A 123,083-nucleotide genomic window follows, 5' to 3' on the forward strand; every position below is an offset into this window, starting at 1 on the left:
ATTCCAGGCAGGGGAAATACCTGAGTAAAGGTAAAACGTGAAGGACTTTGTCCTCAGGAAATAATGAGTAGGTCTGTCCAGGGAAGGAAAAAGGTAATGGCTGGCATGCCTTGAGTAACAGACTAAGGAATTTAGACTGTAGTCTGTAGTTGTAGTGGGCGCGCCTCACAAATCTGATTTGTGCATTAGTCACTTGTATGCTAACTGTTTATTCAACTAATATTTATTGTCTACTGTGTTCACTTGTATTCTTTGAAATTCTAACAGCCTTGATCACTTGCAGATGTAAAATTGAGTTGTGATTCTGGTACATGGTTTGTACATAGATATAAAAACATGCAGAAAATGAATGAACCGGGAAAAAAAGATTCTTATAAGTGATTTATTTCCTTAGCAAGTTTGATGGGGTGGGATTTGTATCACTAGTAGGTGGTGAATATTTGGAGGATTTTGTTGAGAGGCGGGTTGGGGGAAATGTTGAAACTGTAGGAAGGCTATGCTGATGTTAAAATGTGTTGCAAGATTCCAAGTCTCATTGTCATCTTGATATTCTGGATCCTGATAGAGCAATGGTCATTTATGTCTGAGGGCTGCAAATAAGAGGATGGTGAGCCTAATGATGAGATTTTCCTATCTTGTTCATTATTTAAAATGCAACCACAGGGGACTTCCCTGGTGGTCCAGTGGTTAAGACTGCGCTCCCAGTGCAGGTGGCCCGGGTTGGATCCCTGGTCAGGGAAGTAGATCCTGCATGCCACAACTAAGAGCCCACATGCCACAACTAAAGATCCCACATGCCGCAACGAAGATCCCACATGCCACAACGAAGATCCTGCGTGCCACAACTAAGACCCAGGGCAACCAAATAAATAAATATTAAAAAAAAAGAAATGGATTGTTGGAAATAAAGATTGTTTTAAAAAAGATACAACCACATACACATACACACAATCCCAATAGCTCCTTAACTAATTCATTCCCTCTCTTTCTCCCTCCCTCCCTCTCCCTCTTTTTCTCCCTCTCCCCCTATCACCTACCCAAGCCCCACTGGCTTTAAAAAGATTTTTACCATTCCTGACCAATCTCAGCATACCAATCTCAGCAATGTCACAGATAAATGTACTTTATGGCATTAATTAGGACCACTGCTGTAGTCTTTTATTTAAGATTATTGAAAGTCTTTACTCGCTTATTTTCTCTTTAGCTTATGGAGGACTAAGCCAACATATAGGCTTACGCTGATAGTGTTTATCAGCTGTCCCTAAGAATTACAGCTTTTATAACTGGAAGAAATCATCTGGACTCTTTTTTTTCACCCCATTTTATAGATCTGACAACTGCTGTTTCTTAGCCTGAAGGAGGGAATTATTATTTGGATATAAAGGAACCTGTCTCTCCCCATATCCCAATGCATTGTGGTGAGGTCACTGTTGGTCCTCAAGCAAAGCAAGATATTGATGTTTATATCCTAGTTCTCTGTCATCAAGAGACTTAATATTGTAGTTGGAGAGATAAGACTTAGACATAAAAAGATTGATAATGGGTAAGCCACAACCTTTCTTTATTAAGGATAAATTAATTAGAGTTTAGGACATTTACCTCTTTCCAAGCTCGAGATATAGTGGGATTTTTAATAATGCTGGCCTTAGAGGTTAAGAGTCTTACTTATATCAGGTGTTTATTCTGTCATCAAGGTTCAAATTATACTAATAATTATCTTTGTATAGCACTTTACAGTTTTTGAAGTGTTTCTATAGGCATTAACACGTTTGAATTTTAGGGCACCATTGTTAGGTGCAGGGACGAGAGCATTTGTCACTACTTTGTCGTTGAAACTTGAACTCAGATTTTCCTTCATATCCACCTCTTAGCGTGCTAAACAACACTGCTTCTGTGATTTCACTTGCTTTATATTCAGGTCTCCATAGTAATGAATTATGTTTTGATAAGTTCCATTTTGGAATAAACCCAATATTTTTTAAACTGAAAAAGCTATATTTTCCATTACTTTTTATTATTCATAAGGGGTTGAATGAACTTGATTTTTTGTTTTTAAAAACTGAAGGACTGAAGAATTTGATCTGAGGTGGTTTCTTGAATTTGAATTAAAATATCCCATTTAATTCTCATGGATTCAGCAAACATTTATCAAATGTCTTTTATGTGCCAGGCTTAGTGCAGGGGGAGGGAGATGTTTGGGGTGAGGCGGGGCAGAGGGGGAAGACTTAAGAATGAAAGTGTTACCATGAAAAAAGCAAGAATTTAAAGTCAAGTAGACCTGCATTCAAATCCCAGCCTGCTACTTATTTATTAGTTGCAATTGCTTAACTTCTCAGAGTTTCAATTTCCTAATCTATAAAATGAGGATAATAATACCTATTTTGTAGGACTGTTTTGAGGATTACGGTGATGTTTATAAAGCATGTAAAGTACGTGCTTTATAGGATATTATTTCCCATAACGAATGAATAGACAAGTGTGTGTGGTGAGAGCTGAGTTTTTTTTTTTTTTCTTTTTTGTGGTACTTGGGCCTCTCACTGTTGTGGCCTCTCCCGTTGCAGAGCACAGGCTCCAGACGTGCAGGCTCAGCGGCCATGGCTCACGGGCCCAGCCGGTCCTCGGCATGTGGGATCTTCCCAGACCGGGGCACGAACCTGCGTCCCTTGCATCGGCAGGTGGACTCTCAACCACTGCGCCACCAGGGAAGCCCCGAGAGCAGAGTTTTGACAGAAAGTGTTTGGCTGACCTAATGTAGAATAGAGTGAGGTGATTTTGGCTGCCAACATACTATGTTCTGCTTTTGTTGAAACTTGCAGCTCTCACATTGGTGTTTGCCAACGTTGTATTTGACTTCTCATAGAAGCCAAGTCATTCCCAAGGAGTGTAAGTCATTTGGAAACATCTGTAGGCTAGACTTTTAAAATTCTGTTGTAGTTTAGTTGGAAAAACATCTCACATTACCATAGGGTAGTGAAAGTCATGTGGTGGGGAGCCTCCCTGGGCTGACGCCTAGATTTAATTTTCTGAATGATGTAACCATCAAAAGGAAGAAGAATTACCAACTAGGGTGTAAAGTTCTATGACAGTAAGTATAGCTGGTAAACTGAATAGGATGAAAGACCAAGAGCCTGCTTTGTTTTCTTTTTTTTTTCTTTTTTTTAATTTTATCTATTTATATTTTTTGCTACGTTGGGTCTTCGTTGCTGCGCGCGGGCTTTCCCTACTTGCAGAGAGCGGGGGCTACTCTTCGTTGCGGTGCGTGGGCTTCTCATTGCAGTGGCTTCTCTTGTTGTGGAGCACAGGCTTCAGTAGTTGTGGTTCGCGGGCTCTAGAGCGCAGTATCAGTAGTTGTGGCTCACGGGCTTAGTCACTCCGCGGCATGTGGGATCTTCCCGGACCAGGGTTCGAACCCATGTCCCTTGCATTGGCAGGCGGATCCTTAACCACTGTGCCACCAGGGAAGCCCCTGCGCCACCAGGGAAGCCCTTGCTTTGTTTTCTGAAATGGTGCTTTATTCATTTATAAACATTTATCGAGTACCTACTGTATGCTAGGCACTGTTACGGTGCTAGGAATACAATGGTAGCGGGGTTCAGGACCCCGTTTTCTTTAAAAAAAAGTTTTTTTTGATGTGGACCATTTTTTTTAAAGTCTTTATTGAATTTGTTACAATATTGCTTCTGTGTTACGTTTCGGTTTTTTGGACGCCAGGCATGTGGGATCTTAGCTCCCCAACCAGGGATTGAACCCACACCCCCTGCATTGGAAGGTGAACTCTTAACTACTGGATCACCAGGGAAGTCTTCCCCATGCATCCCCCACCCCCCCCCCCCCATTTTCTAATAGAACTTACATTCCAGTGAGGGAGAGGGTAAATAAATATTAAATATAAAATACAATGAATCTCAGGTAATGCTAAGTACCATGAAGAGAAATAAAGCAGGAGAAACAAGTAGCAAGTTAGAGAAGGGGTGCCTACTTTTAGATAGGCTCTCTCTTTAGGTAGGATGACACAGAAGACTTATCTGAGAGGTTTCAGAATGAAGCCAGCGAGTGACCCTCTAAGATAAGGAGCAAGCCTCTTTGGTATAAGGAGTGGAGATAGCTCTGACTTGAGAAGTTGCTGTAGAAGGTGAAAGGGAGGATTACCTTGTTAAGTGATTGAAATCAGCCCATATTAATTCTCAAGTGTCTGCTGAAGGGAAAGGAGTAGGTCTAGTTCTGTTGAAAATCAGTCTGCATGCCATCTTTGGAATACATACTGTAGATTACACCGCTCCAGAAAATGTACATTTAGGTGTCTAGGAGACCTAACAATTTTTTTCCCCTTATAGTATTTTTAAAAGTATAGTGTTTGGGCCATCTGTATCAGAATACAAATGCAAACTGATGTGCACAACAGGTCCAATTAACCAGAATAATTGTGGATGGTAACTGGGAATTTGTGATTTTAACAAGTAATTCCATATCCATACTGAGGTTTGAAAATTACTGTTTGTTATCTTGCTGATAGAAATCATCTTCATTTCAGGCTTATTGGGTGGGCATGCTAATTTCCTGCTTTTTTAAGATTCATTACTTTTCATCATCTATGCTGGAGCTTGCGTTTCCTTTTGCCTTGATTTAGTTCTTGGCTTTAATCTCTGATATACTACAGCTTCCTCATTAAGATGTGTTGATGTGACAGCAGAAAATGAAACTCTTATCCTCTTTGCTTACATTATTTTGCATTTTCACCATCAGCCACATCCCTGGGAGGGAGCAACCACTGAACAAGAACACTGCGCTGGCTATATAGACTGATATGATTTAGGACAAAGCTTGCTTACGCTCAGTAGTGTTTTCATTTTCTGTTAATTGAAAATTCTAGTTTTTTGTGATTAAAGTTTTTTATTTCTTTATAGCTCTTTAAATCTCTAACATGCAAGATGCTAAATGAAAGAAAAAACAAACAGAATGAGGATATTGAGAAAGTATTTAATATGTTTAATAGTAGACACTCAGTAAATATTCAGTTTGATTTCAAGGGAGGGGATGGAAACAATCAACAATGGCAAATTTAATCATCTGTAGATGGTCAAACCAGTTCCTAAAGAGGCATCACAGCCAACATTCTAGTGGGCACAGTGTGGAAGAAAGTGTGCATTGTTTCCCCCATGTTTAATTTTAGTGATACCACTGATGTTCACTGTCAGGTTGTGGGAAGACTGGTAGCTGGGAAGACTGGTAGCTTGGAAGCCCATCTGCCAGGACCCATCTCCAGGCCGGTGGTCAGGCTTAAGAATTTTGTACCTTGCCTTTTGGGTACTGTTATGGCTACTGTCTTCCTTTAGTAGGGGCCTCTTGGAAAGAGGTTGAGCCTTTTAGAACTTGAAAGGGTCTTTGAATGAATGAAAGTCTATACTTTTCATTTTACTGTTAAAGAAAAAGATTCAGAGAACTGAAATTTTCTCTAAGGCCTAGATACAGAATATGATCTGATAATGTGGCTTCTTTCAGTGGTGTCATACAATTGAGTCGTCTTTTAAAAATGTGCCTTCTTCCCCCAAAGGATGCCATCTTTCTATTTAAGGGTTCTTGTAGTCGTTCCATCCTAGTATTTGGTTGATTTTGATTTTGCCTGTCCAGTGATTGGGAGGCCCCATTAGGGTGTGAGTGGCAATTTGTATCTTGCTTTTAGTAAAAATTATGTAATGTTTAAGAGACAAGCTCTTTATTTTATTTAATTTGTTTATTTTTGGCTGCTTTGGGTCTTCGTTGCTGCGTGCAAGCTTTCTCTAGTTGCGGCGAGCAGGGGCTACTCTTTGTTGCGGTGTGCAAGCTTTTCATTGCAGTGGCTTCCCTTGTTGTGGAGCATGGGCTCTAGGCACGTGGGCTTCGGTAATTGTGGCTCGTGGGCTCAGTAGTTGTGGCTCACGGGCTCTAGAGCACAGGCTCGGTAGTTGTGGTGCACGGGCTCAGTTGCTCTGCAGCATGTGGGATCTTCCTGGACCAGGGCTTGAACCTGTGTCCCTGACATTAGCAGGCTGATTCCCAACCACTGCGCCACCAGGGAAGTCCCTAAGAGACAAACTCTCAAAGTTAAGGCATTTGGAGGAGCAATAACTGGTCCCCTGAATTCTCCTCCTCCAGTAACAGAGGAGGGGAATTCACAAAGAATTGGTCTCTTTGCTTGGTACCTTTTTTCCTTTCTTTTTCCTCCCTTTTCCTTAGCTACTTGACTCCCGTAAACTCAGTCTTCTGCAGAGGTATGGTGTGGCATAAGAGGCCTGAGTTGGGAGTCTGGATACCTAGGTCTTAGGTTCAGTTTTGCTCCAAGCTTCCATTTCCTCTCTTCTGGTCATATTTTCCCCATCATTAAAATGAAAATCGGGGAATTCCCTGGTGGTCCAGTGGTTAGGACTCCGCACTTCTACTGCAGGGGGCATGGGTTCAATTTCTGGTTGGGGAACTAAGATCCCATAAGCCGCGAGGTGCGGCCAAAAAAATAAAAAATAAAAAATAAAATGAAAATTAGGACTGGATAATTGACCCCCAAGGATTTTTCCAGCTCTGATATTCTTTGATTTCATGAATCCTGGAAGGACCACAACTTGCAGTTTGCTTTGATACACAGCATAGATTCTGCACTGGAACTTTACCACAGTGCACCTTGGGTGGTCGCAGGCTAAAGTTTTCTTTTTTCAGGAGGAATGTTTCTGAGAGTGTGGATTTTATAGATAAGCCAGTTTTTGTTTTGTTTTGTTTTAAAGAGATAAAAGGATAAAAATAGGAGTGAGAGAAGACTTGAAAGTTGGATCTGTGGGAAGTACATTATGTATATCCCAAGTAACTGTTTTACAATAGCAAATGCTTTGTTACATCTATATAGGGTGGCAGAGTATTGTGGCATTCTCCTGAGGCTATTGCAGGGAACAAGGGTACAAAAGGAAGTTCAAAGTCCATGTTAGTTTCCACCTTTGGAAAAGGACTGTTAGTTTACCCTAGGGCCTGAGAGGAGGAGAACTGCTGATGATTTGAGCACCTGTCTCAGCACTTTATGACTAGAAAATCTGCAGTTTATGCCTGACTTGTTTGGCTTAAATTATGGAAGCTTGTTTCCCCTGAACATGTCACTTCAACCCTAGGACAGACTAGTGATTCTTGTGGGATACTCAGAGCTCTTTGGGTATTTATCTGTCCCCAGAGCAGGCTTGATTGTTATGTTGTAAGGTGGTAAGATACAGTCTGCTCTGTATTGGAAACCATTCACCCTTATGCTTTATTCTTCTAAGTGGGTGGGGTTCCTTCTATTCCTACCTGAATGAAAAGCATTTAGCCAACTTCCTGATCATGCCCTGTCTTGTCCTTCATTTTTTCTTTGCTTTTCATTATTCTTTGCTGCAGCTCAGCCCATCATCCATTTGCGGCTCTACACAAGGCAGGAGCCACAAGCTTTGTACATGCTTATTATTAGAAAAGAAACTTAAAAAGCTTGAGTTAGGAAAGGGTTTTTGTCTCTTGCAGTAGTCACAGGATTAGGATGAAGGGGGAAGCTGAGGGACATGGGGAGACTTGGATCCAATAAAACACTGTAGATTAAATGAAGGATTTGAGGAAATGGAACTTTGGGTAGCTGACAGGGCAAAAATACTTGAGGAATGCTCCGGATTTGATAAATAGGTTATTTTTAGTTTGCAGAAAAAGAGTAGTTTCATCAGTGTAGTGGAATCTTGCAGTTGTGTTTGTAACCTAAACTAATCGGCTTAGGCTATGCCGGAAAAGTGTCAGGTGGCATGTTAATTTCCTCCTCACTTTTAGTATTGCCTGATTTAACTCCTGCAGTCCTGTGCCTGGACCTCAGGGCAGTGGTAGTGGGGAGTAATTACCCGAATGCTTGCACTTGGGCTATAGATCTCTGCTGTGGGTGTAATGCAGTGCTTAGATCCAGTGTTCCCTTGTGGGACCCCAAGCATGACTTTGGGTGGTACTGCCTTAAAGTCTGACTTGCTGTTTTTCCAATTAATTTGGCATTCTCTATCCATTTCTCTTGGTTCCTGGTTATTTCATTCTGCTTTAAGTGATTTTTAATGGATTTTGAGCTCTCAGTTATCATTCACACAGTTCACCTTTATTGAGTTCCCACTCAAATGCGTGCCTGCCATTATTGTAGATGCTGTGTTCTTTGGTATTTGTTTCTTAGAGACTCTAGATTTTATATATGTTATTCTTTTGAAGAATGTCAGCTTGTTAATTACTTAAAGTATTTAATAACTTAAGTACTTAAATTAAAAAAGTATTTAAATTTTTAATTTTGGGAAAGACAGTTTATATAAATTACAGGGTCAGAAAAACATGGTCCAGTTTTAGTTTGGGTACAGTATGCTCGTTTATATAGGAGATGGACCGTCTTAACTGGAAGATGTGACCTTTGCCCTTGAAGAATTTGCAATGGTGAGGAGAAAACAATAGACAGTACAAATTATTGAAGAAAATATAAAAGCAAGTACAAACTAAATCAGTTGTGCATAACTGCCTGAGTATTGTAGGGCCGTTTGGTTAGTAGGGTTTATACCTCCCTGCTGGAGCAAGCTTTTCTCTTATTTCTTTAGCTTTATACACAAGGATGTCAGCTAGAAGCTTTTGAGTGTGGCTGTTTGTAGACTTGGGATTTTTCTACTTGGGCTGGACTTATTTTTTGCTTAACATAAAAATCATATAACTGATTCTCATAGAGACAAGGAAAATTTAAGAGGTAGTCAGCTCAATAAAGCAAAAGCAGCTAGTGGACTGATCCGTCTCACTTGGGGAGGCCAGGGGAGCAGAGGTAGTGATGTTCCTGTTTCTCTTCCCTCTGGGCTCCGAAGAAAGAGGGTACATATTGAAAGCCCTCCTTTAGTTAATTTCAGTTTACCTTAGGTCAGCAAATTATTTAAAATATGAGCCTCAGTTTGCTCATTATATAAAATGGATTTGATAATACCTCCTTATAGACTTGTTATGAGGATTAATTGAGATTATGGGACTGCAAGTACTTTGAAGTATGAAATAATGTATAAGCATTAGATATTATTAGGAGGTATGTTATTTGGGGAGGAGGAGGCATAGACTTTTGAGGCCTTCTGGTAGGACAACACTAGGGAGCCTTTCTGAGGATTCTGGGTATTTTAGAATCTGGACTCCCTTTAGTTGGTATCAATAAGGAAAATAATATTATTCAGTGTTATTTGAAAGGGGTGTATATGTGGGAAATGAATCATTCTTTCTTATAAGTCTATATAAGTGTATCTGTACTTATAAGAACATAAGTATAGGCACTCATAGTTTTCAGCTATTTAGCTATTGAACATTTACTGAGTTATTATTATGTGCCAAGTTCTATGCATGTGCTTGGATTCAGAGATGATATACATAATCCTGGCCTTTTAAGAGCTCTAGGTTTGGTGGGAAGAGATAAACCAGTAGATAATTATAGTACAGAATGGTAAGTGCTATGCTAGAGATAAACCTAGGGTCCTTCAAAGGGCTTGTTTTTACTTGATTCCTCTCACCTCTCCAGACTGTTTAAAAACTGTAATAGATCTTAGTGGGGTCTGGAGAAAAGAAGCAGTTTGCCTGAGGCCAAGCCCATAGCTAGCCAGTAATAAGCTAGAACTAGAATCTGAGTTGTCATACTCACTGTCTCTTTCAGCTATGTTCTTAGCTCCATCAGCACTGACCTCAGTTTTCCTCCCTTGTCCTGAATTCTTACCCTTCTAAGAGGTGCCTCTCGCCTTACTCCCCGCACCACCATCTTTCCAAGCTTCTGTTTTTATTACCTTGTTTCACAGTTACTATTGCAGTGGAAGTAGGAAGACCTGCGAGTCTTTTTTTTTTTTTTTTTAATATTTATTTATTTATTTGGCTGTACTGGGTCTTAGTTGTCCCACGCGGGATCTTCGTTGCCCCGTGTGGGATCTTCGTTGCCATGTGCAGGGTCTTTAGTTGTGGCATGCGGGATCATTAGTTGCGACATGAGGTATCTTTTGGTTGCGGCAGGCAGGGTCTTTAGTTGCGGCATGTGGGGTCTTTAGTTGCGGCATGCGAACCCTTAGTTGCGGCATGTGGGATCTAGTTTCCTGACCAGGGATGGAACGTGGGCCCCCTGCATTGGGAATGTGGGCCCCCTGCATTGGGAGTGTGGAGTCTTAGCCACTAGACCACCAGGGAAGTCCAAGACCTGGGAGTCTTGGTAGGTAGAAGTTTGTTGAGGTAGAAGAACAGTTCTTAGCGTTGGCTGCACGTTAGGATTGCTTACAGAGCTTTTGTAAAACACTGGTACGTAAAATTCTGATTTTTACTCTAATGTTTGTTTGTTATTGAATATATCTAAAGTACACAAAATTTTCAGTAAAATACTCAGTGAATTTTTATATGTGTAAATAGTCATGTGAAGACTACTCACAGGGATTTACCTGGTGGTGCAGTGGTTAAGAATACACCTGCCAATGCAGGGGACACGGGTTCAATCCTTGGCCTGGGAAGATCCCACATGCGGTGGAGCAACTAAGCCTGTGTGCTGCAACTACTGAGCCTGCATTTTAGAGCCTGCGAGCCACAACTGCTGAGCCTGCATGCCACAACTGCTGAAGCCCGCATGCCCTAGAGCCCACGTGCCTCATCTACTGAGCCCACGTCCCCCAACTACTGAAGCCCGCGTGCTCTAGGGCCTGTGTGCCGCAACTACTGAGCTCATGTGCCGCAGCTACTGAAGCCCTTGCACCTAGAGCCCGTGTTCTGCAACAAGAGAAGCCGCTGCAATGAGAAGCCTGTGCACCACAACAAAGAGTAGCCCCGCTCACCGCAACTAGAGGAAGCCTGTGCGCAGCAATGAAGACCCAACGCAGCCAAAAAAAAATAACAAAAAACAAAAGACTACTCACATCAAGATATGCTCTGGATCAAAATATAGAAGATTTCCAGAACTCCAGAAGGCTGCCTGATGCCTCTTCCTCATCAGTTACTGGCTGCCCAAGTAGTCACTTATGCTGACTCCTATTTCCATTGATTAGCTTTGTCTATTCTTGAGTTTCATATAAGTAGAATCAGATAGCATGCACTCTTTTTGGGTCTGGATTTTTTTGCTCAGTATCATATCTGGTATTCATCCATGTTGCATTCATTCATCTAGTATGTAATAGCTCATTGTTTGGATGTACCACAATTATTTATTTATTCTACTGTTACGGGACTTTTGGGACAGTTTTGGCTATATGACAAAGCTGCCATGAACATTCTTAGTCTTGTACATGTCTTTTTGGTAGACAGGCACTCATTTCTGTTGGATATATACCTAGGAATAGGATTGCTGGATCATATGCTCAGCTTTGGTAGAAGCTGATAAAGAGTTTTATAGTTGTACCTAGGTGTCAGCATTAAAAAAAGTATTTTTTTATTATGAAAATTTCAAACATTCGCAAAGCTGGAGAGGCTAATACAGTGAACCTGTATGTATCTGTCTAGATTCAATAATTTTCAAGATTTTGCTACATTTGCTTCATTTGTTGAAGAACTTTAAAGCAAATCCCAGATATCATGTAATTTTACCCCACATACTTTAATACGCATCTTTAAATATGGACATTTTCTCACATAACCGTGCCATTATGAAATTTAATGATGTTAACAAATCCTTAATATCTAAGTCCTAGGTCATAATCAAATTCCCTTGATTGTCTCAAAAATGTCTTTGAAGTTAGTTTGTTAGAATAAGGATCCACCCAGAGTCCACACATTAAGTTATGTTTCTTAAGTTTCTTTACATCTAGAGTGGTCCCTCTTCCCGTGCTCCCCCATCCCTTGCCTTTTTCGAATCATTGACCTCTTACAGAAATTGAGTCAGTTATCAGACAGTAGTGATAGTTTTGCAAGGTCCCCAGGTTTTTCTAATATTTAGCCAGAGTTGAAAACCCCTCAGATAGCGTATTATCTCAGGACTATTCATAAAGAGAGGGTGAAGGGTAGGGGGTAGAATATAAATATTGTGTGGGTGATTGAAGTTATCATGACAGATTAGAGCATGGACATCTTATACAATAGAAGTGGGATGTGGCAGTAGCAATGGTGATGTACCTCAAGGAAGAGTGTGGGAACTAGTTACTGAGTTTGCATTTGTCTATCCTCATTTCACTTTATTGTGTGAATCTTCTTGTTTAGTAGGAACTTCAAAGATTGATTCTCTAACCGAAGAATCAGAGACTCTGACAAGAAAAAGCAGATATGATTTCTTCCCTGTTGAAGTTCTTTTCTTGTGGAACTGTAGACCATGAGATTTTCTTTTTTAATTAGCTGAACAAAACTGGAAATTAGAAAATAGGTCATTCATACCAATTGAGATACTTGAGGCATAATGAAAGAAAACTGTAAGTGATTAAAAAATTAAGTTTGTACACAGCATAGGGAGGAAATGTTAAAATACCTATACTGGCCAAAGGCTGGTGTGTCCTAAGGGTGGCCACAATAAAGTACAACAGGTGATAGTTTCCTACACGAGGAAGCCCTAGGGCGGTTCCTCCTACTTGGTGCCAAGTACCTTCTAGCAATTAGCCATCGTATCACTCGATTCTCTTCACCTACTAGGGCCAAATTGTCCAAGTAATCTTATTTTAACTAACTTATCAGATGTGGGTGCTCAACAGAGTTTTTGTGGGAAAGTGATAATGTAGGTCACTGGCATGGATTGAAATGGTATATTCGGTTCAGGAAACCTAGGGAAGGTCAGAGCATAGGATTTGAAGTGTTGTGGGATCGTAGATCGTCGGATCTTAGAAGGGCCCTTGGGTTCTTGGATTTTGCCCATCCCTCCCTGCAAGAAGGCTTTTTGTTATAGAGAATTTCAAATTTAAACGAAAGGAAACTTCATAACGAACTCCCACGTACCCATACACAATTGCAGCAGTTATAAACTATGGCTGATGTTGTTTCATCTATACCCTCATTCACTTAACCCCATCTGTATTATTATTATTAATTAATTAATTAATTTATTTATTTTTGGCTGTGTTGGGTCTTCGTTTCTGTGCGAGGGCTTTCTCCAGTTGCGGCGAGCGGCGGGCACTCTTCATCGCGATGCACGGACCTCTCACTATCGCGGCCTCTCTTGTTGCGGAGCACAGGCTCCAGACGCGCAGGCTCAGCAGTTGTGGCTCACGGGCCCAGTTGCTCCACGGCATGTGAGATCTTCCCAGACCAGGGCTCGAACCCGTGTCCCCTGCATTGGCAGGCAGATTCTCAACCACTGTGCCACCAGGGAAGCCCTCCTGTATTATTTTGAAGCAAATTCCAGACGTATCATCTGTAAGCATTTTGGTATGTATCTTTAAGAGTTAACAGCTTTTTAAATTTAAAAAAACCCACAACATCACATCAAAAATTTCACAGGAGGGACTTGCTCACCTCCAGTGTGCCTGGGGAAGGACCAGCTTCAGAGTTCTCTCAGTGGTCATTGGTAAGATTCAGTTCCTCCAGGACATGGGAGTGAGGCCCTCAGTTCCTTGCCGGTTGGTGGGTGGAGGCCACCTTCAGTTCCTTGCCACATGGACCTCTCCAGCATAGCAGCTAGCTTCATCAAAGCAAGCAAGAGGTGGCGAGAGCAAGAGAGAGGCAACAAGAAAAAACTCAGTCTTTTCTACCTAATCTCAGAAGTGACATCTCATAACTCTTGCCATATATTCTCTTCATTAGAAGTAAGTCATTAGGTCCAGCCCACACTCAAGGGAGGAGCCCCCATAGAACGTGGATACTAGGAGGTGGACATCCCTGGGAGCCGTTTTAGAAGATCCCCCCTGCCACACTCCCTGAGATGAGCTTAGAGTCCAGGTCTGGCTAGCTGTCAACATATTTGCCTTTTTACCACATTATTGATGTCACTGGGGAGAAAAGGGCCTTTAACGCCTGCATTCCATTTGCCTCTATCCGTGTAATAACTGTTATACAGTTTCCTGTGACAGTCTGATAAATGTCATGTTTATATATGTCAGTAACCAGAGGCAGTTGTTAAAAATCGTAGGTAGGATAGGTTGATTGGCTCTGAGCTTTTTTTACCTTGATCAAGAAATGAACCAGTCACCAGTCCTTAAAAAAATATAGACTATGTGTTTCACATTTTGCCAGGCCTATGGAGCTACAAAAGGAATATAAAAGGATAAGAAGATAGTCTATAATTATTGTGTGGTATGGACAATAAGTGCAAAAAATGAGAAATCAGCAATAAATCAATTCAGCCAGTACTTTTTGAGGACTTTCTGTGTACAAAGCTCCGTGTTAAGTGCTGTGGGAAATATAAAACTCATTTAAGACAACCTTCTGCTCTCTCCTTAGGAGATAATATAAGATAAAGCTATGATGCAAAGTAGAGTGGAAATTGCTCAAGTAGGGAGACAAAGTGCTTTGAGAGTATAGGATAGAGAGGCTTAGAATGTCCAAGCCAAAAGGGCCCTTAGAGATCATCAGGTGTCATGGTCTTTACCGTTTTGGGGACATGGAGCCACTTAGCCAGAGAAGTTCAAGAAACCTTGCTAAGATAAGGGAATCAAGTGGAATTAGAATATAAATTTTTCAGCTGCCAGGGACAGAGGGACTTGGGTTGGAAATAGGTAGCCTTGGGTCATAGTATAGAGTACTCCAGAGCTGGGGACTTTTTCAGTCAAACTTACACCTAAACTGGCCAAACGTAGACTGTGTAACTGCTTTGTATACCTATAATATAACAATAACCATGTTTTATAGTGTGCAGAGTACTTTCACGTACATTATTTCATTTGATCCTTTCAGTCTTGTAGTGAAGACAGATTGTTATTTTTGTCTTACAAATGAAGAAACTTTGAGTAAGAGTTTCTCTGAGTAAGAGAATTAGAATAATCCTACAAGGGTCCAGAACTAATAAATTGGAGAGTCAAGACTAGAACTCAGGACTCCATTGCCCTTTGTACAGCCCAGTATGTGTGTGAGTATAAGTGCTGTTTTGCTTTTTTTAATACTGAAGACATTGACTTGAGACTTGTTGGCAAGCATGACTTACTAAAAGAGCATGATACAGAGACACAGCCTTAGCTGCAAAGAAGGAACTTGGAGGGGGACCCAGGAGAACCTGGCAGGGAGCCTGACTGTTTGTGGACTCCTCCCTGCCCTTTCAGATGCTGCTTGGTTACACCTCTGGCCCCACCCATCCACCTCTCTTAGTACTTCTTTAAAACTCTTTCGGTTGGAACTGGGCAAGTTAATTTCTCAAGGTTCCTCTCCTTTTCCTGGTACAACATAGACAGAGGGAAAAAAGACACTAAATAAACTTGTGCAGAGGATGTAAGGCTTAATCAGAATGGTAATGAGAAGAGAATTGAATTAACATTTATAGGATGTGTTTTATGCTAGGCCTTATGTGCTTAGGCACGTAATGTATATTTTCATATAGCCCTTGCAACACCCCCATGAAGTTTAGATACTATAATCTCTATATCCACTTGAAAACACTGAGATTGTGAAGTTTAGTCACCTAACCTGATTATGTGACTGAATTATAGTGGGAACCCAGCTTCTCTCACTCCCAAGACCGTTGCCATTATAGTGTGTTGCCTGGGAAGCAGGCAGGGTGGACAGGGAGTGTGGAATGGAGACAAAGGGAAGTGCTCTAGGGGCTATAAAATGGAAAAAAAGCTTCTTGTTGGGGTAGAAATAACAGTGATCCCCATATATGCCTTGAAGTTAAAATGGCAGCAGAAAACCTTTTAAACTCAGGCCCTTTAGTAAGAAAGCCCAGTGTTCTGTCTTGACAGCACCAAGTGAAAGAATATAGAAGGGTGTTTTTATCTTCCATTGTATGTAGTAAGGGAGGTGAGATGTACATGTAAACAAAAACTTCTAGATACTCTGGGCATTTAGGAATCAGTCCAAGGGAAATGGCATCCTAAGTTGGGTGTGAGGGTGTGAGACCTTTGGGTGACTTGCAGCTTGTGAGTGCAGCAGTACTCTGATAAGTGCACCCATTAAACAGAAACAGAACAACTCTGCTTCCTCAGCCCTGCATTCTCTTTAATCCATTACCTTCACTTTCAAATAGCCAAACTTTTCTAAAAAGCTGTTTATACTCACTGCCTCACTCTGCTCACTCAGCCTGCTCTAGTCTGGCTTCTGCCCTTATCATTTCACTGCAACACCTCTTGCTAAGGTGACTAATGTCCTCCATGAAGCTGAATTCAACAGATATTTTTCGTCTTTAATTTTCTCAGTGAAGTTAACACTGTTGGCCGCCCTTTTTTTCTGGAAACACTCTCTTCTCTTGGCTCCAGTGACATAACACTCTCTTGTCCTTCCTCATAGTTCTCTGTTGTTTGTGCAGGCTCATCCTCTATTCTTCAGCTATTAAATGTTCTTCTCTCCCTGGCTGTCCCCTCTCCTCATAGTGGACACTCTGCCTGGGTGATCTCATCCATCCCATTGGCTTTAGTAACCACACCTCTGTGCACATGACTCATAAATGCATGTCTCCAGCCTAAATCACTCCCCTGTGCTGTAGACTCATCTATTTATTGTCAGTCAGGCACTGTTCTAGGCCCTGGGGATATAGTGATGAGCTAGACAGGGAGTGGGGAGGAAGAGACAAGCAATAAACAAATAGACAAACTGTCAGATAAGGTTGAGTGCTAAGGTGAGCATAAGCCAGGGTGATATGTTAGCGGGTGAGAGCTACTTTATATCGGCTGATCAAGTCTTTATAGAGGTGGTAAAATTTAAGCTGACTCTTCAATGAACGAAAGGAGCCAGCTGTACAAAGGGAACAGTGCAAAGGCCGTAAGGCAAGAATGAACAGTGTGTATGCAAGGAACAGGAAGTGAGGAGGGGACCTGGTAGGAAATGAGGCCAGAGAAGTAGATAGGGGCCAGATCATGTAGGGCCTTGTCGGCTACGGTGAGGACTTTGGATTATTCTAAGTGAATGGGAAAGCCATTAGAGATTTTGTTGTTTTTAAGCAGGATAGAGTCTTGTTCTGATTAAATTTTTAGAAATTAATTCACCATTATTTGGAGAATGGGGACAGTTGGTAGTAGGGAGGCTTAAGGAGAGGCTATTGTAATTGGTAGGGTGAGAGTCCAGGAGCTTGGACTAGGGTGCTTAATAGCAGTGTAGAGGGCAGAGGGACAGATTCAAGAAAATTTGGAAGTAGCGTTGATAGGACTTGCTGATGGATTTGCATGTGGGATGTGAGGGAAAGAAGAATCCAGGATGATTCCAGGTGTTTGGCCTGGAAAGTTGGCTGTGGACTGAGATGGGGGAAGATCTGAAGAGGAATGGGTTTGGGGAGAGAAGAGTAAAAGGTGAAGGCCATCAAGCATATGAAAATATATGGATTTGTGATGTCGATTAGACGTCTAAGTAGAGATGTTAGGTAGCTTGTTGGATATCCTTTTGGAGTTCAGGGGGGTCAGTCCTGGGGGTAAAAGCTTTGGAAGTCATTGATATTAAGTCATGGTACTGGATGAGATTACCCAAAGAAAGGAAGGGTACAGATAAAGAAAAGAGGTCCAGGACTGTCCCTTGTCAAGCAGAGGAGAAGGAGCCGGCAAAAATGAATAAGGGAGAGCCAGGGGAGGAGTAGGAAGAAGATCAGGAAAGCGTGTTATCCTGCATCCAAGGAAGAAAGTGTTTTGACGGAGAAAGAGTGTTTATTTGTGTTAATGCTATTTAGAGGTCAAAGAGGTGACCTTAGAATTTGGCGATATTGAGGCCTTTGACCCTGACGAACAGTTCTAGTGGAATGTTGAGGATAGAAGCCTGGTTGGAGGGAACTGAGAGAATGAGAGGGGAGGAAATGAAGAGTGTAGACAACTCTTCCAGAGGTATTGCTTTGAAGAGAAGCAGAGACGTTGGGGCTGGAGCAGCTGGAGGAAGTGAGCTCAAAAGAGAGTTTATTTCAGTTTTTTTTTTTTTTTTTTTGCGGTATGCGGGCCTCTCACTGCTGTGGCCTCTCCCACTGCGGAGCACAGGCTCCGGACGCACAGGCCCAGCGGCCATGGCTCACGGGCCCAACTGCTCCGTGGCATGTGGGATCCTCCCGGACTGGGGCACGAACCTGCGTCCCCTGCATCGGCAGGCGGACTCTCAACCACTGTGCCACCAGGAAAGCCCTGTCTTGTTTTTTAAGATGGGAAATTCTAGAATCTTGCTTCTCAAATGTGGCCTCTGGATCTAATCTGTCGGGATCAACATGTGGTAGTACTGTGTACGATTTGTACAAAGCTTACTTCATACATGACTCACTATTTGGGTTCACCAACTAACTGGTCTACCATTTGAGAAGTCCACTGATCATATGCTTGGATGTTGCAGCAATGTCACCTTGCTACACAAATGTCTGTATGCTTACTCTCAATTTCTGTACCTATAACGGTAACAGTTTGTGAGCCAGTGCTGGTTTGTGGACCACACTTAAGAGTAGTGCCATTCTCAAGCATATTTGTATGCTGATGGGTATGAGTCTGTAAAGAGAAAAATGATGATGTAAGAGAGAGTGGGGATAACTGCATATGAAGATAAGAGGGGAGGGCTTCCCTGGCGGCGCAGTGGTTGAGAGTCCGCCTGCCGATGCAGGGGACACGGGTATGTGCCCCGGTCCGGGAAGATCCCACATGCCGCGGAGCGGCTGGGCCCGCGAGCCATGGCCGCTGAGCCTGCGCATCCGGAGCCTGTGCTCCGCAACCGGAGAGGCCACAACAGTGAGAGGCCCGAGTACCGCCAAAAAAAAAAAAAAAAAAAAAAAAGATAAGAGGGAATTGGATCCATAGTAGATATGAAAGTTTGTACTTTATATACTAACAAAGAGTCTTCATTGTAGCAGTAGGGAAAGCAGAGTGCTCGTGTGTTGTTAGATTTGGAGTGGAAGATGACAGTTTCATGTTGCTTCTTGGTGGCAAAGTCATTAGCTGATGGGAGCTGGAGGCTTACTGAAAGGGAAAAAGATGTGAAAGAGTCATTTTGGGGGAATAGAAAAGTGAACCTACTAAGGGAAATGCAGCGGGATTGCTGGCAGCATTGAGGGGGCCCGTTTGAAATTTGTGGTGGTAAATTTAAAATGATACCAGTCAATGTAGTTATATTTTCTCTAGAGATAAAACTTTATTTCAACTTTATAACTTTGCTGCTTTGGTGTAGGCCTGGAGAGGTTGTTAGTTTGGTTTAACAAGGATTGAAGTTTTACTAGTTGAATATGAAGAAATGAATTAAAGTTGTTTGCAAGGGACTGATTATGAGGGAAGTGAGGACACCAAGCGGGGGCATGGAATTCGTTAAATTACTTAACTTTATAGTAGTATCTGTTCAGTACTGATAATAGTATCTGTTTCACAGAGTTGTTACAAGGATTAAATTCATTCATATAAATTACCTAGAACAGTGTCTGGCACATAGGAAGTGCCCTGTATGCACCCAGTATTGTTAGCTATTATCTCTCCTGGACCACAGAACTAGCCTCCTTACTGATCTCTTGGCATCATCCTTACCTCCTTCCATCTGTTGTCCATACTAAAGCCAAAGTGATCTTTTTGAAATGTACACACGCTACATCTTTTTAACACTTAAATGACTTAAATTATTTGGGTAGTTTAATAATAATTTGGGCTCCAAAGGCCTGCATGGTATGGCCCTCTCCAGTCTCATCTCTTGTGTCTATTGGTTCTCCCTTCTTTGGTTATACAGATTTACTTTAGTTCTTCAAGCTCACTGTACTCCCTCTTCTACTTGGAACGTTCTTACTGCGAATTGGAGCCTTCCTAGACCTCCCCCAGTGGGTCACTTTCTATTAATTGTACTTCATAGATTTTATATTTAATATGATTCTTCAGTCAGTGCTCTTCTGTTGTACTGTACAAAATGCCTCGAAGACAGTCTGTTTCTATTCACTGTTTTATCCCCAGTGCTTGTCCCAGTGCTTGATGCACGGTCAGTCAATATTAGAATGAATGAATGAATGAATGAATGAAAAAACGAACAAACTACCCATCGACCTCATGTACGTTTGTGATGTTTGGACTGTGGATCAGGACTGACTTTTTTGAGGGTGAGATCTGAGAGATGATTCCTTAGAGAGGAGGTATAATGGAGAGGAGAAAGCAAAATTTGGGGCAGAAATATGTAGGTGAGAATCCACTTATCAGTTACCACTTATCAGCTATGTGACTTCGAACCTTTAGTGTTTCCTCATTTATAAACTAAACATGATGGTATTTTCCTGATAGGTTACCATGAAGATTAAATTAGGTAATAAAAGCCCTTTGGTTCCCTTCTCCTTAGGGTGATTTCTGTGACTTGCTGTTTAACTACATTTGCCATTACTTGCTGTAATCCTTGTGGCCCCTTGATACCCTAATTATAGACTTCTAGAGGTTAAAGGCAGCCAGCATGTTCTTCTGATTCAGCCCACTTTGTTAAAGCAGGTGAATAACCAACAATCTCAGGCATGTGGTTCTGTTGCTAAACCCCACAAACATGGGCTAATTGCAAGGATGCCTGGTCTCAATTACAACCTACTGGTTAGGGAAGGAGACAGCAGAGCCAGGTGGCCTCCTTGAGGGCCTGCATTTACACAGATATGCTGATCACAAATGAGTCTTATCAATTGTTTATTAATACTAAGTTCTTAAGTCCTTTCTTTCCAATTGCAATCTTATTTATGTTTTTGGGTCTATGTTGGGTAAGGCTTCTTTAGTGAGGTGAAGAAACCCTGAAGCTCAGAGATGGGATTATTGGGTGCCAGTCCTGCCTCTGTTTCTAGCTTTCCTAAAAGGGTCACAAGTCTCTCAGTCTGTTTGCTCATCTGTCATATGGGGGATAAGAGTATCTTCTTCTCATCTTAAGAGGTACATGGGTAAAAAGTTATCCTGGGAGAATTAGAAAAAGAAAGACATTATTTTGGTAGCCCTCCATCATAGATAAGTGTTGAAACCTCTGTTATTAACACAATTTAAGAATTAATGACAGGACTTGAGAAAAGAGCACTTGCACTGGATTCTCTTCCCTGTGGGCAGGTGTGTGGGTGGGGAGGAAGGGCATGAGAAAAAGGCAGGGTTTACAGAAATGCACGTGTCTTTTGCAGCTGAACTCCAACATGGTAACCTGAGTGTGGGACGCTGGTCAGTGGTGGTGCCAGGTTAGCTTCTTTTGCCAATCCAGGTGGCACTAGGTTGACTCTCACCAAGCTGCTGGTACTCTTCAGCTCCAGACCACCGACTGGTCCCACCCCATCCTGCTAGAAGCCTGTTTACCAGGTTGGATTTTTGTTGAAGAGACCACATAGGGCAGAAAAAAATGTTAAAAATCCCTCCTGGCTTTTTTCGCCAACAATCCTGAGAATGCTACCTCAGCAATTATAGGGGAAAACTTGACGATCTCCTTGCTTCTCAGTACACACAGTGGGGCACTAGATTTGACTCTTAGGACTTTGGATATTATGGTTATCTCAGGTGTACATTTTTATCCTGCCCTCTCATTTTCTACCTTTATACTTTCTTCTTTGCTTACATTTGAAAGAGTTAATTAGTAGATGAGGGGTGGCCTGGTCCAAAAGAATTGCAGGTAATGGTTTCTCTGTGATTCCTAGTCATTCTGGTTCTCTCTGATACCTATTTTTCTGATAACAGAAAGTAATCTTTGCATACACTTAGGTGAAAGGCCTGAGGGTGGTTTTTCTAGAGACTGCGGATGACCCAGTTATTTCAGTTTGATCTACAAGTTTCATTGACTCTTTTCTCTGTCATCTCCATTCTATTCTTAAGCTTGCCCATTCAGAGAATTTTCAGATCCTGCATTTCTGTTCTAAAATTTCCACTTAAATTTTTTTCAATTTCTCTGCTTTTAATAGATGTTATAATAGCTGCTTTAATATCCTTGTCTGATAATTCCAACATCTGGGTCATCTTAGAGTTGCCGTCTCCTGATTGTCTTTTCTCTTGCAAATGGGTTTAGTTCTTTTAGTTCTTTATGTAATTTGGGATTGTGCCCTGGACATGGGTGCATGTGAATGTTATGTTGTGGAGACTCTGGCTTCTGTTGATGTTTTTGTTTTAGCAGATAGTTAAGTTGGTTAGACTCAAAATTGCATGTTCTGTCTCACCTGTGGTGGGTGGCAGTTCAAATCTCAGTCCAGTTCTTTTGTCCTTAGCTGAGGTCCTTGGACTCTGCCCCATGTGGACATGGTCATTCAGGGGTCAGCTGGAGATTGGGCAGAGTGTCGCACAGAACCTAGGCTCTCCATCTCAGGCTCTCTTCTTTCTTCTTATTGTCTGTGGCTTCTCTGGTCTCTCTGCCTTCTGGACAGAAAGTCTAGGGTTTAATTTTTAATTGGATCTTCAGCTGGACAACCCTCAGGTCAAAGCTCCAAAAATGGGGAATTCTTCCCCTGCCAGTCCCTTCTTCCAGTTTTTAACTTTTCTAAAATCTGCCAGCCATTGTTCACTTCAGATAGTTGTTTTTTATATTTTATTCAGAGTGTTTAGTTGTTTATCTGTGGGATGAGTGTACTGGAAGCAGAACTACCCACTAGCATTTTTATCTATTATCAAAGTGTTTTGGGAACAAAAGTGATATACATTTAAGAGAGTTTTTTTTTTTTTTTGGTTACATAAATTAACTCATTTAGGCTGCAGTGTTTCAAATGGTGGTGCTTCTGCTGGTCCTTCAATTCCTTCACTCTTCTGATGGCAGACTTTACTGTGGCGGCAGAAATGGTGTTGTAGGTCCAGGCACTACCAGCTACTGTTTTCATGCAGGAGCCACAGTGCCAAATGCCCACAGCTCGTCTCTTCATCTTGGCTTTGCCACAGAAGGAGCAAGTGTGCTTGGCGTGCTGGCTGATTTCAATTTTCTTCACCCTTTTCCTGAGGGAGGCACCATAATGGGTCCCATATTTACCCACCATTCTGACCTTCTTGGTGCGTTTAGCCATGTCGCCGCAACCTAGGTCCGAGCCCAGAGAGTAAGAGAGCTTTAATCTTCAATCAAATGAGGATGGACTGATGCATTTCCTTAATGTGGCTTGTGAACTATCTCAGGTGGACTCAACCGGGTTCACTTCAACCAGCTTTGCAGCCTTGGGCCAGTCTCTTCTCCTTGCTGGGACTCATTTTCTCCTCTGGAAGATGAGGCAGTTGGGCTCTTCCGTGATCTGTAAGGGTCCTGTTATCTCTTCTTCTAGACAGAGAGCACATGCACACAGAACCCTCACTATCATCGCCAGCAGTAATAGCCAGGAGCACCAGAGGAGATGCCTGGGGCAGTGATGTGGCTGGATCCGCTGGGGTGAGAGGCTTTGAAGGGGCAGCACTACAGAGTTTGAGGAGTTTACAGTCATCCTTTGTCTCTGGGGACAGAGGACCAGGACACTGAGGATGCAAGAAGTAAATGACATTCAGAAGCAAAGGAAAGAAATCATTTGCCCTTAGAAATAAGGAAAGGCTGTGTGATAGTTGAAAACAAATCAGGATCATCTGGAGTTCCTGTTTGTTTGATTTTTGGCAATGTATTCTATCCTGTTTTGAAGAGAATAGGCTCCTGGGCTTTATTACTATGCCAGCAAATTTGGCAGTAGGTGGAGGGGGCAGCAGCTTTCAGTAGAGGTGCTGCTGTCACTGTTAGGAGTTTAGAATTTTTATGTAGGAAAGGTTCTAGGCTATGCAAAGGAAGGTGTGTGTGTGTGTGTGTGTGTGTGTGTGTGTGTGTGTGTGTGTGTAAGGTGGGTGGAGGGGCAGGGCAGAAGGTCTGTGGGCCAGTCCTGATGCTGTTTGAATAGCAACCACACTTAATGTTCGTAGACTGATTGTCTTTCTGAAGTGTGTGGTGCGGGGAGAGAGAGCTAAAGCTTCTGCCATGCCCACCCAAGCCATCCCTTGGGTACTGCCCCTGGTACAGATCCTTTTTTCTACTTCTTTTCTAGCTGTTTTCATTGCTTATCAATAATTCTTCTCTCTTAGGTCTTAACTGGCTTGAGACTTCAAGCCCTCGTCTTCTTTAAAGCCAGTTTAAAAAGCTATCATTTTATTACTTCTTCATCTTAATTCTAGCCTTTTCTAGCTCCCTAGGAGGATGGAGGTAGGGGTAGATTCTGTATCTGTATGTATGTTACGTGGTTGGTGGTGGAGGTGTGGAAATTGGATTAAAGGGACCAACAGGGCTTCCCTGGTGGCGCAGTGGTTGAGAGTCCGCCTGCCGATGCAGGGGACACGGGTTCGTGCCCCGGTCCGGGAAGATCCCACATGCTGCGGAGCGGCTGGGCCCGTGAGCCATGGCCGCTGAGCCTCCGCGTCCGGAGCCTGTGCTTCGCAACGGGAGAGGCCACAACAGTGAGAGGCCTGCATACCGCAAAAAAAAGGGACCAACAGCCTGGGAAGGAGGTCACAGGGTGGTCTGTGGGATATGTAAGAGAGGGATGGGCAGTTGTCATGAAAGGAAGGGGATAGTGTGAGTGTAAGACGATGTACAAAAGCTTTAGTTTTGCCACTAGCTTAGAAGCCATTTTTCTGTTCTTCCTCAGGACTGGGATGGACAGAAGTTTGACCCAGATCTTCCACCTTCATTTACTCTTCTCCAATGTTAGGGGTAAGATTCAATGGGTTAGGAGGCTTTTCAGCCCCCCTGGAGAAAGTTTATTACAAAACCAGGGGTAAAGTTTGCAGACAGGCTCTGTTTTTGTTCTAATTGATATTGAGTAGTTCAGGGCTGTTTTGAGGACCAAGTCTAGAAGGCACCCCAGTGAGAGTCAGCATGATGACTTGGCTTTTTGTAGTTGGACAGACTTGGGTTTAAACCCTGCCTGTCACTTACTCACAAGCTGTGAGACCTTGGACAAGTCACTTGACTTGTTGAAATTTAGATTCTTCATCTATAAGGGGGTAACATTATTGTGTTATTGTCTGGTGTAAAACATAAAACATATTGCCCAGGGTGTGGTGGATACTTCACAGATGTTTGGTTTTATTATTTTTTTCCTTACGCATATTCCAGAACATCTTATTTTTAGTAGAATCCCAGCTTTAGCCCTAAGCAATTGTGTGACTCAGTCTTTCCAAGCTTTAGTTTCCTTCCTTAAAATGTGGGCATTTAACTAGTTGATTTCTGAGATCCTTCCTGAATGTAAGCTGTCATACGAATTTTTAGACTATTGGGGAATGTATAGGTCTGTTAATTTTAGGAACAACAATGTAGTCTATCCTGGGACCATATCATCCAGTAGGAAAGGGGAAGTCTCCTAGAGCCAAACTCCCTCTCTCCCCTGAGGAGAGAGATAGCCAGCTTCCTTCAGAGTCAGGATCTGCACGCAGATTCTCCCTTATCTCTTTCTGACACTGCAGTGTATGTGAAGGTCTTTGGGAGAGGCCTTTGGGTCAGCCCAGTCTTGGTGCAATTCATGTTTTACCTATCTTTTCCCTTCTGTTTATATTCTCTCCAGGTCAAGAGGCAACTGCCATTAAAAGATAGTGAGTGACTGTTGCCAAGACAACAAGCATCAGGGGAGCAGCCAGAAGCATTGACAGAAAGCCTAAATTACCTAAATGGTAAGTATGTTGTACAATGTTGTAGAGCCACACTGATAGGATTGGGTGGTTTCTGAAGTCTCTACAATTTTACCACCATTACAAGAGAGGGAGGAAAGTCAGTATTTGTTGATGACCTATTCTGAACCAAGTACTGTGTTAAGTACCTCACATGTTTTCTCATTCAGTCCACCCAGCCAACCTTCAGAAATAGGCCTAGCTACCATTTACTGAACACTTACTATATGCTAGGCATAGTCCTGTTCGACAGACATTATCTCCCTTAATATTTACACCAGCACTATGAGGTCAGTGCTGTTATTTTCACCACAAGGAAGTGAGCTTAGAGAGGTCAAATGACTTCTCCAAGTTCATACAAGTAGTAGATGGTAGGACTAGATTTTAAACCTGGGTTATTTTCATTGCACTATAATGCTTCTCTTTTGTGAAAGTTACTTTTTGGTTGAGGCAGTGACTGACAGCTAGTTCCTTTTCCTAGCCCTTTCCGGATTGTGTATGCCAGTATCTTATTGGTGTTGTTGACTGAGGCAGTGGAGAGTACTAATGAAATAGAAGAAACTAGAGCAGTGAGTGGCCAGAGGACCTAGTGGTCTTGGTCACCAGCAGTAGCTGTTTAATAGTTAGAACAAGGTTCTCTGGGAAGGAAGAGCAATGGGGCAACCAGAGAATGAGTCTGGGAAATGGGTTCTAGGCGTAGGAGTGATTGGACATAGGAAAGGAATCTTAGCAAGACCTCTCACTCTCATGGGAACCCCTCCTGGAAACAGGCATAGTTTGGGACAGGCTCTTCTTGAGGGAGTGGGAAACTTTGAGGCAAATTCTTGCCCTGTTCGTTGGTTCAGGTTTCTTGTTCTGTTCCTTTCCCTGGAGGATTTTTCCTACCCCAGGGAACTGGGGAGATAATGAAATGCATTTTTGGTTGGGTGGGGTGGCAGCCAGTATTCATTTGTTCATTGATCTTTCTGAGGGTACTTTAGTCTCTCTTTATTGGAGCACCAATGTTTTTTCAATATACTTGGTGAATTTGGGAGGGGGCAGTAATCATTTTCATCAACAAAATTTATTACACATACCTCTTATACATAGAGTGTTTTGCTATATACTGGGACTTATGTTCTGATGGTACCACTTACCACGTGGCTAGCACAGTTCTTGGAGCTAAGTGTCCAGCCTTAAACAAAACAGGAAAAAAATCCTTGTTCTCAAGGATTGTATTCTAATGGGTAGAAATATTTTAAAAAATGAATAGCTAGATGTAAATAAATAAGTAGATAAATAAACAACACCCGTAGGTGATAGTTGCTCAGAAGAACCAACAGCAGGGTAAGGTGGTAATAGGGAGTGATGGGGAGCTGAGAGATTGTTACTTTATGTAAAGTCATCAGGGAAGGCCTCTGATGAGGTGATATTTTAAGCCAAGATCTGAAAGAAGTGAGGAACACACCCAGGGAAATACCTGGGAGAAAAGCATCCCAGGCAGAGGGAACAGCAAATGTAAAAGCCCTGAGGTATCAGTGTGACTTGTTCTGTCCAAGTCCCGACAGGGCCGCCAGTGTGCTGGAGTGGAGTTAGTCGGGAAAGAGCAGTAGGGGATGAAAGCAGAGAAGTAATGGGACTCAGATCACCTAGGGCCTGAGAGCGGGGTTAAGACCTTTGGAGTGGATTTTATTTATTTAAAAAATATTTATTTGTTTGTTTGTTTGTTTGTTTGTTTGCTGCATTGGGTCTCAGTTCCAGCACACAGGATCTTTTGTTGCGGTGCGCAGGCTCTTCGTCGCAGTGCGTGGGCTTCTCTCCAGTTGTGGCGCATGGGCTTCTCTCTAGTTGTGGCACGCTGGCTCCAGAGCTCATGGGCTCTGTAGTTGTGGTGTGTGGGCTTAGTTGCCCCGCGACATGTGGGATCTTAATTCCCTGGCCAGGGATCGAACCAGCATCCCCTGCATTGCAAGACGGATTCTTAACCACTGGACCACCAGGGAAGTCCCTGGAGTGCATTTTATTCTGAGTGAGATGGGAGCCACTGGGGAGGGGACAGTGGAGGAGAGACATGATTTGACTTACGTTTTAAAAGGCTTATACTCTGTTTGCTCTTGGGGAACAAGACTGTGGAAGGTGGGGTAAAGTGGGCATCAGCGGAAGCAGGGAGACCAGGTAGGAAGCTTTCGCCTTTGTTAGGGCAGGGATGGTGGTGGCTCAGACTAGGGTGGCAGTGCTGTGTAGCCAGAAAGGAATGGTTTCTGGACATATTTTTTTTGAAGGCAGAGTCAAATTCTAATTCTCTCTGTAGAGATGTTTGATTTATCTGGAGTTAACCTCTAGGTCACATGGGCTTGAGGGTATCATTGGAAACTTGACAGTGATCTCTGGTAAAATTCTAAACCTGATTGAGCGAAGGATAAGAACACAGGGATGACCATAGAAATCACTAAGAGTAACTCAAGCTAACTGATAATTTTTTTTTCTTTAAGTTTTGCTGTGATTTTACTTAAATTGTAAAACCAGTACAAGTTTGTTATTGAAATATTAGAAAACAAAGGAAAAAAATCATACCATCCAGGGGTAATTACTATATATATAGCACTTTGATGTATATTAGGGCAATTTGTTTTTGAAAAGGTTCCTAGGCTGGGGGGTCAGGAATATGCTACAAAGGTAATATCTTAAGTGCTAAAATTAGGTATTTAGGTAATATCTTAGGTAATATCTTAAGTGCTAAAATTAGGTATTTAACATTTTCTCATGTGATCCTAAGACAAAGAAAATTTGGGGCTGGCTTGCATGCAAAGGATATACAAGTACTGATTAATGGATTGATGTTTATCTAGAGGGGTTGTTTTTAGTGGCATTCTGGAGGGCTGTTCTTGGTTATATTTTGTTTAACAATTTGAAAATCAATTTGGATGAAGATACAGAAGAGACATGCCTGTTAGATTAATAAATAGTGAGTGAATGCTTATAAACTGGAAGGTGTAGAAAATACTTAGACAATTGAAACTATTGATTGAAACCAACTTTCAAGTTGAAATAAAAAAAAAAGGTAAATAATGTAAGCTTAAGATGGACCAATCAACCAAAAATAGTAAACGAAAAATTTCAGATATAAACAATTTATAAGTTTTGAATTGCATGCTCTTCTGAGTAGCGTGATGAAATCTTGCTCCGTCCTCTTGTCCAGTTGACCCTTGAACAACGCGGGTTTGAACTGTGCGGGTCCATTTATATGCGGATTTTTTCTATAGTAAGTACTACAGTACCGCACGATCTGCAGTTGGTTGAATCTACGGATGCAGAACTCAGGATACAGAGGAACTGCATGTATGGAGGAACTGCCTCTATGAAGGGCCAAGTGTAAGTTATACATGGATTTTGAGTGCTCGGAAGGTCGTTGCCCCTAACCCTCACATTGTTCAAGGGTTAACTGTATAGGAAAAAACATAATACATAGAGGGTTCTGTACTGTGTGTGGTTTCAGGCATCCACCAGGGGTCTTGAAACATATCCCCCGTGGGTAAGGGGGGATACTCTATCTAGAGGTTTTAGGGCTGTGCACTTTTTGTTGGGGGAGGGCCTGTTTGAAAAGGCTTCAGAAAACTGCAGTGACAGATGATCACCGTCAGAATGGTGCAGGGGAGGCTTGGAAGGAAGAGGAAAAGGGAGAAAGGGGGAATTCTAAACTTGGTCCTCAAATATTACCGCCTCAGCCTCTGCACTTGCTGTGAGATTTCAAGGGCTTCTCTGTTGCACTCAACCATATCAGTTACCTGCTCTGCTCCTCCCCTTGTGCCTGTCGTGTCAGTACTGCTGAGTTACTTAAAGTTCCCCAAATGCAGCATTGTTTTGTTTGCCTGCCCTCCCTTCCTTCCTCCCTGTAAACAATTACTTTATACCCTTTATGTACCACTGTTCAAAGTGCTGGAGAGACAGCAATAAAAAATAGCTGCAAATACAAAAAAACATGTCTGATCTCATAGATCTTACAGTCTAGTAAAAAGAGTCACACGGTAAATAAATTCTCAAGCAATTAAGTGGTAAAATGTGCTAGGAAGGAACAAGTAGAATATCTTACCTTAGAGCTGTCTGAAGATGAAATGAGCTGCCTTGGGAGGAAATGAGTACCCTTCCTGTCATTGAATAGGAGCTGAATGACTACTTGCTAGATAATTTCTTCATTGAGTGGGAAGTTGGATCAGATGATCTCTAAATCCTTTCCAACCTGGAGAATCTCTACATACTAGTTGGGCTCCCAGCCCTGAGGTTTGCATATCTAAAATACATGAATTTGTGATTCTGGGAAAAATCTTTTTAAGTCCAGAAATTAAATAGAAACACTCAAGAAGTGCTGGTGAGATGTGGACAGCTGAAGGTTTTAAGACAGGTAACTAGAAATTGTCAGGAGGAAGCTGCTTTAAAATAGTTTTCCCATTTTCCTTTAGATCAGGGACTGGCAAACTGTGGTCCAGAGGCCCACTGCCTTTTTTTTTTTTTTTTTGCGGTACGCGGGCCTCTCACTGTTGTGGCCTCTCCCGTTGCGGAGCAGAGGCTCCGGACGCGCAGGCTCAGCGGCCATGGGTCATGGACGCAGCCGCTCCGCGGCATGTGGGATCTTCCTGGACCGGGGCACGAACCGGTATCCCCTGCATCGGCAGGCGGACTCTCAACCACTGCGCCACCAGGGAAGCCCTCCACTGCCTATTTTTGTAAATAAAGTTTAGTTGAAACACAGCCATGTCATTTGCTTATGTATTGTGTGTGGCTGCTTCACACTACAATGGCAGAGTTGAGTAGTTGGGACAGAGACCTTAGGCCTTACAAAGCCTAAAATATTTGCTATCAAACTAAGTTGTATACTTATATGGATACTATCAAATTTTACAGAAAAAGTTTGCTGATCCCCTACTTTAAATGACTGTTGGGAACAGGAAGTGAATCATGGCAGCTGTGTTGGGGGAAAGGGCAGGGCAAGTTTGATTCTGTACTATTTCAGACCTTCCTGGCCCACTAGGACAGGAAAAAGAACCAGCCTCCAAAATGCTGGATAGGGCCACTTGGAACTGGGTTCAAGACCTTTGGCAGAAAGGAGGTCTGAATGAGAGACAGTGATATATCTTTCTAGTATGAGTTGGAACTGAGTTAGACACTGGTATGTGTGTTGGGCGGGGGGAGGAAGTTGGCATTAAAGAATGGACTACTCGTCCCTTTCTTCACTCTCCCATGATTTCTGAGGCTTAATATAAACAATTTCCTTCCCACACCCCACTCTTGGGTGCAATTAATCACTTCTTCTGAGCTTCTAGTGCACATATGTCAGGTGGTGAAATGTACTAAGTGAAAAGAAGCAGAGTGGGTGCTATGTTTTGTGAGATGGTCAGGGAGGCCTCTTTTTTTAATATATATATATTATTTTTATTTCTCACTTATACCTCAATAAAGCTGTTATAAAACATATATAATAAAAATATTAGGAAATAAATCCAGCAACATATAAAAACATAATAACACATAATCAAGTTTGGTTTATCCTGTGAATGCAAGGTTGGTTTAACATTTCAAAAAATCACTTTAATTCACAATATTAATTGAATAAAGGAGAAAATCAACATGATCATTTAAGTTGATGCAAAAGAAAACCATTGGATAAAATTCCACACCCTACATGATTAAAAAGAAAAAAAAAATCAGCTAATTAGGAATGAAGAGGTACGTCCTCAATCTGATGAATGACATTTACCGGAAAACCTCTAGTAAACATTATAAGTAACATTGAAATACTGAATCCTTCCCCCACCCAAGGTCAGTAGCAAAGCAGTATGTCTACTCTCATCATTTTACTTCAACATTGTATTTGGGGAAAATAAATGTCTCACAATTTGGAAAGGAAAAGGCTAAATAGTCATTATTTGCAGAAGACATACCATATGTGTAGAAAATCTAAAGGAATCTGCAACAGTTACTAGAAATGATAAGTGATTTTAGCAATATCACCTAATATAGTTAGTTAATGTGTTTTTTTTCAGGTGCACATACTTATTTTTAAAATAAATGTATTTATTTTTATTTATTTATTTTTGGCTGCATTGGGTCTTCGTTGCTGCGCGTGGGCTTTCTCTAGTTGCAGTGAGCGGGGGCTACTCTTCGTTGCGGTGCATGGGCTTCTCATTGTGGGGGCTTCTCGTTGTGGAGCATGGGCTCTAGGAGCACGGGCTTCAGTAGTTGTGGCATGTGGGCTCAGTAGTTGTGGCTTGTGGGCCCTAGAGCGCAGGCTCAGTAGTCGCGGCGCATGGGCCTATTTCCTCCGCGGCATGTGGGATCCTCCCGGACCAGGGCTCGAACTCATGTCCCCTGCATTGGCAGGCAGATTCTTAACCACTGCGCCACCAGGGAAGCTAGGGAGGCCTCTTTATTTATTTATTTATTTTTTGCGGTACGCGGGCCTCTCACTGTTGTGGCCCCTCCTGTTGCGGAGCACAGGCTCCGGACGCATAGGCTCAGCGGCCGTGGCTCACGGGCCCAGCCGCTCTGCGGCATGTGGGATCTTCCCGGACCAGGACACGAACCCATGTCCCCCTGCATCGGCAGGCGGACTCTCAACCACTGCGCCACCAGGGAAGCCCCTCTTTATTCTTATTTTATAATTGGTTCTAGCTTTCTGATTCTTGAAGTCAAGGGTTGGGTCTTAATGATCTCTCTCTAGCACTTGGCAAAATGCTGGGTGCATTACAGATGTTCCATAGATGTCTACTAAATAAATGCATTTTACCTGGATAAACATACTTGATGGGGAGTGCAGGAAGACTGGAAAGAGAGGCATCTGTCTCTTCCCTTTGTGGATGGTCCTGGAGGCAGCAAACATTTCTTTCTCTGGCTGTGCTTAGGGCCAAAAGGTCAGAGATAAGTGAAACTCTCACCTCATTTTTGATCCATTTCCTTATTTATTACCCTGGGTAGAAGGGCTGATTTTAGTGAGTCTCTCTTTTGAGGAGGATTCTGCCTAGTGAAACTTACCTTAGGTATGCACAGGACTTTTCAAAGAGATTTTGCTGACTTTAACTTTTGCTGTGAGGTAGGTGGGGTTGATATTCTTTTATTTTTTCAGAGGAAGGGTCTGAGACATGAAGAAGATAAATGACTTGGCCAAACACGGTAGCATTCTTAAAGGAATATGGTCTTTGGAACTAGACTTGGGTTCACCATCTGGCTGTCGTTACTAGCTGTGTGACCTTGGGCAAGTTTGAGGGTACCAATCCCATAAGGTTATTGTGAAGGCTGAGTAGAATAATAGTAATAGCTACTGTTTGTTGTGACTTATGTGCAAGGCATTCTGCTAAGTGCTTTACATGCCGGGGGATTACATATTGTCTTTGGATGAGAAAACCTCAGAGAAGTAATTTGTTCAAGTAGATAGATCTGGGATTCCTAGAGAAAGCATGTATAGTAAGTCCTTACTATATTGTCTGTAGTATAGTCATGCTCAATTTGGGGTTGTCCTTTATTTGTTCCCTTTATACCTTTCTGTTTTTATTGGTCTATGTATAATCAGAATGCCTCACTTTGTAAAAATGCTCAAGAATTTGTAGGGAAGTGCTTTTACACAATGGGAAGAGTCCTGGGTAGAGTCAGGAGACTAAAGTCCTTGCTAAAGTCCTTGGCTAAGTTGTTGGAGAAATATTGAGTCTCAGTTCCTTCATTTTTAAAATAAAGGGATTGGGCCAAACAGGTAGTTTTATTTTAAATAAAAGCGGTAGAACTCTTTCGTGAGTCATTGGGGGAAGACCAATATGTTAAGAAGCTGAAATCGGTTGCTTTGGTTGACTGAGTGAGAGAGGGAGCCTGACTCAGCCTGCTCAGACCTTCGCCCCTGCTCTCTTTTCCCAGGTGACTCTGGAAGGGGTTTGCTCAGTCTGGTTTGAAAGTCAGTGGACTAAATGATCTTTTAGCTGTGTTTTGGCTATGAAATCCCATTCTAAGGAGTGGAAGAAGATCCAGAAATATTTTCTGCTTCAACACTTCCTCCAATAATTAGAACCTCTATGAGTGGTGTGGTTTTCTGGTATTTATGTCATATTTCCATGGCATAGACCTGAAAGCCAGATGGGTCATTGTCCAACGGGAGAAGCACTGTGCAAGTGGCTTGGGGCTTGGGACGAGACCTTTCAGAGCATTACCACGGGACTTGATATCTGTGCTGCCTGTATCTGTTATTGTTAGTTGTTTTCTCCATTTGTAATCCATGAGTAAGTAGCTCCTCGACATCATTTTTATTATTTTCTGTTAATGGTTAGTGCCAAAGGGCTGACCAGCCATTTAATAATTAGGGGGCTCATTCAGCCCTATTCATTCATTGAATTTTAAGCATTAACTTATGTGCTAGGCTTCCTGCTGGGTGCTGAGAATACAGTGGTGAAAAAGAAACAAGTTGGAGAGATAAAATGAATAAATAAAACTTGAATACATTGTGATAAGTGCTGTGATGGGACCAATACAGCAGACTAAAGCGCAAGAAAGAGGCGCCCTGATCTAGCCTAGGGTTTCAGGAAGGAGGTGCTCCAGGAGCTTCCAGGAGGAGGTACTGCCTAAGGTGGGATTTGAAAAACTGAAAAGGAAGTATCAAGCTAGTGAAGGCCTGAAGGTGAGAGAGAGTGCAAGGTTTGTGGAATGTCGAGAGTGAAGAGCTACGCGGAGTTTGAAGACGAGGCTGAAGGGGTAGGCAGGGCGGGTCGTTAGGACTTCACATGCCGTGTGGGGAGTGTAGGCTTTGTCCTGAACAATAAGGCCCTTTAAAGGATTTTGAGCAGTGGCGTGTGATAACTCTTTTCTCTATATATTTCAGTAAGTATTTGCTGTATATTCAGTGAGTTTCGCTTTTTCATTCCTTGTGCTACCCTGGTTGATTCACATCAGAGTCTTGAACAGAACATATAAAATTGGCACTAAAAGCCAAATGAATAAAAAAGCAGTGTAATTCCTGGACTCTGCTAATTCAGAAATATCATTTATAGATGGGGCTGTACTTAAGTTTAACATTTTCCTCTCTAAGAAAGAGATTTGTTTATGTAGTATAAATAAGACTTGTTGAGGAGAATGTCTGTTTGGGGTAAGCTGTTTTTTTTTTTTAAACAACTTAAGATATAATTTATGTATCATAAAGTTCCTCTCTTTAAAGTATACAATTTAATGACTGTCTAGCATACTTATGAGGATAAGCTGTTTTAAAGCTCTTTGTATTATAGAAGCATCATTTGTCCTCCAATAACTGCTATGCCACTACAGATCTTTTGTATCTACTCATTTAAAAGTGGTTTATGGCTCCTACTTTTAGTTCAGTCCCCCATCCCCTCCACCCTGTGTATAAAATTGGTAGTTAAGGGGCTTCCCTGGTGGCGCAGTGGTTGAGAGTCTGCCTGCCGATGCAGGGGACACGGGTTCGTGCCCCGGTCCGGGAAGATCCCACATGCCGCGGAGCGGCTGGGCCCGTGAGCCATGGCCGCTGAGCCTGCGCGTCCGGAGAGGCCACAACAGTGAGAGGCCCGCGTACTGCAAGAAAAAAAAAATTGGTAGTTAAGAATTTTTTTTTTTTACTGTACCACTAGGCAAAAGGCCAAAAACAAGGTTTTTTTTGTATGTAGGAAAAGTAGATGGGAATAAGGGAAATGGTTTCTTTCTTATAAAAAATATATAGATGTAGGGTTTTTTTTTCCTCTCCATTTTTGGGAATGAGGAAGCTTGTAAGCTGGAAAAAGGAGGAGAAGGGGAGACCAAAGGAGGCACAGGTGAGAAGAGACAGAGAAAGACAATACCCAGGGAAGCCAAGTGGTGGAGAGGGAAGAATAGTCAGGGAGCTGGGCGATGGAGAGGCTGGGAGGGAGGCAGGCCCTGTAATTTCCAACGCCCCGGAGGCCTTGGTGTTTTTTGAAAGCTGAGCATGGACTCCACCTGGTGGCTCTAGGCTTTAAGTGCAGTTGATGGAGGAGATCTTGGGGTTTGAGAGAAGTGGCATTTAGCATCTCCTCAAATCCTGCTTAAGGTCGTTTCTCTTTTGCCCTGAGCTTTCTCATGGGGTCATTGTTGAGTCCATTTTTCTCTCAAATGGAGGCTGTTTTTCTCTTATGGCTCAGACCTTGTTCCCTCCATCCTTTCTCCTAGGTTTAAATCTAATATCAGACTGCATCACCCAGTGCCCTTATTGTTGCTGTCATATTGAACCCCAGGGTCACTGCCTCTCATTTCTCGATGACTATAGTTTCTTGTTTAATGTCACAATTTGCAGCACTAGTCCTGTTAATTTGTGGGCTTTCAATGTACAATTCAGGAATCCTTGCAACATCTTTGCCTCTCAGTATTTCTCTCTTCCAGTGATCTCACCCCTCTCTGTAGCTGGCATTCCCAGAATCATACTTTAGTTTTTTAACTTACAAAAAGTTAAGACTACTTTTTTGGAGCAGTTTTCGATTCACAGCAGAATTGAGGGGAAGGTACAGCAATATCCCATATACCCCCTGTCCGCTTCCCTCCTCAGGTTCCCCCCCATTATCAACATCTCCCATGTACATTTGTTACAGTTGATGAACCTCCACACACATCATGTTCACCCAAAGTCCATAGTTTGCATTCGGGTTCACTCTTGGTGTTGTACATCCTGTGAGTTTGGACAAATGTATAATGACATGTATCCACAATTATAGTATCATACAGAGTAGTTTTACTGCCCTGAAAATCCTCTGTGCTCTGCCTATTCATACCTTAGTTCTTGACATTATCAATTACTGCAACTCCTTGATAATTTCAATTCCCTGATATCCCTCTCTGATTACCGTCTCCTATCTTTCAAGCTCATTCCTCCTAGTACCCTGACTCCAACAATCCTTCAATCCTCATTGGTACCTTCAATTCATTGGTCCTATTACATTTTCACTGTTCTTCACATGTTCTTGATGTTCGTGTTTCTCTTTACTGAAGCTCCCTTGTGCACACCTATAATTTCCTCACTCTTTTCTTGCTTTGTTACATTTGCAAACTTCCAACCCTGTTTTCAGTCCAATTCTCTCTCTCTGTGCCTTCACCTGGTCAGCAGAACAAGACTGAATATAAAAATACAACCTTGCTGATTGGTTTCACTTTAAATCATAACCATGAATTTCAAGTGGTCCCTTAATGTTGCCTGGCAATCATTCTATTTTCCATTCACCTAGATGACCATTTCTGAAACCTGTACTACTCTACCCCCTGCCCTTGTCATCATTTTAAGATGATGATCTTGCTTTCTACTTCAGTGAAAAAGCAAAAACAGTCAGAAGAGAACTTTATTAGACTACTACCACCACACCTTCCTTCCTACCTACCCACTAACACTTGTACCCATATACTCTGCCTTCCTGCCTCCTATAGATGAACTGTCTGTGCTTTTTTGGTTGTTTTTGTAATAATTATTTTTAAAAATTTGTCTTATTGAAGTATAGCTGATTTACAATGTTGTGTTAGTTTCTGATGTACAGCAAAGTGATTCAGTTACGTATATATATGGTTTATTACAGGATATTGAATATAGTTCCCTGTGCTATACAGTCGGACCTTGTTGTTTATCCATTCTGTATATAATATTTTGCATCTTACCTGTGCTGCTATTGCTACATCATATGCCTGAGTATGTTTAGTTTTTTAAGAAACCACCAAACTGTCTTCTAAAAGTGGCTGTACCATTTTGCATCTTCACTAGCAAGGAGAGTTCCTGTGGTTCACATCCTTACTAGCATTTGGTGTAGTGGTAACTTTAAATTTGCATTTCCCTGATGACAGGTGATGTTGGAGCATCTTTTCATAAGCTTATTTGCCACCTGTAGGTCTTCTTTAGTGAAGTGTCTGTTAAGGTATTTGGCCCATTTTAAAATCAGATTTTCTTATTGTTATCAGATGTGTCCTTTGCAAGTTTTTTTTCCTTCAGTCTGTGGCTTGTCTTCTCATTCTCTTGACATTGTCTTTTGCAGAGCAGTTTTTAATTTTAATGAAATTCATTTTATCGATTACTCCTTTCATGAATTGTACCTTTGGTGTTGTATCTAAGAAGTCACAGCCAAACCCAGGGTCACTAGGTATTCTCCTTATGATATCTTCTAGGTGTTTTATAGTTTTATCTATGACATTTAGGGCTGTGACCCATTTCAAGTTAGTGTTTGTGAAGGATGTAAGGTCTGTGTCGATATTGATAGTTTTGCACGTGAATGTCCAATTTGTTCTAGCACCATTTGTTGAAAAGACTGTCTTTCTGTTGTATTGCCCTTGCTTCTTTGTCAAAGATCAGGTGACCATATTTCTGTGGGTCTATTTCTGGGCTCTCTGTTCTGTTCCATTAATCTATTTGTCTTTTCTCTCACCAGTATCACACAGTCTTGAATATTGCAGCTTTTATAGTGAGTCTTGAAGTTGGGTAGCATCAGTTCTCCAACTCTGTTGTTCTCCTTCAATATGGCATTGGCTGTACTGGGTCTTTTGCCTCTCCATGCAAATTTTAGAATCCATTTGGCTATATCCACAAAATAACTTGCTGGGATTTTGATTGAGATTGCATTGAATCTAGAGGTCAAATTGGGAAGAACTGAGTTTGGATAATATTGAGTGTTAGAATCCACGAACATGGAATATCTTTTTATTTATTTAGTTCTTCATCAGAGTTTTGTGGTTTTCTTCATATAGATCTTGTACATATTGTGCGATTTATACCTGTGTATTTCATTTTAGGAGGTGCTAATACAAGGGGTATTGTGTTTTCAATTTTGAATTCCACGTGTTCATTGCTGGTATATACAGGAAATTGATTGACTTTTGTATGTTAACCTTATATCCTGCAACCTTGCTATAGTTATAATTGCTTATTAGTTCCAGTTTTTTTGTTGATTCATTTAGATTTTCTACATAAGACAGTCATATCATCTGTGAACAAAGACAGTTTTATTTCTTCTTTCCCAATCAGTATACCTTTTCTTCTCTTTTCCTGTCTTACTGTGTTAGCTAGGACTTCAGTAAATTTTGAGAAGCTGTGATAGGAGGGGACATCCTTGCCTCGTTCTTGATCTTAGCGAGAAAGCTTTGGACTTCCCACAATTAGGTATGATGTTATCTGTAGGGTTTTTTGTAGATGTGAGGAAGTTCCCCTCTGTTCCTACTTGGCTGAGAGTTTTTATTATGAATGGGTATTGAATTTTGTCAAGTGCTTTTTTGCATCTATTAATATGATCATGATCATGTGATTTTTCTTCTTTAACCTGTCAGTGTGGTGGATTTCATTTATTGATTTTTGAATACTGAACCAGCCCTGCATACCTGGGACAAATCACGCTTAGTTGCGGTGTATAATTATTTTTATACAGTGTTGGATTTCATTTACTAATATTTCATTAAGGATTTTTATATCTGTGTTCATGAGAGATATTGGGCTGTAGTTTTCTTGTAATGTCTTTGCTTTTGTTGTTAATGTAATGCTGGCATCAAAGGACAAGTTAGGAAGTATTCCCTTTGCTTCTCTTTTTGGAAGAGGTTGTAGATACTTGGTATAATTTCTTGGTATAATTTCATCAGTGAAATGATGGGCCTGGTGCTTTCTGTTTTGCAAGGTTATTAAATATTGATTCAATTTATTTAATAGATACAGGTCTATTGTGTTTTTCTTCTTGTGTGAGTTTTGGTAGATTGTGTCTTTCAAGAAATTGATTTCATCTAAGCTATCAAGTTTGTGTGCATAGAGTTATGCATAATATTCCTTTATTATCCTTTTAGGGTCCATGGGATCTGTAGTGATGTCCCTCTTTCATTTCTTTTTTTAAAAAAATATTTATTTATTTGGTTGTGCCAGGTCTTAGCTGTGGCAGGTGGGCTCCTTAGTTGCGGCAGGTGGGCTCCTTAGTTGTGGCATGCGAACTCTTAGTTGCGGCATGCATGTGGGATCTAGTTCCCTGACCAGGGATCAAACCTGGGCCCCCTGCATTGGGTTATTAGTAATTTGTGTTTTCTCTTTTTTTTTCTTAGCCTGGCAAGAGGCTGATTGATTTTATTGTTATTTTCAAAGAACCAGCTTTTGGTTTCATTGATTTTTTTTCTCTATTGATTTTCTGTTTTCAGTTTTATTGATTTCTACTCTAATTTTTATTATTTCTTTTCTTCAGCTTACTCTGGTTTTAATTTGCTCTTCTTTTTTCTAGTTCCCTAAGATAGGAGTTTATTGATTGTAGATCTTCATTCTTTACTAATATATTCATTCAGTGCTATAAATTTGCCTCTAAGCATTGCGTTTGCTACACCCCACGACTTTCGATAAAGTTGTATTTCGTTTTCATTTGGTTCAAAATACTTAAAACATTTCTCTTGAGATTTCTTCTTTGACCCATGTCAAAGAAGTGTGTTGTTTAATCTCCACATATTTTGGAATTCCAGCTATCTTTCTGGTACTGATTTCTAGTTCCATTCCATTGTGGTCTGGGAGTAGACATTGTATAGTTTCTTTGAAACTTGTTTGGGTGTGTTTTATGACCCAGAATGTAGTCTGTCTTGGTGAATGTTCCATGTGAACTTGAGAAGAATGTTTATTTTGTTGTTGGATGAAATAGTCTATAGATGTCCATTATATCCAGTTGATTGATGGTGTTGCTGAGTTCAGCTATGTCCTTACTGATTTTCTGCCTGCTGGATCTGTCCATTTATCATAGAGAGGTGTTGAACTCTCCAACCATAGTAATTGATTTATCTGTTTCTCCTTGCAGTTCAATCAGTTTTTGCCTCACATATTTTGATGCACATACACATTAAGGACTATTGTCTTCTTGGAGAACTGACCCCTTTATCATTATGTTATATCCCCCTTTCCCCTTGATAACATTCCTTGTTCTAAAATCTGCTATCTGAAATTAATGTAGCTACTCCAGCTTTCTTTTGATTAGTGTTAGATGGTATATCTTTCTTGATCCTTTTACTTTTAATCTATATATGTCTTTATTAAAATTTAAAGTGGGTTTTTTAAAAAAATAATTTATTTATTTTTGGCTGCATTGGGTCTTCATTGCTGCACCTGGGCTTTCTCTAGTCGTGTGAGTGGGGGCTACTCTTCACCGTGGTGCGCAGGCTTCTCACTGTGATGGCTTCTCTTATTGCGGAGCATGGGCTGTAGGCATGTGGGCTTCAGTAGTTGTGGCATTATTGCTATTATTATTTTGAAAAATTATCTGTTAGATAAATTAAGAATAGGAACAATTAAAAATTTTATTTTACTTGGACTTATTCCTTCTCTAATGCTCGTCCATTTTTTTTTAATGTGTTCTGAGTTTTTGACCTATATCATTTTCCTTCTTACTGAAGAACTTCTTTTAACATTTTTTGTAAGGTGGGTCAACTGGCAACAGGTCCCCTCAAATTTTATTTGTACTAGAAAGTCTTTACTTCTTCACTTTAGGAATTGACTTTTTTTTTAATTTATTTTTTATTTTTGGCTGTGTTGGGTCTTAGTTGCGGCATCTTTTGTTGTGGTGCATGGGTTCTCTCTAGTTGTGCTGCATGGGTTTTCTCTTTCTAGTTGTGGTACACAGGCTCCAGAGCGCATGGGCTCTGCAGTTGTGGCATGTGAGCTCCAGAGTGCATGGGCTCTGTAGTTTGCAGCACGTAGGCCCTCTAGTTGAGGCACACGGGCTCAGTAGTTGTGGCGCGTGGGCTTAGTTGCCCTGTGGCATGTGGGATCTTAGTTCCCAACCAGGGATCAAACCCGCATCTCCTGCATTGGAAGGTGGATTCTTTACCACTGGACCACCAGGGAAGTCCCTCTCCTTCACTTTTGAAGGATAATTTTGTAGGGTACAGCAGTCTACATTGGTGGTGTTTTTCTCTCAATATTTAAAATATTTCACTCTACTGTCTTGTCACTTGCATGATTTCTGAGAAGTCAGATGTTAATTCTTATCTTTGTTCCTCTGTAGGTAAGGTGTTTATTCCTCTGGGTTCTTTCAGGATTTTTCCTTTATCTTTGATTTTCTGTAGTGTGAATATGATATGCCTTGGTGTTTTTGTTTTTAGCATTTATCCTGCTTGGTGTTCTGAGCTTCCTGAATCTGTGGTTTGGTGCTGACATTAATTTGGGGAAATTCTGTCATTATTGCTTCAAATTTTTCTTCTCTTCCTTTCTTCTTCTGGTATTCCCGTTACATATGTGTTACACTTCTGGTAGTTATCCCACACTTCTTGTAGTTATCCCACACTTCTTGGATATTCTGTTCCATGTTTTTGCAGTCATTCTTTCTCTTGGCTTTTCAGGTTTAGAAGTTTCTACTGACATATCCTCAAGCGCTGAGATTCTTTACCAGCTGTGTCTAGTTTACTAATGAGACAAAGGCATTTTTCATTTCTGTTGGTGTTTTTGATCTCTAACGTTTCTTTTTGATTCTTTTCTGTAATTTCTATTTCTTTTCTTACATTACCCATATGACCTTGCATGTTGTCTAATTTTTCCATTAGAGTCTTTAGCATATTAATCATAGTCGTTTTGAATTTCTGTCTGAATTCTAACAGCTCTTCCATATCTGAGTCTGGTTCTGATGCTTGCTCTGTTTCTTTAAACTGTGTTTTTGTCTTTTAGTATGCCTTGTAATTTTTTGTTGAAAGCTGGACATGATGTCCTGGGTAAAAATAACTTAGGCAAGTAGGCCTTTAGTGATGTTGTGGTATAGTGTTGGGGAAGGGGAAGTATCCTGTTGTCCCATGATCAGGTCTTAGTTTTTTAGTAAGCCTGGGCCCCTGGGCTATGAATTTCACAAGTGCTTCTCAATGTCAGGTCCTACGTGCCACCCCTCTCCCTACCCCATCCCCTAGGTGGTACAGGATGGCTGGAGTTGGGCATATTCCTTCCACCATGTAGAAAGTTAGAGGTAGCTAGAGTTGGGTATTTTCCTTCCCCCAGGTTAGTTAGGCTCGGATAAGACTCTAATAGGTTAGACCCTGGTTTCAAAATGGTTAATTTACCCTCCTCCAGCTGGAAGCATGAGGGGATTTTTTCCCATCTTCACTGTGGGAACCTGGTACAGCTCCTGGAGGTAAAGCTCACAAAATGTGGTGCATCCCCCACCTAAGACTGAGACACCCTCTGTTGTTTTTGACTCCCAAAGTTGTCCACCCTGAGCCTCGAGAAGTTTGTCAGTTGCAGTTTAGGTTTTCCTACCCTGGTATTAGTTCCTGTGGAGGTTTCTACTCCTGCATTTCTGCTCTGGTAAATTGTGTTCTCTGTATCCACTCGTCTGTTTAACTTTGGGGGAAGCAGTTTTCTCTGTAACCTCAGTTCTCTGATGGATCTAAGAAGAGTTGTTGATTTTGTTTGTTCAGCTTTTTACTTGTTAAGAAGAAGTGATGACTTTAGAAGCTCCTTACATGCTGGACCAGAAACTGAAAGTATACCCTACCATCTCTATGTATTTTACTTCTTTTGTGCCTTAACGTTTTTAAAAATTATTTTTTATTTTGGCAAAAAATGCATAACATAAAATGTATCATCTTAACCATTTTTAAATGTACACTTTTTTAGTAGTGTTAAGTATATATACACACTGTTGTCCCACCAATCTCTGGAACATTTTTTATCTTGCAGAACTGAAAGATAAAAATGGTTCTATACCCATTGAACAACAAGTCCCTATTTCCTCTTTCCCTCAGCCTCTGGCCATCACCATTTTACTTTGTTTCTATGAATTTGACTATTCCAGGTACCTCATATAAGTGAAATCAAATAGTATTTGTCTTTTGTGACTGGATTATTTCACTTAGTATAACGTCCTCAAGGTGCATCCATGTTGAAGCGTCAGAATTTCCTTCCTTTTTAAGATTGAATAACATTTCATTGTATGTGTAAACCACATTTTGTGTATCCATTCATCCACTGATGGACATTTAGGTTGCTTCCACCTTCTGGCTCTTGTGAAAATGCTGCTATGAACATAGGTATGGGGACTTCCCTGGCAGTCCAGTGGTTAGGACTCTGCGCTTCCACTGCAAGGGGCCTGGGTTTGATCCCTGGTTGGGGAAGTAAGATCCCGCAAGCTGCACGGTGTGGCCAAAAGAAAAATTTAAAAAAACAGGTGTGCAAACATCCCTCTGAGATCATTCTTTCATTTTTTGGATATATATCCAGAAGTGGAATTGCTGGATCATATGATAATTAGTTTTTAATTTTTTGAGGAACCACCATCATGTTTTTCCATAGTAGCTATAGCATTTTCCCACCAACAGTGTACAAAGGTTCCAGTTCTCCACATCTGTACACTTTTTGTTTTTTGATAGTAGTTGTCCTTGGATATCATCTTTGGAGAAATGTCTATTCAAGTCCTTTTCCCATTTTTAAATCAGGTTCTTTTTCGCTGTTAAGTTGTAGAAGTTCTTTATATATTCTGCTTATTAATGCCTTATCAGATATATGATTAATATCTATTCTTAACAAGGTCTAAAGTTAGTTATAATAACACTGTCCTCTTCGCAAAGAATATAACATTCTAAGAACACTTGAATTCTGATTTCTCTCTTTATGATTTACATGTTATTATTGTTTAGTGTTTCAGTTCCACTTTGGGGAGAAGGAGCAGGATAAAACCAATCCCTAATTGATTTTTATTGTTTAACTGAATCAATCAGTGCTTGTGTGGGTTAATTTCTTTTCCTTCTTGCATCTAATACCTTCTTTAAATGATCAGTTTCTGTATTCTGAAGTACATCTATCAATAGTTTTTTCAGTGATAAACACTTAAATTTTTATTTTCCTTTTATTTGTTCTTAAAGTGTTTCTGACTAATTATATCTCTCTTTCATAGTTTCTCTTGGTATTTACTTCTAGGAGATTTACTTCTAGGTTAGTTATTTTCTCTTAGAACTTTTAAAGATGTTATCATGTCTTTTTTTTTGTTGTTATCATGTCTTTTATCTTCTTGATGTCCACTTAAAAGTTTCTGCTGAGAATCCAGTTCAGTTGTTATTTCTTCATAGACTATTTGCTCCCCCCACCCCTTACTGCTTTTAAAATATCTTGTGGTATTCTGCTGTATCCTTATGATGCTTCTAGGTGCAGATTTTATTTTTATCCTTCTTGGGTTGGACTTTGCTTCCTGAATATCGAACAGTTGGTCGTGTAAATGAGGCATTTTTCTGTGTCTTTTTGCCATGCTGCCATTGGTGGCATTCTTCATTAGGGCGAAACTAGGCATCAGCCATAAAGAACCAGTGTTTTCTTGCAGGTTTAGTCAAATTCAGTCAAACAAATTTCAACACCTGCCATGTTCTAGGCACAAGAATTACATATGGGAACTCTTTACAACTGGGAGTTGAAGTAGAGCTTTTAGATTTGCTGCCTGACATGCTTTCTGCTTTTCTTCTGTAGACTGATAATGGTCTCGAGCTGCCAAAGAAGGTTGTGGATGCCAAGAGAAAGGTAACCGTTTCTCATCCCCTCGAGTGGAATTGGGTGCCTCTAGGAGCCCACATTGGCTGGCAGTAGACATGGCTGAATTTACAAGCTACAAGGATACTGCTTCCAGCCGCCACCTGCGGTTTAAGTTACAGAGTCTAAGCCGCCGTCTTGATGAGTTGGAGGAAGCCACAAAAAACCTCCAGAAAGCAGAGGATGAGCTCCTGGATCTCCAGGACAAGGTGATTCAGGCGGAAGGCAGCAACTCCAGCATGTTGGCTGAGATTGAAGTGCTGCGTCAGCGAGTGCTGAGAATCGAAGGCAAAGATGAGGAAATTAAGAGAGCAGAGGATCTCTGTCAGCAGATGAAGGAGAAACTTGAGGAGGAGGAAAACCTCACCCGGGAGCTAAAATCTGAGATTGAGCGGCTTCAGAAACGAATGGCTGAACTGGAGAAGCTAGAGGAGGCCTTTAGCAGGAGTAAGAATGACTGTACCCAACTGTGTCTGAGCCTGAATGAGGAGAGAAACCTGACAAAGAAAATCTCCTCTGAGCTGGAAATGCTCAGGGTCAAAGTGAAAGAACTAGAATCTTCTGAGGACCGGCTGGATAAAACTGAGCAGAGTTTAGTGTCAGAGCTAGAAAAGCTGAAATCATTAACTCTGACCTTTGTAAGTGAGAGAAAATACTTGAATGAAAAGGAGAAAGAAAACGAGAAACTGATAAAAGAGCTCACTCAAAAATTGGAGCAGAACAAAAAAATGAACCGAGATTATACAAGGAATGCTTCTAACCTTCTGGAAAGGAATGACCTACGAATTGAGGATGGTATCTCTTCCACACTGCCGTCCAAAGAATCAAGAAGGAAGGGAACTCTGGACTATCTAAAGCAGGTAGAGAATGAAACAAGAAACAAATCAGAAAATGAAAAGAACCGAAATCAGGAAGACAACAAAGTAAAAGACCTTAACCAAGAGATTGAGAAACTTAAGACACAAATCAAACATTTTGAATCTCTGGAGGAAGAGCTTAAGAAAATGAGGGCCAAAAATAATGACCTTCAGGATAACTACTTAAGTGAACAAAATAAAAACAAACTCCTAGCCAGCCAGCTGGAGGAGATAAAGCTACAAGTCAAGAAACAGAAAGAATTAGAGAACGGGGAGGTAGAAGGGGAAGATGCTTTCCTGTCCAGCAAAGGCAGGCACGAGAGGACTAAGTTTAGAGGGCATGGGAATGAGGCACCTGTGTCCAAGCAGACACCCCGGGAACTGTCCCCTCAGCATAAGCGGGAAAGGCACCGAAACAGGGAATTTGTTCTCAACAATGAAAACTATCCTCTGAGCAACAGGCAGGTTTCCTCTCCCAGCTTTACCAACAGGAGGGCAGCCAAAGCTTCCAACACAGGGGCAGGTGCAGACAGTGGGACTCAGGAGACAAAGAGAACTGAAGATCGATTCGCATCTGGCTCCTCTCAGAGTGAAGGGAAGAAGTCCAGGGAACAGCCGTCAGTGCTTAGCCGCTACCCGCCAGCTGCCCAGGAGCACAATAAAGTTTGGAAGGGCACTCCCAAGCCAGGTACTGAGAGTGGGCTGAAGGGGAAAGTAGAGAAGACGACCCGAACGTTTAGTGATACCACCCATGGATCTGTTCCCAATGACATATCAGGGAGAGGTGACAAGGCTTCTGACACCTCCACCGAGGCCCTCTTTGGCAAGAGGGGGCAGGTGCCTGGCAATGGAAGTCAAATAACTCAGGCTGCAGACTCTGGCAGTTCTAAGGCCGTGGGCGCTCTGGCAACATCTAGAAGATCTTCCTCAGAAGGGCTTTCTAAGGGGAAAAAGGCTGCCAACGGCCCAGAGGCTGATACCAGTTTCCCAAATTCCAAGGCTCCACCTTTATCAAAGTATCCTTATAGCTCCAGAAGCCAAGAGAACATCCTTCAGGGCTTTTCAACCCCCAATAAAGAAGGAGTTGATCAACCCATAGCAGTTGTGATGGAAGACAGTAGTCAGCATGAGGCCCTGAGATGTCGAGTCATCAAATCCAGTGGCAGAGAGAAGCCAGACTCAGATGATGATATGGACATGGTGTCTCTTGTTACTGCCAAATTGGTAAACACAACCATTACTCCAGAGCCCAAGCAACAGCCCAACTCTAGAGAAAAGGCCAAATCCCGAGGGGGACTTAGAACCTCCCTCTTTGAGAATGATAAAGATGTGGGAACAGAAAATGAATCTGGGAAACCTGTCAGAGCCTCCACCAATGCCGTGGAGCTCCCAGAGGCCAATGGTGCCGGGGTAAAAAGCCAGCGGCCCTTTAGCCCCAGAGAGGCCTTGCGATCTAGAGCCATCATCAAACCTGTCATCATTGATAAGGATGTGAAAAAAGTCATGGGAGGATCTGGAACCGAGGCCACACTGGAAAAACAGAAGTCTACTTCCAAACCAGGGCCAAACAAAGTGACAAGCAGTATAACTATCTACCCCTCTGACAGCAGCAGCCCGAGAGCTGCTCTAGGCGAGGCCCTGCGGGAGAGGCACACATCCACCAGCAACATCCAGGTTGGGCCACCAGAGCTCACGTCGGTTAGTAACCATGTCAGCTCCCCCTTTGAGCTCTCCATTCACAAACATGACATCACCCTGCAGTTCACAGAAGCTGAAAGAATGGGAGATGGGGCCCCGAAGAACAGGCCAGAAACGGTGGTCTCTCGGAGCAGCATTATAATCAAGCCATCAGATCCTGTGGAGAGGAATAGCCATGCACCCACAGCGGAGACAATCAGGTGGAAAAGCCATAGTGGCCCCTTAGAAGTGGGCTCGTCAGATGCCAGACACGTTACTGTGAGAAATACCTGGAAGAGTAGGCGAGACTTGAACTCTTTAGAAGACCCCCCGACTCGAATAGGTAAAAATGTGGAATCTACCAACACCTACATCCAGAGATCTTCCACAGACTATTCAGACCTTGAACAGCCCAGCTCATACCTTTTTGAGCAGGGCACTCGAAGGGTAGGCAACTCAGGGGATGCCCCCGAGCTCTCCTCCAGAAGGACCCAAAGCAGCCTCACCGTGTCAGAGGTGCTCACTCGTCGGAATCGGGTAGGAGATACTGTCACGGCTGAAGCCTGGAACCACTTGGCAGGCATGGTAAGTCCCACTTCTTTCCCTCTCTCCTGTTCTCCTTCCACTTTCCCCTTTTCTCCTTTACTTTCTTTTTTGTTCCCCTCTGCCCTGGCCTGTGTGACTCAGGATTATGGAGACTGGGGCTGAGAAACACTGAATAGAACTGGGTAGTTCAGAGAACTGTTGAAAATAATGTGGATTTGGCCTTAAAGAAGAATGAAGTACCTTGAAGAAGGTATTTGGCAGAGAGCAGCATGCATTTCCAAAATCTTTTCCCCAATTTGTCTCCTTCATTTTGCCTTCACATATGAAGGCTACAAAAAAGGAGAGAGATGTGGCCTCTGTTCTCTTGGTTTGCCAGGGTCGCCAGAGGAGCTCCCCTTATAGCCCCACAGAGCAGTACCTAGAAGCACAAGAATCAGCTGCAGCTGTTGGGAGGTTCCGGGTTAAAGGAGGAAGCACAGTGGCTTTCTGTAGAGCAGAGATGGAGCCAAGGAAATGAGTTCTTTGGCTGCCTCAGTTTAGGCAGGTCTTTGCCAGCTGCTGGCATGTAGGGGCTGAGGAGAGCTGGGGCTTACACTGGGCCTACTTGGATAAGCTTTATGCCCGAGCATCACTTTTTGTCCCAGACACCTATGTAGCCCATTATGTCATCAGTCTGAGGGCAGGGCTGGTTCAGTGTGGCTTGTTACTGGATAGACAGATCTAGAATCTCTCCTTATATGAGGGTCAGAGTGCCAGAACAACATATGAAGGGGAAGCCCCCAGGAGTGTCTTTTAGATGTGAGTCCTGTGATGAAGAAAGATGTTTTTGACCTAGAGATTGTTCCCTTCTTTTATTATTTGTTTAAATATTTATTTTTGGCTGCGCCGGGTCTTAGTTGCGGCACGCGGGATCTTTCGTTGCGGTGTGTGGGCTTCTCTCTAGTTGAGGCGCGGGCTCTAGAGCATGCAGGCTTAGTTGCCCCATGGCATGTGGGATCTTAGTTCCCCAACCAGGGATCGAACCTGTGCCTCCTGCATTGGAAGGCGGATTCTTAACCTCTGGACTACCAGGGAAGTCCCTGTTCCTTTCTTTTAAAAGGCAGGTGGTGACTGTGTGTTAAGTTGAAAAGCCCTGAGTCTTTACAGGGTACTTTAAAGCACTTCCCCACCCGCTGTCTTATTCAGTCTCTCCAACAGCCCTGGTGTGTGTGGGGGGATATTATCCCTATTTTTTAGATGTAGAAATGGAGGGTCAGCGACACAAAGGGTCTCTTCACCAAGGCCGCCCAGGTGAATTACTGGAAGAGCTAAGATTTGAATCCAAGATTCTTGTCTCTAAATCCAATGCTCTTTTTTACCTTGCCAACCAGACTTTCTCACTCATTCTTTGATCTGCATTAGCTGGGGAGGAGCAACAAGAACATTAAAAAGGCAGAATTCTGGTAGAAGAGGAGCGCAGAGAAAGTTGGATGAAGCTAAAACTGTGTATGTCTGAGAAATATAGGGTGAGGGGCACATATGAGATGAGATATGGTAGGAAAGGTATATGTGAGCTTTTTGGTAGTCTGTAGGTGGGAAGTAGGATAAGAGCTGTCCAGCTTCCTTTTCATACTTCCCTGCCTCTCCAGCGAGCAAATGGCTCTGACCCTGAGAGGCCTGCAGCCTGCACGTGCAACACTCCAGTAATGCTGGCCCCTACTTGGAGGTCCCACTCCAGTGGCCCTGTTCCTGGTCCTGTCCCTTTTTAGGGCTCCTGTTCAGCTGTGAGCCTCCCAGTCTACCCTAGGAGCTCTCAGCAGCTTGGAGTTCGTAGGTGGAACTTTGATACTGGCCAGTCCTTTGCAGTTCTGCTGTGGTCGGTCTGCACCACATCTCCCTGTTAGAGAGGGCCATTGGGGTGGGGAGTGACGGTGTCTTATTATTCACTGTATTGTTCTCTGCAGCTGACTTTTGTCATCTGTTGGCACAGGAGGAAGGTGACGACTGCACACTCAGTGTCTACAGGCGACTGCACAACTCCCTCGAAAGGTCTGAACTGTCTGCAAAGCCGGGGCTGCCCGAGCCTGGGCGACCCCGGGCTGAGGAACGGTTACGGCCAAACAGGCCCTGTGCTGAGGAAAACTGAGCCAGCTGGTGAGGTCCGCTGTCTCCTCTGCTCCTGCTTCTCAGCTCTTGCGCCTTCCTGCCCTGTGAAGGAGCCAGGCTAGAAACTAGGCCTTGGCTGGGAGACTGGCAGAGAGCCAGGCTGTGGCTTCTTTTTTGCCAGTTGGCCAGAGGGAATCAGAAACTACAAGCTGGACATGGTCACCCAGGGCCAGCCTTCCCTGATGCATGAGCCTTCTCTCCTTGTCCCCGTCCCCCAGGTAGGATGGGCCACTCTGGCCCCCACATGAGGAAAGACATAGAAACCCCTTGTATCCCCGCCACACAACAGCAGCCAAATCTCTTCTCTGCTCCTTGGTGGGTTCTGTGTCATAGGGCAACCCCTTCTGTGGTTAACGTTCTGATTTCTTAGTCTCTTCACCGCATCCAGTTCACTCCTCATTTGCCCCAGGGGCCTGTGCACCCACCAGCCATCAGCTCCATCTAGGGGGTTCCATTTCTTCCCCTGTGGAGTTCCTCAGACTTTTACAGGGGTTTATGGAACTACCCTTTAGGTTGAAGTTTCTCTGACTGGGCCCCCGGGCTGACCATTGATTGCTGGGGGCAGAGCACACGGGTACCCACCTACTGGAATGACATCACACCCCCCCCCCCACCAACCCCGGCTCTCTGTTCACCTTCCAAAGGCACCTGGAAGTGCACGAGCCTCATGCATCTCCTTCCCTGGGCACCAACATGCTGCTGGCCTTGCCTGCTCCTCTCCTGTGGCTGGAGACTTCAGGCTGACTTCGTTGTTTTCTCCTTTGGAATACTCCCAGACTAACCTGGGCCTGACCCAGCATACTCTGCCTTCTAGGAAGCGCCAGCACGGGGGAAAGTAGACAGGAAGAAGCAATTTCCCCTTAGTCAATCCACAAAGCAATGGCTCCATGAAAGGCATGGACTTTGTTCCTCCTCCTTATCCCCCGTGGAGGAGGTATCGCACTTTACCAAGCTGATGCATTCCTACAGAAGTGGGCCCATGATTTCTGCAAACCAGCTATCATTATGATGACTTCATTGGAGGAAAGGTAATACGTGCCCATCAAGGGCCCTAGATTCATACAATTCAAAATATAGCAAACCTTTCAGGAAGCCACATAAAGAAAAATTGATTAGATTCCTTATACCAATCACGTGGGGAAAGAACCGTACATTCTTGGCACTGCTTTTTCTAAGCATTCTCTCAGTTCAAAGAAGGGATCCCCTTCAAAGGCTACCTTTATGAAGCAGACACTGTTCCTTCATAGTGAAAGAGCATTAGAGTGGAAGTCAGGAAAGCTGAATTTTCTTCATGGCTTTGTACTTCCTTGCTATGTGACCTTGGGCAAGTCATTGTCCTCTTGGGGCCTCAGTTTCCCTATCTGTAAAATGAGTTCTTTGAAATGGATGGTCTCTAAGGATCCTAAATCTGGCATTCTAAGATTTTTGTTTCCTCCCTGTGGGGGGTGATTCTTAATCGTGGAAGGTATTGTCCAAATGGGTTTACATGTGTCCTTCCCATCGCCTTTGTTTTCCTGGGCCTTATTCTTTCCAGTTCCCCATGTTTTAATGTCATGAGGATGAACTCAGAGAAGTTCCCTTGGCCTCACTTTTCCAGTTTATACAGTGAAAGGGTGAGGTTAGATGGTCTCTGCGGCCCTTTTCAACACCAACCTTGCCCAGTGCCACACAGCAGGCCACGTGCTTTCCACAGCACAAGGTGTGTATCTCCTGTTCCAGTGCTTCTTGAATCTTCTCTGCCTCCGCTCAGGGTGGGAACCAGCGTTTGCCCCTCCCTTGTCTGCATCAGATTTGGTGATCCTGGAGGAGGCTTGGGGAGCACCTACTTGACTTTCACGGACAGGAGTGTTTTGCTTATACTTCCATTTTCTGGAGTTTTGCCAATCTAAGGGTATTTGTCATGTGGCTTGCCTTTTCTTTACATTGCTGCCTCAGATACTCAAGATGCTGTTTTCAAAATCTCTTCCTGCTGCTTTTCCTGGGTCATTGGCTCAAGGCTGCAACCTCTCACTTGTAGCCTTCCTGCCATTCTTCTTAACTAGTTGTCAACCCTGAGAGTCCAAAGGAAACAGACCCCTGTGGCGGTCAACTGAGGCTATAGGAAATTAGGTCTGTGGTTCGTTGCTGGTGGAAACAGAAGGGCGCCAAACGTTGCCTACAAAGATCTCGCCAGTAATTCTTGTCTTTTTGGGCGTTGGGAGCCCTGGATTCTGGTGCTGTAGCTCCTGGTGCCAAAGTCTGGATCTTTCCACATTTTAGCAGCACCAACATCTGCCACCACCCAGAATGCTCTGTGGAAGAGGGGCAGCTATGGTGCCCTTTTGCTGGGGCTGCTATCTTAAAATCTGAGTGCAATAGGGTTTGATTGTAACAGTTATTTCAGGATAAATATTTTGTTTCCTTAATCTGCACACTTTCTAGAGCCGCTGTAAAATAGATTTTATTTTTAAATGTCCTCAGCATTGCAGAAAATATATTTGTAATAGCAGGTGAACGCTAGAGGCTCAGTTCCTCTGGGCTTCAAATGGCTGGCAAGGCTGGCTGTCAAATTCCAAAGTTGGAAGGCCTGTTTCTGAAAAGCAACCTAGGTGTGACCGTCTGGACCCAGGCCTCACCATCAGGGGTCCTGGAGGAAACTTCCAAATGGGAGACCTGATAGTTGAATAGTTGTCTAATCAAGCCAAATATTCCCTCTGTCCCAGCCAACAAACCCACTTTTATGACCAGCCTCTTCTGCAGCTTGGCTCTAACTCGGAATTTTACTGGCAGGTGTATGGGGTGTGGGAGGGTTCCTAGTAAGGTCTGGGAAGCTGGCACTCCAGAGCTGCTTGCTTGGAGAAAGTAGAGCTGGCTCAGTGCTAGGAGCTGGTCTCCTCCACCTGCCCCCGCCTGTCTGTCACCACTCTGGTACTAGAAACAACCAGAGAAAGCTGCAGGGACGGTGGGCAGAGAAGTTGCGGCTGTTTCTGCTTTTGCATAGCAAGGAAACAGTTCCTGGGTGGGCCACAGGGATTTGAAGTGGGGCCAAGAATTCCAGCCTCGGCCACAGGCAGGCCTGCACGTGACGTTATCACCCTCGTGGGGTGTGGGAGCGTCTGTGTTGCTCTTGGACTTGCCATCCTGGGGCAGTTTTAGTTCTTTATATTTAGTGAGTTAGTGCCATGTGCTATCGTTTCCCAGTAAAGGAATAGGGACCCTGCCCCTGGGTCCCCAGCTGCCTTTGTTGGTGTGGGTTTATCATTACTCTGACAAGACTGCTTTGGAAGAGCTGCTTTTAGGGATTACCTTTTAAATACCCCAGGGTGGGGAACAACAGGGTTCTCCTCAAAGCCTCACAACCAAGATCATAGGGAAAGGGGCCCTACTTTCCTGCTGCTTCACAGCTCAGAACATGTACTGAATGGAATGTATTTTTAAGAGAATAAAGTCTATTTTTTTTTTTTTTTTGTATTTTAAAGATCGGGAGGGCTAGGGAAGTAGCCCTCAAATAAACTGTTATTACATTATAGGCCCCCTTGCTAGGGGACACATCAGTATCTGTCGGTCCACACCTACTTGCTCAGGCAGGTGCTCTGGTCTCTCCCCTGCCCCTTGGAGTCTAGGTGCAGCAGCTTCTCCTACATTCCAGCTCCAAGCATGGGACCAAGGAGGCCAGACCCTGTCGCTGGAAACCAGGGCGAAGCCATGAGCAGTGACTCAGGGCTCCTTGGGTGCATGTGTATAGTTGAAGCTGCCTGTCTGCATGTATCCTCTGGCTCTAATGCTGTCTCTGTTGGCTCTGCAGCACAATATGTAACCAATAAAGCTCCCTAGTTTCCATGTGCTTTGTGTGAGTGTGAGTCAGTGATGCCATTTTTCTTGATGTCATCTCTGTGTACAGCTGTTGCTGTGCACTGGTGCAGCTAGTATATTTCATTAACATTTACTGAAAATACTTAGCCAATTACTGATGCCGTAAGGACTGGAAACATAGCTGAGGCTTGGGAAAGGACATTTCCTCGGACTCATGTAACTGGACTTGGAATCATATAGCGCGCACGCGCACACACACACACACACACACACACACACACACACACACACACACACACACACACACACACACACACACACACACACACACACACACACACACACACACACACACACACACACACACACACACACACCTACCTGTGTCGTCTCCCAAGCTGCCTATGTCGTTTATTTAAAAAACAAAAACTCTTCAAAGACCACATACCACTGGATCAGACACCCTAACCTCCTGAGGTAACAATATTCATGGGAAAGCTAGGATTCAAATATAGGTTGTGGTCCAAAGTCAATATACTTTCTACTACACGCTCTTCTCACCTTTACATCATAGTTGCACCACTTGCCCTGATCCTGGTGTGCAAATTTTTCCCATGGTTGTCACTCATTCCAGGATGAGGAAAAAGCCCTCTCCATCTTCATCTTCCAGTCAGACCACCAATGTAATGTCCCTTAAATCTTACTAAGAATAAAACCTCATTTAAACTAATTATAGGGAAGAATTGACTAACGGGAGTAAAATCCAACTTCCAGAAGCAGATTATGTACATAACTTACAGTAACATAGTCTGTTAGGAACCCTTTGGAAGAAAAAGGCACTGTTCCCTTTTTGTAAAAATGTTTTAGTCTTACGTGGCAGAAACGAGTTTGCAAATGTGATTAAGGATTTTGAGGTGGGAGAGAGATCTGGGTCGGCCTTAAATGAAATCACTATAAGAGGTGAAAATAAATGAAATCCTTATAAGAGGGAGATAAGATCTGAACTACAGAACAAGAGAAGGTGATGATGGAAGCAGGGATTGGAGTAATGTGCTTTTAAGATGGAGGAAGGGGCCACAAGCCAAGGAATACAGTCACTAGAATCTGAAAGAGGCAAGGAAATGGAATCTTCCTTCAGAGTCCTTCAGAGTCTGCTATGATAATTTGTTACAGCAGCAATAGAAAATTTCCACTATGTTACCTAAACCCTTGATCTCCTTAAACTTTTATATCAATACCTTGGACAGAAGTGGAAAGTTAGCATATACCCATGGAGGGAATCTAGGGGAATAAAGCCAGGATGGTCTGCCAGAGGCCCACCCAAACTTTGTGTCAAGGCTTGTGTCTTATCTTGAAAATTCATTCAGTTTCCTAATATCCATATGCTTGACCTGCAGCTTCCTACCCCTGGCACACGGTCACCCCACAGTCCCAATGGGGAAGTCTAGCCCCACAGACCAGGAAACCCTTTGCTTTTATGGGAACCCCCCTCAATCCTGTCTTCTGACCAGACCAAACCATTTTCTCCTTTATATAAACATCCTCTTTATTTAAACATGGATAAAAACTGGCATTTTCAAAGGAGTAACACCCCTGCCTTATATATAACTCGAAACCTAAGGGGAAACAAAAAGATAAGACTAATTTTCTATGAAGTTTTATTCTCAAAATATAAAAAACCACCACACACAAAGAGACTAACTAAGATGTTCTCTCGCAGCACTTGCTTGCCTCAGTCCTAACGAAGAACACAGACTCCCACACTAATGGACAAGTGCCTCCCTAGCTCTAAGTCACTTAAAGGCGGCAACCTCCTTGGCCACCTGACCACCAGGAGCTCTAGCAGTTGCTCTGGAGCCCAGATGCCAGGGTGAGTTTCTCAGTAGAATCTAATATTGCTAGAAGAGCTTTGCTTATGCAGCAAAAGACACAAACACATCGGCCTCTTCCCTTAGAACACATCCATCTCACATGCTCGGGGACTGCTGGGCAGGGACGCCTGGTGTGGCCTGGCGAGGCAGGGTATACATGGCCCCCAAGAACTGGTCTGCAATCCTTCCTGCTTCTCTCAGCCCACTCAGCAGAGCACCATGGACCGTGGCTGGGTAGTTACGGATTGTATGTTCTCCAGCAAAGAAGAGTCGTGGAATAGGCTATTGCAGGAAAAAAAATTAGAGAAAATCAGCAGGCTGCAAACATGCCTTACTGTTGTGTTTGAACTGCCAAATTCCTGCTGGATTTTGAGGGCTCACTACCTGCCCTCCCCACCCCATTACTGGCCCATCATTCTCCCAAAAAGGGTCTACCTTTATCAGCAGGCATTTTCCTAGAACAAACAGAAGTAGAAATGGGGCAATAAAACTCAGCCCAGGGCTTCCCTGGTGGCGCAGTGGTTGAGAGTCCGCCTGCCGATGCAGGGGACACAGGTTCGTGCCCCTGGTCCGGGAAGATCCCACATGCTGCGGAGCGGCTGGGCCTGTGAGCCATGGCCGCTGAGCCTGCGTATCCGGAGCCTGTGCTCCGCAACGGGAGAGGCCACAACAGTGAGAGGCCTGCGTACCGCAAAAAAACAAAACAAAACAAAAAACTCAGCCCAGCCTTAGTTCTAGGGTGATGCTTAACTGCATCTGTGTTTATTTATCGGTTTAATTCTGGGGGATACCCAGTTGTAGAGCTTCCTTTGCCTAATGTATCCCCTACTAGAGGTGTGGTGTTCCCAACTACTCTGAACCAGAGAGAACACAGCACTTGTCCTCATTCTGGAACACTTCGGCCTCTCAGCTTAGAGCAGGCCTTACTTACCACAGGGTCCTGAGAAACCCTGACTACTCATAAAGACTTCAGGTTATTTCTCAGGGGCATTCCTGGAGGCCCCTAAGTAATTGGGATCCTGCAACAATCCTACGAGCCAGTACAAAATGGGGCACAATTAAAGATGGTTTTGTTTTTGTTTTTTAGGAACAAAAGTCTGAATAAGGAAAAAGTAATTGGTTTTTACTCTGGACTCTTGCATTCTGAACACAGACTGTCTAGACTGACAAGGACAACATGTAACGAATTAGACACAAACATTGCTCCTCCCTTTCCCTCTGCTTTTGGTTATCTGAAAGGGTCCAAGGGTCTAAGACTGACTAAAATCTAAAAAGAAAACCAGTGGCACTATTTTTACCCTGAAATCCTGGGATACTGGCCTGTTTCCAAATAAGCCCAGGTATAGTTTGCCAGTTTCTCACCTGTGGGGCACCTGGAATTGAGGGGCCAGGAGTGATTGGCTGAGCCATTAAGTCATAGTCATTTCCAGATGATCCTGCGGCTACATAGGAGTAGGAGCCCCGGGCCCAGGGATCAGCACGCCAGCGAGACACCACTGTTTCCTTGGGCTAAAGGAGAAACCATGAGTGGAAGTTATTACTGGACCCCAAGGACAAATCGGTCATTTCTGAAAGGTGGAAAAGCTGTGATGGGTGGGGGCTACAAGTGAGAGAAAGGCAAGAGACACGAGAGTTAGCCAAGTGATGAATGCTGCTGCTATAAAATAAAAAAAATGCCTTCAGGCTGCAAGGAAGCCTCCAGATTGCCTTCTCGCTATGAATCCAGAGATCTACCCAGGGATTGATCTCTATTCCCTTTTAAAATTCACATGAAGCATTAATATGCCTTCTCTCAAAGGAATCATCAGGGACTTAAAAGTGTTCAATGGACCTAAAGAAAGAATAACAGAAAAAAGTACCCAGAGATTCTCTTGAGACTTCCCTTGGGGAGTTGGCCACTTCATCTGAAAGGTGGCTGGGGAATTGGGGGTGGGGATGATTCCACAAGCAGAGACAACAGACAACACAAGCAAAGAAATGCGGCAAATAGCCTTCTCAATCCCCTGGCCCATGTACTGGGGGCTTTTCTCAATCCCATACTTAGGGCATGAACTCTAAACATTAGCATTCATGTAAACCCAGCACACAATTCTGGCTGAAACTGTCCTGACCAAGAATCTGTGCTGCAACTCGAGATACATCAAACCCTGCTTTAGTCTAAACCCCAGATCCTCACCTGCCCCTGCCCCTTACTTACTTACCTGGGGCACTGCACTGCTACCAAAAATCCCTTTGAGAATGGCCAGGCATCGGCCAACAATCACATCATCACTTATGTTTTCCATGATGCCAGCAGCTTCTCCTGCCACTAGTGCCAATAGTATTGGAGCTAGAGAAACAGAAAGGACAATTCCAGGGTTTTCCGACAGACTTTTCTCAAGTACCTCCTTATCAGGTCTCACATTATTCTTGGCTGTTTGAAATCTGATGACAGACATGCACCACTCACGCTAGACACACGTTTCTGAGCCAGCAACTTGAATCCTATCCCCAGAAGGGTGCTGGCAAACCACAGTGAAGTGTGACTCATGTACTTCATTGCTTATAACCTGGCAGAATACAGAAGTCCTGAAGATATAACTTCAGATCTTGCTATCAAGTGTCCCTATATTTAGGCACAGAGTTCTTAGACATCTCCATGACCAGGGCTGCATCCTCTTAGCTGTCATCCCAGGCCCTTCCATACTCATCATCACCCTTACTCACCCATTTCGTGACTCTGTGTGCAACAGGCTTATGCGATAGCCACAGTACTAGATGCTAGGGATATAAAAACTATAAACTAGACTATATACTCCAAAAATCAACAACAACAAAAATAATCATAGAGACAATTACGAACTGTGATAAAAGCTATGAAAACACAGACTACAGAGAAAAGAATACAAGGACATAATTTCATTTGAGGCAGTGGGAATACATGTGTCCTGGAAAGTCTCTTTGAAATAGTAACATTTGGGCCAAGCCCTGAAGCTGCATAGAGTATGCCACATTGGGAAGGAAGAGAAGGAGAAAAATAAAAGCACCCCAGGCCCAGGGCACAGTACAATGCAGAGGCCCCAGAGCAGAAAACAGCATGGTACATTTTAGGATTCCAGGAGAGCAGACAAGTGTGCCTGGAGGCTGGGGAGGGCCTGGACAATGAAGAAGCTGAGTAGAAAAGAAGGGTCAGATTATTCAGCCTTCATGATGGCCACGATAATGAAAGCCATCAAAAGAAAGAAGTGGTGATAGCAGTCAGTGGCTATTGGCAATTGAACAGGTATGAGGTAAGAGTGGCCTGGACTGGGAGGTAGGCTGTGGGAAAGAAGTAAACAGGTCTGAGAGAGAGAGTGAGGCCCTGACAGGACTTGATGGCCTAGATCAGGGAAGAGAAAGAGCACTCAGCTGTTGCTGGAAACAATGTGCTCAGGGAGCAAATGGCTCCTCTGCGGAGTTAGTGGCCCTGGCCGTGCGAAGGATGTTCAGTACCAGGCAGTGAGGAGTGATGGAAAGAACCACGTGTCAGTCAAACTGGTTAACTGATGTGTCTGCACTGTCAAGGCCAGGCCTCCTGATACTGCTGCAAAGGAGAATGTCTTACATCCTTTTCTTGGAATGAGGTAAGATCTAAATATACTTCTTTTAAAAAAAAAAGCTCTATATAGAACTAAGAGCAACCCAATTACAGAAGAATGTAAAACAGGAGGTAGGAGTTTGATAAATACATTCTAGGGAAAGTGATCAAAGATTCAGGGGCAAGTCAGATACAAAAGTCTGAGAATGAGGAATACAAGTTTCCCTTTCCAGGAAGCTTCCCTGGGCCTGAGCCCGAGCCCCTGGCTGAGTTGATTTCTTCTTCTATGTTTTCTCTTGCAGTGCCTTGGCTTTCACTCTCACTCCTCTACTTCCTGCCCTGTTCTGAGGCTGCCAGCCTCCTTAATGTATCCCCCACTAGGTTGTGAACTCCTTGAAGGCAGGTATAATATTCCTAATTCTCTATTCCTATAAGGATGTATAAAGGTTAAAACTAGAAAGCCATTACCTTTATAGAGGTTCCAGAAGAGGAAGAGCTCACCCCTGCTGGCAGTCGTACTGCCAACATGTCCGAACAAATTGACACTTGGATCCCAGAATACCCGGTCAAAACACAACACGACCTATTGTAAAAAAGAAGCGTATAAGCTGGTGACAGCACTCAGAGAACATGGCTTTAAGCTAAGCACAGCTGTGCCTCAACAGGAAGTACTTCTTCCTCAGACCTTACTAAAATAAGTTCCTTCTAATCTACTCTCAGTATAAGCCTAGAAATCCCTATTATACATGTACTACTTAGGAAGACATTTAGCACTCTCTTTTTATAGGCTTGGGTTTGAGAAGTGACCCCAGAAGACAGTCCTCATGGATACTTTACATATAATTAGGTACTAAAGTTAATGAACTGACAGGCCTCACCCTGATATCACAGAGTTGATAGCACAGCAAAATGTTCAAAAACGCAAACCTCTCTCCTCTCTAAGTGGAGGGCAATCAGACTGATATTTGTACACTGGGTATGTAGAGAGGTACCTAGGGCAAGTTACCTTGTTAAGGTTGCCAAATCCCATCCTTTGGACTGCAGATGTTTTCCATTCAGGAAGAGGCGGCACAAACTGAACAGCTGGTGGCTGCTGCTTCAACACACCCAAGGGAAGGGTACAGAGAACTGCATCACACTTATAAATAAACGTCTGGCTCGTGGAGCGGGTATTCACAGCTATCACTTCACATCCTAGACAGGTTAGAGGAAAAAGGCTTTATTGGTGATAAGGATGATAATGACAAGGGTATTGAACATTTAGTGCACAGTAGAATCTACATGCTATCTCAGTTAATTCTTACTACAAGTTTGTGAAGTCAGTTCTGCTCATTTTCTACAGAAGAAAACTGAGGCAGAGGTGAAGTAACTTGTCTAAGGCCATACATGTAACAAGTGCCAGGATTTAAACCCAACAGTCACTTCAGAGTCCTCGATCTCTACCACCATACTACCCCACCTTCCCGACTGATACACTGGGGATCTTTTGGACTAATAATAGGACCTTATCATTTACCAAAGTTAAGTAAATTTAGACCAAAATTAAGAGTAAAATGCCTATCCCGATAGAACCAATATCTCTCCACTGTGGTTAGGCGCTCACTAAGGACCAAAAGAAGAATGATATCAGAAGCTTGTGGTGCCGATCTAAGGGATGCAGCCTAAAACCACAGAGCATGCTATCCTTGAGAATATACAGTGATGCTTAGCTTGCCAGGATATGAATGAGCTCAAAGCTGACCACAGAAAAGGTACTGAAAGTAAGTTAATGTAATTCTCCCTCATTTGTGTTCAATTTTTTCTTCAGTAAATGCCTCTTTACATAATTTCTGAAAAATACATAGATAGCTCAAAGAAAGTATGACAGCTCCACACATGCCCATTTTCTGTGGCCAAAGAATTAGGGAAAATGACACAAAAGCTAGTCTCACTGTTCTCCACCTGCCTGCAAATGGCTATTTAAGGCTGTAGATCTTCTCAACACCAGCAGCCAGAAGCTGCCTCTGAAGGGAAAACTAAAATCAAAAACTGTTACACTAGGGGCTTCCCTGGTGGCGCAGTGGTTGAGAGTCCGCCTGCCGATGCAGGGAACACGGGTTCGTGCCCCGGTCCGGGAAGATCCCACATGCCGCGGAGGGGCTGGGCCGGTGAGCCGTGGCCACTGAGCCTGCGCGTCCGGAGCCTGTGCTCCGCAACGGGAGAGGCTACAACAGTGAGAGGCCCGCGTACCGCAAAAAAACCCCCAAAACCCAAAAACCCCCCAAAAACCCAAACTGTTTCACTGGTTGTTAAAAAAATTATCTGTGGTGATCTCAGCAACTCTAGAAAAGGGGCCATGGAAGGCAAGACTGGTGGCCACATCTCCACTAGTCATGAGAGCCCTTAGAGAGCAGGGGTGACTAGCTTTCTTAAGGAGTTCAAGACTATTAATTCCAAAGGTGGGTGGATGATGGGCTCTCTGCACTCCACATGAAATGCACCCTGAAAGCAGCAGTAATGAGCACAGAGCCTACTGCCAAAGGAATCACAGGGCAATTTCATCTCTGAAGTCAACCTATCAGCAAAACTGCTCCCAGAATGAGAAACCAGCCTAAGCAGTTAGCCCACCTGAATAGGAAAAGCCAAAAACCAAGATGCAGATGGTGAAATACAAGGGGTGGGTCCCACTGGAGCCCTAGGGGCCCAAATCCTGGTATTTAAGAGCATACTTAGCAAAATTAGATCCAAACTCCCTGGCTGTTTACTATAATATCAAACTAATATGCACAAACTGGAGACTCTAAAAATTGCCCCAATTTTCTGGTTTATACTATGATGGGGTCAGAGCCTCTAAAGGCTCTACAGCCTCAGTACTTTTGTAAATGCAAAATTTTAAATTCAGGAATCATAGTTTATGAGACATTCTATCAGGAGATGTACCTAAAATTTTTTCTGTAGGTCAAACTCAACAAAAGATCAGTACCATGTTTCAAAGTAAGAGATTTATCTTACCAGTAAAGACGTACCTGAAGCTGTGTAGCGAACCTGCCGAACTGCTGTATTCAGTTTAATGTCCAGGCCTTCTGCTAAAGCCACAGGCACACATGAGTAGCCATTCCTCACTGTCAGGTGGCTGCCAGTAAACTCAAAGTCATCATCCTAAAGAAGACAGAAAAGAACATATTTTCACACTTTCTTAATCTAACTTATGCCATTTATATTGAGTCCTACAAAATAACACTGAAAAAACACCAGCTTGTGGAAAGCCAATATTCTAAGACAGAAATTAAATAATAATTACTCAGTCTTCCACTACAGCTGCCCCAGGAAACTAAAGGGAAAACGGAAAGAACGCCAGAATGTCACTAATAGCTACCTCTGGGCAGTGAGATTGGGGCAGTTTCTTTTCTTCTGTGATAGACTTTTTATCATCCCAGTCCTACACCACCAAGTCCAGACTACCCACGGTGGGCAGGAGAGGGAAGGAAGCTTATTCAGTAAATTCAGATGATACCATAAAAGTTTGTTTGGCTTTTGTATGCACTATAGATGTGGTAGGATATCAGATTCACCATCCTAATTACATTTTCTTCTACATAACAGCAAAATCAGTTTTTATGGCTTAAACTTACAGGTTTTTAAGTTGAGGAAGACTTCCAAAACTAAAGTTGGTCAAACCAGATGTAATCTAGGATTATAAAGATTCGCCCAAGATAATCCATGAAGAAGTCAAGATTTGGCCTGGAAGAATTCCCAAAATGATTTCATGTCTTTGAATTTACTGAAAAATTTTCCAAATAGAGAAACTTTTGAAGGCTAGTTGATATTTCTAATTTCATGAAACTCCTGGGGAAAACATACCACGATTCTTAGGAATTAGATAAAAATATACTGGGCTGGCAGCACAACTCTCACTACTTAGTGACTGACTCATTTGTTCCCCATATGGATCAGTTCACATCACCTACATTCAAAATTTAAAACGATTACAAATGAATACATATTGCAACATCAAATGATAGATCAGTGACTAGAGGTAATTTAGTATTTACATGAAAAACCATAAAGAAACTGGAAATTCTACAAGATTTATACCACTAGCAAGTGCAATCCTTGCCAAATTCAAATTCTAAAGAATACCAGGACATAATCTGAAGATGAAGAAGTAAAAATAATTTTACTAGGAAAATGTATAATGAAAATGAAAATATGTAAGCAAAATATAATATTTACTTCTATACAATCTTAAGTCTGGCCAAAGTCTCAGATTTACAGGTCCATTCAGCATCTAAGAAACCTGGTGATTTCTCACCAGTTCAAGAGTAAATCACACTGAAAACACTTAAAAATAATTTAACAAAAGATGTGTAAGACTGTTACACTGAGAACTATAAAGTACTGCTGAGATAAGTTAAAGGAAACCTAAATAAATGGAGAGATATACCATGTTCAAGGATTAGAAGACTCACTATTGTTAAGATGACAATCCCAGAAGGTATTTTTTTTGTAGAGACTGATAAGCTGATTCTAAAACTTTATAGAAGATCTAAAATAGTCAAAACACTTTCAAAAAAGAACAAAGATGAAGAACCTATACTACCTGATTTCAAGATGTACTATAAAGCAAAAGTAATCAAGACAGTGTGACAGTGGCATATAGAAGAACTGATTTTCAACAAAGGCTCCAAAACAAATAAGGAAAAAAGATGGTGCTAGAATAGTTAATTAGATAACCATATGGAAAAATATGAACCCTACCTCACCTCTCACTATACACAAATTTTTTTTTTTTTTTGCGGTACGCGGGCCTCTCACTGTTGTGGCCTCTCCCGTTGCAGAGCACAGGCTCCGGACGCGCAGGCCCAGCGGCCATGGCTCACCGGCCCAGCCGCTCCGCGGCACATGGGATCTTCCCGGACCGGGACACGAACCCGTGTCCCCTGCATCGGCAGGCGGACTCTCAACCACCGCGCCACCAGGGAAGCCCTATACACAAAAATTTAACTCAAAATGGGTCATAGACCTAACATAAGAGCTAAGCTCATAAAACTTCAGGAAGAAAACAGGAGAAAATTTTTGCAATCCCAGTTTAGACAAAGATTTTTCAGGACACAAAAAGCACAAAGCCTAAAGAAAGAGTTGATAAACAGGACTTCATAAAATTAAAAACTTTTGCTCTTTGAAAGATACCATTTAGAAAATGAAAACGCCAGTTGTAGACTGGAAGAAAGTATTTTCAAAACATAAATCTGACAAAGGAACTGTATCCAGAATTTACAGACCATAATGAACTCTTACAAGAGGACAAACAACTGTTTTATAAATTTAATTTTTTTAACTTTTTATTTTATATTGGAGTATAGTTGATTAACAATGTTGTGACAGATTTTTTTAAATAGGCAAAAGTTCTGAACAGACTTTTCACCAAATAATTGACATATGAATGGCCAATCAGCACATGAAAAGATGCTTCACCGTTACTAGTCATCACAGGAATGCAAATTAAAACCACAATGAAAAACTACTATACAACCATTAAAATGGTTAAAATTTTAAAAACTGGCGATACCAGGTGTTGGTGAGGTTATGGAGCAACTGGGGCGGGCATATACTACTGCTGCTGAGAATGAGATGTGGAAAACCGTTTGGAAGTTTCTTATAAAGTTAAAAATCTACTTCCCGCAGACCCAAATATTTTACTTCTAGATATTTACCCAAGAGAAAGACATGAATGTTCACAGTAGCTTCAATCATTTATAGCCAAAAACGAAACAACCTAAATGTCTGTCCATGTATCAGTGAATGGGTACATTCTGTGGCCGTATCCATACAATGGATATGAATATTACTAAACAACAAAAAGAAACAAACTATTGATATACACAACAACAATGAATCTCAAAATCAAAAAAAGGCACAGACAAAGGCTACATACTGTACAATTATATACTGTATGGTCCAATTTACATGCAATTCTAGAAAAAGCAAAACTATAGTGACAGAAAGCAAATCAGTGGTTGCGTAGGGCCAGGAGCAGGAGGGCTGGGGACTGACTGCAAAGGGACAAGAGGACTTTTCAGGGTGACAGAAATGTTCTGTATCTTAATTGTGGGTGTGGTGGTTCATGACTATGTAAGTCTGGCAAAACATCAAATTGCTCACTTAAAATAGGTGAGTGTTATTGAATATAAATTATATCTTAATAAAGCTGTTTAAAAACACACATACAAACAAATTAACAGTTTATCTTAGGAGGCTTCTCAAAGACATGTGCAACAAAATACATGGTAAGGGAATTTTACCTGATCCCAATGTTTAAGGGAAAGTGTAGAGAGAGGTGTGGCATTAGCAAATTCAAGATTTGCAAAATGCCAGTCAAGTATTTGTCTGTCTCTTGACGAGAGATACACATCACTGCAAAATGAGAACAAAGGAGCACAAGGTTATTAAAGGACATTACTATGATTCTCAATGGGCTGATGTGGATGATCTCAGTGGGACTATGCCTTATGTGAAGAAATTCTAAGTCAAAAAGCAGGACCGTATCTGTTTTATTAAGCCCTTTATTCCTGCTGCCTAGAGCAGGCCAAGCCATAAAGCAAGGCCTGACTGTAATTCCGGGAAAAAAAAAGTCTTCTTTATACTGTTACCTTGCATTATAAAAGCTTACTTTAAAACATTTTTTTTGTTTTATATTTTGAATAAAGCATGGACTTTTTTTTTTTTAAGCAAGAATGGGTAGCATCCCTGACTACAGAAAAGAGTAGATGTATGTGGAGGCTGGATGCAACATGCAGCACACTGTCACCATGTAAGAGTTCACTATCAAAAACCCAATGGAAATAAAGCGTAATACTTTCCTAGTCCCCAGAATTATGAGTTTAAAGCAATACCACCTTCTACGCCACTCAAAGACAATTTTCATTCATGTATCAAATCTTATGGGAAAAGGCTATCTTTTAAAAAAAAGATACCTAGCAAGTATCTAGGACACCGTTACACATTAAAATATAACAGCAGAGGATTAAGGAGCCTGACAAATAGTCCTATGTGCACAGATACCTTCCATTCATTAAACAATTTACAATACATTCACTGAACATAAATAAAAGCCCAGGGTGCTTTGTAATTTTTCTTTTAAATCTAACAGAAGGAACAGTAAAAGCTATCTTTCTGAGCGTTCGTGTTTTCCTTACCTTGGGGGATTGGCTTCCAATTCTTGAAGTTTTTCTTCTAGCTTTCCTTGTGTTTCAGCTAATTCATCATATTCCTGATAAAATTAAGAGAACTGGGTTGATCTTGATGGGTCAGAGACCCACCTAGTTATTTATACCACAAGGTGTAAGGCCTGGACCATATCCCTGTTCAGGTTAATCTACAAGTGTGCCTTAGCTGAAGGCTGGAGGTTGGGTCAGGGCTCAGGGATGGTTGTTCTCGGAGACAAGTTACAATGTTAGCCTAGAATTAAGACTGAGGGGGGTGGGGGCGGGGAGGTGGGGGAGGATGCAGAAGGAGGAAATAAAGAAACATACTAGTATGCTACACAGTAAGGATGAAAAAGAATAGTGACTACCACTTCCAGTGCGTTTACTGTGTCCCGAGCATGGAATAACCACTTCAGACCCCCTACAAGTGAGGTAGTACTAACACCATGTCACAGATGAGGTGACTAAGGAGTCTAAGGTCACAGGGCTAGGAGATACTAAGTTAGGGATTTCAACCAGACAGTTTGACTCCATTCAATAACTCTGAAGTCCATGTTCATTATCATTATTTTAAATTGTCAGAGATAAACTATGACAGAGGGCTAAACTGAGATGTGGGTAAGCTAAAGGATGACACTGTGAAAACAAGGCAGGAATTCTGCAGAAAAAGCAGACAAAATTAACCCATTAAGTTCCCACAGCTCCTGTGTACCAAACCCTCTTCTTCCTACTACAGGCACCTGTGATTGGCTAGTGGCTCTCTCTTTTCCAAAGTTTCCCGGATCTATACTATTTCTTAGGATTCCAAGTAAAAATCAATGAGGCATGTATGTATACCATACCTTGCATAAGGCAGTTAGATCCCTGTGTTTGCTTTTCACTAAGAACTCAGCAGTGATATCTCTGGGTGGCTTGACTTCAGATGCTTCTTTGTATTGCTGATGGAGTTCTTTAATTTTCTCTTTTAAATTTACCATCTAAGAGGGAAAAATACAAATTTACCATTCCAGACAGTAATTCATCACCAAAGCATGTACTTTGGTTCCTCCCCTAAACTGCTATTATACCAAAACAGGGTTATACTGCAAGGTCTATGGAATTCTTAAATACCTCTTCCAAATCATGATATTAAAAAAAATTTTTTTAATGACATTTTAAAACAGGAAAAAATCCTATATGGCTCAACATAGAGGTATCACATCACTATCAGATAAGGAGGATTGGCTCTGTCTTCCAAAACAAATGGGAGAACTAGGAATGTCCCATTAATAAAAATATATAATTAATTAAAAATTAACTACCAGGAAAAACAAACTGTCTCCAATTAAACTTATTGCTTTGGGAAACAAATTGTCATGATTTGCTTTTTAAATATGTAAAAGGTCAAATCATCACACAAAGAACCATTCCCAATGTTAGTTTTTTCGGATTTCTGGTGGTGCTACACAAGACTAGGGTGAAGGTTAAAGCTTGAGACTAGGAGCTTCACACCAGCTGGCCATGTTCTAGCCACTCTTCTCACTTCATCCATACCACAATCCATGAAGAAGATGTGCCAGAGACCTCTTCATTTGACAAGATGACGAAATGAGGTACAGTGAGAGAATGAGGCAAGAGTCCAGTCACAAGATGCACCAGATTTTGCATCATAAAGCCCCCAAGTTTGCAGCTGGCAGGATGAGGAGAAACAAATGGTTTCCCAGTCTGGAGCTGGGGCTCTGGAAGATGGCATAAACAAAGGCCCCCTTACAGGTACCACTGGGGAATATCCCCATATTGGCACCTCAAGTGAAATAATTATGCCAATGAATTATGGTACTGGCTGCTGACATGTTGTCTTCATCAGTGGGAACTTAACCCCAGCACAGCTGATCTCCTTCTCATCCTAGACTTCAGCAGAGGGCACTAGGCCAGCTTTGCAACAGGCAACAGCAACCTGACACAGGAAAGATCTATTTCCCCCAGCATCAATTTACCAATAATGCCATACAGAAAGACTGACAGATAATACAGTGCCTTTTGCTAGTCATTATTTTCTTAACAATAATGAGCTGTGCAGACTTTCTCTCCCATGGAGAAAAAAAACCAGAAATGCTTTTAAATTTCTAAATTAAAGGCCTTTCTCCCCTACTGATGCATCTTCAGCTATGAAAAAAATATAAAATTTCACCTTATTAAGAAGTTCTTTCAGTTCCTCCTGAGTTTTCACTATCTTCTTCCAATGTTCAATCTGCTCATCTTTGACATGCTTTTCTTGTAACCTGAAGAGACAATATATATGCTCCGGCCACACAGCCAGCCTTGCTGAGTAAGACAGGTGCCCATCAGAAACATTTGATGGCATCAAGGCCCTCTAAAATTTCTAATACTTTGGAATAAGAAAGTTGGCTGGTGGCAAATTATTTTCTAGGCTATGTTAAATACAGTTAATTCAATACCATAGAAGACATGAATTTTACAATCGAGAGAGCCTTAAGGATCATGTAATTATTTTAAATAGCTTTACTTTTGGATTTAACTATTTCACAAGAAAATAAGTGAAAACTAGCTCAAATAAGATTTGATGAAAACTTTAAACATTAAATAGCAAATCTATAAACGGAATCTATAATACAACAAGCGGTATCAAAGTACTTACTGAATGACAACTTCCAATGCCTGGCCAAGGGACACAGGCTTATTATTGAGGACATTGAAGTCTAGTTGATGACTAAGGTAAGATGTAGCTTCTAGCAACCGGTTAAACTCTTGCTCTACCATTTCATCTTTCTCTTTAGGAACCTGAAAATTTGAAGTATGGCAGAGTTGGTCCTTACACGACTAAACATAACCATCCATGAAAACACAAATGCTCTACAGTTTAAAAGGTCAAAATATGTATCTCAAAGGGGAAACCTTTGAGGACAATGATTCAAACTGTCTTTTCTATGAAGTGGTCAATTCCATTAAATGAGATATGAAATGTTTCAGCCCAGATATTTTCCTATTCTCACGATTTTGCCCTCAGAGCTGGGACTCTACCTTTATTAACAGCCACAGGATTCACATTGGTGTTGAGTGAAGTCATGTGGAGCCCAAGATGCCCTGGAGTTGACATGCACTGAGATAAGCTGGGCTGACATGCAGACAACACACTGGAGAAGTCCCAGAGAACAAAGACTATGTTAACACACCTGAGCACCTTCCAGAATAAGGACAGGATGAAAAAATAAGAAGCCCAAGGTATCTGCTTCCCCTCAAAGACGACAATTTCAGGTAGGAGTAGGGAAGAGAGAAGTGAAATTCATGGCTATTAATAAGAACACAACAGCATCTTAATTCTTTCTCAGAGTAATAGTGTTTTATGGCACCAATTAAGTTCAGAGTTGAATATCCAATGCTCTTAGACTATGAGTGACTGAGGTACCAGGTCTGGCTCACTACTGTGGAGTAAGAGAACAGATTGCAAAGCAGATCATCAAGCTGCAAGACCATGCTCCTAATCCCTGCTGTGCCCCTACCTAGTGATACCATCAGTTAGCTGACACAAATTCCTCTGCTACTGCTTAATTCAGCCCCAGAGTAAACTGTATCTACAATCCTATTGCTGAATTCATGGGAATAGCGAGAAGGAAAAAGCATGTCTAAGGCAAGCATCTCTTGCCATAAAAAGCTAGGCATCAGGACTTCCCTGGTGGTCCAGTGGTCAAGACTCCGTGCTCCCAATGCAGGGGGCCTGGGTTCAATCCCTGGTCAGGGAACTAGATCCCGCATGCCACAACGAAAGATCCCACGTGTGGCAACAAAGATCCCACGTGCCACAACTAAGAGTCGGCACAGCCAAATAAATACATAAAAAAAAAAAAAAGGTGCTAGGCACCAACTGGGAAACAGGATTCAAAATTTGGATTTTCACTTTACCATCAACCTAAAATTGGTAACAAGAAAACAAAACATGAAAGTAAGCCCTAATAATCACTAAGGCTGAGGAAGAATGATCTACAATTAGAGGTAACTATTATGGACAAGATCATCACAGTAAAACTCTGCTTCTCATCTGCAACTCCTTCAGTTTTGCCCTTCCCAATTAAATGGATGCTTTCGAAGCACTAGCCTCTGCCCCTTCACTGATGAGTCACACAGTAACTCTTAGCAGATGAGCCATGGTATAGCAAAAAAGAATATGGTGAGAAGTATAATCTGCACCAAAACAAAGGGAAAAGAACTGCAACTCTCCTTTGGAACTGTAAATTATGACAAGACACTATAACTAATTCAATCAAAATAATATTTTAAAGCATCAAGTTCTAAAAGATCACACATGGGAGAGATCAGGAAATCTTTATGAATTAGAGAATCCCCCTTAGCCTTAGAAATAGAAACCCCTGAGAATCTTTTGGTTTATGTTGAGAAATAAGGCAGTGAATCAGGCTTTGGATGCTTGGTGCCATTTATATATCAGGGTGGTACCTAGGACTTGGTACCTAGGACTTGGTGGATCAAACACATCTGACCTACCCATTCAAGTCCAGGGCCAAAGAAAGGAGTTCTTGGTGACATCGCTACTTGTTTTGATTACACAGCTATCAGAGCTGATGGAAGTGACCTTCTTGTCAGGAATTTCATTTACTTTCCCGTCAGTTACATATACTCTATATATGATGGTCACATAAAGAACAGCTCAAAGCAATGCTGAAATTTTGCTTGGTGTTAATTCCCGCAGTGATGTTACAAAAGATGGTTCTAAATTTGGTGCTCCTTTAAAAAGGAAACAATCACATTTTCAATATGAAATCTACATAGTTATGAGCTCTTCACTGATCACAGATACAATATGAATGACTGCTTTTCCTGGAGTACAAATGGTGATATTTCTACATGTGGCTTCTAAAATGCCTAGCAGGAGGATGCTATAGCAGCAAGAGGGATCAGATCACATATGCCTCTACAATAGGACAGAAAGTGCCAATACGCCAAGTTTGCAAATGGTACAGATTAAAGCTCTTCCAGTGTCAATTGGATGGCTTGCTTTAGACAAGCTCTAATCTTTACAGCTAGAGTGACAGTCACATAGGGAAGTTCATACTGAAAAAGTACGCAGCACTCAAAGGCTCAGTATCTGGGGTCCAGGGTGTGTGGTACAGAAATATTTAAAGGGACACTGTCAAGGTTAGAGGGACCAAATTTGACCTTTTGTTTCTTCCCTCTGTTTGCTGAGCAGCCCAATTGATTCGTTACACTTTCCCCTTTAGTCCACCCACACCCCCGACAAAAAACTTGACTTTTTACATGCTCTTTCAATGACAAATACTCAAATGGCACCAGCCCAACATACAGGTGCAACTCTACAACAAACCAGTGGGAATGTATGATGGACGGGATCTTTGGAAGGGAAAGATTTAAGTTTCAGGCTTTTAATGGGTTACTGTAAACAGTGAGGAAAATGAATTGAAAAATTATGAAAGAAAAATACCTTGACAGTGTCCTTTTAACCAGTGCAGCAGAGAGAGAAATAAACTGTAAATAAGAGCCCACAGCCAAGCCAAGTTTAGTTTTGTAAGACGGCAGTAGAATCAAGGCTTTAAACACACAGCATGACAGAAGCATTGTGAGCTCAGAAGCTGCAACTACCACAGAGATAAGGAACAGACTGTACAGAGACTAAAACGAGAGAGTCAAGGCACAGAAATGGTCAAAAGAAAGGCACTTTGGGTGGGGGTGGGGGTGGTAAAGGGAGACAGTGCAGAAAGCAGAGAGGAATAAGCAAAATTCAGTACAAGAGAAAAAGAACAACAATCAAACCAAACAAACACCAAACCGAAAGATCACTGCTGCATCTGATACCAGAATGACATGACTGCATCTCCAGGACACCCCCTCTAACTCGGGGCTCCAGTCAGCAGTCAGGTCCCATCCATTTTCTGCTAAGCAGTTATAGGAATGTTGTCAGTGACACCAGGGGTAGCTTTGAAACCTGGATTTTTTCCCATTAATTTTAAAATTACACTTTAAAATTAAAGAAATATTTGGAAAATAGTACATAAAATACTTGTCCATTAGGACACCAATACTGACTGGGAGAAAACCAAAATGTGTTTTTGATGTATTTAAACCTTGACTCTGTTTCTAAAGTTAATCTATTAGATATATTCTACTTGACACACTCAGACAATGACAAGAACTTTAGCAACTGACTACCCTAAGCACCCCCTACATACCTGTTTCAGGTCATTTCTTTCCCTTTGGTGAGAACCCTTGGACTCTGTTAGTTCCACAAATAATTATGAAAGGATGTTGAAATACTGGCCATCTCTAACACAAGTCACAATAATTTTAGTTTAACCTGACCATTCATTCTTTTTTTAGAAAATAAATTTATTTATTTATTTTTATTTTTGGCTGCGTTGGGTCTTCGTTGCTGCGTGGGCTTTTTCTAGTTGCTGCGAGCGGGGGCTACTCTTTGTTGTGGTGCGCAGGCTTCTCATTGTGGTGGCTTCTCTTGTGGAGCAGGGGCTCTAGGTGTGTGGGCTTCAGTAGTTGCGGCACACGGGCTCAGTAGTTGTGACACACGGGCTTAGTTGCTCCGTGGCACGCAGGATCCTCCCGGACCGGGGCACAAACCTGTGTCCCCTGCATCGGCAGGCGGACCCTCAACCACTGCGCCACCAGGGAAGCCCTAACCTGACTGTTCTATTGTATATTCTTAAATTGCATCCTCAGAAAGGAACTCAGCAAATGTTACCAAGGCTTAAGCACCACATTTTACGCAGCTGGATTCCTATATTACAACACAGTGACAACACATAACAACAAACGAAGAAGCAGTCTTTCGGGAAAGGACCTTTGATACAGTTTCCTAGCAAAGAATCAAACAAAAAGGCTATTGCTTGAAACAGATTTTATGATTTTTCAAAACCATTTATTTCTCAATGAAAGGCTCCAAATAAATGGTTCCTTCAAGACTAAACATTTGGTGAGTCTCCCTCCTCTAAATGGGGTCTAACCCTGACTGCTTTAATCCTATTACACGGAGCATCCATATATGGAGGACAGATTATATGGAGCATCCCTGAACATGGTCCGGGTGGGGAAGCCTGTGTGACTGGCTCATGCAGAATAAATTCTGGGAGAGCCAAACAACTTTCTGGACACGGTCCCTGATTCTGTAAGGAATCATCTCAAAGGAAGGACAGCTCTCCTTAGTTCTACCTCTGGTTGCATTCTATCATCACAAGCTTGGTAGGTCTTCAAAAACATTATCCATCTGTCATACTTCCAGTCTGCATAAGTTCTCTAGCAGCAGAGCAAAAATGGAGTTAAGTGTACCTAGGTTCCAGGTACTCAAAGTTCTGAGATTTAGCCAGAGAAATCCTCAGGAAGAATTACACGTTGAAGAAAGTTGTAATGGCAAAATCTGGCCAACAGAGGCCATAGTCAACCTCCACCTCTCCCATCCCCATGCACTTCTACAATTACGGTAAAACGAAAGAGTAGTGGAAAAATAAATTTACATCTGAGGAGTTTCTAACCCAGATTCCCAAATAGCTAAGGGAAATGAGATATTGTTATTAACCCTGAAGGGAGAATAAGGACAACAGGTATATCCTTAATTCAAATAAAATTCAATGTGATTCTATAAATGGAGACTGTTGCCTCCCTCTCCTTCTTTTACCTCATAAGGAATCTTTCAGGGGATGTAAATAACTGACTTTCCTAGAGCAGGGACTAAGCCATGTGGAGAAGGCACACATGGCATGTCTAAGGAGTGCACTCCAGCAACTTCTAGCACATAGCAGAGGTGCTCAGTAAATTCTTGTTAAATAAATTAATATAGTTTGGAAAAGAAAAGTCAGTATTATAACTATATTTGAGGGGGAAAAACTTATTTTGCAACTTCAAAAACATTAAAGGAAGGCATGAGATTTTTATATTTATAAAAAGCAGGGATTGGCAGTCATGATTTTAAAGGGTAGAGAAAGACTTCCTTAAAGATACCAAAGATGTTTCCAAAAAGGAAGATGAAAACTGAAATGGCCAAGATACCTCTGTCAAAAGTATAACCACTTAAGCACCACTCTCTATGAATAAAAGTGGAAACTTGCTAAGTTATGATAGGTACTGAGTGTATCCAATCAATGGTATTTCTAAGAAGCCTGGCATGCGTTACCTTTCAAGTGTTATCTTTCTTCCTCATAATCAGGTTCTGTTTCTCTAAGTAGTTACTGAGTCTTTTGATCTCACTTAATAATCACACACACACACACACACACACACACAGAGTCTCTCTCTCTCACACAGTCACTCACTTCAGATACCTTTTCATTACTCAAAAAAAGTCAAACACAAAACTAGAATCTAAAGCCCCCAAGTTACTAGCCGTATAGGAGATGCAGAAAACACTCACAGTCATTTCTCCAGTCTCCCCCACCAATCCATGTTTTCAGTCCTCTCACTGGTGACTCCCAAAATGCTCCTGAAATATGAATTACCCTATTTCCCAACCCTACCCATATCTATTTAAAACTGCATAATTCAGAGGATAACTCCATCATCAGTTAATCCGAGGGCACCTGCTTTATTAGCTCCGATTATTTGTTTTTTTTTGTTTTGTTTTGTTTTTGCGGTACGTGGGCCTCTCACTGTTGTGGCCTCTCCCGTTGCGGAGCACAGGCTCCGGACGCGCAGGCTCAGCGGCCATGGCTCATGGGCCCAGCCGCTCCGCGGCATGTGGGATCTTCCTGGACCGGGGCATGAACCCGTGTCCCCTGCATCAGCAGGCGGACTCTCAACCACTGCGCCACCAGGGAAGCCCTCTGATTGTTTTTATAGGCTTGGAAGATACTTCTATTTATAAGAATATCCTATAGTAGAACCAGATTAGAAAGCCCTGTTCTAGTAAACCAAAGCCATAAAATAAACTTCCTTTGTCAAAAACAAACATACAAGCTCAACATACTAGCTGCCAGTCCAGGACCAGAGAGAAGAGAGAGGCAAACTCTTTCAGGGATTCTTGTGACTGTTATTAAAACAATAACAAGGTAACAAAACAAAAACCACTTACTACATGATTTTTTTTCTATAGCAGCAAAATGGCTGAGTATGGTGATATGTCCTTAAGACAAAATTACAAATGATATTAATAACTCTGAGTTAACTGCTGGCCTTGTATAGGATGGAATAATTAATTTCTATGTACTAACAACAGAACCATCAAATCAATCACCCTCTCTTCCACTGAGGCTATCCACAGAGAATGGAGGAACACATCTCATTTCGTTCAACAGTTCACTGAAGAAAAATCAATGGCTGAGTGAATATCATCACTCTAGGTGGGCCTCCTTAGAATACCTATTAAAAGAAAGCTCTCTGAGAAGGAGACTCAGCTGATGCAGTCACACTGGCAGTCAGAACTGCACACTCACCCCTGCTCCCACCTTCCCTGAACTATCAGCTAGGCAGAACAGAACAAGTGCGGGCATTAAAGCTGCAACACCAGACAACGGACCTTGGCTCTACAACTTATTGACTATAATGACCTCAGGGAAACATGCACATGCTTTAGATTCTTCCCCTGCAAAATGGGAGAATGAAGCAACTGACTGAGCGATTCCTTAGATTTCTAAAGGCACGACACATATCTGTGATTATAAGCATAAATTAACCAGGCTATAAGCTCTCAGTACTTGTCATATAAGCCAAAAGCCAGTCTACTGGTCACTGGTTGTCCATTCCTACTCTGAGCTAGACCACTGGGAACAGCATGATTAAGAAATATTAATGTCTTCTTATGTTTGATTGACTAACTTAAGGCAAGCAGAACTCAAAGATGCAAACAATTTTTTCCCAAATTTGAGAATGCTTAAAGAATCCTCCTTACCATTTGGCTGCTTCACCAAATACAAACAAACAAACCTAGAAAAATACTATAAAGATCAGAGTTGAATGACAACAAAATGCTGAAAACCACACACCAGCTTAACAACTGTGTACCAAAATGCTACTCAAAGGGCTGGTCCTGGTGAGATACGGAGCTTATGCCAGAACATAAACTAAACGCACCACCACTTCTTTCGTTGACAAAGTCTTGCTACCAAAAAAAAAAAGTCATCCTCTGAACAAACATCATGGTTAAATGGTGTGGTTTATTTACATTCTGGCACAAGATATTAATCTCATCCCATACTAGTAACCAACAGTTCATGGATTGGCAGCTGGCTATAGGCCACACTTCAGCAAATACTGGTATGTTATTTAGAAACAAGTGTTTTAAAAAATGTTTTACAGCTTATCTAATACCAAGAAAGCAGACAATTTCTTTGGATATCTCTACTAGGAAAAAACCCCTCACTTTTTACTGTTAGAAAGACTAAATGAACAGGCTCTACATTCAGGAAAGTCTAAAGAAAAAGATAGTGTCTCAAAGATCAGTGATAATCTTTGGTTTGGATTCCATTACTTCTTGAGGACTAATGTAGTATCTACTTCAGAGACCCTGCTTCCTCAATTCAATTCTCTAAATTACTGTCTATCTACCTAAAACACCTATCTGGTCATGTCACTTCCCCTGCTCTCAACAAGACTGGAAAAATGGGAGTCCATTATAGTACTCTTTCTACTTTTGTATATGTTTGAAAATTTCTATAATAAAAAGGTGGGAAAAGATAATTATTTGTGTATAAGTACCACCAGACTATGGGGTCTTACATGGCAGGGACACTGTCTTATCTCTTTATTTTTTACAGGTCTTTGCAGGGTAAATAGAAGTTTATAGAATTGTTGAATTAACCTCTACTTCATCCTTTTCCTTTCTACTTTGTTTATTTTGCCAGAAGGCTGCCCGCCCTTTCCCCTCACCCCCAAAAAAGCCCTGGGAGTAAATATGGATCCAGAATGGTGGGGATGGGAACCAAAACATTTCCCAGAAGTCTGTACTTCTCTGATATAAACTGCATATCCTAAAGGTAGACAGGAAAAGGTGAGGATGTCCCATGGGACCTATCACACAAAATTCTAGAGTTGGAATCTAACCACTTTTAATAACAGTAGGCTAAACTGCCATATACATAGCAAGCTTTCCCTTCCTTCAAATATAAAGATGATAGTGTGTTTATAGCCTGAGAATTGTAGACTCCCTCACTCCTAACAGGGGAGTTGGCAAAAATTCTGCTGAATACAAACTTTTGAGTTTCACAGACCCCTAAAAATTAGGACTGACTTACATAACTTATAATACAGCTGTTAAAACACTCTCACTCTCCCATACTGAATATCACTTCCATGCTACTATCATACCAACCATAGGAAGCTCCTATGCCTCTGATCAACAAACACTTTAACCTACCTAAGCATCAGGTTAGTACCACCATTTCGCTATTAGCCCATCAAAAACTAAAAAACTTAACAGCCTAGCTAGCCTAATCTTCATTAAGTATTTAAAGATAAATGGCTAAACAGGCATGTATAACCCCTTCCTATACAGCTCAGAGTTAAGAAACAATCACAATAATGTCACACCATTTCTACTCTCAGTTCATATTTATATGTGTGTATATTCACTCACATATTTCCCCAAAATTGTTTTCCACTGAACCAAAGAAATTGTGAAAAGTAGTTTGTTGTCAACTTACAGCTTGTCCATTAGCTTCATAAAGTGGGCATTTTTGCTTGATCTTGGCCAGTTCCATATTTACTTGCTTGCTAACCACAGCCATGGGATTCCCTCCTAGAAAAAACTCCAACAATTAAATTCAACATACCTATGAAAAGAGAACAAAAACCTCAATGCAAAAATATTTTTACTCAAAATTTAAAATATCAAAGCTTAGGGTACATGAATTACATATCAACAAAATGCCCAAAGTAAAATAAATATTTAAGTTAAGCATAAAGAAGAAAGCAAAACATTACCTATTACCAAAAATTGGTTAACATTACAGACCCTTCTAGATTTTATGTGCATAAAATTACAGACATATACATACAAAAGGATCATAACACATGCACTGTTCTGTGATCTTTTTCCAACTTTGCAACAAATGTGGACATAATTTCATGTTAATATGCAGCTACATAATTTTTAGTGGCTGCATAGTTCTCATTGTATAATAATTTAATCTTCTAATCTGTGGTTTCTAACATCTGCTACGTCACTGTCCAGTTGTCTATTTTCTTAGGATAATTCCCTAGAACTGGATCCGCTAGGTTAAAATCTATGTACATTTTAAATTATGCTCATATTGATGTATCTTTTCAGGAAGACTATTTGTCAATTTACCTCTCACTAATACTGAGAACAGCATCCTAACCAATATATTTTAAAATTGTATCTATGGCTTTAAAATATAAGATTAAACAGGGACTTCCCTGGTGGCGCAGTGGTTAAGAATCTGCCGGCCAATGCAGGCAACAAGGGTTTGACCCCTGGTCCGGGAAGATCCCACATGCCAAGAAGAAACTAAGCCCATGCGCCACACTATTGAGCCTGCGCTCTAGAGCCCGTGTGCCTCAACTACCGAAGCTGGTGCACCTAGAGCCCGTGCTCCACAGCAAGAGATGCCACTGCAATGAGAAGCACGCGCACCGCAGCAAAGAGTAGACCCTGCTCGCAGCAACTAGAGAAAGCCCGCGCGCAGCAACAAAGACCCAACGCAGCCAAAAAAAAAACAAAACATACATACATACATATATATATATATATATATATATGTAAGATTAAACAATTTTATGAGTCTCAGACCTTGTATTACAGCACAAAACTAAGAACTACTTACCAAGACCTGTTACTACCATGGCTCCAAGATCAGCTACGTAGTTTCCTTTGCGAAATGTAGCAACTCGTCCACCCACACGATCCTGTTTTTCAGAAATTAAATGGCTAAAGTCATAAATTCTAGTTTAACCATAATAACCTGGCAAGGTACCATCTCAGGGCTCTTTGATAACTTAAAAAGAAAGGTGTAGTTAGAGTTTACACGGAGTACAATGTGAGCACAAAGAGCAAATGAACTTTAACTATTTGAGAGAGTGGTAGGTAATGAATGACATATAAAAGGAACAGAATTAAGTGATGTGAGGTAGGAAACAATTTGACACCCAAAAGACATACTTAGTTACTGGTACTATTAGCCACCTACCCTAATGTCTCTAACACCAGTTGTACAGGCTGAGCAAGGGCCACTCACATAGAAAATATTTGTTCACAAATTTCAACACTAAAGGCCATTTTTCTACCTTCATGTTCTGACTCTTGCCCCACAGTGTCAAAGTCAGCTGTGAATGATTTGATATCTATCTGACAAATGCCTCTCCAGTGCAGCCCCATGCCCAAGGGCAGAGTGTCTACTGAGCATGAACTGTTGACAATACCTCTCATTTCTACACAGGCCCAAGTGTTATCTTTGCTGACTGTAGATTTTCAAGTATGGGGAAATCTTACTGAGCTGCAGTGATACTTCAGTCATGGATTACATGAGAGTACTCTGTAAACTCCAAACAAACAAATGAAAAAAAGCAAAACAAAAACCTGCACACATGGGTAGGAATCATAATGATCCCATTATTCCTTGCTGTATTCTTTGTACACAGGAGACAGAGGGCACACAAATGTTTTCTGAATTAATGAATAAAATATTAAAGTAAGACTGTATCAGGAATTATTTAATTTTGATCTCTCCATACTCTATTTGTAAAGAACATTTTAAAAAATTAGGAATTTGTAAAAAGCAATTTCAAAACATTTTGAAAGCTTTTATAAAATTTTAGATTGTTTAGGTTATGTGAGAAGTGTTTTGTTGTTGTTTGGTTTTTGTTTCTTTAAATGGTAGGAGTCAAGGGAGGTCTTTAAGCCACTGAAAAATAATTAAATCTCAAAAATTACTCATGAAAATGATTTGAATAATAACATCCTAATGGGATGTTCTTTTTTTCCATTCTGTGCCATCATCCCCATCCTCTTTCAGTTTCCATTTCTCTCTCTAGGACTAATGATAAGGAGCCAATATCTTGGCTTCACCAGGCTGTAAAAGATGGCTGCTGTCTGAGAAGCAACTCCTTTCCGTTTACAATCAAACAGAATACAATTCACTCTGTCCCACCACTAAATATAACTGCATCCTGTAAAGGGTATGCCCGAGAAAGCCCCCAAATTGAAAGTTAGCTGCAAGAAACAATGACCTGAAAATATACATCAAAGGGCTATATGGATTATTTATAAACTCTAAATACTCACTGAGCACTTTGCAAAGTTTTACTGTCAAAAATGCTTTATCCAATGTAGTTAACACTGTCAAAATACTTTGAGTATTATTTAAATCAGTTTGGTTCAGTTCAATTTGTAAGATTCCTTAATTTGCAACAGATAATTTCTTTACCATATTTCCATTAAGCTGGGCTTCTAAACCCAAAATAAAATTCTTACCCTGGCTTCCAGAAGTGTGACATCCATTCCAAAACTTTGTAACTGACGAGCTGCTGCCAAGCCCGAGACCCCAGAGCCTATAATGATTACCTTTCCTGTCTTTTTAGCTAAAATTAAAAAATGAACAAAAATTAAAATACTTTGTTGTAGGTTTAAGAGTTTTTATTTGTTATTTTTTTTATCAAGAAAATTTCTAGGTTCTTAACATGTTATGACGTCTCACAAAGTAACAATTCAGAGTTATTTTCAAATTATGAAAACTATATGAATACAAATTAGCAAATATCTGAAACTTATAAACTTTAATTCAATGTTGAAAATTCATAAATGAAATCCTTTATCTTAAGATTTACTTTTTCATTACCTCTGCCATGTGCTTCAGCGTCTGTGACCCTCGGTTAATTTATTATGAATAATCTCCCACATTTACCTCACAATTATACTTAGGACAATTTGAGCAGTCAACCAATCGATTCTTAAAGCTATTTTCTTTAAGCTCTACTTCTGCAGTCTTTAGTTTCCTTTTATGAAAAATTATTAAAGCATAAATATAAAATAAATAAATAGATAGATAGATGTATTAATTCTCAAAATATCCCTATCTTCTGATTCCTGGCAGACATTATCCAGACACCATTAAAGGGGTAAAAAGCATTTAAAAAATAAAAATGCAACCTTTAGCATTGCATTAAAGAACTGGTTAATGAGAGAAAACAAACTTCCTACTTTATAACTGACTTTTTTCATTTTTAATAAATTTTACTTTGTTTTTTCTTAAATTGGAAATTCAGTATCTTTTATCAAGTATTTATCAAACCAGAAATTATAGGAAATTCACATTTACAAAGAGATTTTACTTTAAATTTGACTTATAAGAAGATAAACTTGGGAATATTTTGGTTCTAAATATGGATTTAGAAATCAAAATAAAATGCTAAAAAGCCTGCTGGAACCTAATTTAAAACCATAAAATTCATTGGCCAGGTCCTTACTTGGGAGGGGCTTTATCCTCTTATAGATGCCGAAGTTGATAAGACCATGACGCTCTAAATAACTGTGAACTCGGTGGACAAGCACGGTATCACCTACAGAAAAATGAATTTAAAAACATGTTTATCTTTTTAGCACTTTAAATGGAAAACTCTTAACTCTTCTTCTATTTCTCCATCATGAAGTCATTCTATTCATCTTTTCTATAAGCTTCAAGTCATGTGATTCCTTTAGAAAAGTGATTCTTAGAACTATTAATCTGTGTGGTAGTCCAAAATGCATATCACATAATTTCGAATTTTTAAAAATGACATCCCATTACAGATGAAATGAAGGACAAAACCAACCCTTTTAAAAGTAGTATTATGCTCATTTCCTTTGGCAAAAACTTTACAAGACTGCTGGTGGCAACTGGGAAATGAGAAAGCCAGATAGACAGGCTGAATGCCAGCAAAGTACTATGTGGATTAAAGCTGGAACATAGGTCTGGAGAAATTATTAGCAATCTCTGAACTCACTCACCCGTCAACACAATTAAAATATCAGAAAAACAATTACAAACACACAAAATAGTTTTGCTGCAAGGCTCATTTTTGCATAGCACAAGAAGATGAAAATTCATTATCAAATTCATTATCAAGGAACCATGAGCTTCTGGAAGGAAGTATCCATTTTCAAATCCAGTTCAAAACCAGTCCTACTGAAAACACTACTTACTGTTGTAAGGCGCTTCTAATTGTTGGAGAGTAGCCTCAAAGGTCAGCTGAATCTTTGGATTATCTAACCACAACTGCAACTGTATTTAAATGATAGAAATTGTATTACAATCAAATAGACATATACCATTTGATCACTTTAAAATATCTTTTTAACTTTAAGGCCTCAAATATAGGTTTTCCTTTCAGTGAAACAGTAAGGGTTATATTCCTGACAAAGAAACTAATGAAACACAAAACTATGTCAAATGAGTGAATTATTAAAGAAGCTAGGAGATAATTTAGCCTGCCTAGTAAGTTGCCAAGATCATACAGCTGGGGAGCAACAAGAATTTAAACCTGAGTTAGTTAACTCCAGAGATCCTGAGTAGATACAAAATCAAATGATCAATCAGATATGTGGGGAGGTGTGTGTGCAAAGGATAACTCCTCAGTTTTGGGCTTGCACAACTAAATGAGTTGGTATGCCATTCACTGAATGAGGGACACTGAAATAAGAGATAATGAGTTAAGTTTCAAGACAACAAGAGGAGGTGAAAGACTGGCATCTAGATACATAGCTGGGGTTCAGAGGAGAGTTAAGGTTTAGAGCCACTTGCTTATGGGTGATAACTGAAGCCAAGTGTGTAGAACAGGGCTCCTAGTGGGAAAGAACAGGGGAGAGAGGAGAGGACCTTAAGGAACTCTAACCAGTTCACATAGTGGCCTGTTGTTAAGGATAAGGCTATAAAGCATTCAGAGAAGACAACCAGGGAGGCAGGAGAAAAACTAGAATAATGTGTTAAGCTAAGGGAGCTGTGTATTTAAGAAAGGAGGAGTCAATTATTTTGAATACTGCTGAAAAAGCAGTAAGATGAGGAATAAAAAATATTATGGTACAATCAATTTATTTACAATCAATTTATTCTTTTCAAACTGAATATATATCTGCAAAATGTAAGACCAGCTGAATACCATCATATTTACATCTTAGCTAAAAGTTAATAAAGACTGCTCCATAAACAAGTTTCAAAGAAAGAACTAAAGTGTAAATAAATTCAGGGCTTCCCTAGTGGCGCAGTGGTTGAGAGTCCTCCTGCCAATGCAGGGGACATGGGTTTGTGCCCCGGTATGGGAAGATCCCACATGCTGCAGAGCGGCTAGGCCCATGAGCCATGGCCACTGAGCCTGCGCGTCTGGAACCTGCGCTCCGCAACTGAGAGGCCACAACAGTGAGAGGCCCGCGTACAGCAAAAGAAAAAAAAAAAAGTGCAAATAAATTCAATTACAGAGATATGACCAAATCCATATGGACCCTCTGCTTTTCTCTGTGGCCACTGTCAAAGGAAAATGGAATTCCTCAAGCACACAGTGGGCCCAAGTCCATCACCCCTCAACACAAGCCTTCTTCCTCCTTCCATCTTATAATATAAAGGTCAGGTCATAGGTTCTAGTTGAATAATCCTAAAGTTGTGGTTTTAAAATCTGGAAGCAAAAGATGCAGTTTAACACGAGAGAACTGACACAATTCTTACAGTAAAGAATGACTTAAGTTCCGTTTTATAGCCAGAGACCACAACTCTAACCTGGGCTAGTCCTTCCCCAAATCTGGATTTCTGGTCACAGGTAATGAATCAAAGAAAACAGAGATCCCTATAAATCCACCACTCAAATTCAAGTAAAAACTCCCCTCAGGATGAAACAAAAAAATGACAATTTTGTCTGAAATCCACTTAGAACAAATGTTGACATGTTACACAAAGAAGCTGATTCAATTATAAGACAAATCAGCCTCAGAAATGCACATTAAGAATTTTCCATTCACTTAAAAAAAATCACCCTGTTTTCCTTCACAAAAAAGAACCTTTATTCTGTACTACAAAAACCTACCAATCACTCTAGATGAATGGCATTTAACAATCCAAATTTAGCAGTAGTTTTACAATGTAATGGTCAAAATAAAGACGTTAGTGGTGGCTAAAAAGACATCTCTGAGCTATATCCAAAATAACTGAAATTACAACATGAATTTCTTCTACTTTGTATCACTCCAGAGTACAATGAATATGTTCTGAATAGTATATAAAGAATTTCTGATGAATAAAGGACATTAAAGAAAAATTCACAGAAGAAATACAAATGACTAATAAATGTGAAAGAGCAATCAGTCTGGGGCTTCCCTGGTGGCGCAGTGGTTGAGTCCGCCTGCCGATGAAGGCAACACGGGTTCATGCCCCGGTGCAGGAGGATCCCACATGCCGCAGAGCGGCTGGGCCCGTGAGCCATGGCCGCTGAGCCTGCGCGTCTGGAGCCTGTGCTCCGCAATGGGAGAGGCCACAGCAGTAAAAGGCCCGCGTACCGCAAAAAAAAAAAAAAAAAAAAAAAAAAAAAAGCAATCAGTCTAAGTAATCAAAGAAATGGAAAATAAATGAAATGATTTTGGTCTACTACAGCAGCACAGATTATCATCGTTTTAATCACAAAAACAGGGCAGGGTAATGAGGGTGTCAACTGGGTCAGCCTCTCTGGGAAGCAATCTGACAACATGTATCAAATCTTTAAAAGCGTTCATACTTTTTGACCAGGTAGTTTTCCTTCTAGAACGCTATCCTAAGGAAATAACCAGAGATAAGAGTCAAGAATGTATAAAGCTGTTCAGAGCTTCATTATAATAAGCAAAAATGGACATTTAAATGCCCAACAGTTAAAGTATGACCCAACTGTCAGACAAAAAAATATTTTGCCGACATTAAAAATCAATCATTTAGCCAGAGGAGGAAGATCAACCAGATGAGAAGAACAGAATAAGGGTTTCTCTTACCCTGGGAAGGAAAGACAAAGTGATTATTTTTAATGTATTATTAAAAAAAAGAAGTGTGTAAAGATTCTTATTGTGTGTTTATGAGGTTATGAGGAAAGAAAAGGATCCCAAGAATGCATGGAAGTAGGATCTCAATTTTGTAAAAACAAAAATTATATGTACCTTTAAAAAAATACCTGGAGGAAAAAACGCCTAATTTTTAACAGTGGTTATCTCGGAATAGTATTACAGATAACTTAAAAATTCTTTCCTCTCTATTTTTCCCCCCATATTCTATATAAAAGTAATATGTACCTTTTACAATTCAGGTGGAAAAAAGCTGATGGGAAACTTACTGTGCGGTTTCTAATGAACAGAAAAACCTTCTGGGTTTGCTGTGGTCCACTGATGATATCTGGAAAACAGGCTGCTTCTTGAGAAGTCATCCGGTCATGAGGAAGTCTACTCTGGAAAGCTGCACCCTCCACACCTAACAAAGAAAAGAAAAGGACTTCTGGGAAAAGTGAAAGTGAACACAAAACTAGGGATAATGATTATGCCTCAAACTCCTTTCTTGCCTGAAGAACCTCTGTAAAGCTTTGCCTTATTTGCAGACTGATCTCACTTCCTTTTTTAAAAAAACTTTCAATTTGCTCAAAAGCTGAAACATCCTTAGGATTTAGTCATTCTTTTCAGCTTAACATTCCAAAAATCAGTTTACTAATGAGTGAAACAATATACCATATAAAGCACAAGGCATTTAGAATATTTTCTTCATCCACAAAAAAACTTTAAAATATTGGAGGATACTCTAATTAAAATTAGCATTACTGATAATATACAATAAAATTTAAAACTAAAGAACCAGAATAAAGGAAAATACACTAACGAAAGCAAAAGAGGTTATGGAGTGAAAAACACAATCACATGCCTTCTTTTAGGACTACAGCAGGGAACATGAAGAGGACTCTAAGGTTTAATAACCAACACATGATCTCATAAATGGCACCATCCATCAGTTCTCATAATTCAGTGCTGGCAAGCAGTGAAAGAAACTAAGCAGACTACAATGAAGAGATAAAAGAAAGCAAGGAATTCGCCTTTTCTGGCAGAAACATTAGAAATGCTTTACTACATATTGCAAGTAAAATATTTTACTGCATATACTATATAGTAATATATATACATAGTATATATATAACTTATATAACAAGTATAATTCTTAAAATTGGGTATTAAATTGATATTTTTATAAGCTGATGGTTAAGTACATCTTTTTAAGATGTCCTCAGAAACATTCACATATATTTTACTTTTATTTCTAAGATGATCTCTCCCTGGTGGTCTAGTGGTTCGGATTCGGCGCTCTCTATCTAAGATGATCTTACAAATATATACTTCCATCAGCTTCTGAACATATCAAGAAACAATTTAAAGAGTTTCAAAATTCAATACCACTGAAGTAATTATATAAGTAACAAGACAGGCACCAGATATCCATATTTAATCATTTTAAAGCACATAAAACAAGAAGTTGGAAGCACTGATAATGGAAGCAACTTTAAAGGAAAGGCATTAGTAAGATTAGGAGAATAAAAAGAACAAGGCAGAGACCTTCAATATGGTGGAGGAGTGAGGCGTGGAGATCACCTTCCTCCCCACAAATACATCAGAAATACATCTACACGTGGAACAACTCCTATAGAACACCTACTGAACGCTGGCAGAAGACCTCAGACATCCCAAAAGGCAAGAAACTCCCCACGTACCTGGCCATGTGGCTGACAGGGTCTTGGTGCTCCAGCCGGATGTCAGGCCTGTGCCTCTGAGGTGGGAGAGCCGAGTTCAGGACATTGGTCCACCAGAGACCTCCCAGCTCCACATAATATCAAACAGCGAGAGCTCTCCCAGAGATCTCCATCTCAACACTAAGACCCAGCTCCACTGAACAACCAGCAATCTACAGTACTGGACACCTTATGCCAAACAACTAGCAAGACAGGAACACAACCTCACCCATTAGCAGAGAGGCTACCAAAAATCATAATAAGGTCACAAACACCCCAAAACACACCACCGGATGTGGTCCTGCCCACCAGAAAGACAAGATCCAGCCTCATCCACCAGAAGACAGGCACTACTCCCATCCACCAGGAAGCCTACACAACCCACTGAACCAACCTTAGCCACTAGGGGCAGACACCAAAAACAACAGGAACTATGAACCTGCAGCCTGCAAAAAGGAGACCCCAAACACAGTAAGTTAAGCAAAATGAGAAGACAGAGAAACACACAGCAGATGAAGGAGCAAGGTAAAAACGTACCAGACCAAACAAATGAAGAGGAAACAGGCAGTCTACCTGAAAAAGAATTCAGATAAAGATGATCCAAAATCTTGAAAATACAATGGACAAATACAAGGATCGTTTCACAAAGAGCTAGAAGAACTAAAGAGCAAACAAACAATGATGAACAACACAATAAATGCAATAAAAAATTCTCTACAAGGAATCAATAGCAGAATAACTGAGGTAGAAGAACAGGTAAGTGACCTGGAAGATAAAACAGTGGAAATAACTACTGCAGAGCAGAATAAAGAAAAAAGAATGAGAAGAATTGAGGACAGCCTTAGAGACCTCTGGGACAACATTAAACGCACCAACATTCGAATTATAGGGGTCCCAGAAGAAGAAGAGAAAAAGAAACGGAGAAAATATCTGAAGAGATTATAGTTGAAAACTTCCCTAATACGGAAAAGGAAATAGTCAATCAAGTCCAGGAAGCACAGAGAGTCCCATAAAGGATAAATCCAAGGAGAAACATGCCAAGACACATATTAATCAAACTGTCAAAAATTAAATACAAAGAAAAAATATTAAAAGCAGCAAGGGAGGGCTTCCCTGGTGGCGCAGTGGTTGAGAGTCCGCCTGCTAATGCAGGGGACACGGGTTCGTGCCCCGGTCCGGGAAGATCCCACATGCCATGGAGCGGCTAGGCCTGTGAGCCATGGCTGCTAAGCCTGCGTGTCCGGAGCCTGTGCTCCGCGACGGGAGAGGCCCACGTACTGCAAAAAAAAAAAAAAGCAGCAAGGGAAAAACAACAAATAACATACAAGGGAATCCCCATAAGGTTAACAGCTGATCTTTCAGCAGAAACTCTGCAAGCCAGATGGGAGTGGCAAGACATATTTAAAGTGATGAAAGGGAAAAACCTACAATCAAGATTACTCCACCCAGCAAGGATCTCATTCAGATTTGATGGAGAAATTAAAACCTTTACAGACAAGCAAAAGCTAAGAGAATTCAGCACCACCAAACCAGCTTTACAACAAATGGTAAAGGAACTTCTCTAGGCAGGAAACACAAGAGAAGGAAAAGACCTACAATAACAAACCAAAAACAATTAAGAAAATGGTCACAGGAACACACATATCGATAATTACCTTAAATGTAAATGGAATAAACACTCCCACCAAAAGACACAGACTGGCTGAACGGATACAAAAACAAGACCCGTATATATGCTGTCTAAAAGAGACCCACTTCACACCTAGGGACACATACACTGAAAGTGAGGGGATGGAAAAAGATATTCCATGCAAATGGAAATCGCAAGAAAGCTGGAGTAGCAATTCTCACATCAGACAAAAGCAGCAAGGGAAAAACAACAAATAACATACAAACAAAATAGACTTTAAAACAAAGACCATTACAAGAGACAAAGAAGAACACACATAATGATAAAGGGATCACTCCAAGAAGAAGATATAACAATTTAAATATTTATGCACGCAACAGAGGATCACCTCAATACATAAGGCAAATGCTAACAGCCATAAAAGAGGAAATCGACAGTAACAGAATCATAGTAGGAAGCTTTACCACCCCATTTTCACCAATGGACAGATCATCCAAAATGAAATAAGGAAACACAAGCTTTAAATGATACATTAAACAAGATGGACTTAATTGATATTTATAGGACATTCCATCCAAAAACAACAGAATACACTTTCTGCTCAAGTGCTCATGGAACATTCTCCAGGAAAGATCATATACTGGGTCACAAATCAAGCCTTAGTAAATTTAAGAAAATTGAAATCATATCAAGTATCTTTTCTGACCACAGTGCTATGAGACTAGATATCAATTACAGGGAAAAATCTGTAAAAAATACAAACACACGGAGGCTAAACAATACACTACTTAATAACCAAGAGATCACTGAAGAAATCAAAGGTGAAATAAAAAAATACCTAGAAACAAATGACAATAAAAACGTGATGACCCAAAACCTATGGGATGCAGCAAAAGCAGTTCTAAGAGGGAAGTTTATAGCAATACAATCCTACCTCAAGAAACAAGAAACATCTCAAATAAACCACCTAACCTTACACCTAAAGCAATTAGAGAAAGAAGAACAAAAAACCCCCAAAGTTAGCAGAAGGAAAGAAATCATAAAGATCAGATCAGAAATAAATGAAAAAGAAATGAAGGAAACAATAGCAAAGATCAATAAAACTAAAAGCTGGTTCTTTGAGAAGATAAACAAAATCGATAAACCATTAGCCAGACTCAAGAAAAAAAGGCAGAAGACTCAAATCAACAGAATAAGAAATGAAAAAGAAGTAACAACTGACACTGCAGAAATACAAAGGATCATGAGCGATTACTACAATCAACTATATGCCAATAAAATGGACACCCTGGAAGAAATGGACAAATTGTTAGAAAAGCACAACCTTCCGAGACTGAACCAGGAAGAAATAGAAAATATAAACAGACCAATCACAAGCAGTGAAATTGAAACTGTGATTAAAAATCTTCCAACAGGGCTTCCCTGGTGGCGCAGTGGTTGGGAGTCCACCTGCCGATGCAGGGGACGCGGGTTCGTGCCCCAGTCCGGGAGGATCCCACATGCCGCGGAGAGGCTGGGCCCGTGAGCCATGGCCGCTGGGCCTGTGCGTCCGGACCCTGTGCTCCACGATGGGAGAGGCCACAAGAGTGAGAGGCCTGCGTACCGCAAAAAAAAAAAAAAAATCTTCCAACAAACAAAAGCCCAGGACCAGATGGCTAAACAGGCGAATTCTATCAAACATTTAGAGAAGAGCTAACATCTATCCTTCTCAAACTCTTCCAAAATACAGCAGAGGGAGGAACACTCCCAAACTCATTCTACAAGGCCACCATCACCCTGATACCAAAACCAGACAAAGATGTCACAAAGAAAGAAAACTACAGGCCAATATCACTGATGAACATAGATGCAAAAATCCTCAACAAAATACTGGCAAACAGAATCCAACAGCACATTAAAAGAATCACACACCATGATCAAGTGGGGTTTATCGCAGGAATGCAGGGATTCCTCAGTATACGCAAATTGATCAATGTGATAAACCATATTAACAAACTGAAGGAGAAAAACCATATGATCATCTCCATAGATGCAGAAAAAGCTTTCAACCAAATTCAACACCCATTTATGATAAAAACCCTCCAGAAAGTAAGCATAGAGGGAACTTACCTCAACATAATAAAGGCCATATATGACAAACCCACAGCCAACATCATTCCCAATGGTGAAAAACTGAAAACATTTCCTCTAAGATCAGGATTAAGACAAGGTTGTCCACTCTCACCACTATTATTCAACATAGTTTCGGAATTTTTAGCCACAGCAATCAGAGAAGAAAAAGAAATAAAAGGAATCCAAATCAGAAAAGAAGTAAAGCTGTCACTGTTTGCAGATGACATGATACCACACACAGAGAATCCTAAAGATGCTACCAGAAAACTACTAGAGCTAATCAATGAATTTGGTAAAGTAGAAGGATACAAAATTAATGCACAGAAATCTCTTGCATTCCTATACACTAATGATGAAAAATCTGAAAGAGAAATTAAGGAAACACTCCCATTTACCACTGCAACTAAAAGAATAAAATACCTAGGAATAAACCTACCTAAGTAGACAAAAGACCCGTATGCAGAAAACTATAAGACACTGAAATTAAAGACAATACAAACAGATGGAGAGATACACCATGTTCTTGGATTGGAAGAATCAACAATGTGAAAATGACTATCTTACCCAAAGCAATCTACAGATTCAAGGCAATCCCTATCAAACTACCAATGGCAGTTTTCACAGAACTAGAACAAAAAATTTCACAATTTGTATGGAAACACAAAAGACCCCGAATAGCCAAAGCAATCTTGAGAAAGAAAAATGGAGCTGGAGGAATCAGGCTCGCTGACTTCAGACTATACTACAAAGCTACAGTAATCAGGACAGTATGGTACTGGCACAAAAACAGAAATATAGATCAATGGAACAGGATAGAAAGCCCAGAGATAAACCCACGCACTTATGGTTACCTTATTTTTGATAAAGGAGGCAAGAATATACAAAGGAGAAAAGACAGCCTCTTCAATAAGTGGTGCTGGGAAAACTGGATAGCTACATGTAAAAGAATGAAATTAGAACACCGCCTAACACCATACAAAAAAATTAACTCAAAATGGATTAAAGACCTAAATGTAAGGCCAGACACTATAAAACGCTTAGAGGAAAACCTAGGTAGAACACTCTATGACATAAATCACAGCAAGATCCTTTTTGACCCACCTCCTAGAGAAATGGAAATAAAAATAAACAAATGGGACCTAATGAAACTTAAAAGCTCTTGCACAGCAAAGGAAAATATAAACAAGATGAAAAGACAACCCTCAGAACGGGAGAAAATATTTGCAAATGAAGCAACTGACAAAGGATTAATCTCCAAAATTTACAAGCAGCTCATGCAGCTCAATATCAAAAAAACAAACAACCCAATCCAAAAACGGGCAGAATACCTAAATAGACATTTCTCCAAAGATATACAGATTGCCAACAAACACATGAAAGGATGCTCAACATCACTAATCATTAGAGAAATGCAAATCAAAACTACAATGAGGTATCACCTCACACCAGTCAGAATGGCCATCATCAAAAAAATCTACAAACAATAAATGCTGGAGAGGGTGTGGAGAAAAGGGAACCCTCTTGCACTGTTGGTGGGAATGTAAATTGATATACCCACTATGGAGAACCGTATGGAGGTTCCTTAAAAAACTAAAAATAGAACTACCATACGACCCAGCAATCCCACTACTAGGCATATACCCTGAGAAAACCATAATTCAAAAAGAGTCATGTACCACAATGTTCACTGCAGCTCTATTTACAACAGCCAGGACATGGAAGCAACCTAGTTGTTCATCGACAGATGAATGGATAAAGAAGATGTGGCACATATATACAATGGAATATTAATCAGCCATAAAAGAAACGAAATCGAGTTATTTGTAGTGAGGTGGATGGACATAGAGATTGTCATACAGAGTGAAGTAAGTCAGGAAGAGAAAAATAAATACCGTATGCTAACACATATAATATGGAATCTAAAAAAGAAAAAAAAAAAGGTTCTGAAGAACCCAAGGGCAGTACAGGAATAAAGACACAGATGTAGAGAATGGACTTGAGGACACGGGGAGGGGGAAGGCTAAGCTGGGACGAAGTGAGAGAGTGGCACGGACTTATATATACTATCAAATAGAAAACAGATAGCTAGTGGGAAGCAGCCACATAGCACAGGGAGATCAGCTCGGTGCTTTGTGACCACCTAGAGGGGTGGGATGGGGCAGTGGGGTAGGGAGGGTGGGAGGGAGACGCAAGAGGGAGGAGATATGGGGATATATGTATATGTAGAGCTGATTCACTTTGTTATAAAGCAGAAACTAACACACCATTGTAAAGCAATTATACTCCAATAAAGATGTTTAAAAAAAAAAGAAGAAGAAGAACAAAGCAGGTAAAGATGTAACTTAGAAAATTATAGCTAAGCTATTGAGGTGTTGTTTCCACAAAGACATCCAAACACTATCTAGGAAAAAATAATGGTTAACAAGAGGTTAAGCAAAAATGTCTAATGCTACTGTGGGCTGTACATTAAGAAATACTGTTGTTGGAGACAAGAAGAAAAATTCATCCATTCACAGTAGATTATGAGGGCACAAATACTGTATTCACAACAGTAGATCAAATCAATAATCCTCACATTTAATGAATCTCAACCTAAAATTAAAGACTGTCAGGAGAATTAATTACTCCTTAAGGAAAAAAATAATCAGTAACAGCCATATTGTGGAGGGTGAAGCATGAAATTAAGGCATGAAAAGAAGAAATGCTGACTATCAGATGTATAGGTTATTTCAGTAATTTGAAAGCTTCTAAAACTATACAGCTTTTTTTTTTTTAATTTATTTTTTGGCTGTGTTGGATCTTTGTTGCTGCACGCGGACTTGCTCCGCGGCATGTGGGATCTTCCCGGACCAGGGATCAAACCCATGTCCCCTGCGTTGGCAGGCAGATTCTTAACCACTGCGCCACCAGGGAAGCCCCAACTATACAGCTCTGATGTCCCCAGTCCTGTACCCCCAAATCAAAATAAAAAAACAAAGCCAAGTCCCAAAACATGTCACATTTATAAGAAGCATTATCTACCCAATAATCCTGAGTATTTGGACCAAATACCTCTTAATAGGTTACTTCTTGGTATATTTCATGAATGTATACTATTAATAAGACAACCAATGAACTCTGTAAACTCTACTTCTCCCTCCCCAAAACAGGGTAGTTTTCTTTCTTAGCTATATTATCTTCTATATATATGTTTAATAAGTGGTCAATGAACATCAATCCTACTGCAAAATACTATTGTCAATGACAGCCAGAAAAACCACGTGGGGAAAAAGCACTAAATTTTACATTATATTTGGTTCCTCATTCCAAGTGTTCTTATCAACAGAAATCACTCCAATATAGTTGGCTAATTTGGGAAATATGTAACAATTAAGAAATTTTATATGAGTCATGACAGTTTTAAATTATCTTTGAATCAAACATCAAAAGTTTAACAAAAGGAATTAAAGAAGCCAAAAGTTGTAACATTAATGTATATGTGGAATAACACTGTTCTCCATCTCTATCTTCTATATAACATCTAAAAACAACCCCAATTATTCTTAAAAATAAATTTTTAAAAAATGAAAAATGGTCCCTAAAAACTCAGTAATTATTGCCTTCCTTCTGGTTTTTAGGGATGAAAATTACTATTCCAAAGAAGGAAACCATTATCAAAATCAAGGTGAAAAGTGTGCAAGATGAAAAAATCTAACTTTTTTCCAAGGAAACAAAAAATGTTAATTTGGAAACTAAACTGCTCAGAAGGTAAATCAAAACATTCTTTCTATAAAATATTTCAAAATGAACTAACAAACCATTCTGGATAATCTAACTCAAGTATCTCCTTTAGAGGGAAGAATCTTACAGAATACAATTGTCTTCAGTATAACATCCTGATTAAAAGTAGCAGTAGTACATATAATTCAGAAGTATTTACACTTGGCTCTGGAATACAGTTTTATACTTTGGTGTTTGTGTGTACTTAACAGAGTCTGGTATTCTGGAAATTTAGAATATTTCAAAGATGCTACCTTAATTTTTTAAAAGCCCCAAGGCTGCCTACATACCAATCTTGCCCTCTGTTCAATTCCTCTTTCTCACCACTTAACACAGGAAATTTCCAGCATCACCTTTCAAAATGCAGTCATGCTAAAGCATAATTGCCTTTTCTAATGGTCTGATTGGCTAATGCTTTCCCTCAAAACACAGTAAAAGTAGTTAAATATTTAAGGGACTAATTTAGATCTTTCCGGATATATCAATTAGGCAGAAAAAAGGAGGGGAGGGAAGTGAGTATATAGGACTGCTATTCCATGAAATCATTTCCCCCCGATTCTGATATAATACAGGTAGCATCTTGAATGAAGTAAGAGAGATATAAACACAGAAAAGAAGGCCTCCATGAGTTTCTTGCCTTTTTTCCCCCTTTATTAACGTAGAGAAAATGAACTACAATTAGATTTCTAGCTAAAGAGGGAAAACAAGAGCCTGATAGGATGCACATATAAACTTCCTAAAATTAGTAAGTTTAGATGCACCATATCCAGTCTTATAATAGTTTAAAAATAAAAGAATAAAGAATAGGGGGAGAAGAGAGAAAAAGGAAAAAGAGGAAAATCCTATGATTTCTTATGCTTTAGATTTTTTATTTTCAGCGTAAACGCACACTTTAAATGATTCTATAAGGGAAGGTGTAAGGAATAGTATACGCATAAGAAACGAGACCTCTGGGTTTTCACTCCTCCACAGTTGGGTATATTCCTGGTCGAGTCATTTAACTTTGTGTTTCAGGACCTGATAAAACAGGGGTGATACAAATACCACCTATTTGAAGGCAGAAAGCTAGGCAAGATGACCTCAAGTTCCCTTCTAACTTTCAAGATTTAGGATGTAAACACCAACTTGCTATGATTTTTTAAAAGTCAAGATGTGATCCTGGTCCCAAGATACTCATGACGGTCATTTGGTTCTGTTAAGAGAATAACATTGATCACTTATAAGCATACGTTTCTAACTCTGACTGATCATCTCACAAATACATGCTTCTGAACAAGGTGAAAATCTAAAGAAGAGACCTTGAAGGGTTCAGAATAGTCACCACCATTCCTGGAAACACTTAAAACTCATGTTCTACTAATATTAAGTCAGTAGCACCACAGTTCTATAAGAAAGTCTGCTTTTACTTTCAGCAATACAACATGTTGTTTACTTAAGCAAAAGAGTAAACTTATTTATTACTCATGTAAAAACAAAACAAAAAGAAACAAGAAAACTCAATTTATTTCTTCAAGATTAAAGCTCTAAAGGCTATCCCTGACCCTCAACAGTTCCTTGGAAGATCCAATTGTGCATCATTTGATGAAAAGCATTCTTGAAGATTTATCTATCAGATACAGACTCTGAAAGAGAATTTTAACTCCTCTAAGACAACCATGTACTGATTATCAACCTCCAATCCTTCAAATAGCATTTAAAGAAGTCTACTTCTAACATTCTGGATCCCCTAAGTACTAATTTCTGTATTAACATTGAACTATTTTTGATCTAAGAGAGTAAAATACAAAATATTCCCTGGACCTGCTGTACACAAACTATAATAAACAAATAATTTTAAAGTAGACTTAAGAGTTCAAAAGTGACAAACTCCATAAGTGATACCTATTCCAAGTCTATCAAAATGTATATATAAACTAGTTTTGAGCACTGGCACACACAATTGCATCCTTTAAGAGGTAAAGGATGAAATCCAGATATTCTACTTTGGATTCTTGGAACAAACTTTAACTGTTCCAGATAGGCCCCTATAAATCATTTAACCCTTTACTTTTTCCAAAAGTTAAAATCTCATAGTTTGGTCTGAAAAGAAACAGCACTTCAAGCAGAGTTTTTAACAAAGATTAATTTTCATGTGAGAAACAAAATGTTTAAACTGCAAAATGATTAACTATGTAATGTTAACTGAAAAAACTGTATCCAATACCACTTAACAACCATTTCTCTTGCCCACATAGTTCCTCTGACTAATCCTAGAAGGCCTTTCCATCCTGTTTTTCAGCCTATGGCTTCCCCTCTGTGTATAAAGTTATTTTTCTTTGTAAAGGTCCCATGATTTCTAAGTCTATGTTTTATATCATGTTTACTTTTACTATAAAGGCTGCTGGGGAGAAAAGTACCCGCCATCTCCTCAAAAACATGAAGAAGAGTGGAGGGCTGAGATCGGCCTGAGGACTTCAAAAGGTTTTGCTTGCCTTTGTTCTGTCTACACTTTCTCCTATTATACTACTCTGTCCTGTGGGTTAAAGTTCCCCTGCGCTTCTGGCTAAAATGTGGGTACTACAGCCAAAAACACTTGCAAGCATCAAACCCTGACTTGGCGGCTCTTGCTAAGTGGCAAGCATCTAATGCCACCCTCACCTGATGCTTGGCCGTCTCCATACCCTCCAGAACTGTCGTCTTGAAGTCCTCCTGCTTGCCCTGTGGAAGGAAAGAGGAGAACTCAGGGACCTTACTCCATAAATTGAGATAATATCTGGACATAAAGGCCTAATAGTTGGCGACTCACGAATTCACCACCAACTAGTAAACGCATATTCAGAGAGCTCCTTCTTCTGGAATCAAGGCCCAGGGAGTCACATTATAGTCTTCCAAATTCTGGTCAGGAAACTTCAACTTTACATGCTGATTCTTGTTGAAAGGTAGGAGAACAAAGTACGCAGTATTTCTAATTGCTAAATTCTTGCTGTCAGTCTTAATAGTCAAGGTTGGATGGGGGAAAAGGGATTCCAAATGTCTTTTACTACTTTTTGCTAGACTGAGAGTGGGTGTGACATGGGCTCTAGGATCTGGAGTTGCAACAATTCAGCATCTGCTCAATGTCTCTTAAACTTTACCTTTCTATCTAAAAAGAATATATATAAGACAACAAGCAAGACATAATTTTAATGAAATATTCTCCCCTTGACTTCAAAGAAGGGATGATAACTAAGATTCAGTTCCAAAAGAAGTTTCATTCACTATACATACTAGACAGTGCCAGATCTGAACATGCCAGTGCTTCCTCAGTAACACTTTAATTAAAACACCATAAAACACCTCACAGTCATATGCCAAGTACTGTAGATAGACATAACACAAGGGGGAAGGCTGGAGCAGGCAAGATGATGGGGGAGCTTCTACCTCAAGCTTCACAATAAGCCCTCTAAGAAATTTTCCTCATTGATTAATGTACAGAAATAACTTTAAGAAAAGTATCACAGCTTGAAAGTTAAACTTGAGAAAGTTCGGATAGATCATCTTCCAGACTCTTCCAAAAATCAATCACCAAGACAGATGCAATGATCCTCTTAAGCCTCTCGCCACCTGATATACTAGGGAAAACTACTACCAGTGTGATCTTTGGAAGATATGAAACACCATCCCACAAAGATCTAAAACTGGACACTCTTCATTAAACAGTTTATTCTAAAAGAATCTCAACTAGAAAGCAGATTGATTATTCTACCATTTGAGTTAAAAGGCAGCAGGAAAGTAAAACTAACATAGCCCCCTTACTATAAGAATGATCCCAGGTCTGTGAGACTTAAAATGACATTTTCATCTTTAAGTATATGAAGGTATTCATATATAAATGATTTCTGACAATATTATAATATGTTGCTAGATGGTATATGGTCTGCTTTGAAAGTAGAATAGAATCCCATCCTAAAATTATTTCACATTGCTCTTGTATAAACGGTACTTTAGGTTCTAGAAGGTTATGCTTCTCAGACAAGGTACAAGGTATATGATTTGCTGTCTACAGCCTTTGGAAAGGGCATATAATTATGAAGAGATAACTCCAATTATGAAATCCAATCTGTAAACTTATCTTAAAATTGCAGGCTGTACATTTAAAATTTTACTTTTAAAGTTTAAATTAAAAAATGTTCATTCTTAATGAACTTATGGATTTATTCATTTAAAAGTCTTTCAGAGTTAAAAAGTTTCAGAGTTAAAATTATTGTCATTATTTTCTTTGGTTCCAAATAGCACCAAACTACACCAGAAGATTAAGCTATTATTTTAGAAGGGGGGAAAGGGGCTGAAAACAATGAAAGAGTTTCCAAGAAGAACATTTAGGCATTAGGAATAATATAGCTCTTCTTTCTCAAATTATGTTTCTGGCTTCTTTAAGAAAGAATGAAAACAACAGTCTCTTCTAATGATGGCATCTCACCACTTCTTAATAAGTAAAAACAAAACCAAAAAACACTTTCAAGCTTGCCATTAAGACTGAATTATTTTACCCTTTCTATTTCTATCATTTTCCTTCTCCTCCCACTACATGTCATACAATATGCTATTTACTGTACTGATTTTTTTTTCCTGTCAATGTTTTTTCTTAATAGAAATATGGATTTCTTACCCCTGACTTATGTGCTCAGAAGGTCAACAAGGCTGCTCTTTTACAACAAGGTAAGGCAGTCTTTTTTGCTGTCTGCTTTTGAAAAGAGGTACTAACAAAATTCTTATAAAGACACTGTCCTTCGATAAAAATACGTAGGAGAAACATGGAAAATATTCAATACTCTGGAAGATTTTTAAAAGGTATCTCTCATAGCAACAGAAAGTCAAAAAAGAAATGAAACTCTAAAATACTACTTAAGCAGAGAAACAGGAGAAAACCAAGCAGAAGATGATATAAACATGAAAGAAATGATGGAAAACAAAAAGTGCTTAAAATTAAGTAAATGAACAATATATTTGTCTCTTGAATTGATGAATATTTATAACCTGCTTGAAAGTAAAGTTGCTATTTTCTCTCTAATCACAATATACTCATGAGTATTTTGAGGGTGCCTACTTCTCCAAAGACAGCAGAAAACAGCACCATTTTTATTAGTGGTATTCTAGACCAATTCTTCCTCCTTTTTTTTTTTTTTGCTTTACCAGCTCTCAGATCCTTTGTTTTGCCAGCATGCTATAATGTTCAAAGCACAGAATCATGCAATACAATTGGCATAAGAAACAGTCTTATAATTACGTATTAATTTCCTTTATTCTTTAAGAGAATATTCATTTTATTAAGAACAGCACACATACAAATGTTTGCAGCTAACTTTCCATCCAGGTAGTGTCTCTGATTAGAACATATAAAATGCCATATTCATTTGCTCTTCGGGTCTTTCAGGCCTAGAACTCTGCTTCTGACAGTGGCACAAAGACATGGAACAGCAGGCAAATGTGGTTGTTATCTTCCATGAGCTCAAATTCAAAACAGAAGATGAAAATATACACAAGCAATTTTTTAATATCACCTTGATTTTGGCACTACTGAATGAGCAGACTTCCTTTTGTTTTCACACACCCCCGCCTACAACACACACACAAAATCCTCAAGTTTGAAGTAGAGACCCTAATACAGTTTATTTGTGCATATCTTCTCCAAGTTCAAAATAAAATCTTTTCAGTTTATCTTCCATAGCAGCCTTTCAGTTGTCCTCTAATAAATCTACAGATCTGTTAAGTTATTCTTGAAGAACAGTTAAGTATTTTAGTTATAGTCACACTACTGAATTGTTTTTTCATCTTGATTCAAACTCTCAAGAGACCACTCTTTCAACATCTTAAGAGGAAGTCTATTACATTCAAATACTTTTATCTGGCAGGCATGGAGGCGAGAATCATTGGTGTGTTGTTCCCAGGAATATACTGAACAACATATTCATCACATTTTGACTATTTAGTTTCTTGGAATCACATTAACTGATAACTTTGTAAACATTTTGAGGAATTACTAAATCTTCTAGGAAGCAATGATCTTTAAACAGAAAATCAATTCATCAAAATTTATTTAATCAAAAATTTACCAAATTTACAGAATAAAAATAACTGCCAAGGATTGACTTCAATTGAACCTAAGAAACTAGCAAAGGAAAAAAACATCTCAAAAGTTAAAACCATCTTTGAACACACAAGTTTGCACTATATTAACACACTAGTTGAGTTTCTTACTTAGAATAAGCTCACAAATTTAATGTTTACTGAATACCCATCCAAACTGCCAAGCACAAAATCAAAAGTAGAAAAGGCTGAGTCCCTATTTTCAAAGGGCTCATAATCTAACTGGGGAAAGATGAAAAATATCCAGAAAGAAACTTTTTTTTTTTTTTTTTTTAAAGGAAACAAGAAACAACACACTTGGGGGAATCAGGGAAGCTTTTCCGAACAAATCCAGAAATTTGCATAGACTGGGGTGGGGGGTGCGGGGTACGGTGATACCACAGCATGGTCCAGAACATTTACAAAAGCAAGGAGAAAACCACAGACATGGTATGTACGAAGAATCGCACACAGCACCCTGCTTAATGAAGGAGATGATCTCAAAGAGCAGTGGGAGACACAAAGGATAAGCAAAAGTGGGCCACTTTCAGGGCCAAAACTTAAACTTGATCTTAATAGTAATGCAGGAGAATAGTATTTTTACCAGGAAAGCAACAAAACAAGTGATACTTTAATCAGTTTGTACTAGATGGATTAGAGGAGAAAGGTGATCTAGATAAAGGAGATCCAGTCGAAAGACTACTGAAATAATTTAGATGTGAAGTGAAATCCAGCAGAATAAAAAGGTGACAGTAGGGCTTCCCTGGTGGCGCAGTGGTTGAGAGTCCGCCTGCCGATGCAGGGGACACAGGTTCGTGCCCCGGTCTGGGAAGATCCCACATGCCGCAGAGCGGCTGGGCCCGTGAGCCATGGCCGCTGAGCCTGCACGTCCGGAGCCTGTGCTCCGCAACAGGAGAGGCCACAGCAGTAGAGGCCTGCGTACCGCAAAAAAAACCCCAAAAAGTTTAAAAGGTGGCAGTAAAAATGGACAAGGTGAAGAGGCTGTGCACAGGAAGACACATGACTTTACAAGAGACTTGATGAAAGAGATAAGGGGCTTTCAAGACTCCAAGCTTCCAAAGTTCAGGAGAATAGTAATACAATGGAAAAAATGGGAAATCTGGGAGACAGGTTAGTAAAATTAAATGGAAATACTCTAAAGATGGTTGGAAATTAAAGACTAGAACTCACAAGTGAGAATGGGTATAAGAAATTTTAAATCAACATAGAGGTAAAAAATTTTGAAGCAGCTGTATGATTAATCTCATTAAGGAAAGTCACAGTTTCAAAGAGGAATTGGTCAACATAAATGATAAAAAAAGTAAAAAAGAAAAAATTGAGAAAAATGAATTATTGGTGACCATCACCAAGTTGTGCTGCCTTCCTGTCCCTGCTGTAGTGAGAGGTGGCTTAAAAACACCTTCAAGTATACCACTCTTGCTTGATACATCTCTTTCCTGCTAACTTTCTGACTATGATTTTTGGCAGAAGAATAAATCATCTACAGCAGCTCAAAGAAACGCAAAGCAAAGTAAACTGGGCTCAGAGAGGTAGACTAAACTATCCTGAAGGAAGAGCCTCGGGGGTTCCTCTGAAGCACATCAGAGGCATTTTAAAACACTGATCAATACTCCCCAACAAAATTTAACACTGATCAATACTCCCCAACAAAATTAACCAAAATGAAATCTCCAATTAGAGCAGCAATTCTAGGGTTACACTGTTGTTTAAAATAATGAACTGGGACTTCCCTGGTGGCACAGTGTTTAAGAATCCGCCTGCCAATGCAGGGGACATGGGTTCGAGTCCTGGTCCGGGAAGACCCTACATGCCGCAGAGCAACTAAGCCCGTGCGCCATAACCACTGAGCCTGCGTTCTAGAGCCCGCGAGCCACAACTACTGAGCCCACGTGCCACAACTACTGAAGCCCGCATGCCTAGAGCCCGTGCTTCGCAACAGAAGAAGCCACCGCAATGAGAAGCCCACACGCAGCAACAAAGACCTAACACAGCAAGTAAAATAAAATAAAGAACTAAGTCTAGAAAGCAGGAAAACCATGCTTCCTGAGGTAGGAGCCTGCCTGGAATTTTCTCACTGTACCACTGGAGGAGCTGTAGCACTGCTTTGCTCCTGAACTTAACACTGGGGCAGAACTGAGAAGCTCAGTAGTAGGGATCCTATATAAAAGAATGTAAAAGCCCTACAAGCTAGGGAAGAAAGCAAAGGTTTTGTAAGCCAATTGAAAGAACTGACTTTCTCACATGCTATTTCCCTCCACATTCCATAGATTTTCCTTACTTATTTTGTTGCAAAATCTTGGTTTGTAGTTCACTTTTCAAAATGTTGCAAAGAAAGCCCACAATTCAGATGCTATGTTATGTTGCTCAACTACCAAGCTTAAGCTGTGTTTGAGTACAGGTAGTTTTTTAAAAACAAAGCTTATTTTTCTAGTTATTTACCTGTTTTTAAAAAGGCCAATATGGAACTTTATTCTGGAGCTGCTATTAAAAGAACCATTATAACTTTTCACAACTGATAACCATGAATGTATTTCGCAACAAGAGAGTTCCCCTTTCCTGCTCATGTAACAGTTTTTCAGAACTCTGGCTATCTATATCTTCCCAGGCTATGATTAGAGGCTCCTTCCATCTTAAACATGATTTGAGTCTACAATGCTATGAAAAACATACAACTTCTTAGGCTTTAATTAATCATATGTATTCGTCTATCTTCAAATATCAGAAGATGCTAAAAAATAGCAAAATCAAAAATAATCCTATTTTCAAATGTTTAAAACCTCTGTGATCAGCAAATATGGCAAAATTTAATGTTATATCTCGATAGTTGATACATGGATTTACATTGTTATTCTCTGAGGAGAGAAAGTCTTTATTAGAAAGTATCAAGATTTGCCACTCCTCCTATGATTTATCATATAAAAGCTTAAAGAATTATCTATCTTGTAAAAAATGATCTATTCACATTATTGAAAATGGGCTACCACATACACTTTCCAGTTTCCAAAAGTGACAGAGTATGTATGTCAACCTAGTCCATTACCTAACCTGATTTTTTCCTGACGAGAACACTGATCTGATGCAACTAGAGATTACCATACTAAGTGAAGTCAGAAAGAGAAAGACAAATACCATATGATATCACTTATATGTGGAATCTAAAATATGACACAAATGAACCTATCTAAGAAACAGGATCATGGACATAGAGAACAGACTGGTGGTTGCCAAGGGAAACGGGGTTGGGGGAAGGATGGAGTGGTAAGTTGGGGTTAGCAGATGTAAGCTTTTATATACAGAATGGATAAACAAGGTCCTACTGTACAGCACAGAGAACTATATTCAAAATCCGATGATAAACCATAATGGAAAAGAATATTTTAAAAAAGAATGTGTGTGTGTGTGTGTGTGTGTGTGTGTGTGTATATATATATATATATATATATATGTATGTATAACTGAATCACTTTGCTGTGCAGCAGTGATTAACACAACACTGTAAATCACCTACACTTCAATAAAATAAATAAATTAAAAAAAAACAACACCGGGCTTCCCTGGTGGCGCAGTGGTTGAGAGTCCGCCTGCCGATGCAGGGAACACGGGTTTGTGCCCCGGTCCAGGAAGACCCCACATGCCGCGGAGCGGCTAGGCCTGTGAGCCATGGCTGCTGAGCCTGTGCGTCCGGAGCCTGTGCTCCACAACGAGAGAGGCCACAACAGTGAGAGGCCCGTGTACCACAAAAAAAAACCCAAAAACACCACCACCACCAACCCACCGTATTCCTGGTTCAACTGTGTTTAATAAATACAAAACATCTGTACACAAAAGTGGAGCCCATATCTTCTCATGTGATCCTCATATCAAGCCCCATTTTTCAGATGAGAAAATCCTCAAAGTATCCTGTTCTTCTATTATCCATGATCACACCAAATAAAGAATGGTAGCAAAAGAATACGAGGAGATTACAAAAATAAAGTTGCTCAGCTAAACAAATTACTATTTTGCCTTAATAAAAAATAAAGCAAAATTATCAATAAAATAAAATCATTCATTAAGAAAAGCAGGTCAATCTCTAAAGACCAAACATAACTTGGTAGCATCTGATTCAATGGTTCTTATCAGCCAAAAGCAGTAAACAGTTAAAAATCAGGGCTCTCAAACTGCTTCATAAAAGCCTAACTTCATTCCTTCATGTTTAAAGTAAAACGTCCAAAACCCAATTTTGGGAAAAACATCTGAAAACAATTTCTGCAGTCTCACCATACTTTGTATATACTTTTATCGTACTGTTTCTTCATTGTTGTCAATTAATATCTGTAACCCTAAACTGGACTGTGAATTCTTTGCAGGAGGACCTAGTCTTCAGCCTTGAACCCTCAGAATCCAGCACCATGCCTGGAACAAAGCACTATAGTTTTACAATTAATGTATGTAGAATAAAGTGAATGAGGAGCTGCACATTTGTGAAAATCTTATTTTGTGTGGAAAATGTCTCTATAAAAATTTTCCCCTCCACACCACCAATCCCCTACCTTGTTGGGTTTCTTTTTTGTTTTTTTAACTCTTCCTGTAAGTAAAGAAGGATCTGAAGACTTCCTTCCTTTCCACCCTTTCTGCCTGTAAGTCTCTCTAAATTTTTACCCTGAAATGTAACATCTAAGAGTATTTTGCCTTCTATTATACATTTATGTATACATCTGTATCTCACACTAGGCTATAAATTATCTGAGAGTGGGGACCATGTGTTGGAGAGTAATATACATCTTGGTCCATTTTTAGTAATCTCTCAAAATACAAAAATTTTGTTGAATTGATCTAGGTTACCTTTTCGGCCTGTGACATTTTCCCCCAGCTCTCTAGTAAGTTATTCTGGAGCATAGTTCCAAATCAGAACACTGAAATGATGCTATAACAAAAAAAAAAAAAAAAAAGGTGGTGCAGTGGTTAAGAATCCGCTTGTCAATGAAGGGGACACAGGTTCAAGCCCTGGTCCGGGAAGATCCCACATGCCGCGAAGCAACTAGGCTCGTGCGCCACAACTACTGAACCTGTGCTCTAGAGCCTGCGAGCCACAACTACTGAGCCCGTGTGCCACAACTACTGAAGCCCACACACCTAGAGCTCGTGCCCCACAATGAGAAGCCACTGCGATGAGAAGCAAGCGCACTGCAACGAAGAGTAGCCCCTGTTCGCCGCAACTAGAGAAAGCCCGCAACGAAGACCCAACACAGCCAAAAATAAATAAATAAATAAATTTATTTTTTAAAAAAAGGCAAGAAAATTAATCCTAGGTCTGTTTTCTAAATGTATACACCATACTTCATATGATGAGAAAATCAAATGATTTCAGGCACTTAGTTGACACTAGCAGGCCAAAATGGCAACATAAACAACTCTTCAGGGATCAATTTCCTAGCAACTTCTACTGCTGGGTATGGGGGCTGTGCACTTGTAGGCATGGAGAGAGAAAAGGCTGGGATGTGCCACTTGAGAGTACTTACAGCCTGATAAACGAAAGTATTCACCTGAACTCTGACCATAACTATCCATGCTGCCAAATCCAGCACTTTTACTGACTGCAATCAGTATGACTGACTCATAGGAGAGATGATCAGGGTACTTTATAAACAAAGAATTATGAAAATATAAGGACCACTGTACAAATATTGGAACCGACCATTGATTTTTTTCTTTTAAAGTAAGGTCCATCTTCAGCTCTTCTCTGGTCAAATTCTATTATATCGAGTTCTAAACGATAGTCCAAAAGATTCTGCCTTTTAGATTTTTGCTACAGCAAATAAAGCAACTCATCAAGTTTTCGGTCAATCTCTTGTCAACAGTATTTGTGATCAAATTTCACTGAATTTTAAGCTAAATTCTTCTACCCATACATGTACATTTTGTATATTTTATATAAATTTAGTATTTTTACTAATTCAGGTTGCATCTCCTTTTGTGTGATTTTTAAAAATACTTTCAATCTACAGCATGACTATTACATGAACAAGGCCTCCAAATTATTAAAACCATACAGAATTTTTTGTCATAGCAATCTCTCATATCTCATTGTTTTGTAATTTGTTTAAAAGCCTACATATCTTTCAAACACATACACCAAACACATCCAAAATTACCATGCACAACAGAGAAGAGAGCAAACACTTTCCTTTGTTATATTCTCACCAGAATCCTTATTTTAAACAAGGAGATAAAGTGATTCTTCCCACAGTCATTCAATAAAATGGAATATAATAAAGTCGTCACCGACCAGCTAACAATATCTAACAAAATTGATTTGAAGAGTTAATCAATGGTTAATGGAAGCCTTTGAGTTTCATTAGAGTATTAGCACAGCACTGAGCCTGGAAAAATGGTACACATACAGACACGTGCACATACATACATATATTTTAAACATACTTCTGATGTCTCTATTGAGAAATCCATTAACGTGAAGAAGTCTTAAGAAAGGCATCTTAAAAACCCATTTCAAATTTCATTTTATTTATTTTAGAGTAAGTTTCCATACAAATCTTAAGCTATACACAACTAAGCCAGTTCTAATCCCAAATGTTAGAGTTCCTAAACAGTAATCCCAAACCAGAGTTCCTAAACAGTAATCCAATACAAAATTTAAATCCAGGAACTACTTAGTGAGATTTTTCTGGAAAATTTCAACTGCTGAAAGGCAGTGAGGGGAAAAAAACTATGTTTTGTATGAAAATAAAAAAGCTAAGTGCTAGCAAATTAGTTAACTTAGTAAAACCTCATTGAGGAATAATCTAAGGTATACAGGGTAACAACTGAGTCAAGAAGGGAAGAAAGCTTTTCTCCAATAGAAAGTTACTTTAACAGAGCAGCAATTATTCTAAACCAGTATGTAAACTCCAACCGAGATTCTACTCTATTTTATAGACGCTCACTATTATGTAACACCACTAATAACCAAACACTCAATTCCAAAAAAACCTGTTCAGGCTCAGTTGCCACTTTTATCTTGATAGAAAAGGTACTGGAAAACCAAATAAAACCATCGTTTGTTAAAACAAATATATTCAGAAGTGTATAGTAAATATAAAAATACATGGAAATGTTTAAGAAAACAGGTGAATTTTAAACATAAGCAGTAATATTTAGTATGAAAAATACATTTACCTATGTGACTACCACAGAACTAAATGCCACATTGTTATAATTAAAAACTGACAAATCTACAAACAGTGTTTAACCCAGAACAGAGAACTTTTTCTCAATTAAAAAACCTCCTTTTTTTTTTGGCCACACCGTGCAGGCTTGCAGGATCTTAGTTCCCAGACCAGGGATCGAACCTGGGCCCAGGCAGTGAAAGCGCCGAGTCCTAACCACTGGACCACCAGGGAATTCCTGAAACTCAAACCTCGTTTCCCCAAAAATTCAACTTTGATATTGAGAACATTTTTCCATTGATCAAAATCTAGTAAATTCAATTACCAAAATAGCCTAAATCACCTCTCCAATCCCAGTCTCTTTACTCCTTTACTTTGCCCTTATAGAGCACATAGATTGATTTTTCCAAAACACGTATTTTGGTATAGCACCTTCACTCAAAAAACCTCAGTGTTACCCATGGCCAGATCCTCCTAGTGCTTAAAGGACATCAAGTTCAAATTCCTTAGCCTGGTAACCAAGGCTCCAACCTTCCTTTTTGGCCTCCTCTTAGAAGTCTCCTAGAGGAATCTTCTCCAGTCAAATCATTTTACCCACTGACTTCAGAATACCTTGTGCTTTCATAATTAACAAAATATTTTATTCTTCTTAAGATTAACACTGTGGAAAGCAAAGCAAAATTTTCTAAACATGTTTAAAAGCTGGTAAGAATGAAATGTATTCAAACCTTATATATTTTAAGAGAGTAAGTTAATGTCTAGTTATCACCTCAAATAACTGAAAAGATTTGGTAAAGAACCAGACCCACATCTCTCAAGATATTAAATACGCATATGGCAAGGCTTCCATTCAATTTCTGAATGAAAACTTAAGTGAAAGAACTAGTTCGGGTAAGACAAGAGATTTTGGAAACCCTGGACAGTTTCTACATACTTGAACTTCCCTGATAATATTTATTCACCATGAGGACCCAAACTATTTCTAAATTCTGCAGGCCAGTAAGTTACCACTACTTTTCCAGGGTAAGTATTCCCTAATTCACCCTACAAATGTTTAAAAAAATTTTTTTGAGTTGTTTTAGAGGAAAAATAACTTTATTTTCATAACCACAAATTAATTGTACATTTTGGCTGTTATCAGCACACCTCTGAGCACTGAAGATATCCTAAACTTAAGAAACAAAACTTTAACTTTCTCCAAAATATTAAATAGTTTAAAACTTAAACTAAACCACTGGATTAACATTAACTAGAACATAATGGCATAAAGACAGTTCCCCAGATCCTAAATCCCTTTGCTAAGATATTTACTTTTGGGGACTTCCCTGGTGGTGCAGTCGATAAGACTCCATGCTCCCAATGCAGGAGGCCCGGGTTTGATCCCTGGTCAGGGAACTAGATCCCACATGCATGCAACAACTAAGGAGCCCGCGAGCTGCAACTAAGGAGCCTGCCTGCCGCAACTAAGACCCAGCACAACCAAATAAATAATTTTTAAAAAGATATTTACTCTTTGTAGGAACAATATCTGACATTTATGGAAGAAGGAAAACAAAATAAAAAACCTCTTTCACAAAAAAGAAAACACCAAGACTTGGTTTAAAATTCTCAGAGGACAAAGTGTATATCAACTTGATACTTTATGGTAAATCAGTTTCTTACTGGAGACACTGACAACTACACAAAAAAGAGGGTGAGGCAGTATCTGAGATATCAGATCATCTACTGAATAATAGAGTCCTTAAACTAAGAGATCAGCAGCCTCTGGAGCTATATAACAGCTATCAAAAGGATTATCCCCATGTATCTCATTGGCAAATCTACAGCAAAGGTAGAAAAAAAGAAAGGCAAGAATCAAAGAAGAATATAGAAGAAAGGAGTAGAGAGTCAAGGGAAGAGTTGGGAGTAAGGACAGAAAGAAGGGGAGAGTGCTAAATGTAAAAGACTAGGAAAAGGAGGAAAAAAAATCAACAAAAAGAGAGGAGGTGTTGTTGAGGTACGTTTGCCTCAGGGACATTACTCCCAAAGGTAATATACCACTCCCAGTAAGTAACTCTCCGATAAGTTATTTTAAGAAAGTTTTAGGAAAACCATTCTTAGGAAATCTGAGTCCTGAGAAGATTTAAACCCAGAATCTATCTTTTTCTAAATGCTCTCAAACTGTATTCTTTTATCACATTTTATTACAATTACTGTAAATTATAAATTTTTATTTTTGAGTTTTAGCTAGAATCTGTTTGATAAGTTCTAAATCTAAGTTTAAATTAACACCTGATTTGTAATGCTCTCTAAAGAATTGGTGAGGTGAATGGGCCTGGAGCTACTGGAAATACAGAAAGTATTTTAATGAGAAGAACTTAGTAAAAATTCAAAGTCAAGAAGAGTTAAAGAGTAGCCATTAAAGGCAGAAGATATGAAATATTAATTAAGATTCTACTTTTGTTTGGTCTCTCCAAAACAAAAGGGTATTCCTAATTGGTCTGGGTATCCTCAGTAGGACTCACTGAGGTGATGTTAGTGAGAATTCTTTTAAAATGTTTGAACCTCTGAAAACAGTATTACAGGCTCCAATAATCTTTCAATGTCATAGGGAAGATTGTGTGACCTTAGAATCTCTTCACAGCCTTTTCTTATACCATTCTTTTGACTGGAGGCTCAATAACTAAACAATAACAGGCACTTAAGTCTTTTCTTTTTGACTTCAGAATGTATTTTTATCTTTGTTCACCAGGAAAAGACCCTTTTAAAAACTGATCCACACCACGAAGGTTTTACCTGAAAGTATCTAACCATGAAGTAAATGGCATAATTTAGCCAGAATAATTTCTGAATCATTCTAACTCTAAATTCTGAATCAGAGTTATCACTGAAAGGTTTGGTTCTTCGGGTTTGGCTTTCTGTGCACTTTCTCCAACTTTTCAGCTGCCTTACACAGCCATTATCCTTCTACCCTCATTCTTTACTTTCCTCCTATATGTACAGACACACACAAAAAGAATGTCAGTACCACTATGTATATATGCATGTATATTTATGTGTGTATACATGTATATGTGCATACACACAAAAATACACATGGCCAATATAAGAGTATAAACCAAAGACATAAACAACATTGCAGAATAGGAATAAATTCATTTATTCTTATTTCTAAGATAAAACAAAACTGTGGTTAGTTACTATAACTCACCAGATGGTTCCTCAGGCTCACTTTCATTTTCTTCCTCAGGTGGGGCTTGAGGGGGTGGTGGGGGAAGCTTCTTTTCCTTCTCTGCTTTAGCATTTCTCTCTTCTTCTGAATAATACTCATCTTCTGAGAGGTTGGCCAAACTTTCATCCATCTCTCTGTACTCTACCTATATGGAGATTATACCAGGGAAAGCTAAATACAATGGACATCTAAAGTCAGAAACTCAGTTTGGAACCATCAGTAAATATGAATTGTTTTCTAACTTCAATTTTTAAGGAAAATAAGCAAATAACAAGGAACAAGCTAGCTCATAATAGGTAACCATTAAAAACAAAATCTCTCATGAAATAATCTTGTGTCAGTTCAGATTTAGCCCAAACTGTAACTTTTACATCATAGTACTGAAATTCAAATCAATGACTCTGAGGCTCTCTACAAATAAAAATTAATTGTGTGTTTGTGTGTGAATCTATACATATGTATATATCATGTTCACATACTGGAAGTTTCAACAAAAGACTAAACTAGCCCTCAGTCAGACAAAAATACAGTTAGCTAGAATAAGTCTGTCTAATGCCAATCTGTACTTCTAACTACTATTCCATAGGTAGATAGCAAAAGAATTCTAGAGGGCTTCCCTGGTGGCGCAGTGGTTGAGAGTCCGCCTGCAGATACAGGGGACATGGGTTCGTGCCCCGGTCGGGGAGGATCCCGCATGCCGCAGAGTGGCTAGGCCCGTGGGCCATGGCCGCTGGGCCTGCGCGTCCGGAGCCTGTGCTCCGCAACGGGAGAGGCCACGGCAGTGAGAGGCCTGCGTACTGGGGAAAAAAAAAAAAAAAGAATTCTAGAAACCAAATTGAGGAGTGGGGAGGGTGGGCAGGGAATAAAAATTACAAATGGCAATAGTCAAACTGAAACAATAAAACGGTACATTTTCTTAAAACAAAAACATAAACAAAACACTGGTGACCTAAGAGAGTTGAATGATGAGAGCAAAGAATCCTTATTACAACAAATTAAGGAGTAAGTCATGTGGATATGGAGACTACCAGCCTTACTACTAATTCACACCCGTTACAAAGGGGAAAACCAGGTAATAAGTAGAAAGAGGAAGCAGTCTTAATGAATGTTTTATTGGGGGGTAAAGCAACTTAGGATAGGGAAGATTATTATGGACCGCTTTGTTAAAATGTGTAATGTGGTATTACAAATAGTCATCAACCTTGGAACACTGTCAAATCATCATTTTGACCCCTACCCTAACAAGGAAGCTACAGAAACAAGAGCTCTCTATTCTGGACTGAATGAAAAAATAAAACGAATAAAATAAAAAGTATTTATTGGAGGTGGAGACAGGGCAAAGACAACATGGCTTCCAAATATATTAGATTTCTGAAATGCATCGTCCTGTGGATTACAGTGAATGTAATCTATTTTAACTTTCGAAATATCTTTGAAATTGCTCCAGATGGCTGGCTGCTATTATCTGTCTTCTTCTTTTTTTTTTAAGTGACATGACCACAGGATTTGGGTGGTGGGGGAGTAGGTAGCTAGGGGAGGTAAGAGTTTTACTGAAAACAGGGATTGGGTTAGAAAATGGAAACAATTATGGATAAATTGAATAGTTTTGACCTGTGCTCTAAGAATTTTATTTAACACATGAATAACTGTATTTATCTATCAAATACTGAACTGAGAACATGGCACAATGGAGAAAATGATTATGAATGAGTATCTCTGCCCTTAATAAACTGAAACTCTAGTTGCAAACAAAAAAACCTGATCAGGTAAACATCTCAGAGACTTTACAATAAAATCTCCCCAAAATGCAGATAACAAACTTTATCCTACTTGACTGAGATTAAACTGTTAGGAACAGACCTCAGGATAATGGGTAAAGCAGCAAGGAGGGAAAAAAGTTTCAGAGGGAGCTGGGTTAGAAAATGTAATACATGTTTACAGTATGCAGCTTCCTTTCACCTTTTACCCCTCAACAGTGCTTGATCTCTCCCTGACCCAAAGATTCAGCCCTTTAATCCCCTGCCCATCAATCCTACCCATTCAATCAATAATCACTTAACAAGTGCCTACTGTGGAACTGGGCAATGTGCAAATTCTGAGACAAACACAAACAATAATATACGATCCTCTCTACTGAATTAGTTCAGCTTTTGCCTAAGACACCGCGCCCTTTGAAGGAAAAATGAATCCAAGATTAAAGTTAGAGAAACACTGCATTTTTTATAGGCCCCCTCTAGGAGAGTCATAATACATGTTAAAAGTACTGAGAAGTTTCACAGCAAAAACAATCTTCTTAAATATTGTTTAATCCAATGTTTTGATGTAATAACTACTAACAAGGAATACACCTGGAAGAGGCTGGTCTAGAGTTCTTAGCTTTCAAGAAAAAAAGGAGATCAGAAAAATACCTAGAGATAGGAGTAAGAATATCTAAGGTAGTATTTAACAACAACAGAAAAAGAACTGTGTTCCACAGAACCCTTGGATTTTTGGAGGATTTCATTTACTAATTTTAAAATGTATTTTTAACATGAGTACTCATATGTTAAACCAAACCATAACCCTTTAGAGATCACCAACATATGAAGTTGTACTACTTAGGTAACTCAATTTTGGGTAGACTGAAGAATAAAATTTCTTCTGCCATCTCTGTTCAACTGAGAGAGTGTCCTGAGATGGCAAGACAAGCTAAAAACAAAGGAAACAACCTTTTGCACTACCACTACTTGTCAATCAGTACAATACTTCATAAACAAAATATAGAAATTATTGAAGCTGCAACTATTTATTATGCTTAACCTCCACTCCCAAATTTGGCTCTACCAAAATAGTCTCATTGTCTCAAAGACTGACAACTAAAATAAATGTTATAAATTTAAACTTCATATAAAACAGGCAAGTAGTATTTTATTTTGGGATTGTGCATAAAATTATATTTTGTAAAAAAGGATTTCCCCACTTACGAAAAAGTTTAAAAATCATCTGAAAGAATCATACAAACTCTAAAAAATAAGAATTATTCCCCTGACAAAAAGAATGGATGCTATGAACATAAAGGATTGGGAATCTTTTATCCCTAAGTAAAATCCTCTGAGACTTCAGAGGTTCTACAACTACTTATAACCAAGTACAAAAAGGTGTCCCAACAGGCAGATGAGTCAGTAGGATACTTGTTCTTACCTGTACACCCGTGACTCTCAAATTTGTATCTCTAGTCCTCCTATCTCTTCCACACCCTTGCTACAGTGATTCATTCACTTCCCAACCACCTTAAAGCTCCAGTCTTTTAACAGTGCTTCCTTGTAATTCACCTAGGGTACAAGTGCCAGATTAATTGTCCAAATACACTGTATTTTCAGATAGTTTAACAAATGAATGCCCAAACTGTCAAAACAGCATATAAACTCTCTAGCTCTAATTAGTCAAATTTACCTCTAATCATTTTCTAACACACTCGTCAAAATCATCCCTAAACTCCCTAAAAGCTACTCCCACCTTTTCTGTAAATCCAATGTCTAAAACTCAAGGCCCACCTCCTCTGCAAATTACTCCCTAAGTCTTCCAAACTTACAAATATATCTTTCCCTTCTCTAAATTCTCATAGCACTTATACTTCATAATCTAGTGCAATGCTGTCTGACAGAATTTTCTGAGATAATGGAAATGTTCTGTATCTGTGCGTCCAATAAGGTAGCACTAGCCACCTGTGGCTATTGAGCACTTACCATGTGGCTATTTAGGATTAAATAAAAATTAAAAATTCAGTTCCCTCAATCTACTAGCCACATGGTAAGTGCTCAATAGCCATAGGTGGCTAGTGGCTACCATCCTGGACAGCACATATTTAGTATTTGGCTCTCTACAACCTAGATACAACTCTGCAACATACTGGTCCCTCCAACTTATCTTGCTCCTAGAAGAACCTCATTTCCAATTAAATTCATTTGCCCATTGTTCCCAACATTCAGTTGTCCACTCTGGACTCCCTGTTGCTTCTCAAACCACTTTCTATTATATTCCAAGCATTTTTCACTTCCTTTTCTTCCCTAGTAGTACTTAAATCACTGGGTACCTACTTACTTATGCCAGACACTGCAATAAGCATTTTATTTACATTATATCTAAACCTAATAATGTTACAAGGTAGGATTTATTTTTCTGAGGAAAAGGAATCACAGGAGGATGAGTTAACTCCAGAAGTCCATCCTTTTCCAGAACACTTTTAAAAATTCTGTCCTTTTTCAAGGCCCAGCTCAAGACTGCCATTCCTTAAGCTGTGTGGTGTTCCCAAAGTCTCAGCCCAATTTAACAATTTCAAACCTTAAATAGTTTGCCATAATGTTAGCATAGACATTCAGAGGTGAATTTATGCTGAAACTAATGAAACTTAAGCCTCAGGGACCTTCAATTGCATGGACTCCTTCCAATACCCTGAACCTAATTTTGATTACATAATTATATATATATTTACTTATTTATATAATTATATACATGTTTATGCATATATAAATTTTTTTAAAAAGAGGGTTCCCCCCAGGGACTTCCCTGGCAGTCCAGTGGTTAAGACTTATTGCTTCCATTGCAGGGGGCATGGGTTCAATCCCTGGTCGGGGAACTAAGATACCATATGCTGCACGGTGTGGCAAAAAAAAAAAAAGAGTGTCCCTCCCCAAAATGAATAAGTTCCCAGGCTATAAAATATAGATATATCCCCTGCATAAACTCTTGAGGCAAGGTCTTGAAGCAAGGTCTATCTACAGTGGACTCAGCTTCCATTTTACTCCTTTATGGATACTCTATCCCTTGAGGTCTGTTTCCTCTGGTTCCCAAGACTAGCTATGAATACGTAGGTCAGCTTCCCCAGTTCTTTACTTCCTAGTTGCTCACCAAATAAACACATAACCCATTTTTCTTTTGAGAGTTTCAGAGCTAATCACAAAGGAAAATTAAACACAGGAGAATTACAAAGAAATCTTACAGCAAGCCCCAAATTAATCTAGATTCGACACAATCCCAATCAGAATTTCAGCTGCCTTTTTGCAAAAATTGATAAACTGATCCTAAAATTTATATGGAAATGCAAGAGATACAGAATAGCCAAAACAATCTTGAAAAAGAACAAAGCTGGAGAACTCACACTTCCTGATTTCAAAACATATTGCCAAGCTACAGTAATCAGGACAGTGTGGTACTGGCATAAGAACAGAAATATAGATCAATGGGATAGAATTGAGAGTGGAAAAATAAACCCTTACATTTATGGTCAATCAACAAGGGTGTCAATCATTCAAAGGGGAGAGAACAGCCTTCAACAAATTGTGTTGGGACAAGTGGATACACACATGCAAAAGAATGCCACGTACAAAAATTGACTCCAAAATGATCACAGACCTAAATGCAAGAGCTAAAACTCTTAGAAGAAAACATAGGAGTAAATCTTTATGACACTGGATTAGGCAATGGTTTCTTAGATGGAACACTAGAAGCAAAAGGGACAAAAGAAAAAATAAACTGGAAATCAAAATTTAAAACTTTTGTAATCACCGTATATACAGAACTCTAACTACTCAACAATAAAAAGACAACACAATTTAAAGATGAGCCAAGGCTATGAATAGACATTTCACCAAAAATATATATAAATGGCCAATAAGGACAAGAAAAGATACTCAATTCAACATTTTTAGCCTACATATTAAAACCACAATGAGATAGCACTTCACACCCACTAGGATGGCTATAATAAAAAGACATTATCAAGTGTCAATAAGATTGGAGAAATCGGAACTCTCAAATATTGCTGGTGGGAATGTAAAATGATGTGGCTGCTATGGAAAACTGTTTGGCAGCTCCTCTATAAGTTAAACAGAGATACCATACCACCCAGCAATTCCACTCCTAGGTATCATACCTAAGAGAACCAAAAACATGTTCACACAAAAAACTGTACACAAATGTTCACAGCAGCATTATTCACAACAGCCAAAAAGTGGAGATGTCTGTAAAATGATGAATGGATAAACAAAATGTGGTATATTCGTACACTGGGATATTATTTGGCAAGTGAGCTATCAAGTACTGAATGGAAGTACTACAACATGGATGAACCTTGAAAACATGCTAAAGCCAGACACAAAAGGCCACATGCTATATGGTTCCATTTACATAAAATGTCCAAAAAAGGCAAATCCACAATGACACAAAGATTAGTGAATGCCAGGGGCTGGAGCCAAGGATGAATGGAGAGTGCCTGCTAATGGTACAGGTGTCTTTTGGGGGTGATGAAAATATCCTACAATTGACTGTAGGATATTGTGCTGGTTGTACAACTTTGTGAATATGCTAATAATCACTGAATTACATATTCAAAAATGGTAAATTTTATGGTATGTGAATTATCTCAATAAACCTGTTTTTAAAAAAAATATCTGAGGGACTTCCCTGGTGGCTCAGTGGTTAAGACCCCGTGCTCCCAATGCAGGGGGCCTGGGTTGGATCCCTGCTCAGGGAATTAGATCCCACATGCATGCTGCAACTAAGAGTTCACATGCCACAACTAAGGAGCCTGTGTGCTGCAATTAAGCAGCTGGCAAGCCACAACTAAGGAGCCCGTGTGCAGCAACTAAGAGACCCAGCATGCAGGTATGCATGCATAAATAAATAAGACACCTCGTTCTCTTAAAAAAAAAAAATCTTATCATCTGGTTTCTGGCCAAATTTTCTATTGAAATAGTTAAATCAAAACCCAATTGGGCTTCTATCCTCTATTTCATTTCAGAGAATTGGGAGTTGCCAACCTATGCGTTGGTTAAACCGCCCCCCCCACAAAGACTTCCCTCCTTTATACTTGGAGTAAGGTATTCTTGGAGAGAGATCTCTCAAAACTGGGCAATTCAATCTGAGGGCTCTCAATCTGGGCAATACTCAAGAAGCTCCTCATACACACTGACTTGGTATATCCACTTAAATTATATAGAGATAGAAAACTTGTAATATGCATAAATTACATAATTTTAAATATTTAGTTACTTAAAATTATATGTACATATACTTCCAGTTTTTTCAACTGTACCATGAAATCTCCAGAAAAGGGCCATGTCTAAAGTCTGTGCCCTACTACTGCCCCAGTGCCCTGCTCACTGTTGGTGTCACATGTGGTCCTTTGTTTCAGAGGCTGATGCTACCTTATCACATTGTAAGTGTAGGGCTTACATTCCAGTTCCACCACTTACTTAGTTTTGCGACCCTGGGCAAGCTGCTTAAACTGCATGCCTCAGCTTACTCATTCCTGAAATGGGGCTAGCAAAACCTGCCAGTTGGTGTTTAGCAAAAATAAAAAGTTGGTGATGCTTTGAACACAGCATCTGGCACCCAGAGATGTGAGTCTGTATATACTGTCCCGTGACAAAGCCTTTTCTTGCCGTATATTTACACCTTGACTAATTGATATTAACCCTCTTAATCAGCTTCCTCATTTGTAAAACTACATCAAAAGATCGTTGACAGGATAAAAGGACAAAGAGCAAAACTCTCTAGCACACAGCAAAGGGCTCAAAAAAAAAAAAAAAAAAAGTTCCTTTTTTCCGGTCTTCAAGGCTAAGGCAATTTCTTTAGCATCACCCTACAGCCTCAACGTGCTCCCGGCCGAAACACATAAATATTGCTGAGCAGCTTCCAGACACATCTGTGGTCAAACAAATGATGTATGTCTCCAGCAAGGCCAACCATAACTCCACGTCAGGGAGCCATTTTTCCCAGTCAAGAAAATGAAAAGGTGTACGAGATGTAAATGAGTAAATACCCCTTCCCGAGATCCCCCTTTCCCAGGACGGCCCGGTCCCGGCATGAAGACGCATTCACCACCGCAAAGACCTTCCCTTCTCCCACCTCACCCAGCCAGCTAGTGGAGAGGTGGGTGGAGGTCGGTGACTGGGGAGGTCGGGGGGCATGGGGCTCAAGGCCCAAGACCGGGGCTCGCGGGGGTGGGGGTAATGCGGGCTGGACAACCTCGGGGAAGCTTGGCATTGGGATTTGCGGTTCGAGGGCGGGGATCGGGCCTCACCTTCGCCCGCTTGCGCCGACTGGTCCGTCGCCCCTCCGGAGTCTCTGCGATTCCCGTTTCCATGGGGGTCGCAGACCCAGGCACGACGGCAGGCCCAGCTTGAGGCCCGGCGGACCCCGGCGGCTCAGCCAGGCCCCCGGGGGGCGAGGACCGCGGGGGCTCCTTCTTGCGGGGAGTGCGCTCCCCGGCCGCCCCCGGCCCGGCTTCGGCAGGGCCGGACAGGCCCGCGGGCGGCGCGGCCACCTCAGAGCCGTTCTCCGAGCCGCCCGCTGCCCCGGCACCGGCCTCCGACCCGGCCGCCGCCGCCGCCGCTGCCGCCGCCGCCGCCGCCGCCGCGGCTGCTGCCTTCTTCCCAGACAACATCTCGGGCCGCCTGGCTGCGGACGGCCGTAAGGGCCGCTCGGTCTGTCGGTCCGTGAGTCCGGAGTCGCCCCGCTTCACTTCACACAGTCCGCGCGCTGCCAACCGCCGCCGCGTATGCACGCGCTAAGCGCGCTCCGCGCGCTCCCGCCGCGCCAGAACAATAAAGCCCGAGACGCCCACGGCCCCGCCCTCCCCGCTGCCATAGAGCGGCGTCCTCGAGGCTAGAGCGGCGCCATGGCAAATTGCACGAAGCTTTCCTAGAGCGTCTCCTTAGCCGTCGGGGTCGGTCCCAGCACGGTCCCCATTCTAGGGCTTCTGGGCCAGACTGTACCTCCGAGAGCAACCATTTCCTCCTGGGACTTGCGTGTATTCGTAAATTCATTCGTTCATTCACTCATTCATTCATTCACCTACTCATTCGTCAGGTCAACCAATATTTATTAATGCTTACTACGTGACAAAGGTTTAATTATGAAGTTCTTGCTCTCAAAGAGCTTACAGGGGAAAACACTGATATGTAACTAGTAGATCATCGTATTTACTATTCATAATTGTCCTGCTTCGACTGGGGAAATCTTGGAGAGCAAATGAGTTTCGAGGTAATAAAATGGACAAAAGTTAGGAAATCCAGATATGAGTCCAAACGGGATTGCCATTGCCTCCGGGGCTTTGTTCATGCTCTGTCTTCTGTCTGGACCCCCTCCCCATTTGCACTTCCTCACTCGCACCTCTTCCCACTCCTATGCTCCCATCCCCACATACATGACGGCTTTCCACTCCAGGTTAATTCTTTCTAATGTCGCTGATGGTGGTGGCGGTTTATTCTTTTAATACCTCCAGGAATCCTTCACTGACCCAACACTGGAACAGGCCTTGTGTTCTTCAAGCTTATTTCCTCTAGGACACAGAGCTGTAATCGCTTTTTTACAAGTTTGTGTCTTCAAAGTATAATTCTCAAAAAATACTTCCATTTATACGTGAAGTTCAAGAACTGGTAAAACTAATCTCTAGTGATAGAATCCAATCAGTGGTTGCCTGGGATGAGGGTGGGGGTTGACTTCAAGAGAGCTGGAAAGGACTTGCTGGGGGTGATGGAAATGTTTTCTATCTTGACTGGGGCGTGTATACATTAGTCAAAACTCATTGAACTACACACGTAAAATAGGTGTATTCTATTTTATGTCGATTTTACATCAAAGAAGTTGAATTTTTTTTTTAAACTAAGCTAACAGAAAAAAAGAGACAATTAAGTTCAGGAAAACTAAAAGCTATGCCAGAAAGAAAGTGTAATCATAATACAACACATGGTTCAGCTGTGAACTACCCTGACAGGTCTATAATAACATAAGCAATGAATATTGTTTTAACCAAAGGGGTAGAATTATATGGGGAGAATGGAGGAAAGAGAAACTTTGTGGAGGAGAGGGGTGAGAGGGGTTTACAGAAGAGGGGACAAAGTGGGAATGGAGGCGGTTCTACATAGGAGCTAAATACCCAGATTCCATCATGAAAAGATAGTATATAATTTCAAAATTGAGAAATTCAGAAATAACAGTATAAGCATACTACTCAGATATATCAAGATAAACACCAGGAGGAATAGCTAGAAGAGTTGAAATTGGTTGTTTGAGTCGTAGAATGTGAGGGTGGGAAGGGATGAGATAAGAGATGGAAACTTGTTTGTTTTAAACCCTGTAGTTCTATCTGACTGGCTTGCATGTTTAGTAGTTTGATAAAATTTAAAATTAGATTTTAAAAATATGCATATCCTTTGACCCAACAATTCCACTTTCAGGAAAACATTCTAGGGAAATGTTTAAGTATGTGTAGAAAGATTTCACTTTAAAGTGTTGGGCTTCCCTGGTGGTGCAGTGGTTAAGAATCCACCTGCCAATGCAGGGGACATGGGTTCAAACCCTGGTCTGGGAAGATACCACATGCCGCAGAGCAACTAAGCCCGTGTGCCACAACTACTGAGCTTGCACTCTAGAACTCGCGAGCCACAACTACTGAGCCCATGTGCCACAACTACTGAAGCCCGCGCGCCTAGAGCCTGTGCTCTGCAACAAGAGAAGCCACCTTAAGGAGAGGCCTGTGCACTGCAACGAAGAGTAGCCGCCTCCGCTCGCTACCACTAAAAAGAAAAGCCTTATGCAGCAACGAAGACCCAAGGCAGCCAAAAATAAATAGATAAATAAATTTATTTTTTTAAAAAAGTGTTTATCTCAGGTCCCTAAGACCCAACAAGTGACAACTAATTGAATATATTAGAATAACATAATCATTAAAATTTACATTTGAACATAAAGAACTCCCATACAAAATAGTGAGCACATGTCAAAGATTTATTTAATTCATTCTTTGTTTTTTTAACTTTTTAAAAAAATTAATTTATTTATTTTTGGCTGCGTTGAGTGTTGTTGCTGCACACGGGCTTTCTCTAGTTGTAGCGCAGGGGCTACTCTTCATTGCGGTGGCCTCTCTTGCAGAGCACGGGCTCCAGGCACCCGGGCTTCAGCAGTTGTGGCATGTGGGCTCAGTAGTTGTGGCTTGTGGGCTCTAGAGCGCAGGCTCAGTAGTTGTGGCGCACGGACTTAGTTGCTCCACGGCTTGTGGGATCTTCCTGGACCAGGGATCGAACCTGCGTCCCCTGCATTGGCAGGTGGATTCTTAACTACTGCACTACCAAGGAAGTCCCTTAACTCGTTTTTGAGAGAACAGCAGGAGGATAAAGATGGGTCAAAGGAAAATATGAGAAACATAATATAGTCACTGGTCAGTGGAACACAGAATGCTGGAATAAGACTGCAAAGTTGAATAAGAAAAAAAATAATGTCCTACAAGGCCATAAAACTGTAAACTTTGAGGTTATCTTTTCTGTCAGACAGAATTCATTTGCATCTATTTGGAAACAAAAATCATTTGCAACTTATCCATTTTTTTTCCCAGAAGTAACTAATTCATTAAAAATTTTTAATTTAATTCACTTTAAATTAATTTTTAAAATTGTAGTAAAATACATATAGCATAAAATTTACCATCTTAACCATTTTTAAGTGTACAGTTCACTAGTGTTAAGTCCGTTCACATGGTTCTGCAAAGAATCCGCTCACATGGTTCTGCAAAGAATCTGAAGAACCCTTTTCATCTTGTAAAACTCTGTACCCACTAGACGACAACTCATCATTCCCCTCTGCTCCCAGCCCCTGCCAACCACCATTCTACTTTCTGTCTCTATAAATTTGACCGCACTAGATAGCTCATATAAGTGAATCAAATAGCTTTTGCTTTTTGCTTATTTCACTTAGCATAATGTCGTCAAAGTTCATCCATGTTGTAACGTGTCAGAATTTCCTTCCTTTTTAAGGCTAATCCCACTGTATGTATATACAACATTTCGCTTATCC

The 123,083-nt window shown here is 40.6% G+C and overlaps 3 protein-coding genes across 4 annotated transcripts; 1 reads left to right on the forward strand and 2 right to left on the reverse strand.

The window, feature by feature from the left end:
* Nucleotides 1-22,394: 22,394 nt before the first annotated feature.
* On the reverse strand, nt 22,395-23,033 carry LOC309957551 (large ribosomal subunit protein eL43-like). Its single transcript, XM_082832852.1, has one exon. The coding sequence runs from the start codon at nt 22,946-22,948 to the stop codon at nt 22,595-22,597; it is 354 nt and encodes a 117-aa protein (XP_082688978.1). The 5' UTR covers nt 22,949-23,033; the 3' UTR covers nt 22,395-22,594.
* A 1,511-nt stretch (nt 23,034-24,544) lies between these two features.
* Nucleotides 24,545-50,360, forward strand: LUZP1 (leucine zipper protein 1). The gene is made up of 4 exons (XM_082833329.1): nt 24,545-24,597; nt 25,448-25,553; nt 44,935-48,113; nt 50,044-50,360. Exons 3-4 carry the CDS (start codon nt 45,054-45,056, stop codon nt 50,197-50,199), a joined length of 3,216 nt encoding a protein of 1,071 aa, XP_082689455.1. The 5' UTR covers nt 24,545-24,597; nt 25,448-25,553; nt 44,935-45,053; the 3' UTR covers nt 50,200-50,360.
* A 5,226-nt stretch (nt 50,361-55,586) lies between these two features.
* KDM1A (lysine demethylase 1A) lies at nt 55,587-119,763 on the reverse strand. 2 transcript variants are annotated; one of them, XM_082862321.1, is made up of 20 exons: nt 119,314-119,763; nt 111,231-111,396; nt 97,428-97,487; nt 85,859-85,992; nt 82,725-82,803; nt 82,010-82,102; nt 81,018-81,124; nt 79,372-79,453; nt 78,229-78,323; nt 69,261-69,403; nt 68,793-68,883; nt 67,465-67,599; nt 66,614-66,687; nt 65,720-65,831; nt 62,444-62,576; nt 60,445-60,632; nt 59,907-60,021; nt 58,084-58,211; nt 57,245-57,391; nt 55,587-56,164 (listed from the first exon to the last, which is right to left on the reverse strand). In XM_082862321.1, exons 1-20 carry the CDS (start codon nt 119,674-119,676, stop codon nt 55,979-55,981), a joined length of 2,631 nt encoding a protein of 876 aa, XP_082718447.1. In that variant the 5' UTR covers nt 119,677-119,763; the 3' UTR covers nt 55,587-55,978. The 2 variants fall into 2 exon arrangements, with proteins under 2 accessions (XP_082718447.1, XP_082718448.1); XM_082862322.1 differs by lacking the exon at nt 97,428-97,487.
* Nucleotides 119,764-123,083: the final 3,320 nt, after the last annotated feature.

The sequence above is a fragment of the Leucopleurus acutus genome (assembly GCF_964270905.1).
Source record: "Leucopleurus acutus genome assembly, chromosome: 2".
In the NCBI taxonomy this organism is placed as follows: domain Eukaryota; kingdom Metazoa; phylum Chordata; class Mammalia; order Artiodactyla; family Delphinidae; genus Leucopleurus; species Leucopleurus acutus.

Coding starts and splice junctions, on each gene's coding strand:
- LOC309957551 (XM_082832852.1), bottom strand. CDS start 22,948: ATGGCTAAACGCACCAAGAAGGTCAGAATGGTGGGTAAATATGGGACC.
- LUZP1 (XM_082833329.1), top strand. CDS start 45,054: ATGGCTGAATTTACAAGCTACAAGGATACTGCTTCCAGCCGCCACCTG. Junction 48,114..50,043: donor GGAACCACTTGGCAGGCATG/GTAAGTCCCACT, acceptor CTGTTGGCACAG/GAGGAAGGTGACGACTGCAC.
- KDM1A (XM_082862321.1), bottom strand. CDS start 119,676: ATGTTGTCTGGGAAGAAGGCAGCAGCCGCGGCGGCGGCGGCGGCGGCG. Junction 66,688..67,464: donor ATCTAACTGCCTTATGCAAG/GTATGGTATACA, acceptor TAATTTTATCAG/GAATATGATGAATTAGCTGA. Junction 56,165..57,244: donor CAATTCCAGGTGCCCCACAG/GTGAGAAACTGG, acceptor TTCCTGCAATAG/CCTATTCCACGACTCTTCTT.